This window comes from Schistocerca cancellata, chromosome 7, assembly GCF_023864275.1.
Source record: "Schistocerca cancellata isolate TAMUIC-IGC-003103 chromosome 7, iqSchCanc2.1, whole genome shotgun sequence".
NCBI lineage: Eukaryota > Metazoa > Arthropoda > Insecta > Orthoptera > Acrididae > Schistocerca > Schistocerca cancellata.
This window is the reverse complement of record NC_064632.1, coordinates 479392954-479537132: the sequence shown is the minus strand read 5'-3', so window position 1 is coordinate 479537132 and position 144179 is coordinate 479392954.

The window sequence follows — 144179 nt, the reverse complement described above, 5'->3', positions numbered from 1 at the left end:
AATCTTCTATCTCTTTCTTCCATCTCACATGCAGGAATAATGCCACACCTTCGCTTGCTCCTTCATTTTGTTCGTCTCCACTATAGAGGGTAATGTAATCGCCTATATATTAATACTTATCATTTTACTTTTCTGTGACTGCTACAGTATCAGTATTTATGTCAATCTCTTTTTGGGAAATTCATCTGACATTCCAAGCTGCTACTTTAGTACATCGTTAATGTACTTTCGTTTGTTCGTTTTCGCATCTTTGTCACTAACCTTTGAGACCATCGTGTTTCCGAGGTTCCTTGAGATACTAGCAGTAATTTGTGTTTTCCGAGAATTGGTTACTAGCCGTCTGCTAAACCCGCTTCCTAAGAGGAGCAAGATTTTGTTTCGGGGCTATCTTCGCCGATAAATTATGGTTATCTGAAGATGCCGGAAAACTCGCCGTTAATCCGCTCTCGTTGCCTAAATAACGTACACGCCACATACTGAGCTGAGGTGACGCGACTCATGTCTTCTCCGACGTGGGAGAATGGTTTGTTGGCAGCGCTGTCTTAAATTCTTCGAGGTCTGATTCATTCATCAAATTTCCGTGGTCGTTTCTCAAAGTTTTGATTCTGTACATGTTTCGGCAACCGAACAGACTCTGGGATCCTTCGGTAACCTTTAGAAAAGGAAAATGAAAGACACCCTCAGGCCTCGAAACCTAATGCCGTTGAGGTCGAAAAAACCAAGACTTTGCAAAGGGAAGCCGACTGTAAAGAAGAAAGAATAAGTTTGACACAAGTATGTGGAAGTAATGTCAGACTTAGCTAAGGACTTGTATGTTTGCCACCCACATGCCCCAAGATAGGAGCCCACTAGGGGGACTATACTTTGTCCGGAATATCACCAACTGACTAGTCTGGCAACGTGTAGCTTTTTCTTTTTTTTCAATGTCACGTTTTATTTATGAAAATATGCAGTCTTATCACCAACAACATTTACGTCTTTTTAACACACCCCCTGTCCTTTACAACGTAAATAAATTGCCCCATAAGGGTCAATCTTATATCTACCTCGTGTTCTTAAAACAAAAGGCATAATAGCATTAAAATAAGCTGTACCTATGTCTATATTAAAGACTTAAAAACACTGAACGTACAATATATAATTACATCACCATCACTGAAACTTTCAAGTCCGCCAATTTCTGAAATACTTCCACACCGGAAAACGACAAAAGTCAACCAACCTCTGCCATGAGAGGACGTATCAGTTTCATTAATACCAAAATTCATTACTGCTCCCAAAAACACACAGTCCATCCACTAGAGTAAAAGATATGACTCATAAGTATAGTGTGACCTTGAAAACAAGCTACACATTGATCATGCCAAAAGCAGAGTAGAGGTTGTTGGTTTTGCAGCTCTCACAGGCACTCAGGGATTCTCTGTGTATCTCTGTGTTACCTCCGTGAGTCGCAGCTCGAGTGCGTGAATGCAACACAGAGCTGTAATGACGTTGCGCAACCACGCGGGTTGCCTACGTAGCACTCTGCCCAGCCTGCAGAGTACAGTGGATCGCTGAGACACACAAACCACCCCACAACGTGAAGGTGGTAATCCATACTCACTCTAATTAAAATGATACCTCATATCAACGTATTTTCGATAGTAAGCGTTGGAGTGCTTATGAATAGTGATGTGTTTATGAATAGTCTTTAAAAGTCGCATTTCTAACTACTAAACATGCGCATTTATTTGACCATACACGTTTCTTTTTACTCATTTAAAACATCGTCAGTAGCAGCATTTTTCTCTGATTTTCACTGCTATCTAGAAGTGTCTGCAAGTGGATTTTCCATCTATAGCTGCATTAGGCGCTGATGTATTGGCCTAATTTCACTATGGCTTGAAGCACTACATATTTCTTGACGTAAAATATGATAAAAATATTAGTCTAATGCTTTTCGGATGTTCAGAAATAATGAGAAAATAGCGCGAGTTTGCTTGACCGATGTTTCCGCATCCTACGCTCACTGGCTTGGAGGAGGCCTTTTTTTCTAGATACCTTGTAAGTGGGCTGCTTCTGTGTTGGCAGCACTGTGTAGCGCTTTGCATTGGATCTCTGACTGCGCTTTCATTGTAAGAGAGTCTGTGGCTGGTCGGACTCGTTGTTCGAAGTTAATCACCAGTAGTGTTGGGCAGTTGGAAGTTAGTCGCCAGCAGTGTTGAAAGTACTGTTGGGCAGTTGGAGGTGAACAGCCAGCAGTGATGGATGTTAAATGTCGGAAGTTAGCATTGATGCAAGGTAGAGGTCTGAAGTGTTAGCATAGGCTAACAATCTGTACATGTTAGACGTGGAGATTGAACATTAGTCATGATTATACACCTTTATACTAGATATCAATCACTATTTGTATTCGTGTTTGAACTGGATGTCACATTATTAAGGTAAAAAATAGATTATTTGGTTTGCAACAAAATCTTTCCTTTGCTAACCACATGCCTATTAGTAGTTAGTGGCTTTAGTAGTTAGAATATTTTACTTAGCTGGCAGTATTGACGCTCGCTGTATTGCAGTAGTTCGCGTAATGAAGATTTTTGTGAGGTAAGTGCTTAATGAAATGTATAGATTATTGTTAAGAATTCTTTTTAGTCAGGGCCATTTTTTGGAATTAATCATTTGAAGTCAGGTTGTAATTTTTTTGAGCAGTGAGATTCGTTGCGCTAGAATATGGTGGGTCAGTGTTGACATGTTAAGAAAAAGTAAAGAGAAAGTAGGCTCAGTACATTCCGTTTTACTCAGATGTTTAGAATCAAATAACGTAGAAGTTTCATCTTCTGAGTCATTCTGCAGCTTAAGTACAGACACACTCATTTAAATAAAGAAGTTTGAACCTCATTACGTTCGAGTCCAGATTACGTTCTCAGATTTTAGAACTGGAGGTTGTGTAGAACGTAGAACTATAGTTTGTGGGTCGGTGCTGCTGCGTAGTTGATCTGAGCCTTTTTTCCAACTACTAGGCATAGTTTATGGTTAAGGTTTGTACGGTGTACTGTAGTTAAAAGAGGGATAGCATACAGAAATATATAGAACTAACGTTGCATAGGAAGAGACTAAATTCTCAAAAACGACATTCTCCTTCATCAGGGGAACTATCCCCACACTTACTTTAACTGATTTAGGGCATCTCGGCCAAAACCAAAATCCGGATGGCTGGGCGGGAATTTGGAGCGCCGTTGTTTCGAGTACAAGCCTAGCTTCGCTTAGTCTTGGTGTAATTAACCTCCACCTGTATTCGCTACAGAATTTTCAAACTTTTAGGGTCCAAAACTGAGTGTTTTGTTTTGTGGATTGGCAAGAGAGCCAACCCGGTTTTGAGAGGAAGCCGAAAGGCACGCGTTTTAGCTCACGCAGGCTGGCGTGAGGTCTGGAACAGGACAAGGAAATTAGACTAGCAAAAAAAGGACGTAGCTGTGGAATACTTAACTTTAATCCATAAATGGTGAACATCGCTCTTGACGGTACATGTTTTACAGCATCAATAGTAACTGGTAATGGCGCCTTGCTAGGTCGTAGCAAATGACGTAGCTGAAGGCTATGCTAACTATCGTCTCGGCAAATGAGAGCGCATTTTGTCAGCGAACCATCGCTAGCAAAGTCGGCTGTACAACTGGGCGAGTGCTAGGAAGTCTCTCTAGACCTTCCCGTGTGGCGGCGCTCGGTCTGCAATCACTGACAGTGGCGACACGCGGGTCCGACGTGTACTAACGGACCGCGGCCGATTTAAAGGTTACCACCTAGCAAGTGTGGTGTCTGGCGGTGACACCACATTTTGAGACAAGGAAAACTGCCTCCGTAACCGAGGTCGGCAAGTACCCCTCTGCGGTGGTGCTCGACTTGGAGGCAGGGCGGTACGAATCCTAGCGGTGAAAAATTTTCGCTGCCAGGATTTTGATGGAAAGGGGAATAGAGGTACTGGCGTAAAGTTCTTTATCGCGCCTGTCTACCTGATTTAACTACCAACCTTTCTGCAGTGTGTCATAAAGTAGGGGCATGAGACACTTGCTGGCGATCTGTCCGTCGGATGAGGAGATTAAGTTTGGCGGCCGCTTGGTGCTGTTCGAGACGAGTAGGTTATGTGCTGGCAACGAGTTCCACCCTCTCCTATCTTTTCATCGCTAACAACAGAAATCCATCAGTACACTGTACACGCACTCATCACAATCACCCACACGACACAGATACATACGTGACATTTCGTAACAGGTCGGAGGGAGACAACAGCAGTCAATCTCCACTAGGGCCCTGCCAAGCGAGGTGATGCAGGATTAACACACGTAATTCCCTGCGCTAGCTTCCTGAGTATGAGACTACACTGATTTGGCTCGAGATGAGGAACTAGTGGTTGGAAATGAATCTTTAGCTTTTTACTGACAAAAGCAGCTTGCAACTTAAGTAACAACGTAAGCTGCGAGGTACTGTTCAAAGTGCATGCATTACAACGCTGCATGAAATGTTGCTGCTGTCTCTCAGATATCCCTGGTTTCAGGTGCAGCGGGAGGCAGACCAGATAAGAGCTCTTTAATCTTATAAATGGTTTTATAAACTCTCAAATGAATCCCGTACCACAGATTCACGGTAGCGCGGAAATATGGCCAGAACCAGGACGTAGGGGAGACAAATCGCCAGGCTTCTGTCCTGCTTTGTACGATAACAGAACAAATCCCTTCAGCATCTCGTACCCTGGAACTTCCTCCCCTGCTACCACCCACTGCTTAATGGGTCCTACGTCAGACTCTCACTCTTGCTGCTCGCGCAAATGACCGAATAGGCGGGGTATCTCAACACTGCGGAAACACCACACAAATCCTCTGAATCCCACAATATGAAAAATCCTTCTTTTCTTTGCTAATTGTGAGGACCCCGGCAGCTTCTTTATTAGCTTGCAAGAAACTGGTGGCCACAGTAGGGATGGCAAAAAATTTAACTCCAACTCTTAGGCGGTTCCAGCAAAATTCAGTTCTGAGATATAGGCTCCAATAACTTCTGGATGCCCGAAATAAAACGGGAAAAACTAGCACCCGAAGAACTGTTGCCTACAACGAAGCGTAACTTCTCAGCGTAATTCAGCCTTCTCCAATGGCGTCTCGACAAGAGCTTAAGTGATGGACTGTAAGCAGTCCGCCTATTACTCGGCCAGCTCTCGCCGACGGGAATCGTTCGCAGTGGTCCCTGGGTTGGCTTAAAATCCAGGAAGAGACGTACTGCTACCTACTCACTCGTGACTAAACAGAGGCGTCGTTTTGTGATGGGGCCAGAGATCTCTTGCTAACGCCTGGCGAGATGCCCGGTGGTTCCTAGTTCTCCGTGCGTATCCTAGCAGTCTGGGTTTATACTGGACGTTCTCGCGTGGCTGCTACGGAGCGCGCGAGGATCGCCCACTTTGACTTTCGCATCTAACCGTCGTGAGGGTTGCGGCTGGTGCCCCTATTCACTAACAAGGGAACCTCCCCACCCCCCTCAGATTTAGCTGTAAGTTGGCATAGTGGATAGGCCTTGAAAAACTGAACACAGATCAATCGAGAAAACAGGAAGAACTTGTGTAGAACTACGAAAAAAAAAATAAGCAAAACATACAAACTGAGTAGTCTATGCGTAAGACAGGCAACATCAAGGAGAGTGTGAACTCAGCAGCGCCGTGGTCCCGTGGTTAGCGTGAGCAGCTGCGGAACGAGAGGTCCTCGGTTCGAGTCTTCCCTCGAGTGAGAAGTTTAAATTTTTATTTTCAGACAATTATTATCTGTCTGTCCGTTATATTTTCATCACTTTTTTGGGAGTGATTATCACATCCACAAGAAAACCTAAATCGGCCAAGGTAGAAGAACCTTTTTACCCGTTCGCCAAGTGTACAAGTTAGGTGGGTCAACAACATATTCCTGTAATGTGACGCACATGCCGTCACCAGTGTCGTATAGAATATATCAGACCTGTTTTGCTGTGAAGGAATCGGTTGACCTATGACCTTGTGATCAAATGTTTTCGGTTCCCATTGGAGAGGCACGTCCTTTCGTCTACTAATCGCACGGTTTTGCGGTGCGGTCGCAAAACACAGACACGAAACTTATTACAGTGAGCAGAGACGTCAATGAACGGACAGATCATAACTTTGCGAATATAAAGAAAGTAAACTTTTCACTCGAGGGAAGACTTGAACCAAGGACCTCTCGTTCAGCGGCTGCCCACGCTACCCACGGGACCACGTCGCTCCTGAGCTCACATCATCCTTGATGTTGCCTATCTTGCGCATAGACTACTCAGTGTGACGCAGCATGTGAAGGTTACTGTGTGTGGACGGGTTACTCCTGTAACCGAAACTGCAAATCTGAAGATGGTTCTAGAGGAACCGAAACCGGTCTTGTGAATAAACATTTTTGCAATCAAGACGGATTATAAAAATGGCTCTGAGCACTATGGGACTTAACTTCTGAGGTCATAAGTCCCCTAGAACTTAGAACTACTTAAACCTAACTAACCTAAGGACATCACACACATCCATGCCCGAGGCAGGATTCGAACCTGCGACCGCACCGGTCACGCGGTTCCAGACTGTAGTGCCTAGAACCGCTTGGCCATTACGGCCGGCCAAGACGGATTATAACTAACAAAATAACACTAATCACGACAGCCAAGGAACCCTGACACAATGGATACAAGAGCTGAAAAATTTCCTCCCAGAGAACCTCAAAAATATCCACCTGCTTTTGCAAGTTTACCGAGAACCGCAAAAAATTTACCAGTTGTAATACACCACCGACAGAAATATTTTACACCCCAGGAGCGCAGCTATAAGAGGACTGGGTAATGTAGCAAAATGATACGCCTTACCACCACCAACACTCCGGTATATCGCACGCTAGGAGAGTTGGCCGCATTTTCCACTACTAATTAATATAATTCGTCGAGCTCCTCCGGATTTCCACGCCACTCCAGCATGCTCAGTCTCATTTGCGATTCCATGAACTTATCCTCCAAAAGATTAACAACTAATCTTTCCCAGGGACCACTAAGATCCACAAATAAATCCGTAATACCGTGAAATCAGAGGGTAATCTGGGCTTGCACTCTATAAAGTTGCGCACGTGAGGGATTGCTGTCTTCTGGGAACACAGTATTCTGCTCGACGTTCGAGAGAGATGTGGCGCAGCTACCTCGGGCGGTACACACCTTGCTAACTTGGGCCGGTGTAACCTGCAACACACACGCTGCTGCACCAAGTAGTCACGCGCACAGCTCCGCAAGGCTTCCCTTTCCCTGTCGGCAGCGAATTCGCAGCTTACACTCTTCGGTTTTCAGGCAACTAGCCCTGAGTAGTCCTCTGGCCTCAATGGTACCACCAAAACTACCTCCAAACACAACAAACAAGTATAACCGGACAAGAAAATTTTTACAGAAAATTTCCCCAAATTTAAAAAAAATACAAAAGACGATCAATGAATTAATTAATGATTAATTAGCCCAGTTTCCAAAGCGTCCTCCCTTACTACCAAATGAAGTGCAGTCAGCCATCACTGGTTACTTAGGGAGGGGAAGGACTGTGCAGTGGAAGTTGAACAACATTCACAATAGCAACAAAATTTATTTTATCTCCTGGTGCGTCATATAATTCCAACAACTTTATCAACACAATAGCAAAGTGCAAAGTGATTGAGCTATATACAATCAAGCCCAAACCCAAACGTTGCCCACAAATCTGGACGTACCTCAGTACACAATGGTTGGTTAATGCCAACTCCGGGTATTTTGTTAGACAAATATACGAAATGTTTTAAAAATAGGTCGCAAAACATGTAAAATAACATGGATTGACCCGTCCAATGAAGAAACTGTTTGAGAAAATAAAAATTTCTTTTAAAATAATAGGATTTAGAAACTCTCCCTCTAAAATAACATAACATAGTGCATCTAAATTACCAACCTTCCCAAAATTTTAGGAAGACTATTGACTGACCAGAAATTCAGCAACAGTTACAAATATAGGACAAACTCATAATACTAGGAATTCACTATCAAAACCGAGACTACCAGCAGAACAAATTATTAAACCCGTACAAGGGAATCTTGACAGTGAGAAAATTTACAAATATTGACACAATATAAATAACTCCCAAAAACCTGTAACTGAATATAAGAACAGTAACGATTACACTGGTAAATACATAGAACAGGAGACTGAACAGTACCTCCGAGGGGCATCCGTTCCTTTTGAACCTTTCAAATTTTCAGACTGATCCAAACGCCGCCGAGACTATACCACAAGGTTGGCTGGGGCAACGATAGATTTAAAAAAATAAAAATTAAAAAAAAATTAATATCTCTTAATCATACCCATGTCTACATGTCTACCCAGCCAGGACCGGAGTATAAGAATTCAAGGCGAGTGCCAAACTGACACAGTACGATCACAATTTAACCAATTCGAAACACCCTCACCCAGTATTATCCCTTGGAGGAGGTCTGCTTCTGAGAGTAGACTCGCATGGGTGTCTTGTCTGTTGTCTCATGGCGAAAGATTGCCCCTCCGTGAGTAGTTCCCCACACGGTCCGATGATGACGCCCATTCAGACAGAAATCAGTTGAGGAGATATCTTCCGAATGGCAGTGTGTTGGCCACGATACAGAGCGGGCTCAGGCTGTGAGTTTGCCAGTCGTATCGACCGCTAGAGGTAGGAAGCTAATACCGTCCAGTCAGCCCCGTACTGGTTGGTCCATCCAAGCCACGAGAGTGCATTAGTTTTTATTCGTGCTTCGTATCAAGCGTGGTAGAATACACATGGGGCGTGAACAGCATCAGATGTTGAATGACCACGCTCAAGGACATAGACCTACTCGTACTTGTGTGAGACAGCGTTACCAGCACACGTTAGAGTTTGGAAGCGGCACTGTGGATCTCCATTTGGATCTCCATTTGGTTGACAGGTCGAGTTGTACAGTATCCAGATTTGGGTGAAACTGAGATGTGTCCACGTGTTGGACTGCATTGGAAAGCGAGCACAGGCATACTTGTTGTCAAGTTTCTGGTCGATCACGGGAATCACCATCCAGTGCGAAGTCTGCGGTTAACATCATAACACAAATGGCTGCATTTGTAGGAGCCTGTAAACGTGGACTGCTAATGAATGACGTCCCATTGTGTTCAGCGACGGATCATGGTAGACCTTTGCCTTCCTCCAGACGGGTGTTGTCGCCAGCTGCCTCGCTACACCGTGTGTGGATTCTCCATGAGCCCGCGTGCGTCCTGGAGCCAAAAGTTGGACGAAATGGCGCCTGTGAATTCAAAGAGAGTTCCGCAACCTATCAATTCTCGAGGAACGGTTCACGTCCGCTGTCGTAAAGTCGCAGTTATACAGTACTTCCGTCCTGTGATATCCATGAGTCTGTTGACACACTGGGACGCTCAATGTGGTTACGACACTTTCTTATACATCCTTTAGCCGTCCTCAAAGAATCGCGAACTAGAGCGAACATAGAGGCCTATCTTTAGATTAGGTTACATAAAGCGCCTGAAAAAAAAGTGAAGCGCCCAGAAGATTTGGTCACATGTCAATATACCCGACAAGAATTTGATATACTAATACGCAAGGAAAGTCTAAATGGCTAGAACATGGTTTTTATGTTCGATTTTCCCAGGAGTCTCCCAATTTTGGTTGACAGCGGTCCCAGATAAGGAAGAAAAGCGAGTTTCTCATCTTCTGCTACTCATACTAGGATTATTCCTAGTGTCATGGTGTGGGGAGCCATCGTGTGTTTCAGGTCATGGTTGGTACCGGTTGAAGTACTCTCTAACAGCTTAACAGTGCATCACGGTCATCAAGTGTTCTCAGGTGTCGCCTCTCATGCGACGGTACCGTGGTGCCAGTTTCCAACAAGACGATGTCCGTCCGCAGGTAGTGCGTGTGTCCATGAACTGTCTGCCTGGTGCTGTTGTAGTCCAATTGGCAGAAGATCCTCAGATGCGTCCTCCGTTGAAGATGTGTAGGACCAGCTCGGACGTCAACTCCGTACCATTGCCAGTGTGCTGGGTATCAAGGACCAGTTACATCAGCTGTTGGCCAGCTTGTGTCAAGGGAGATTATAACGGCTTTATGATAGCCTTCCCAAACGAATCCGTGCTCATGTCTGGACCAGAGAAGTGCATACTACACCACTGGCCATTAAAATTGCTACACCAAGAAGAAATGCAGATGATAAACGGGTATTCAATGGACAAATATATTATATTATGTTAAGATCCCCTATCATTTAGCTACAATATAGCAGGTCAGCGACTGGCAGCAGTTAATTCCATAAATTATCTGGGAGTAGGCATTAGGAGTGATTTAAAATGGAATGATCATATAAAGTTGATCGTCAGTAAAGCAGATACCAGACCGAGATTCATTGGAAGAATCCTAAGGAAAAGCAATCAGAAAGCAAAGGAAATAGGTTACAGTACACTTGTTCGACCACTGCTTCAATATTGCTCACCAGAGTGGGATACGTACCAGATAGGGGTGATAGAAGAGAAGAGAAGATCCAACGGAGAGCAGCGCGCTTCGTTACAGGATCATTTAGTAATCGCGAAAGCGTTACGGAGATGACAGATAAACTCCAGTGAAAGACTCTGCAGGAGAGACGCTCAGTAGCTCAGTACGGGCTTTTGTTGAAGTTTCGAGAACATACCTTCACCGAGGAGTCAAGTAGTACATTGCTCCCTCATACGTATATCTCGTGAAGAGACCATGAGGATAAAATCAGAGATTATAGCCCACACAGAGGCATACCGACAATCTTTCTTTCCACGATCAATACGAGACTGGAATAGAAGGGAGAACCCATAGAGGTACTCCAGGTACCCTCCGCCACACACCGTCAGATGGCTTGCGGAGTATGGATGTAGATGTAGATGTAGATTATACTAGAACTGACATGTGATTACATTTTCACGCAATTTGGGTGCATAGATCCTGAGAAATCAGTACCCAGAACAACCACCTCTGGCCGTAATAACGGCCTTGATACGCCTGGGCATTGAGTCAAACAGAGCTTGGTTGGCGTGTACAGGTACAGCTGCCCATGCAGCGTCAACACGATACCACAGTTCATCAAGAGTAGTGACTGGCGTATTGCGACGAGCCAGTTACTCGGCCACCATTGACCAGACGTTTTCAATTGGCTAGAGATCTGGAGAATGTCCTGCCCAGGGCAGCAGTCGAACATTTTCTGTATCCAGAAAAGCCCGTAGAGGACCTGCAACATGCGGTCGTGCATTATCCTGCTGAAATGTAGGATTTCGCAGGGATCGAATGGAGGGTAGAGCCACGGGTCGTAACACATCTGAAATACAACGTCCACTGTTGAAAATGCCGTCAATGCGAACAAGAGGTGACCGAGACGTGTAACCCCATACCATCACGCCGGGTGATACGCCAATGTGGCGATGACGAATACACGCTTCCAATGTGCGTTCACAGCGATGTCGCCAAACACGGATGCGACCATCATGATGCTGTAAACAGAACCTGGATTCATCCGATAAAATGACGTTTTGCCATTCGTGCACCCAGGTCCGTCATTGAGTACACCATCGCAGGCGCTCCTGTCTGTGATGCAGCGTCAAGGGTAACCGCAGCGATGGTCTCCGAGCTGATAGTCCATGCTGCTGCAAACGTCGACAAACTGTTCGTGCAGATGGTTGTTGTCTTGCAAACGTCCCCATCTGTTGACTTAGGGATCGAGACTTGGCTGTACGGTCCGTTACAGCCATGCGGATAAGATGCGTGTCATCTCGACTGCTAGTGATACGAGGCAGGTGGGATCCAGCACGGCGTCCCGTATTACCCTCCTGAACCCACCGATTCCATATTCTGCTAACAGTCATTGAATCTCGACCAACGCGAGCAGCAATGTCGCGATACGATAAACGGCAATCGCGATAGGCTACAATCCGACGTTTATCAAAGTCGGAAACGTGATGGTACGCATTTCTCCTCCTTACACGGGGCATCACATAACGTTTCACCAGGCAACACAACTCAACTGCTGTTTGTGTATGAGAAATCGGTTGGAAACTTTCCTCATGTCAGCACGTCGTAGGTGTCGCCACTGGCGCCAACCTTGTGTGAATGCTCTGAAAAGCTAATCATCTGGATATCACAGCATCTTCTTCCTGTCGGGTAAATTTCGCGTCTGTAGCACGTCATCTTCGTGGTGTAGCAATTTTAATGGCCAGTAGTGTACATCTTTTCGCCACACCTCTGATGTAGTTCCTCTGGATGAGAGAAGTGGAGTACTCTGTAATAATTACAACGTCAGCTTTCCTCAGCTCGCTTCGGCCCCTACGCCAAGGTCACTAGGCGTTGCTGTAACTGCAACGTATGCGTTCTTCACAGCACATCAGTGCCCTGTGCTGCCCTGATTACTTCACACTTGTATACAGTACCCGCCGGGCCACGCCATCTCGCCTGTGAGCAGTGTCGTAAACCTACCCCGCAGAATCGTTTGCAAAATATCAACATCGCCCGTGCCTGCCATGCGATGTGCCAGTCGGTCCCTTAGCTACTACCTTCCAGCCATAGCAGCGCGAATTTTATAAGAATTCCCCAAATCCACGGCTGTACTTGTTCGTGGCGCAGCAGATCAACATCACATTTTTAGTCTTGCGCAACGACTATGTAGCGGGTGCATCACGCCCCTAAAATTAGTCTGGCACTACTGGGGAGCCGCAATGAATTAATGGGTTACGCGTTACACAAATTCTGTAGCCGAGGAGTTCCCTGAGATAGAAAGAAATGCAGCTGAGATCATATCTATGTCTGATTCAACTTCTCGCTACAAACAACTACCTTCTCTCATCAAAAGAAAGAAATCTATCAACGTCCCAGTTGCATGATGTATTTCGACACAGTTTTCAAGTGTGATCCAACAAATCTGAACGACAAAGAACGAAGTGACAGACTATTGTGAGGTCACATCTATGTTGCATTAATTTATTGCTATAAACAACTGTTTTTCGGCGGGAAATTAAAAAAAAATCTATAAACTCCCCACCTTCAAGATGCAACATCGACATAGTTGAGCAGACGCCGCGCGGGATTAGCCGAGCGTTCTCAGGCGCTGCTGTCATGGACTGTGCGGCTGGTCCCGGCGGAGGTTCGAGTCCTCCCTCGGGCATGGGTGTGTGTGTTTGTCCTTAGGATAATTTAGTTTAAGTTGTGTGTAAGCTTAGTGACTGATGACCCTAGCAGTTAAGTCCCATAAGATTTCACACACATTTGAACATTTTTTGAGCAGACGCTTCCAGTGTTATTCAAGAAGTCTGAATGACAAAGAACGAAGTGGCAGAGAACTGTGAGAAACCGGGCATCCCAAGAGACGGACAGACTGTGGTGCTCAAAGACTACATGATCACAATCTACACTCATGCTCATAAATTAAGGATAATTGCAGAATGTGGTGCCACACAACGCGGCACTACACAAAACTGGCGCTAACAGCATAGGCACATAGGGAACACACACCACACAGATCTGTAAGTCCACGGTATTGGTGATAAGTTGAGAAAACCATCCCGAAACACATGTGCTACAAAACGCCATTGTTTCCTGCGCATGGAACTTCGACATCATTATGATCATGAATTCGTACACAGGCCGCACATCAGGTTGGCATACTCTGGGTCAGGTGGTCGAGCAGCTGCTGGGATATAGCCTTCCATTCTTGCACCAGTGCCTGTCGGAGGGGTTTGAAGACGTGCAGCGATACGTCGACCGAGAGCATCCCAGACTTGCTCGATGGGGTTTGGGTCTGGAGAACAGGCAGGCCACTCCATTCGCCTGGTAATCTTCTGTTTCAAGGTACTCCTCCACGATGGCAGCACGGTGGGGCCATGCGTTATCATCCATCAGGAGGAAGGTGGGACCCACTGCACCCCTGAAAAGGCCGAGATACAGGTGCAAAATGACGTCCCGATACACGTCACCTGTTACATTTCCTCTGTCAAAGACATGCAGGGGTATACGTACACCAACCCATAATCCCACCCCACACCATCAAACGATGACCTCCATACAGGTCCCTTTCAAGGACATTAAGGGGTTGCTATCTGGTTCCTGTTTCACGCCAGATGAAAACCCGGCGAGAATCACTGTTCGGACTATACCTGGACTCGTCCGTGAACATAACCTGGGACCACTGTTCCAATGACCATGTACTGTGTTCTTGACACCAACCTTTACGGGCTCTCCTGTGACCTCTGAGCGAATAAACCATGTCTGTTCAGTCGTCTGTAGACTGTGTGTCTGGAGACAACTGTTCCAGTGGCTGCGGTAAGGTCCCGAGCAAGGCTTCCTGCAGTACTCCGTGGCCGTCTGCGGGCACTGATGGTGAGATATCGGTCTTCTTGTGGTGTTGTACACAGTAGACGTCCCGTACTGTAGCGTCTGGACACGTTTCCTGTCTGCTGGAATCGTTGCCATAATCTTGAGATCACACTTTGTGGCACACGGAGGGCCCGTGCTACGACCTACTGTGTTTGACCATCCTCCAGTCGCCCTAGTATTGTACCCCTTATAACGTAATCAATATGTTTTCTTGCGGCCATTTTCAACACACAGTCACCATTAGCAGGTCTGAAAACGTCTGCACACTTACTCGCTGCACCGTACTCTGACATGCACCAACACACCTCTGCGTGTGTGGACTGCTGCCAGCGCCACCGTGCGACGACCGCAGGTAAAATGCACCGCATGGTCATACCCAGAGGTGATTTAAACCCACAAACCGCCCACCAGAGCGTTGTTTTACCATGTACCAGCATTATCCTTAATTTATGAGCATGAGTGTATAAACTCCCCAGCTTCAAGATGCAACATCGACATAGTTGAGCAGACGCTTCCAGTGTTATACAAGAAGTCTGAATGACAAAGAAAGAAGTGACAGAGAACTGTGAGAAACTGGCTATCCAAAGAGACGGACAGGCTGAGGTGCTCGCAGACCACAGCATCACAATCTAGATGATAGCACAAAAACTGTAGATCAGCGATGGACACGTCTTCAGCATCTTGCACGATATTTTAAACCCGACAGACGTCGCCGCCCACTGGGTTCCGCGGATGTTCACACCAGGCACGGCCAAGATCTGCACTCACAGGATGTGCTCGCGCTCCATGACCACAGCCGGTTCTGCTCAGCGCTGGTTTCCCCCCCACTGCGCGATTCCAAGCAGGTGTGTGAGCGAGACCGTTATACGTCGAAGGCAGAACACGCGGGAATCTTAGGAAGACGTGTTTGCAACATGGTCCACCTACTCATAAGAGACGACTATAGCAGAATACCTATGTAGGCAGCAGTTTTTCACTTGTGTTTATTTTCAACATTTTATATTTCTACCAAAGCAACGGTGCTAGGTTGGTGATCACAATTACGAAAAGGTTTGTATTTAGGCGTTTAACATTAAGTTGTGATATTAACAGATCCACACATATTCTGATTTTATAGTACGTAATATATTTGGATCTATTGTTCTTGGTACAGTGAAACACATAGAGTTCGCAGATTAAAATCTATTAACCCAAATGCTGGCAGTACTTCCATAATAGAAAAAAAACTTTCGCACACATGCGTTGAACCGATCACTGGAATAACTTTAGCAGCTTGTCTGTGCAGTCGAGGGTATAGCTTTTGAGTTTATGAATGTCTTGTAAATTCCTGGACTGGACAAAAGATCGCTGAGCTGGGTGCTATACTGTACGTCTATCAGCTCAAGCTGGAAGAACGTCCAACAGAATTTGGGCACTTTTTAAAGCCACAAAATTTCAACTAACCTTTCTCAACCAATAACAACTTTTGAATAAAACAAAGTTCCGCCACCACGAGAACATCGAAATATGATAAACCAGCCATATTTAAAATCACATGTGGTAGCTGTAATAGCTTTTACATTGGCCAAACATTAGAGAGAGCGAATGTAATCTGTCGAGCTTCTTTTTACACTTGAAAGAACAAAATCACACTGCTGATACGACCGAAAATGAACTCCAGACTCTCCACAGAATACCAAAAGGTTTTGCCATGAACATTCTTGAAGAATTAGAAATCTATATGTACACGAGAAAATACCCATAGAGATTATTAAACGAACTTACAGAATTTAGACTCAAGTACTACCTCAAGAATTTTATTTAACTTCTAGAACACAAAAATGGATAAATCGTAAGTAAAATCTGCAACAACCAAAGACTATTGCAAAAAAATTTTAGTTAGTAAAATAATATCGCTGTTCATCTGCATTATATTTGTAAATATATAGCGTCGTAAGAGTGGAACTGTCAAACTACTGTCACGTCGTAATTAAGATTTTATTTTCAACATATTGACATCATTTACCATCTTATTAAAACAATGACAGTTGCAAGACAGTCCATTAACGACCCAATATGGACGTCACATCAGTCTAGACATTGAGTACAATACAGATACTTTAATATTAATGACATTCACATTAGTAAATGTTCTCACCAAAATTGTAATAGCAGGTAATTGAAAATAATGATAAAGCCTGAACAGCCTATCGTAAATAAAGATTGCTTATTATAATCAGCTATTTAGTGCATCTACTCTAATATCGGTCTTCAGCCGTGCAGGCTCTTGGAAACTCTTTGAGAACTCATGATAAAATGTTCCAGTAATTAAAACGTCCACAAATGACTGTCTTGAGTTACGAAATACGTTCCAGTGATGAACTTGAAGCTTACTTTTCCATCGGATTACTTTTTGTTTGATAGCACCAGTCTCGTCCGCAACCTATTTTACCAAATGTATCTCACCTTGTATTCCGACACTTAAATAAATCAAATAATAGCTGGTGTCGTCCACAAAAGATTTTTCCAGACATCTAGTTATCCTTATATAAGTTTTTCCCCAATGCCGTTTTCAGTTGGGCCAGTATTCACTATCGTTGGTCAGAGGTGAGGCTTATTAATGAGAACAGGATGCAATGTTTTAGGAGTGAACTAAAACGGGTGATATGGGATGAGATATATGTAGAAAGAGATGTTAATGTCAATTTCAGTTTATTCCATAGCACATTTGTGTCAATATTTGAAACTGCTTCCCTACAAAATTATCCAAAAGATCCATTAGAAAAACAAGAAAGCTGTGGATAACGAAGGAACAAAAATCTCATGTAAGAGGAAGAGGGAAATTTACATAAAGGCCAGAGTAGGTCAAGATCCGACATTACTTGCAGACTACAAAATGTCATTAAAGTGTCCAGAAGTATGACTGTCCTGACAGAAATAAATAAAGCATATAATAGGATTAAATGTCTATGGGACATTATCAAATGGGAGACAGGACAGCCAATCAGTGTACAAGATTCCATAGCAGTTACACTAAATGACAGAGTTGTGACTGACAATTCACAAGTTGCAAGTACTTTAAACAGTCACCTTCTGAACGTAGCAGCAAATATATGATTAAGTAGTTCAGCTGAAGAAGCAGGAGAATATATTAAAACCGTCATTCCACAAATCTATAAGCAACTAGAAATAGCACCAATGTCCGTCACTGAATTTAAGACAGTTAAAAAAATTCTAAAACATAAAAGCTCTTGTGGATTTGATGGAATTTCAAACAGAATTCTGAAAAGTTACGACTTAATAAGTAATGTCCTTAGTGATACGTGCAATGCCTCACTGGCACAGAGAATTTTCCCAGCTAAATTAAAATATGCAATTATTAAACCACTTCACAAGAAAGGTGACAAGGCAGACTTAACCAACTATCGTCCAGTTTCCTTACTGATATCTTTTTCCAAAATATTTGAAAAAGTATTGTACTCAAGAGTAGTCGCACACTTAAATGGAAACAATTTACTGTGCACATATAGTTTGAATGATTCGGAAAATGTCGGAAAGGCAGAAAATTTTAGTGACTGGGGCAAAATTACAAAGGAAGTCCCACAGAGTTAAATTTTGGGTCCCCTCCTACTCATCATATATGTGAATTACTTTCAAACTTAACATTCAACAAGCAAAATTGTTATTTTTTGCAAATAATGCTAGCATCATAATAAATCCCATTAGAGAGAAAGCAACATAAGAGTCAATATATGATATCTGCCAAAGAATTATTAAGTGTTCTCTGAAAATGGGCTCTCCCTAAATTTTGAGAAAAAAAATACTACATTCAGTTGTGTAAAACACATAGTCATCCAAAATACTACATTCAGTTGTGTAAAACACATAGTCATCCAAAAAACTGATGTAGCACCTGAGCAGGACTCAGTAAGTAGAGAAGAATGCTCCAGATTCTTGGGTGTACGTACTTCTGAAAACTCTAACCCGATGAAGCATATTACTGAGCTTCTCAAACAACTGAGTTCAGCTACTTTTGCTCTTCGTAAAACTGCTAATCTTGGAAGAAAACGTATCAATCTCCTCACATATTTTGAGTATTTCCACGCAGTAATGTCGTACGGAATAATTTTATTTTGGGGGGTAACTTATCACTTAGAAAGTAAATGTTGATTGCACTAAAACGATCAGTAAGAATAATATGTGATGTTCACACACGGATGTCATGTAGGTAACTCTTCAAGGAGCTATGCACTGTACCTACAAAATCATAATACACGTTTCGCTGACGAAATTCGTCAAAAATAATCCATCATAATTTAAGAACAGTGGGAAAAGTTACTTTTTTACCTATTTTTAAAGTTGTTTGGAGCTCAGAGAGGAGTTCAATATACAGAAACAAAAATTTTTGATCATTTGCCCAATAACATAAAATGACTGTCAGGTAGCAAATCAAGATTTTTATCCAATTAAAAATAATTCCTCATTTATCCTAAACAATTCTTTCTTTTCTAATGAAAAATGTCTACTTCAAAATTGTCAGCCGGTAAAATAAAAAAAAATAGCCACTTGTTTTTATGTGCAGTTGCTTGAGTAGGAATAAAATGATAGTATCTTCATCAACGTTAGCACTAATCATGTATACATATCCTGTGAACTGACTTTTTTACCTCATTTCGGTAAAAGGATCCTTCAAATAATCTATAGAATATGTGAGTAACTAACAAAAGATAGGTGCATCATACCATCTTTGAGGTTGATGTCATAATGACGTTCTAATAAAGATTTCTCCAACTCATTAGAATGGTCTACAGGCGCCGGCACGGTAGCTCAGCGTGTTCGGTCAGACAGCTGAAAGCTCTGTGTAATAAAAAAAAAAAAAACGGAGTTAAGAGATCAACGATGAACTTGAGCGGATGTGAGGTGACGTCCGACACGATCAAATGCAACGAACTATAACGACAAAAGATGGGGTTTATGGTAAGTAATCAAAACGTCGTCGATCCGGGGTTGGAATCCCGCCACCGCTTCAATTTTGAATAATAATTAGCATTGGCGCCCGGAGGCTTTCGGTCTTGTCAAACAGGGCGGAGGAGCGGACAGAGGTTCAGGGCACTCTCTTGCCCTTGGGGCGGGGAAACTTCCCCTAAAGTCGGAAGAATCAGAAATGATCAACGACGTGAAGATGCAGAAGGCAGTGGGAACCACTGCATTAAGGACACATAATTTGTATCACAGAACATGTGGCCTGTAACTGAAAAGCGTCACAATGATCTCTCCATTGTCAAAAGATTCCGGAATAGTCCCCATTCGGATCTACGGGAGTGGACTGCCAAGGAGCAGGTGGTCATGAGAAAAAGATTGAACGTGATAGGAAAGCTATAAAATCTGGAAACGGAATGTAGAGGCTCAATCTAGATATAGCGGGGGTCAGTGAAGTGAATGGAAAGAAGCTAAGGATTTCTGGTCGGATGAGCATAGGTCAATTTCAACACCAGCAGAAAATGATATAACGGGAATAGAATTTCTTATGAATAGGAACGTAGGACAGAGAGTGCATAACCGTGAACAGTTCAGTGATAGGACTGTTCTCATCATAATCGACAGAAAACCAACACGGACAACGATAGTTCAGTGCCGCAAGCTGAAGAGATAGAGAATGTATAGAGGATATTGAATGGGTAATGCAGTACGTAAAGGAATATGAAAATCTAATAGACATGGAGGACTGGAATAAGATTGTAGGGGAAAGAGTGGAAGAAATGATTACTGGAGAATATAGACTTGGTACTAGGAATGAGAGAGGAGATGACTAAATGAGTTCTGTAATAATTTTCGTCTAGTAATAGCGAATACTCGGTTCAAGAATCACAACAGAAGAAGGTATACTTGGAAAAGGCCAGGAGGCAAGGGATGGTTTCAGTTAGATTACATCAGCGTCAAACAGAGATTCCGAAATCATATACTGGATTGTAAAGCGTACCCAGGAGCAGATATAGACTCAGATCACAGTGTAGTATTGATGAAGAGTAGGCTGAATTTTAAGAGATTAGTCAAGAAGAATCAATACACGAAGATGTGGGATACGGAAGAACTGAGAAATGAAGAAGTACACTTGAAGCTCTTCAAGGCTATAGATACTACAATAAGGAATAGCTCAACAGCCAGTTCAGTTGAAGAGGAATGGACATCTCTAAAAAGGGCAGTCACAGAAGTTGGAAAGAAAAACATAGACATAACAAAGGTAACTGCGAAGAAACCAAGGCTAACAGAAGAAATACTTCAGCTGATCGATGAAAAAAGGACGAATAAAAATGTCCAGGGAAATTCTGGAATACAAAAATACAAGCTGCTGAGGAATGAAATAAATAGGAAATGCAGGGAAGCTAAGACGAAATGGATGCATGAAAAATATGAACAAATCGAAAAAGAAATGATTGTCGGAAGGACTGACTCAGTGTGTAGGAAAGTCAAAGCAATTTTCTGTGAAATTAAAAGCAAGAGTGGGAACATTAAGAGTGCAACGGGAATTCCACTGTTAAATGCAGAGGAGACAACGGACAGGTGGAAAGAGGACACTGAAGGCCTCTACGAGGGGCAAGATTAGTCTGATGTGATAGAAGAAGAAACAGGAGTCGATTTCGAAGAGATAGGGTCTCCAGTATTAGAACCCGAATTTAAAAGAGCTTTGGACAGTTTAAGATCAAATAAGGCAGAAGGGATAGACAACATTCCAACAGAGTTTCTAAAATTATTGGAGAAGCGACAGCAAAATTAACATTCACGTTGGTGTGTACATTGCATGAGTCTGTCGACATACGATATTACTTTCGGAAAAATATCATCTGCACAATTCCGAAGACTGCAAGACCTGACCAGTACGAGAATAATCGCACAGTTACTTTAAAAAGTCAGGCATCCAAGTTGGTGACAAGAATAAAGTACAGAAAAATGGAAAAGAAAATTACGGATGTATTAGATGATCAGTTTGGCTTCAGCAAAGGTAAAGGCACCAGAGAGGTAACTCTGACGTTGCGGTTGATAATGAAAGCAAGGGCAAAGAAACATCAAAACACGTCCATACGTTTTGTCGACTTGGAGAAAGCGTTCGACAATCTCAAATGGTGCAAGATGTTCGAAATCCTAAGAAAAATAGTGGCAAGCTATAGGGAGAGTCGGGTAATATACACTCCTGGAAATTGAAATAAGAACACCGTGAATTCATTGTCCCAGGAAGGGGAAACTTTATTGACACATTCCTGGGCTCAGATACATCACATGATCACACTGACAGAACCACAGGCACATAGACACAGGCAACAGAGCATGCACAATGTCGGCACTAGTACAGTGTATATCCACCTTTCGCAGCAATGCAGGCTGCTATTCTCCCATGGAGACGATCGTAGAGATGCTGGATGTAGTCCTGTGGAACGGCTTGCCATGCCATTTCCACCTGGCGCCTCAGTTGGACCAGCGTTCGTGCTGGACGTGCAGACCGCGTGAGACGACGCTTCATCCAGTCCCAAACATGCTCAATGGGGGACAGATCCGGAGATCTTGCTGGCCAGGGTAGTTGACTTACACCTTCTAGAGCACGTTGGGTGGCACGGGATACATGCGGACGTGCATTGTCCTGTTGGAACAGCAAGTTCCCTTGCCGGTCTAGGAATGGTAGAACGATGGGTTCGATGACGGTTTGGATGTACCGCGCACTATTCAGTGGCCCCTCGACGATCACCAGTGGTGTACGGCCAGTGTAGGAGATCGCTCCCCACACCATGATGCCGGGTGTTGGCCCTGTGTGCCTTGGTCGTATGCAGTCCTGATTGTGGCGCTCACCTGCACGGCGCCAAACACGCATACGACCATCATTGGCACCAAGGCAAGGCCTGTCGCGACACCACTGGAGGCGGGCTGCACGATGTTGGGGCGTGAGCGGAAGACGGCCTAACGGTGTGCGGGACCGTAGCCCAGCTTCATGGAGACGGTTGCGAATGGTCCTCGCCGATACCCCAGGAGCAACAGTGTCCCTAATTTGCTGGGAAGTGGCGGTGCGGTCCCCTACGGCACTGCGTAGGATCCTACGGTCTTGGCGTGCATCCGTGCGTCGCTGCGGTCCGGTCCCAGGTCGACGGGCACGTGCACCTTCCGCCGACCACTGGCGACAACATCGATGTACTGTGGAGACCTCACGCCCCACGTGTTGAGCAATTCGGCGGTACGTCCACCCGGCCTCCCGCATGGCCTCTATACGCCCTCGCTCAAAGTCCGTCAACTGCACATACGGTTCACGTCCACGCTGTCGCGGCATGCTACCAGTGTTAAAGACTGCGATGGAGCTCCGTATGCCACGGCAAACTGGCTGACACTGACGGCGGCGGTGCACAAATGCTGCGCAGCTAGCGCCATTCGACGGCCAACACCGCGGTTCCTGGTGTGTCCGCTGTGCCGTGCGTGTGATCATTGCTTGTACAGCCCTCTCGCAGTGTCCGGAGCAAGTATGGTGGGTCTGACACACCGGTGTCAATGTGTTCTTTTTTCCATTTCCAGGAGTGTATAACATGTACGACAGCCAAGGGGAATAATAAGAGTGGAAGACCAAGAACAAAGAGCACAGATTAAAAAGGGTGTAAGAGAGTGATACGATCTTTCACCCCTTCTGTTCAATTTATACATCAAAGAAGCAGTGATGGAAATAAAAGAAAGGTTCAGAAGTGGAATAAAAATTCAAGGTGGAAAGATATCAATGATACCATTCGATGATGACACTACTATCCTCACTGAAAGTGATGAAGAATTACATGATCTGCTGAATGGAATGCACAGCCTAATCGGTACAGAATATGGATTGAGAGTAAATCGAAGGAAGACGAAAGTAATCAAAAGTAGCAGAAATGAGAACAGCGAGAAACTTAACATCAGGATTGATGATCACCAAGTTAAGGAATTCTACTGCCTAGGAGCAAGACAACAAATGACGTACGAAGCAAAGAGGACATTAAACGCAGACTAGCAGTAGCAAAAAGGGCATTCCTGACCAAGAGAAGTCTAGTATCAAACATAGGCCTTAATTTGAGGAATACGGTTCTGAGAATGTGCGTTTGGAGCACAGCATTGTATGGTAGTGAAGCTTGGACTGTGGGAAAACCCGAGAAAGAAGAGACTCGAATGTGTGGCAACAGAAAAACGTTGAAAATTAGGTGGAGTGATAAGGTAAAGAATGTGGAGGTTCCCCGCAGAATCGGCGAGGAAAGGAATTTGAGGACGTAGGTTACAGGTGCTACTCCGAGATGAAGGGGTAAGACCGATGGAAAAAAAAGGAAACGTTCGCGTATGACACAGGTACATGATGCACCATGCGCTGCGCCACAGCCTAAGGTGACTTGCGGACTTTATGTATCGGCTTATGTGTAGTAGTAGTAGTAGTAGTAGTAGTAGTAGTAGTGTAGAAGAATTCCTTTGGTGAAAAGTCAAGCCATCCCTCTATAACGATACAGACGTCTGTTGCGCATCAAACCGTTAGACTACAGTCCTATCCTCCCTTCCTTCTTTACTGATAAGAGAAGCTCGTATTCTCGTGATTTTTTCGAAGCCCTCGAAACACGCAATCGGTGTGTATCGACATTAATGTTTACCCAACAGTCCAGAAATTACTTGTCAGTGCTGTTTCCAGAATTCACGCATCAGTTTTGTAGAAAACGGTAGTGTATAGTGTAGTGAACTCTCAGGAAATTATTTTTGACATCACAGACCTTGAAAATTACCAGTCAGGTGACCCCATATTGTGGGGCAAAAATGTAGTGAACCCGTGAAATTATTTTGTGACATCAGTTACCGGTCGCCCCACGTTGGGTGCCAAAAATGTAGTGAACTCAAGAAATAAAATGAAATCACACACAATGGGTACAAAATTAAGGGGTTCGTGTATGAATGTAAAAGATTGCTTATATGATCAAAACATGAAAGAAAATTATAAATCTCAGTGCCGATTTGACTGGACGTGGACACGACTCAGTTATTAAGGAGAAGGAGGAGGGAACGAATCGCCTCACCATCCTTGTTATCGTTCGTCGTGTACTGCTGTCGGTGGTAGGCGCTGCGTCGATGTGGCGAGTCGCGTCGGAGCTGTGCTGCACGGGTCGTCGGCTGCCCTCATCAGCAATCGCGGCTTTGCGGCGGGTCCCACGTACGATGTCCGCGTTGTCTGCCTGTTGTCGGTTGCGTGACCGAAGATCTGCGCTCACGGCGTCGGAAGGCGGATGTTCGCTATGAGTGCAAGAGCGCCCAAGTCCTCTCGCTTCCACCGTGTCTCCACGACTCTCCTTTCGCTTCTCCCCCATCTCTCAGCTCAACTCCTCCTCGAAACATTATTCGTTTCGGCGTTGTCATTGGCGGAAGGAATTTTCAATGTAGCCCATTGACAGATCGCCGTTTCATAGCCACGCCTCTCCATGCAGGGTGGAAATTTTCCGTCTGGCGTTGGCTGGCGTGTGGCTCGTGAATCGGTGTCTTTCTCACGATTTCACAAGATGTGGTCCCGGCGGAGGTTCGAGTCCTCCCTCGGGCATGGCTGTGTGAGTTTGTCCCTAGGATAGTTTAGGTTAAGTAGTGTGTAAGCTTAGGGACTGATGACCTTAGCAGTTAAGTCCCGGGTTCGATTCCCGGCGGGGTCTGGGATTTTCTCTGCCTCGTGATGGCTGGGTGTTGTGTGATGTCCTTAGGTTAGTTAGGTTCAAAATGGTTCAAATGGCTCTGAGCACTATGGGACTCAACTGCTGAGGTCATTAGTCCCCTAGAACTTAGAACTAGTTAAACCTAAAGGACATCACAAACATCCATGCCCGAGGCAGGATTCGAACCTGCGACCGTAGCGGTCTTGCGGGTCCAGACTGCAGCGCCTTTAACCGCACGGCCACTTCGGCCGGCAGGTTAGTTAGGTTTAACGAGTTCTAAGTTCTAGGGGACTGATGACCATAGATGTTAAGTCCCATAGTGCTCAGAGCCATTTGAACCATTTTTAGTTAAGTCCCATAAGATTTCACACACATTTGAAATTTTTTTCTTAAGATGTTTTCCAGCATTCCGAGGCTGTTGGGAGAGCAGCTACACAACACTTCTTCTGCTCTGTGTGCGTGAGCCCTGGACAGCTCATGTTTGGTCTCCTTCTTAGAATCTGCCGGCGTCCGTCATTTACAAGGAATGTCCACACTGTCGAGAAAAACATCTTAAGAATGACGAAATAAATCTCGGGTGAACAGCCTGGTATGAGTGTGCATAGGACACAATATTTCGGCAATCGACCACGTTGCCATCATCAGGTGCGCTGATGTACTGACCGGCGGTGGGCCTGCGCCATGTATATATAGGACAATCCCCCTCCCGCTCCTCCCTCAGGCGCTTCCTATGAGTCGGTGCGGTCCAGGTACAGCGTCCGTTCTCCCGCCGCCTGGGCGCTGCGTCCTAGGTCTTCTCGTTCAGGAGGGTCTGCCGGCACTGCTCTCGTTGTTCTTCCCTCCTCCCCCGAAGTCGGCACACTCTGGGAAATATCCTTTTTCTTCTTAATCAGGGCGATCGCGGGTTCCCACGGCTTGCTAAGGATGTAACCGCTGTCACGATTTAGTTGTGGCTCCCTTACTCTTACCTCTATGGCTTCTTTGATGACACAGTCCCAGTATTTGGAAGTCTGTGTCAGGACTTTGGTTTGGTCATAATCCATGCTGTGGAGTTCCGACAGGCAATGCTCAGCGATTGCCGACTTACTGGGCCGTTGCAGTCTAGTGTGGCGTTGATGTTCTCGGCATCGGTCCTCAATGCTACGTAACGTCTGCCCTACGTATACTCTACCGCATTGGTAAGGTATCTGATAAGCCCCTGATTTACGTAGACCAAGGTTGTCCTTGACACTACCAAGAAGGCTCTTGGTTTTGCTTGGAGGACGGAAGATGGTTTTCACTTGGTGTTTGCGTAAAATGCGTCCAATTTTTCCGGATAAGGCCCCACAAAACGGAATAATAGCCAAGGCCGCCTCCTCCTGAGGTTCCTCCTCAGTTTCCGCCGGTGCTGCAGGTGTGGGATGTACAGCCTTCCGAATTTGCCCTTCCTTGTAACCGTTCCTCCGAAACACGGTCTTCAGATGGTCCAATTCTTGTTGGAGACTGTCCCTGTCGGAGATGGTGTAAGCTCTGTGTACATGAGTTTTGAGCAAGCCATTCTCTTGTGCCAGGTGGTGGCAGCTATCCGCATGTAGGTACAAATCGGTGTGCGTCTTCTTCCTATACACGCTGTGGCACAAAGTGCCGTCAGCTCGTCTTATAATCAAAACATATAGGAAAGGGAGCATCCCATCCGTTTCGATCTCCATGGTGTACTTAATATTCTCGTGTCTGGAGTTGAGATTTGTGAGGAAGTCTGTTAGTTTAACTCTTCCATGTGGCCAGACAACGAAGATATCATCCACATATCTAAAGAAACAGGTGTGTTTTAGATGTGCTGATTCAAGAGTTTCCTCCTCGGAATGTTCCATGTAGGGGAAGGCGGGGCAAGACGGGGAGGTGGGGTAAGACGGGGAAGGGCTATAAGCTACAGTTAGAGTGCTGCCATCTGTGGAAAGCTACGTCAACATCATCAATACGCAGGTCCCAGTGTGTTGACATTGCTGAACATTAGTTTCGCGGCGGTTTCTGTGAGATTTGCAAGGTACGTACAATTGTTATGCTGATTTGCAATGTTTTACACCTTTCGAGGTCCTAAAACGTGTTTCGTGAACATTTGTCCAGACTGTATACATAGCACTGAATAGTACGTCTTATTAACAGTAAGCTGCTGTGTCAGTAGTCAATGTTCACTAAATACGGTTCATGTAGGCGTAACATAACCTGACAGCATGGTAGGGGGCAAGACGGGGTGGAGCAAGATGTGGAGCTTCCCCGTCTTGCCCCTACTATTCGTCCAATCATTACGTTCTTATCGTTTCATGAGTTTACCTCGCTGCGGGTTTTGAACACGTACGTTATACGTTGAATAAAACAGTAAATAGAACGGTATTCGTTATTCCAAGGTTTCCTAATTAATTACAAAGTATGCCTTAGGCTATACGGTGAATTAAAATACACAAAACGTGCAAAGTCAGTGTTCTTGCCATGCTTTAACGACTGACTATTGGAAATATGGTATTTACTATATAATATAGATTACCAGGAACGATCTGACGCAATAGTACGTTCCACGTGTTTTATTTCAGATGGTTCGCAAGCATCGGCGACAAACGTCTAGGCAAGATTGGTCATTGGAGTCAATGGAAGGCGCTGTAAATGGTGTTATAGAAGGTCATATGGGTTCCTTCAGGGCTGCTCGACAGTTCAGCGTGCCACAGACAACGATTGAACGACATGGGGTAAAGAAACGTGCTAATCCTGGCTATACAGTTGTGAAAAGGTTAGGACCAATCACTAGTGTGTTTACCCCAGAACAAGATGCAGAACTTAAAGACTACTTAACACAGATGGAAGGACATTATTTTGGCCTAACACTTAAAGAACTTTGTGAACTTGCTTTCCAGCTAGCTGAACGAAACAACATCAAACATCCATTTAATACTGCAGCCAAATCTGCTGGAAGAGATTGGTTAAATGGGTTTCTTGCACGAAATCCGACCTTAACGATACGAAAACCAGAGGCCACATCAATCGCACGAGCAATGGGGTTTAATCGAGTTGCTGTAGATCGGTTTTTCGATCTGTTAGAAAGTCAATTAGACACATTCAAGTTTACGGGAGACATAATTTTCAATTGCGATGAGACTGGTTTAACAGTCATCCCAAAAGGTCACACAAAGGTGGTCGCTGTGAAAGGGCTCAGACAGGTAGGAGCAGTTACTTCAGAACAAAGAGGCCAGACTGTGACTGCAGAAATCTATGTTTCAGCGTCGGAGTGCTTCGTACCATCTTTCTTAAGAACCTAAATAGCGTCATCATCCACTTCATTGTTAGTGAGACTGGTGATGGTCTTTCCGCTGCCATCAGAAAGTTGTTTCTCCGATATACGATCAAACTTGGATGCCTGTCGTTCGGCTGACTTCCTCTGGATTGAGTCCGTTGTGGCCCATGTGACACCATCAACCCAATCCCACGTCCAGGGGTTGAACAGGTTGGCCAGTTGTAGATGTAACTGTAGGAGGTTTTTGTTGTGTCCTATGCACACTCATACCAGGCTGTTCACCCGAGATTGATTTCGTCATAAAATACGCCTGGAGAAATTGAAGAATCACATCTTAAGAATGCTGGCTTCTTTCACACGCCACCCTGCGCCGATTCCCCGCACTTTTTTTACGCTGCTCCCTGTGCCTAGGGGGTGCTGGAATTGTCAGCACATCCTTGATGTCTAAGGCAGGTAAGGCTGCCACAAGGCCAGAAGAACTCAGATGCTTTCGCGCGTGCATTCTTGGCGTTTCGTCCTAATGGCTATAAGATGCATAGATACAGTATATACATAAGATAAGAATGGATACAGATAAGAGAGTTAGTGCATTGTAAATGCAAAAATTGTAGTTGTTGTTGAAATCGATGGGTTGGCCTCGTGGCACCGACAAACGCGTGTTCTGTTTTTTTAGGCACGTGAACGAATGTGATTTTAAGTATGCAGAAGAAGACAGCCATTGTGACGAGGAGGTTGCAGAGCTTGTCATGCGGCGAAATTCGAATGAGGTTTGACCGCCGATTCCAAAAACCTCAACCTCCCTATAAGACAGTTCAACACTTAGTGAACAAGTTTAAGTGCACTGATACCATTAAAAACGAGACCGTACAAGGCCGCCATCAACCTCTGCTGACCAAATTGAAGACATTAGGACAGCCATTGAACGCAGTCCAAAATCTGATGCGATGATTGTCGGACAAACTGAACATTCCACGGGCGATGGTGCATAAAGTTTTGTGGCGCTCACTAAGGAAAACACCGCACCATAATTAGGTTCTCCACCAATTACATGACGAGGATTTGAAAGAGCGTTTGAACATATGCCAGGATCTGCCTGAAGCAGATGCAAATCACAGCCTGATCACCAGATCCTCTTCAGCGACGAGGCAACCTTCGTGGGAGAGTTAACCAACATAACTGCATCATCTGTGCTGATGCGCGACCAGTGGAGCACCTGGAAATCCAGCGAGAGTTCCCCAAACTTAATGTGTGGATGAGAATATAAATTGACGAAATCTATGGCCCTCTCATCGATAACTCCTCCGTGGGTGGACACACCTCCAATGAACCTTAGCGTTGCATTCCCCTCGTCTGTGATTAGTTTTATATGGACGTTCCACCTTAAATCGCTCTATAGGCATGCCCCCGAGTATGCGACTGCTTAGAGTGATTGTTCGGAAATAGCGTAGTGGTACAGTATCGGGTCTTCCAGCCTATTTATACGTCACATTTGTTTACGGTGAGGATCGACTGCCACTCCCTGCGCCAATCATTGAACATCCGCAGGCCTTCCTGCATTTCGGCGAAACTTCTAGTGTTGCGACTTATCTGTATTCAGACAATTTCTGACGTTATCCACTAGGTTATTTACATATGTTGTGAAAAGTAAAGGTCCTATAACACGCTCTCTCGGTGCCCTGCCGTGACTTTTACATCTCACGATTTATCTCCGTCAAGAATGAGACGCTATGTTTATTTGGTGGGAACACTTAAATTCATTCCCGAAGTTGTTATGATAATCCGCGCGACCGAACTGTGTCCATTAGGCGACATTGAGTAAATGTATAGAACGCCTTCCGTCGTATCACGCACGCTATGGGCAAAGCGCACAGCTCATTTGTGGCTTTATCGACTCTAAAGCAATCTAGCAGTCTCGGAGGCACCGAGCTATTCACACGCCGTGGTGTCAAGCTTGACTCGAGTGCCTCCATTCAGATAAAGCAGTCATCGCAAGGGTCAAGTGCCGAGGTCAACGACGTGTGGATGAGAAGACTCACCGCCCGTTAACTTTCGATTGTAGCAAGGAACAGATGAGGCCACGCTGCAACAGTTCAAGGGCCACTTTACTGCTTGAAAACAAGTAGCCCGATGCAGTGCAGCGTCTCTGTCAGCCACATCTCAGCAGTGCACAGGAGACTGCAAGAGCTTCGTAACTGGATGCTCGAAATGCAGGGGGCTCAGAAATTACCTCTCGATTATTATTTGCCGGCCGGAGTGGCCGAGCGGTTCTAGGCGCTACAGTCTGGAACTGCGCGACCGCTACGGTCGCAGGTTCGAATCCTGCCTCGGGCATGGATGTGTGTGGTGTCCTTAGGTTAGTTAGTTAGGGGATTGATGACCTCAGTAGTTAAGTCCCATAGCGCTCAGAGCCATTTGATTATTATTTGAGAAAGCTAGAGGTCTTACCCTCAACTGATGCGGCAAGAAGTCCGAGAATGTTTTATACAACAGTGCCGTCACGAAATATTTCGTTCTCATGTAACTTTGCTGTACGTAGAGGACACTGCGCGCCAGGTTCGTCAACTGGAGAAAACGCGTAAAATAAGCACAGTCGTAGAATAATTTGACATTTCTGCAAGGCTTTCGGGATAACGAGATCGCACCCAGGTTTACTGTGGTTAAACATCGTGTGAAGGGTTTATTTCAATAGCGGTACGAGGCCATTTTTGTTCATTCTGAAATACAGAGTCCTAAAGTTAAATGAGTGCTGAAAAATCTGCAGTTGAGAAACCATAAATATTCAAGTATATTTCTGGTAAATAAATGTATTAAAATAATCATTTAATAATAATAAAATAAACTTATAGGTATATATATTTAATTAAATGTAATAAATCATTTATTGTATATATATCACAACAAATTAATTCAAAATAACCAAAGCTATATACAACCTAATTTAAAAAAAAACTTTTAATTTATATATTAAATAAATAAATGAAGTGCCTGATTAAAGGGTTACCTTGATACGGTAAATTAAGTAAATAAAATTACCTTCATTAAACAAGTTACATAACATAGAATTAAACTACCTCCTTTAGTATCAAAAACTAACCTGCATCACACTTCATTAAACAAGTTACATGGACGAGGTACCATATCTATTTGCCAACTTCCTAAGAAGATAAAGGAGATGCTAAACCTCGTTAAGGACAGTCTCAGCGTCAGGATTCCTGGGATTTACAACATCCCTTGTGAGTGAGGAAGCAGTTACATCGGTCAGTCCATCCGTACCATTTCCGACCACTGTGCAGAACAGCAAAGGCATATTAAAAATCGAGTAGTGAAGAAATTTGCAGTTGCTGAGCAGAACCTCACAAACAAAAATAAAATACTGTTTGACTAAACAAAAGTTAAGTCCCAGGCTACCACATACTGGGACACTGTAATTAAAGAGGCTGGAGAAATGTGAATGTATGAGAAAATCTTCAACTGTGACAGAGGCAGTGCGTGGAAGCGAGCTCTCGATCCAAAGAAGAGCCAGAGATATTCGTTGCAATGTTAACTCTACAGTGGGGCTGATGGTGGCACCAGCGCAGATATTGACACAATCTGCGATAGCATGACGTAATTATCGACCACCCAGAAGCCATCTTTGGGCTATATCTGGATCCCTCACCTCTGCTCTATCCAGTCCAAAGCCCACAGCCGCCTCCGACTCCTTAAGCTCCTCTCTGGCCGGACATGGGGGTTGAACCCCTCTACCATCCTCCACACCTGCAAATCATTAATCCGTCCCATCCTCGGTTATGCCAGTCCCGCCTGGATATCCGCCCCCCCTCCCCAAATTCTGTAAGTTCCTCCAGATCATCAAGCACCACGCACTCCACCACACCCTTCATATATGCCTCCCATCCCACATGCGGGTCCTATATGACCTGATTCCTTTCCCCTATCTGCTTATTTTCTTCAAACATATCCGCGTCCTCTACACCTCCCGCCGACTTGATCCCTCTCATCCATTGGTTGTTCCTCTCCTCTCCAACTCCCGCCCTCTGCTGTGCCTTCACCATTGTGTGTCCCCTACCCTCCGCCTCTACACCCTTCGTCTCCTTTCCCAAGGTGGCTTCCATCGACTCTCTCTTCCTCCATTTATCCCTGCTATCAACTCTGATCCTCACCTCCCCCTCCCTCCCTCTGACCTTTTTCCAAGCTCCCTCTCCCCCCTTCCATCCTGTTTTTTTTTCCCTGCCTACCCTCTCTCTGACTCCCTTCTCTCCCCCGAGTCCTTTTGCTTTCCCCTCCACTGCCTTCCCCACTCCTTCTTGCGTCCACCCTGCCCCCCCTTTTTTCTTTTCCTCTCCTCCTCCCCTTTTTTCCACCTCATCGGTCCGGCTCCTCTCTGCATCTCCATCTGCCGCCGTGTCGCCTCTATAGTGCTGTTTTAAATGAATGTTCAGTGCTGTGCATCCCCAGTCAGTGTTGTGAATAGCCACCACACTGTCGTTAGGTGTCTTTTTAACTGTTGCGGACAGAAACCAGACTGTCGCTGTGTTTTTCAATTGTGCCTCTCTACTTACTACATGTTTTAATCAATATCACCGACCTTTTGTTTTTATCTATTCTTCGAAACTTTTCGCCTTGTTTCAGTTTTTAACAGTCACCGTTTTATCGCCTGATTTTATTGTTATATCTCCTAATTCTGTTTCTTAACTTTTCTGTAGGCTGCAGAGTGGCGTATTGTGCCGCTGCCAGCCCCCCAACCCGCCCCTCCCCACCCCGGGGGGCGGGGGGAGAATCTAAATCCAATAAAAGAAAAAAAAATACAGTTTTGGCAGTCAGTCGCTCCTGGTGAAGACCATGGAGGTAATCGTTGAAAGCTCGAGGTTTTACTCTGAATTGGCATGGCAAGAAGTTCGAGAATGTCTTATACACTGATACTTATTATTTATAGACGCATATGTTTATTGTATATTACATTCAACATGAACACAATTCACATCCTGACAAAACTCCTATCTGTGCTGTGGCACAAAAGACATCCCAGAGTATCTGTGGTGTTATAGCTGCAGTATCTTGTCTAACTCAGTCTCTGATCTCTGTGAGTAAGTTGGTACGGTGTCAGCGAACACACTTTCCTTGATCAATTTGGAGACGATGGTGTCCATGGACGTGAGGTGGAGAGAACACACTGTCCAGTTCGTGGGTCCTGTGAGCACAGTCCTTCTTACAGGAAACACATCGTCAAAAACGTACCCACATCTATGTCATAGTGGCATGGTGCTCCGTTTTGTTTGAATTAAACATTATGCACACATTCATACTGCAAAAACTGTGGTGAAAGAAACTGTTGCAGCATATCCACTTATATAAAACTCCTTATCGATCTGGATCCCTTACCAGATAGTACTGATAGAGGAGATAGAGAAGATCAGAAGAAGAGTAGCACATTTCGTCTCAGGTACGTTTACTAAGAGCGAAAGCCTCAAAAGGCAGATGTTACAAGAGACATGTTGTGCATCACGATGTGATCTATTGTTAAAATCCCGAGAGGACTACGTTCTCTGTATCTATAGGAAAGACCATAAAGTAACGATAATAGAAACTGAAGCTCACTCGGAGGTTCGGCAACAGTCGTTTCTACCTTGCAGCATTCGCGGCTCGAACAGGTAACGGTGGAAGTGATAGTTGCGTAGAAAGTACCCTCCGCTGCACACATATAGCCAAATAGATTGCCGACTATGTAGATGTAGACCATTACTCAGAAGGCAACACCTGTGTGAAATCTCTTACCATTGGTCAAGAAGTCAATGAAAACATTTGTTTCGTAATTGTTCATTGAGAATCTCCAGCTCTTCGAGTACGTCGAGCCTATGACCTTTCTATTCTCTATATAAAATGGAAATTTCTTCAACACTTTTCGGTTTGTGACCGGAAATTAACAGATGATTAGCAAGAGTCTCAGGTACAAGGAACATTTATTGGGAAAAAGAGGCATCGATGTATATAATTCCACTTTTTTAGCTTTCCTATTACATTCAAACTTCTGATAACCCATGCATCGACTTGTACAATGTTATCCATTCGTCCGTTATTCCATCGTAATCTCATGGTCACCTCCTCCTTCCCAATTTTCTTTAGAGATTTTCAGGTGCTGTTCCACGTTATCCGACGGGGACAACCATCACTGCGCGCCGCGTCTCCATTCCACCGACCGAGCAGTAGCGTCTCAACATCAACGGCGACAACAAAAAGGAGAGAGGGGACGTCACAGTTTCCACTTTTCAGTGTTTTAGATCCTGAGAGTATCTTATTCGAAAATTTATATTTGTCTTTCACATATACGAGGGTTGTCCAGAAAGTAAGTTCCGATCGGTTGCGAAATGGAAACTACAGTGAAAACGAGAAACGTTTTATTTGCAACAGTTAAGTACACCTTCCACCTGCTTCTCTACATAGTCGCCACTCCAGCTTCGTGTTTTGCCGTAGTGTTGTATCAACTTCCCAATATCCTCGTCATAGAATGCAGCCGCCTGTGCATTCGGCCAGTTATCTGCACTGGTCTGCAGCTCGTTGTCTGTGGAAAAATTTTGTCTTCATAGCCAGCGGTTGTTCTGAGCAGAGATGAGACTCAGGGCGAGCCAATTACGGACTGTGTAAGTAGGCTGTTTATGTTTTCTTTATGTAAGTAGGCTGTTTATGTTTTCTTATTGGCAACGTTACGTAGCGCTCGGTATGAAAATCATTGGCTGTGCTGTGTGCAGACTGTGGCTAGTTTGCATTGTTGTCTGCCATTGTAGTGTTGGGCAGCGGCAGCTGGATGTGAACAGCGCGTAGCGTTGCGCAGTTGGAGGTGAGCCGCCAGCAGTGGTGGATGTGGGAAATGAGATGGCGGATTTTTGAGTACAGAATGGATATTATGAACTGCTATGTATATTATGCTTTTTCAACACTATTAAGGTAAATACATTGTTTGTTCTCTATTAAAACCTTTCATTTGCTAACTATGCCTATCAGTAGTTAGTGCCTTCTGTAGTTTGAATCTTTTATTTAGCTGGCAGTAGTGGCGCTCGCTGTATTGCAGTAGCTTCAGTAACGAAGATTTTTGTGAGGTAAGTGATTTGTGAAAGGTACAGGTTAATGTTAGTCAGGGCCATTCCTTTGTAGGGATTTCTGAAAGTCAGATTGCGTTGCGCTAAAATATATTGTGTGTCAGTTTAAGCACAGTCTTGTATAATTTTTCAAAGGGGACGTTTCAACTGTATTGTGGGTGATCAAACACTTCTCACCGGAAAGGCTGTAGGAGCGTCTTCATTGAGCCTGCAGTGTGCGGCCGAGAATTGGCATGAGGAAGGAACTGCTCGATAGTTGTGTTATGTGGGCTGCATGACACAGGCGAAATCTCTAACCAGGCCCTCATACCTGGCGGGAGACGCTATTCTCTACACATCTTTACGTGCTCACTGTTAACCCAAAACTGAAAAAAGCGAGGCTACACGATCGATAGGCATACTAGAGACACTGCTCAACACATCTGTTCAAAGCTTTACCGGATTTTCCCAGTGGTTTCCATTTCGCGACCGCTCGGAACTTACTTTCTGGACAACCCTCGCATGTTGAACGACATATGTCATATATAACTGGCATATGTCTCTTTTGCTGAATGTGTTTCAAGCTGTACATCGTGTTCGTAATCTCGCGTTTCAGTGTCTCCACGAATCATCTCGAGCATATGATAAAACGTTTCTTTCTTCATCTCATATATTCATAAAAGTTGTCTGTTTATTCCAATAGCTGAGGAGTGTACAGTACTCGCCACGTTCTTTTCGAGACAGATATTGCTCATTTAAATCGATTCGGAGTCTTTTTAATAGCAAAAGGCGCAATGCAGCACTCGTCTCAAAGTATAGAGACATGGTGGCATCCATCCCGCCCAAGGACATTAAAACAGATTCTAACCTCCTTGACAATAGATTCTAAGCTCATCTAACGTAACATATCATAACCTGACCTAACCTGATCTCCTTGAGGCCGCCTAAAACTAAGGAGTTCAGATTCACCTTAATCATGCCATCAGCCGATACTGTCACGTAACAGAAGTGGTATGTCTACGTTGAGCGTTGAGTGATTATAAATCTAAAAATTTTATTTAAGGACACGACAGAGATTTCGTATTACAACCAACCTTAAAAACGCTTATAAGCGCAGTGCGTTAAAATCCAATACCACTTGACTAAATAACAACAAATATGCCCTCTCAATCACTACAGAACACAAGAACCATTACAATTACTTAAAATCCAAAATCACGTAAGAGTACCCATGAGAAAACGTCTCGAAATAATTTCCCAAAATAGTTTTAAAATCAGACTGGCATTATCGTAACAACATTAACAAGAATAGGCAAGGTTCATAATTCACTCGCATAACACTAGATCGAAGGCACGAAAACATTCCAAGGATTTGATTTACTTAGAAGTGCTTAAATTACTGTACAATATCACAGTCAGGTGGTTCACTGAGTATTAATATGCAACTGCCCGAATGACTACAATACAGGAACTAAGAATCATTGGTAATCCATTATTAAAATACCTAACATGCATGCAATAATAAATACTCACCCTTGCAGAGTCTGCCGGCCGGGGTGGCCGAGCGGTTCTAGGCGCTACAGTATGGAAGCGCGCGACCGCCCGAATCTTGCCTCGGGCATGGATGTGTGTGATGTCCTTAGGTTAGTTAGGTTTGATTAGTTCTAAGTTCTAGGGGACTGATGACCTTAGAAGTTAAGCCCCATAATGCTCAGAGCCATTTGAACCTTGCAGAGACTAAGAACTTATGTACACACAGATAACATTATCTGTTCTTTCCTGTAATTAAAATACTGGTCGTATAAAGAAGTAAGTTAACAACAGCTTGCACCAGACAACAGAAAACTGCCGTATGACAACGCACTCACACAGCTCAAGACACTACCCCAATTCGTGATTTCCAGGAAGCACCAGGATGAGATTGCTCTGCAGCAAACAGCACCAGGCCTGCCACACTCTCACTGTTCAGACAACACACCCTTCTTATCGGTCGCCGACTACACCGTGGCTACCCAGACGTCCGGTCACATCCGATCTGTTCACTGCTCGGTGGTACTCCAGGGCTCCTGCTCACGTTACTCGCTCGGTCGCACTCCCAGTTCTGCCCGGTGTGTCCAACTGGCCTCCCACGTCGACTCGCACCAGCATTGGTGTAGGTGCGCTCTTGCTGTTCACGAGGGCTGTGGATGAGTGACGTTTTGTGACGTCACAGATATAACCGAACAAACTGTGGCGACGATGTCTGACGATCGTTGGTGGTGCTTCCGCGAGCGCAGCCTAAGAACGACAGACCCATAAGGGCATCGCTGGCAGGCACAGTGAAACCGACAGAAACTACATGGATTGAACAAAGGGGATTACACCCTGCCTATCTAACCCAAAGATATTTGACCCATTTATGAAAAAACTATTTGATGCAGGACCTTAATATTTTTACTGTATGTTACATTTTGCTAATAGAGTCAACTGTACGAAAATCTACTTTATCCATTTTATAGTTTTTAATAAATACTTTCTTAAAGATAGTAACAAAAAATATTAAGTTTTCTTCTGCAGAAAATATTTTTTTGTGAACTCCCTATTGGGGAAATATTAATGAATGTAGTACCAGAGGTGGCTTTTTATGTTATACTGAGTCTATGAAAATTCCATTCATTTATCTATCATAATTTCTAATATAATGGGGCATATGTACTGAAAATTTTAGTTTGCGGGAAACTGACTTTAAAGAAAAAACTTTTGAAACTTTTTGCTCACAGTTAATGAAAACTGTCCTGCTGCATATGATGACCCTTATATGGCCCCTAGCAGGTCTTCCAGCTTCTTTTCCACCTTCCTGGATGTTTGTCTTGCTTTCTTGGCCATATCAGATGCAGACCTGTCTGCGTCGGCTATCCTCATTTTATCACAATGTTGCAGCCCATTGATCATATTTTCACTAGGATTAATTCCCAGCTTTTTCAGTACCCAGCACTTTCCAATATTACCACAACTGAATGTAATAACTGCATCATGAACTCTTAGTTTCATTGTATGCATGCCTATAAATACAGTTTTAGGAAGGCGGTTCCAAATTACGCTGTTGAAGCATTGATTTGGGTTCTGTGTCTGCCCATGCAGACATTTCCTTAGAAGGTCAGGATGAGCCAAATCTCTGAAAATAGGTTTAATTGCTGTAATAACAGCAGCAGGAAGAGAATGCTGGTGAGAATAAGATTCTCCAGTTGCCTGAGCCCTATTGTATTCGCACCACGAATTTTCTCCTGATGGACACAATCTATGACATGGCTTATCATCAGTAGAGGACTTATGGAAGAATATGGCCCAAACATCTCTCTTCTTTGCCTCCAGATTTTCTTTATTTCTCCTAATTGCCTGACTATAGTATACCTGCAAGTTTTCTATAACAACTACTCGCAATCACACTTGAACAAAACTAACCGCTTGTTTGAAAGCGTGTTGTTTACAAACAGCAGAAACAAAAGAATACCGACCGTTGCATTCCAAGGATAGCCAACACACTCGGGAGTAAAAAAAAATCCTAACGTGCAATGTAGGGGATATAAATATCTAAAATATATGCAGAAAATTGGGTGACAGAAAAGTCGGCGTGGCACATAAAAACACGTGGTAGGAAAAAGCTCGTTAAATGCTCGAAAAAAAAATTTTTCAGCAAAATCCTTTTCAGAGTTCTTAAATAAAACCTTAATCTATCGAAATATGATGAAAAATGAAAATCGATTTTTTTTCGACCTGAACCACTGTGTAGTCCCCTTAAGTGCAGCGATTAGCAAAGAGGTTTAAGACTTTCAATGCTTTACCATGTGACAGAGTTTTATTCGCTCTAGAAAAACAACAACATACCTAAAACCTAGGTAAGTCTTACTTCCAATGGCCTTACAACACCACCATCGTCAACGTATCTAAAGAAACGGGCGGGTTTTAAAGGCGCCGACTCCAATGCACGTTCCTCGAAGTCTTCCATAAACAAATTTGCGATCACAGGAGACAACGGACTACCCATCGCAACTCCATCTGTCTGCTCGTAATACTGGTCATTAAATAAAAAGTAAGTGGATGTCAACACATGCCTAAAGAGATTAGTTAAATCAGCACCAAACCTGGCTTCAATTAACCGCAACGAATCAGACAGAGGAACACGAGTGAAGAGAGAGACCACATCGAAACTCACTAAAATATCAGAGTCATTTAGCCTCAGTCCCTCCAAACGACGTAAAAAATCAGCTGAGTTCCTGATATGATGTTCACACCGTCCTACTTGTGGACTCAACAGAGAAGCAAGATGCTTGGATACACGATATGTCGGGGCGCCGATGTTACTCACTATAGGACGGAAAGGAACCCCTTCCTTATGAACCTTTGGAAGGCCATATAACCTAGGGGGAACCGCACTATAGGTGTTAAGCCTCTTGATTGTGTCCTGCGACAAACCACTTTTCTTCAGGACGCTGTTGGTCTTTCTCTCAACACTTTTCGTGGGGTCAGCATCGATTCTGCGATACGTTGGATCAGATAGTAAACGTTGCATCTTTTGTACATAATCATGTTTATTTAAAACAACGGTGGCATTGCCCTTGTCAGCAGGTAAAATAACAATACGGGATCAACTTTGAGAGAGCGTAAAGCAGCCCTCTCTGCTGCTGTTACATTACTCTTGGGTGGACGAGCCCTAGTCAAAACACGGCATGCCTCCCTCCTAACTTCCTCTGCAGCGTCAGGAGATAGTTTGCAAACTGCCTGTTCAATTGAACTAATAAAATCAACTACCGAATTCTTCAGAGTGGGTGCAACATTTAAACCCTTCCCTAGCACGGATAAGGATGCGTCGTCAAAAGATTTCTCTGTGAGATTTATCACAGAACGTCGAGATATAACATCCGACTCCGCGCGATGAAAACGTTCAAACTTTGCCAAATGCCGGGCAGTAACGGAGTTGTACTCCCAGTCAGCTTGGGTCCATGAGGCACCGTCCAACCAATCCCAAGTGAAATCAGACACTTCAGATGCAACCATTTTACTTAAAAGGGCTAAAGAGGGTCATTAACGTGGTCAAAACTGAAAGCTGTCTGCCCGAGCAGATAGGAGATGCAAAATTCGCTGCCTCCATCTCACCACAGCAGTCGACTTGGAGCGCCCAATCTGATGTAAAACTTGAAGGCCTGCCGGTGTGGCCGAGCGGTTCTAGGCGCTACAGTCTGGAACCGCGCGACGCTACGGTCGCAGGTTCGAATCCTGCCTCGGGCATGGTTGTGTGTGATGTCCTTAGGTTAGATAGGTTTAAGTAGTTCTAAGTTCTAGGGGACTGATGACCTCAGAAATTAAGTCCCATAGTGCTCAGAGCCATTTGAACCATTTTTTTATGTAAAACTACGTTGTCTGAGAGGCAATCCTTTTCAAAAGATAATACACATAGCCAGGTGTAAGCAACAGAATGGGGAAAGTGTGGAACCCGCCATTTCTCTGCATGGATGTCGTTCAAATAGCACATTTTACTCAGTATCCATTTAGCAACCATTGCAATTCTAATATACCATAGCGAAGTAAAAGGAAGAACTTTTTTGTTGAACATGAGTAGTAGTAATGGACACTATAATTGGCTGACAATAATTATTTCTCTGGAAGGCGCACTTGCTCGCACTTGTCTACGTGTAAGCCCTTCAGTTGGTTGGGGTTAGGCACCTGTCACGGTTTCGGACAGATTTTCTGCCTTCCTCTACATGTCAGACCGTCACTGATTACCATGACAAAATCTGCAAAAATAACTTGTTTATAAAATTATTATTGGTTGGAACTCACTCACAAGGTCTAGTGCAAATGGCGAGTGAGATTCTTACACGGCCAAAAACAGCATAGCTACGAAGAGTTGTTAGATAACAGTTGCTGCCAGGTGATCGAAAGTGTAGCACTGCTACTGGGAGATTGATGGATACAGTCTCGCTGCCAAGTTGTCACACAGGATGTTGTTTCCTTAGCAGAACTGAAAGCAGAGGGCGAGCTGGACTCAGAATATCCAGCCGTTACTCCTGCTGTCTTTCACATTCAAAACGTTCGAAGTGGTACGAATGAGACGACGATACAGTCACAGAATCCAGGGGTATAACTACACAGTTTTAACGTTTGCAACCAGCTAGATGCTTCCATCACGCACTTTCGCGATTCTACCAGTGTTTGTACTTAGTTTTCTTGATTCTTTCTTTAAACCACTAACCATTTTCACAGTCATCGGCCGTGTCTGTTAGATAGTTTCATGATCAAGTTTTCATGCGTCTGCCTACCTGCGCCAAGGCTATATGTTATAATTATAATCTCTTGTCCGCTAATTAAATGTTTGCTTGCTTCTTTCAGTGGGTAATTTATTTGTTCGATGGCTTGTGGTAATAAACCAAATTGTAATAGTGACCGTTAACTTCTTTTGCAGTTTAGATGGGCGCCTTCATTAATATATCCATGTGGGATGTGGTAATCGTACTTATGCTTTTTCTTCAATGAGGTGTTTCCATTGCATGACATTGCTTTTCTTAAATTTGCATGACCTTATGGGAAGATTACCTTCCTTGTACATCACTGGAATTTTACCTTTTTTTTTCACCCGTTGTTCCTGTACTCTTGCTTGGGAGAGAAGGGGGGAGGGGGGCGTATTCCCTACATTTAGAGGAGGTTTGCTGTTGCCTTCCCCAAACTGTTATGACGTGTCAGTTATGTACCTGTGGTGAATGCTTGAACAGTACTGTGACTATGCTGCGGATGAAGGCAAGCGAGAGTTGTATTCTAGCGCGAGCACATACCCAACTCCTTGACGCCCGCATTCGACGCACGGATCGCCGTCAACAATACCAAATGCCATACTTCATCAGACAGTCGACAGGCTGGGGCGAATACTGCTGAACACGGACTGTACTGCCACCAGCTCTTCTAGCTGTGAAAATTTCTTCCGTTATCAGGATTCGATGCGGGTATCTCTAGCTAGAGCGCCATGACACAAGCGTGAGTTAATTTTCCTCGGCTACAGGGGCTGGTAGCAGCGTCTGCTGCGAGCAAATAAATCATCGGCGGAACGACTGGGTAAACGTACTGCAATTTTCTACCCACACGGGCAGAATGGTTTTTGTTGTGCGGAAGCGAACGGACGGCCGCTTCACTGTCTGCGGTGCCACTACTTTTGATAAATGTTCGTCGTCGGATGGAAAAGTGTCCGCCGCATGCAATAACTTAATTTATGATTCGCACTCCATTTCTGAAAACATGACCCATGGCCCATATCCAGTTGACAACCAGTAGCGGTGTGAATGGAAAACGCATTAAGCAGACAACTAAAATAATTAAAACGTGTAGTGTCGTCTGCTGCCGTATATAGTGTACGTTAACGAGAGAGTAGAAATGTATTCATCAAAAGCTTTATCTACTACTGGTTTCTTCCATTTATTTAATGAACAATAAAGCCAAATACTCTGTGAAAGTCGGTAAAAATGATCTGAATAATTTGCAGAAACGAAACAGATTAAAACAGGACTAAAACAACACGCTGTTCTCTGCTAGCTGCAGTGAAGAGCTTGATGATGAATTTAAATCCCTGGTCACTACATTCTTCCTAAGACTGACAGGAGCAAATAAGTAATGAGTATGATTTACGCAATGAACCGCAGCGTATGGAGCTCAGCCACAACAGCTGCAATGAACAATCACTAACGTAGTTTGAAGAGAACCTTAATGCCAATGAAACTCAGTGAATTGTATAACTGCCATTATATATCTTGTTAAATATTGTAATCTTGTACCAGTTTTTCAGCACCACCTGCTTCATTTACAGTTAATCAATGACACGAGATAGATTTCCTGAAAATACGTCATAGGACACACTTCTAATAGCTGACGTTGGCAAATAACCTATACCGTTACGATTCTTTCTTCTACTTGATTGAGAAATTACACACATCAAAAAAAAGTTTTGCATCACCTCGGTTCCGAGAGTTCCAGAACCTCTACAGAAAAGTGGAATAGAGATCAACATAAACATCATTCCCGCCCTATTTATTGCTCATGAAAACCACACATTGCATGTTGTACCACCATACAGCGAGACCTTCAGAGGTGGTGGTCCAGATTGCTGTACACACCGGTACCTCTAATACCCAGTAGCACGTCCTCCTGCATTGATCCATGCCTGTATTCGTCAAGACGTAATATCCACAAGTTCATCAAGGCACGGTTGGTCCAGATTATCCCACTCCTCAATTTCAATTCGGCTTAGATCCCTCAGAGTGGTTAGTGGGTCACGTCGTCCATAAGCAGCCCTTTTCAATCTATCCCAGCCATGTCGATAGGGTTCATGTGTGGAGCACATGCTGGCTACTAGTCGAGCTATGTCGTTATCCTGAAGGAAGTCTTTCATAAGCTGTGCACGATGGGGGCGTGAAATGTCGACCATGAAGACGAATGTCTCGCCAGTATGCTGCCAATATGGTTGCACTATAGGTCGTAGGATGGCATTCAGGTATCGTACTGCCGTTACCACCAGCGGCGTACGTCGTCCCCACAAAATGTCACCCCAAAACAGCAGGGAACCTCCACCTTGCTGCACTCGCTGGGCAGTGTGTCTAAGGCGTTCAGCGTGACCGGGTTGCCTCCAAACATGTCTTCGACGAATGTCTGGTTGAAGGCATATGCGACACTCATCGGTGAAGAGAACCCGATGCCAATCTAGAGCGGTCCATTCGGCATGTTGTTGGACCCATCTGTACCGCGTTGCATGGTGTCGTGGTTGCAAAGACGGACGTCGCCATGGACGTCGGGAGTGAAGTTGCAGCCTACTGCGCACAGTTTGAGTCGTAACACGACTTCCTGTGGCTGCACGAAAAGCATTATTCAACATGGTGGAGTTGCTGACAAGGTTTCTCCGAGATATAATCCGAAGGTAGCGGTCATCTACTGCAGTAGTATCCCTTGGGCGTGATGAGCGAGACATGTCATCTATAGTTCTTGTCTCTCTGGTTCACTCCAAGACGCCTGGACACGTGCTTTGTTGAGAGCCCTCCCTTGCGCAAAGTAACAATGCGGACGCGATCAAACTGCGGTATTGACTGTCTAGGCATGGTTGAACTATAGACAACACGAGCTGTGTACCTCCTTCCTGGTGGAATGACTGGAACTGATCGGCTGTCGGACCGCCTCCGTCTAAGAGGTGCTGCTCATGCATGGTTGTTTACATCTTTGGGCGGGTTTAGTGACATCTCCGAACAGTTAAAGGGACTGTGTCTGTGATACAATATCCACAGTCAACGTCTATCTTCAGGAGTTCTGGGAATGAGGTGATGCAAAACTTTATTTGATGTGTGTAGAATCCTAAAGTTAACTTCAACTCTGAGCCCATGCATAAAGGAATTAATGTTCTGTTGTGTGTTGCTGTACAATCTCTTTGTCTTGTATTCTGCATGGTAACCAAGAAATCGGAAAACGCAACCAAGTAGTTAGTGACAGGATCCCAACTCATTTAAACCGTTGCCACTAGAGTGAGGAAAGCAGCGATTTCTCCTTGTTTTATCCATATTGGAACTCTCATTGTAACAACGCTGCAGCGGTATTTAGCACATGATTTTCATTCATGAAATTCTGTGTCACTGTAACTTCTGAAAACTAATGCTTCCATACTAGGCAAAGTCTGCTGATAATGTTGTGTTGTGCTACATTAACAATATATATAGATCGACGTTCAAATGCACAGAAAGGACTTATAAATTGCCTTCCAGAACGTGTGCCTTCGGTAAGGCGTCAGTTTGCTCATAAGTGATGTGCAGATTTCCATGGTCATTACATTACTAATACAGACAGATGCCGTTATGCGACTGATTGTGTTGCTGAGTCTTTGGTAATAAAATTCTGTTGTGACGAGGCGAAATGACGTCCTACTCCACTAAAGTGAAGGTGTCCCGAAAAACATCGGACTTGGAATTATGACATGCTATTAGCGATTAATGCTCGTGTGTTAATTTTATGGTTTTTTACTCATTTTTCTCTTTATAATGAAACATCACTTGCTTCTAATTACGCCTGTCCTTAGCCCTTTAAATAACTCTTTAGCCATGCTATATACCTTCATTCATCCTTCACAAGGTGCTCATTGAGCACTGGTTTGTTCTTGTGCATTGACAAACATCAAGCAAAACTATTTTTTAAATAATTGTTAGTTTACTGCATAGAGGAAATATGGTAGAGAATATTTAATGACTAAGTGCCCCTAGTATTTATTATATCAAACGTGTACTCTAACAATTAATATTTGATATGAAAAAAATCGCAATTTCACACATAAATGTCGGGCGTTCCCGATGTTAACTATTACTAACAGGCTAGGTACGGTCTCAAGACTTGCTCGGTCCCTCATCTCACTGGCGTACTTTAAGCGCCATATGGCGTTACCAGCCTCCATGCCTGCGTTCCAAGCATGGGAACTGCCTCCTAAAACTCGTCTCTGTAGCAACCTATATGACTGTTCAAGACAGCGACTAGACAAGTTGAGTCCGAAATAAGAGGAACCATACATACTCCCTTCGGTGTTTTCTTTTCACATTGGGGTATCTTTGAACAAAATTCCAATTTTCAAAATAAATATGGCCATGGTACTATGGTAAAGGCAACATTTGCACGTTGTCATTTGTTTGCATGCAGTAAACTTTATATTTCCGAAAAAACATCAAAAACTGAATTTTTAATGAAGCTTTCTGATTGTTTATTTAATTACGGTAATTGATAAAAGGATTTTTACTACACGTTTCCCTAAAAACAAAATCTTCATTGTGTTACTCTTTTAGAATCTTGTTATAAATTAAACGAGATTTATAAAATTGCATAAATATATCAGATTCATATAAGCTTCTTTTTTCTTCAGATTTAGATCCTACTTGCCATCTCTCGGAATATAAGACTCATTGCCGTTTTAGCTTAATACATAACATATACAACTACGTTGATATACCGTCCACCAAAATGCTGCTTTATAAGTGCAGAACGAGACCAAATTAACATTAGTAATACTTTGTTTCAAATTGCACAGTACAAAAAATTTCTAATCGTTTTCTCTTTACTTAAATCTCAGTTCTCCACTGCCCTTACATAAAAAGAAAAATATCACGCTTACAGAATGAGATTTTCACTCTGCAGCGGAGTGTGCGCTGATATGAAACTTCCTGGCAGATTAAAACTGTGTGCCGGGCCGAGACTCGAACTCGGAACCTTTGCTTTTCGCGGGCAAGTGCTCTACCAACTGAGCTACCCAAGCACGACTCACGGCCCGTCCTCACAGCTTTACTTCTGCCAGTACCTCGCCTCATACCTTCCAAACTTTACAGAAGCTCTCCTGCGAACCTTGCAGAACTAGCACCCCTGAAAGAAAGGATATTGCGGAGACATGGCTTATCCACAGCCTGAGGGATGTTTCCAGAATGAGATTTTCACTCTGCAGCGGAGTGTGCACTGATATGAAACTTCCTGGCAGATTAAAACTGTGTGCCTTTCGCGGGCAAGTGCTCTACAGGTTCGCAGGAGAGCTTCTGTAAAGTTTGAAAGGTAGGAGACGAGGCACTGGCAGAAGTAAAGCTGTGAGGACGGGGCGTGAGTCGTGCTTGAGTGGCTCAGTTGGTTATCGTAAAAACAAACAAAGCAATAATTTTTGCGACATCTTGCGCAACATATAAAAGCGGATTTTTTTACAATCATAGGGCGTTTGCAATAAAAAAATAAATAAAAAAAATAAAAAAATCGCACGACTTTACGGGCGGGAAGGAGCGCCGGTCCCCGGCACGAATCCACCCGGCGGATTTGTGTCGAGGTCCGGGGTGAGCCGGCCAGTCTGTGGATGGTTAAAATAAAAAAAAAATAAGAACAAAAAAAGGTGGTTAGAGCGTCTGCCATATAAGCAGGAGATCCCGGGTTCGAGTCCAAGTCGGGAAAAAAAAAAGTTGGTAGTGCACTTGCGTGCGGAAGGCAATGGTCCCGAGTTCGAGTCTCGGCCCGGCACACAGTTTTAATCTGCCAGGAAGTTTCATCACGCTTACATTTTTCTACGGAGCATTTGCCCACATCTAGCTACTGCTCAAGTCATCACCATGCCTTGGTACCTTTACACTGGGTAGAGAGCTTGTTCTGGCCACAGATAACTTCCAGTACAGGATTGGGGCAGCCTATCACGTACACCTCCAGGTATCGACAGCCGTATGAGACAATTATTCTCGGTAGGAAAGAAGGCTTTGCCCATCATATATACAGTCCGGATCTTTATGTTTTCTTCTATGGCAACGAATTCCATGTCTTCGCCGACCGTAAGCTGCCTGTGGCACTTCTCGGTCCCTCTGCAGCCTCACAACAGTGCTGCGCAATGAATCCAGCGTTGACGTTTTTGAGCGTGCATCACTATGAGATTCATTACACTTCAACACACTTGTCCATGAGACCTGACCCGGCCTTCGACAAAGCCTGTTTCCAGATTGATGGTCACTAGGACGACGTGATGGACAAATTTCCTGTAACAGACTGTTGAATGGTGCAGGCCACCCAGGGAGATCTCATGTTTATGAAATGGTCCATTTTATGTACAACGATTGGTTGGAGTGACTGTTCGCCAAAGAGTCTGATCCACTCATTAAACTATTTCGTCCTCCATCATTGGCTTGTAGCGACCGATTATTGCGACTGTGTTAATTTACTTTGTAATCCAACCCCCCAACCTTCTCACTTGGAGTTAATGTTTGATAGAGAGATGTGTGTGGATGCAACCAGAGTCCAAAATGGGGAAATTCCATGTTTAACCAATGTGTAAAATATCTTGGAGAAAGCGCGATATGTAATCACTGAACATAGCTTTCAGTCTTGCGACTGGCAACTGGTCACCAACAGTGGATAGCTGATGACTGGACGAGAATCCGGCAGGCATCAAAGAACATATATGAGCCGTGCTGCAGCTCGCGTTGGTGCTATTGCTAGGTTTGCATCGTTTAGTTGGTATAGTTCCGGCTGTCGTCTTCTTCTTGCGTTCATTGGCGCCACTCCGTTTGCAAGTGTTTTCTGTCTGCTAGTGGCAGCAGTGGCGGTTATCGATATCTAGTAACGGTGGTACCATCCTTGGGGCGACGTTGTGGTGTTTCCGTGTCGTGTGAGTCGGCAGTTCGGTTGGGGACGGACGAGCAGCCAGGTCCGTACAGCGTGGGAACACGCCGGGACCACTGGCAGCCACGCATGCACTGCCGGATGGAAGGGCTGTAGTCGCGAGGGGTATAACCTCGTTGTCAGCCGGACCCAGGAAGTAAGGACAACACTACTTCTTCAAGACTGCATGGACATCCACTACTTCCGTGTGCATTGTCTTTTACTGCTCAGACTTTGATAAAAGAAACGGCAGTTTTACTATGATGAATGATCAGGACTGTCTTTATGGACTGTGACAAAATTTTAGCTTTTGACCAACATTGTATAAATAAGTTGTGCATTTGATATCTTTGTTATTGTAATTATGAAAAAAAATTTTCAAATCATTATTGGCCACTGGCCAAAAAAATTTGTAAAAATTTTTGTGGGGAGCATGGGGGCTATGTAAGTAGGCTGTTTATGTTTTCTTTATGTAAGTAGGCTGGTTATGTTTTCTTATTGGCAACGTTACGTAGCGCTCTGTATGAAAATCACTGGCTGTGCTGTGTGCAGCCTGTGGCTAGTTTGCATTGTTGTCTGCCATTGTAGTGTTGGGCAGCTGGATGTGAACAGCGCGTAGCGTTGCGCAGTTGAAGGTGAGCCGCCAGCAGTGGTGGATGTGGGGAGAGAGATGGCGGAAGTTTTGAAATTGGACTGCTATATATATATTATGATATTAAGGTAAATACAGTGTTTGTTCTCTATTAAAATCTTTCATTTGCTAACCATCCCTATCAGTAGTTAGTGCCTTCAGTAGTTTGAATATTTTATTTAGCTGGCAGTAGTGGCGCTCGCCGTATTGCAGTAGTTCGAGTAACGAAGATTTTTGTGAGGTAAGTGATTTGTGAAAGGTATAGGTTAATGTTAGTCAGGGCCATTCTTTTGTAGGGATTATTGATAGTCAGATTGCGTTGCGCTAAATAATATTGTGTGTCAGGTTAAGCACAGTCGTGTATAAGTTGTTCTAAGGGGACGTTTCAAGTGGAGCATTTGTGAAGGCGAACCTGATCAGCCTTCCTCCACTTCCTATTATTAATTGTTGCATTGTATAAGTTATTATTTGTGAAGTTCAACCGGTGGTATTTTTCCTGCCTATTGGCCGCTAACAGCCCAGTTACCTGCCCTGGAGCTTAGTGTATGTTACGGCAGTGTACTTTACCTCGCCTTGCCGCTGCTGTCCGGTAAGGTGTGTAGTTCAACAGCTTCCTTGATTTGTGGGACTGGTGGTGTGGTTTGTTTTTTCCTACTCTGGTAGCAGTGATTCCTTTCTGCTTCCAGATGCTGTAAACACTGGAACCTGAAGATGTAATGCTGACCGCTGTTTACAGCTTGGGTGTGTTATTCCTTCGTAGCATTGGTCATCGGACGTTAGGTAGATTCGGCAAATGATTATTGGTCATGCGTTTGAACTGCCACTAGTCTGAGTTACCATCTCGTGAAGTGAATGCAACTCTTGGCTGCCTGTCTCATAGCTTGCGAAGTTTTGAGGGACTTTCCCAGGTCGATCCTTGGAGCAAAGTCTGCGGCGCCCCCACCCCCCACCCCCCTCTCCCCTTCGTTTGGTCGGATTTGAGGATTTAAAAAAGAAATTAATAATTTTAATTTCAAGTTGAAGAAGTTAACTAGTTTTTAAAAGTTTACTATTCAGGCCTTCAGCCGTGAAACAGTTTTTAAATTATTACTATTGGGGCCTTCAGCCGAGAAATTGTTTGAATTTGTTGTCATTAAGGTCTTGAACCGTAGGTGTTACTTGTCTTAAAATTTTAATTAGACAATAGTATTCTAGCAGTGAGATTTTGATGATTGTTCTTTTAAAAATATTTTAATAACTGTAACTGCAGGTTGAAGTAGTTTAACTGGTTCTTAAGATTGTTATTCAGGCCTTCAGCCGTGAAATAGTTTTTAAATTATCATTATTGGGGCCTTCAGCCGAGAAATAGTTTTGAATTTGCTGTCGTTAACGCCTTCAGCCGTGGAACACTTCTTAATTTATTGTCAACTTTTATTTGTTGTTGTTTCCAAATAAAGTGTGCGTGATTGAAAAATAAACTAACCAATAGTAATTGATTACGGCCCCGCTCACAATCGTAACCCAATCCTGCCTTCCTTGGCATCAGGTCTCAACATAATAGTGATGGCCGAAGATAGCAATATTCACATGTACTGATGGCGGTAGTACCATGTACACAAGGTGCAGCTGCGAGCTGTCATTTGTAGTCAGGTGATTCGCGTGAATAGATTTCCGACGTGATTATGGCCGCACGGTGGGAATTAACAGACTTTGAATGCGTAATGGTAGTTGGAGCAAGACGCGTGTGACATTCTGTTTCGTAAATCGTTAGGGGATTGAATATGCCGAGATCCACAGTGTCAAGAGTGTGGCTCTCACTTACAGTGGAAGAATTACAGATAAGAGTGAAAGATGCTTTCGTAAATCCGACGTTAAAATAGGGTTCCAAACAAATAACACTCTAAAATTGAAGCTCCGCCACAAAATATGTAATAGTAGGAATACATTTCAGGATTCAGGTGTATATAAGATCAAATGTTATGACTGCTGTAAACAATATATAGGGCAGACTAATAGGAACTTTGAGACCAGATTCAGGGAGAACACCTACTCTCAAAACAAAACAGCGTTTGGGGTGCTACCTCAATGCACTCAGTCAGGAACATTGAATAAAATTTAGACATCCTGCATAGAACTCATGAAGGACGGTTTGTTAACATTTTGGAAGAAATTGAAATATACACCCACAAAAAGAAAGATCCAGATTTAATCCTCAACGAGCAAAGCGAGTTCAATCATAACGCCTATTTTAGTATTTATGACGACTTACTAAGATGAAAACTGCTGCGTGTGGCGGTCCAGGCCGAGGAATGAGAGATGGCGCATGATGGGGAAGCTGGAAGATGCGTGCTGTCCGGTGTGGCCGAGCGGTTCTAGGCGCTTCAGTCTGTACCGCGCGACTGCTACGGCGCAGGTTCGAATCCTGCCTCGGGCATGGATGTGTGTGATGTCCTTAGGTTAGTTAGGTTTAAGTAGTTCTAAGTTCTAGGGGACTGACGACCTCAGAAGTTAAGTCCCATAGTACTCAGAGCCATTTGAACCATTTGGAAGATGCGTGCAGCGCCTGGCGTCGTTGACGGGGCCCTCCTGCGCGGCCCTCTTGCCCACGGCGATGGACGTTCGCCGACTGAGCGGATCGCGGCACAACACCGAAACGGCGGGAACCAATGAAGCAGACCATGGAGGAAAACAAGTATACACCAGCGCCATAGATATAGAAATCGCCCTTTGTTTTTAGATCGTATAAAAATGATAATTTTACTGTGTTTTTTAATTTTGATAAGTACAGATTTTAACATTGATATCTACAGATTTTAATTAAATATTTTTAGAGATAAAAGTTAATTACAAAAATCTACTGAACATAGTATGTGCATATGTAATGTAACAAATGTACCAGACTCCACCTGTCGGTAATAGTGTTATAATTAATATAAATGACGTGCATGCTGCCAACCAATTTTATGTGACGCAGCATGTGAAAGTTGCTGTGCTTGGATGGGTTACTCCTGTAACCGAAATATCAGGTACGTTCTTGTACATTTGATGTTGATTAGATAGGATGAAAAAGATTTGCTTCCGTGAAATAGTAAATTAGTATCGTTATTGTTACAGATCTGAAGATGGTTCTAGAGGAACCGAAACCGGTCATATGAATTTTGCAATCAAGACGGATTATAAGTAAGATCATATCTTTGTAGTGAGTTTTATAGAAGTGTAGAGGACGTAAAGAAAATTGTTGTCACTTATGCTCTGCTAATGACTTTTTGCAAATGAGTTATGAATGCGCTGAAATGATAAGGAAACGTCAAGCATACCTCTTCAAAAGCGTCAGACCATACGAATTCAAAGGCGTTTTATGTCATCAAGTTGAACTTGAACATGTTGCTGAAACCAACAGTAATGCAGTTGGTGACACCACGTCTGGTGATCTACAAGCAGTTTCTGGACCCTCAATGAAGCGTCGAAAACGCTCCATTTAAGGTGTCCAATTGAAGAACTGAGAAAGACATTTTCTTAGTATTTAAAAGAGGACACATAAAACTGTATTTCGGCGTTAGATTAATTTCTCAAATGTCAAAAATAAAGGCTCTGTGTTACTTTGAACTTTTAAATGCGTTTTCCTCGAAATAACCATTTTCATTTAATAAACTTTAAATGTCTGTAAAATAAACGAAAAAATAATAAAGTCATGATTGTTGCATCAAATTATTCAGAAATTAACGTTTAATTTGATGGAATCTTTTACTACTTTGGATGTGGAATACTGCTTCTGTTGAATCGTTACGAAGAATGTTGGTGTGATTTGGACTTGGGCTTAAGTAGAATCATTCTTGAAATAGGACTGAGAGCAGTTTTTTGAGTGATAGGCTATTTTCTCGGTGTTAGTTATATTTCTCTTTGACTTTGATTAACTTTTCGCCTACTGTCATTGTTACGAATATTTCCTCTCGAATTCTGATTAGTCAGATTTCAGTGAGACAAGTCAGGGCTTATTAGCGATTAGTAGAATCGTATTGACTACAGGGAATTCTATCAAAGCACCGTTTTGTGTGGCTTCTCCCTGAGTCAGTGGCTACATCTTGAAGCACTCATGTTTCCTCAAGGCAATCGGTTTATTTATCACGTGCACCAGTGGAGCATAAGCCTATGGGATAGGAGAACCGCCACAGGCTGGCAGTAGTCGACGGCGACCTTCTCCTTCGCACAAGCTTGCATGATATCCGTGTTGTAGACCCTCTGATCCCGCGGGTCCACGTCCTTGCTCTCGTACATTGTGGCCACTGGTGTACTAGCTACAACAAGCTCCTCGCATGGCATTCTGTCTGCTGGCCTAGCATTCATTTGGCAGTTGAGAAGATCGCTCATGAGTGCTAACAGTGGCCGGCCGGAGTGGCCGTGCGGTTCTAGGCGCTACAGTCTGGATCAGAGCGACCGCTACGGTCGCAGGTTCGAATCCTGCCTCGGGCATGGATGTGTGTGATGTCCTTAGGTTAGTTACGTTTAATTAGTTCCAAGTTCTAGGCGACTGGTGACCTCAGAAGTTAAGTCCCATAGTGCTCAGAGCCATTTTTGCTAACAGTGTGGCGACAAACAGGAGGCACTGACACAAACTTTCGCTTCATGACGTAAACCAAGTCAGTCGCGGTACCACGTCCAAAGCGATGACCGAGCTAGGTCGCGCATTGGTTAGCACAGTGAACTCGCATTGGGGAGGACGACGGTTCAGTCCCGCATCCGGCCATTCTGATTTAAGTTTTCCGTTGTAATATCCACTACACTATGTTGTAGCCACAAGATGTTAAAATGATCTAAGTGTACAAACTTCAACATATATTATCGATACTACGTATAAAAAAGACCGCATCGTGTAAAAAAGACGATAATTATTTCTGTAATAATTAATTTTCTGTGAGAATTACAACTATTATCAGAGAACTACATTCATAGACAACGACAATTATAATCTTTTTTTTTTGTTAACTGTGATAATTGTGGTTCAGTTGTTCTTCCTGTGCTAACCGATGAACTGTTCGGACGTGAAAAGTTTGAGGTTTGTAAAGAGAAAACCTGTAACTATATTGTTAATTATTATTTGAAAAATAGAGTCGCTATTGTCTAGACGTGGATTTGTATTTATTTCAATTGTAATCCAATCTAAGTAATGTTTTTAAGTGTTAATTTTCAGCTACGCTACTAGGAGCGCAGCCATTAGCGCTAGGAACTTACAGCGGAGTTTACTAGTAGCTGCTATAAAAAATATGAAACATTTTTCATTGAGAATAATTTTAAATGGTAAAGAATAGAGAACAAAAGGCTTAAACACTTTTATCTGGATTTATTAACTTGATATAAAAGGAATCGAGAATAACAATAGACAAATTGACTATCGTCTGTCTGCCGCTATCTTAGCAAAAATATCTCCGCGGCAGTTTTGAATCGAGAATTTTAACAAACGTAAATGTTGTTAGATATAAATGAATGTAAATAAATGTGCACCGGTGGTCCCGAATCTACTTTAAAAGACAGAATTCAATGCAGATAAAAAATCTTTACAAAAAGTGCTCACATCCATTACGTAGTATCAAATTCTTATTTGCTGATGAATGAAGCCTAATTATTTCGGACGATTTACATGAAATATTTTAATAGGAGACATACGTCAGTGTAGTGCGCGGGTAGTATTTTGTGACTAAATGTTCCTTTTGCTAGAGAAAAGTGCTTCCATCCTAAGTAACAGTTGTGTAAAATCGGATAAATGATATGCAATTTAGCGCCACTCTCACGACTTTACAGACAACATGAGTCACCTAACATTACCGCTGGATGTATTTCGTAAACCACATCAAATACTGAGGAATCGATTCCACAGACCGAACGTGAGGAGAGGGGCTAGTGTAATTGGTTAACACAAACCATAAAAAAATGCACGGAAGTATGTTTTTTAACACAAACCTACGTTTTTTTTTAATGGAACCCCGTTAGTTTTGCTAGCACATCTGAACATATAAACAAATAAGTAATCAATGCCGTTTGTTGCATTGTAAAATGTTAATTACATCCGGAGATATTGCAACCTAAAGCTGACGCTTGAGTATCACTCCTCCGCTGTTCGATCGTGTGTATCGGAGAGCAGCGAATTACGTAGGGATCCAAGGGAACGGTGATGGACCTGAGGTACAGATGAGACTGGAACAGCACATTACGTCCACATGCTAACACCTTTTTATTGGTCTTTTTCACTGACGCACATGTACGTTACCATGAGGGGTGAGGTACACGTACACACGTGGTTTCTGTTTTCAATTACAGAGTGGAATAGAGTGTGTCCCGACATGTCAGGCCAATAGATGTTCAATGTGGTGGCCATCATTTGCTGCACACAATTGCTATCTCTGGCACATCTGAGAAAATGAAGCAATCCCGAGTCTGTGGACGAATCCTCCAAACACTTTTTGACTGCGCCCTAAAGATGTGCACTAAACGTTCCTCCTTCCATTTCGCTGTGGATAAACTGGACGCAGAAAGCATGAAACAGTAGCAAAGAAAACTTTGGGACATTCTCAGAGACGATCGTCCTGACCAACCTGAAATGCCCGGCTAAACCCGCAGGACAGGGCTGGTAGTTTAAGTTGTGGTAAGGGGTCAAAATAAGAGGCTGTCAGTTACACTCGAAGATACAACTTTATTATTTGATCAAACATTAAAAATTTTTTTTAAACACACAGCTTTAATCTTTTGGACTTAATTATCGGCTGAAAGCCACTTTAATTTAAAAACGGCCAATAACTTAAAACGCAAGCTTAATCAGTAATTTAAAAAGGCAAGCCTTATCTTACAACAGTTCTTTATTTAGGCTGAAGGCCCAAAGAATCTCTGATTTTCAGAGCAAACAATTTGAATTCAGAATCAACTGAAAAACCAACACATAAGGCTAAACAATTTTAATTTAAAAAAAACACCTTACGTAAAACAGTTCTTAATTAGGTAAAACTCGACCAAAACAGAAATTTAAAAGGTAAAGCCTTATCTTAAAACAGTTCTTTAGTTAGGCTGAAGGCCCAAAGAATCAGACACTTCTAGAGCAAACAAGTTAAATTCAGATCGGCTGAAGGCCTAACACTTAAAACTCCATAACATTAATTTTTTTTAAATACCAAAGGCCTTACGTGAAACAGTTCTTTAATTTAGGCGCCGACCGGTGTGGCCGTGCGGTTCTAGGCGCTTCAGTCTGGAACCGCGTGACCGCTACGGTCGCAGGTTCGAATCCTGCCTCGCGCATGGATGTGTGTGATGTCCTTAGGTTAGTTAGGTTTAAGTAGTTCTAAGTTCTAGGGGACTGATGACCATAGATGTTAAGTCCCATAGTGCTCAGAGCCATTTGAACTATTTTAAGGATGCAAATTTAATTATATCACATGAGGAAAAGTTTCCTTTCATAGATATGTACCACAAAACCTGTGAGGTTCGTCTCGTTTCGGACACTCTGCCATTTTTAACTTGAATTTGAACGCTGCGGTAAAGATGAATAGGTCGCTTTTTTGAACTCATAGATATCGTAGAGCAGCGACTACCGAGGCTGTTCCCAACACTGGATGGCAGGCAACGACGTTAGTCATATGGCGCTGAAAGTAACCCATTAGGATGGGGGACAGAACAAGTCATGAGAGTATATCTAACTTAGCAGTCTTAAACGCCGGGCATCTCCAGACATTTACGCACGAAATTACAGCTTTTGCTATATCAAGCATTAATTATATGCTAGGGGCATTTAAAAGTCATTAAAATTTCTTTACCATATTTCCTCCATTCAGGAACTTACTGAAATAAGAAAGCCGGCCGAGGTGGCCGAGCGGTTCTAGGCGCTCCGGTCTGGAACCGCGGGACCGCTACGGTCGCAGGTTCGAATCCTGCCTCGGGCATGGATGTGTGTGATGTCCTTAGGTTAGTTAGGTTTAAGTAGTTCTAAGTTCTAGGGGACTGATGACCTCAGAAGTTAAGTCCCATAGTGCTCAGAGCCATTTGAACCATTTTGAAATAAGAAACAAATTATGGTTAATATGCTACCGAAAAAGAACGAACCCCGTCGATGTACGACGTTTGCTACTAATTCCTACTGTACGCGAAGCTATTCAGTGAGCATTAATTCTTTTAAATTAAGTGTATCAGGCGGAGTAATTTTGAATTATTTTGTGTTGTTTGTGAATAAAAGCACCGTCGTGGCATCCCGGTATGTCATTTAAAGTTTAGCTACCGGCACATACAGACGTAGTCACTTACAGGAGGTGAATAAAAACACGGAAACATCGAAAAACACACCACATGCCCATCCTTATATGGCGTGGGAAAACAGTTGAATGCCGCGCGGGATAAGCCGAGCGGTCTCAGGCGCTGCAGTCATGGACTGTGCGGCTGGTCCCGGCGGAGGTTCGAGTCCTCCCTCGGGCATGGATGTGTGTGTTTGTCCTTAGGATAATTTAGGTTAAGTAGTGTGTAAACTTAGGGACTGATGACCTTAGGAGTTTAGTCCATAAGATTACACACATCAAAAAAAAAAAAAGTTGACATTCAAAACAAATTCGAGTCGTGTTGGCACGGACAGATGCAGATATAAATGGTTTTTCATGGTTTTCCGGAGAAACATATATCATTTTTTATGCTAAACGTTGGCAAGTCTAGGTAACGGTGATGGACGCGGCTAGTGATCATCGCCTCTTCTCTGCAAAGCAAACTACAAAAGCTCGATAATACTGACATCTCCTGCTGACTCTGGTGGCCAGGAAAGTTGCGATAATTCATCCTCGTGCTGGACGCTGTGAGCTGTGTGAGCAGGGTTGCTTTCATCTTGGAACACAGCGTCAGCATTGGGAAACAAATATCGTACGATGTAATGGACCACTTCAGCCAAAATGGTCACTTAATCCTTGGCAGTAATACCAGCTAGCAGAGTACCGACGCGGCCATTGGAATATTACAATATGGCTCTCGAAATCATTGCCGAATCCCCGTCATGTTCCACTTTTGGGACGTAAAACCGGTCAGAAGCTGGAAACATTGTGCAATGAGACTCACCCGGCTAAATGAGTTTCTCCCATTCCTCCATGGTTTTGGCACCACATTTTCCTATTACGGCCATTTGCTTCACTGATGACTGATTTTGTAATTGCAGCTCGCGCTGAAATCTTCTGCTTTTGGAGCTCCATTTGTGTTGCTTTAGTGGGTGTGACATTCAGCTCTGCAGTGACTTTCGCAGCTGTCAGCCTCAATTTTCGTCACAATCTTCTGTCACGATCACTCAACGCACAAGTTCGTTCACATTGTGACTTAGTGGACGATGTTTTTCTGCTTCACCTGTATGCGTTATAAATCCTGAATATGTTGTCTCTCGAAACGCTAAACATTATGGCTACCTTGGTTATGGGAACGCCCACTATATGAGTTGTTCGTAGTTACTTAGCTCCCACACAATGCACTCACAACAACATAGAACACTATATTGACCATAGCTGACACTTGCAACGTGCACTGGTGTCCAAAATTAAAGCAACAAATCGCTGTTTCCCTATCCTGTGTCTAATTCAAGGTATAATCATACGAACTGTCAAAAGATATTCGAACGATCGTATTCTGAACGGAAAGCCGAAATTCTAAACCCAGCTTTCAAAAACTCGTTTACGGTAGAGGACTGCAGCACCATTCCTCCCTTTCAGTTGTCGAACAAACGCAAGGATGGCTGACATAGTGTTTAGTGTATCTGGGACTGTAAAACAGTTAAGATCCCTAGAAGCCAGGAAGCCATCTGGCCCAGACGGTATACCCGTAAGATAATATGTTGACTATGCTACAAATATAGCACCATTCTTATCCATCATCTATCAGAGATCATTGGAACAGCGGAAAGTTCCACGGGACTGGAAGAAGGCCCAGGCCATAGCAATCTATAAAAAGGTAGAAAATCGGATGCACATAATTACCGGCTAATTTCACTGACATCGATTTGTTGTAGAATCATGTACCATATTTTGTGTTCGTACATAATGACGTTTCTAGACTCTGAGAAGCTCATCTGCAGAAACCAACACGGTTTTAGGAAACAGCGGTCATGCGAGACACAGCTGGCCCTCTTTGTGCATGATATACAACAGGCTCTAGATACCGGCTTCCAGGATGATACCATATTTCTCGACTTTCGAAAGGCGTTCGACTCAGTTCCGCACTGTCGCTTGTTCCAAAAAGTGCGCGCTTACGGTCTATCCGATGACATATGCGGTTGGATAGAAAGTTTTCTAACAGATAGGGAGCAGTATGTCGTCCTGAACGGGGTGACTTCAACAGAAACAAGCGCAACTTCAGGTGTGCCCCAGGGCAGCGTAATAGGCCCGCTGCTTTTTACGATTTACTTAAACGATCTGGTTGATGGCACTGACAGCGGCATTACACTGTTTGCTGATGATGCTGTAGTCTACAGGAAAGTAGTATCGCACGTAAGTTGTGAACAAATCAATGAGGATTTGCAAAAAATAAATGCGTGGTGTAATGACTGGCAGTTATCTCTCAATATTAGTAAGTGTAACCTACTGCGTATAACAAGGCGAAAATCCCCTTTAATGTACGAGTACAAAATAAATGCCCAGTCTTTGGAAGCGGTAACATCCGTCAAGTATTTGAGTGTGACTAATCGAAATGATCTCAAATGGAATGATCAGATTACACAAGTAACGGATAAGGCGAACTCTAGATTGCGGTTTATTGGTAAACTCTTGAAGCGATGCAGTCCTCCAACAAAGGAAATAGCTTACAATACGTTAGTTCGTCCAGTCTTAGAGTATTGTTCGTCTGTGTAGGACCCTTACCAGTTGGGTCTGATTCAAGAGATTGAGAAGGTCCAAAGAAGAGCGGCAAGATTCGTGACTGGTACATTCAGCCAACGCGAGAGCGTTACAAATCTTATAGAAAGTTTCAAGTGGGACACACTTGCAGGTAGACGGAGCGCTAAATGGAAGAGGTTGCTCACTAAATTCCGAAATCCGATCTTCGCCGAGGATGTAGAGCATATATTATTACCACCAACTTTCAAATCGCGCAATGATCACCATTCCAAGAGAAGGGAAATTAGAGCTCGTACTGAGGCGTTCAGACAGTCGTTTTTCCCTCGCGCGTTCCGCGAGTGGAACAGAGGGGGTGAAATATGACTTTAGCGCGAATTGAGCCCTCCGCCACACACCGCTTGGTGGCTAGCGGAGTGTATATGTAGATGTAGATGTAGATGTAGAAGATTGCATTCCGGTCAAAGGACAACCACGTCAACAATGATGGCAGGGCACCTATCAGACGGTGTAGTGTCTGCTGGGTAGTTCCTGTGGTGTCACCGCCAGACACCACACTTGCTAGGTGGTAGCTTTTAAATCGGCCGCGGTCCGCTAGTATACGACGGACCCGCGTGTCGCCACTGTCAGGGATGGCAGACCGAGCGCCGCCAAACGGCAGGTCTAGAGAGACGTACTAGCACTCGCCCCAGTTGTACAGCCGACTTGCTAGCGAAGCTACATTGACAAATACGCTCTCATTTGCCGAGACGATAGTTAGCATAGCCTTCAGCTACGTCATTTGCTACGACCTAGCAAGGCGCTATTACCCGTTATATTGAGATTCAAATTATGTATCATCAAGAGCGATGTTCTACAATTATGGATTAAAGTTAAGTATTCAAGCAACTACGTACAATATTTACTAGACTCAACTCCTTTAACTGTTCCAGACCTCACGCCATCCCGCGTGAACTTATAGCGTGCATTTCGGCCTCCTCTCGCAACACTACAGTTCCACATCCACAGTCGCTGTGTACATAGTCACAGATGGTGCAGTATGGCACAGAGAAGTTGCCTAGACTCTCTGTGGTGGAATTCCATAGACAAAATGGAAGTAGGGCAGTCTCAAACTGATAAGGCCCGATATCTTAGTGTGAGCCGCTCTGTTCTTTCTTGCATGTGGCGGCAAGTTATAGAGACCGAAAGCGTATCCCAAAGACCAGGGCAAGGCCGACTACGTGAGGCATCAAAAAGAGAGGACCGTTATTTGGCTGTAAGGGCGCGACGGTATCGCCTTAATACCACACGGCAACTGGCCTCTGACCTCGCAGCATCCACTGGATGTGTTGTATCGAGACAAACGGTGTACAGAAGGCTTCGACAGAATGGCCTTTATTGTCGGAGACCTGCTGTATGCATACCTACGACGCGTCCTCACAGAAGGCAACGTCTACAGTGGAGTCGCCGGTCGCTGTGGCCGAACAGCTCAAGGCGCTTCAGTCTGGAACCGCGCGACCGCTACTGTCGCAGGTTCGAATCTTGCCTCGGGCATGGATGTGTGCGATGTCCTTAGGTTAGTTAGGTTTAAGTAGTTCTGTTCTAGGGGACTGATGACCTCAGATGTTAAGTCTCACAGTGCTCAGAGCCACTTTAATCATTTTAGAGTGGAGTCGTCAACATGCCACTTGGACTGTCGAATAGTGGGCCAGTGTTCTTTTCACAGATGAGCCCCGATTTGGTCTGGAGAATGATTCTCGACGGATTCCCACCTGAAGGTAACGTGGAACACGATTTCGGGACTCAAACGTGGGGAATAAGGCTGATATCGAGGAGGATCCCTAATAGCGTTGCCAGTGATTATGTTGGCCACTGCAACACCTCTTTATAAATTGCATGGGTGTTCAAACAATGGTTCAAATGGCTCTGAACACTATGGGACTTAACATATGAGGTCATCAGTCACCTAGACTTAGAACTACTTAAACCTAACTAACCGAAGAACATCACACACATCCATGCTTGACGCAGAATTCGAACCTACGACCGTAGCGGTCGCGCGGTTCCAGATTAAAGTGCCTAGAACCGCTCGGCCATTTCGACCGGCTGCACGGGTGTATCGGCAAGATTTGCTGTCAGGTATCGTGAGGGGATCTTGGGATGTCATGTTCTGTTGTTGCGAGTTACTGTGGGCGCAGACTTCGTATTGATGGTCGATAATGCTCGACCTCATACAGCAGAGGTGATTGATTTTCTTGGAAACAGAAGATATTACACGCATAGAGTGGCCTGGTGGCTCTCCTGATCTGAATCCCACAGAGCATGTCTAGGACGCACTAGGGAGACAAACTGCGTCACGTCAGCATCCACCAATCACTCGCCAAATTTGCGAGCAGCTCTGCAGGGAGAATGGGCCCTGCTGTCTCAACGTGAGATTTATGACATCATTCACAGCATGTCCCGCCATCGTCAGGCGTGCACTGCTGCCAGAAACACTCACACCCCATACTGAGCATGTTAACCAGTTGCCGAAATGTGTGTGCAAATCCGTTAAGTTGGAAAAAACGAACAAGTTTTTTGTCTACCGTTTCCCATGTTGCATTTGTTTACGTTCTGTATTCTTTGCATTGCTTTCACTTTACTGCCGGCCGCTGTGGACGAGCGCTTCTAGGCGCTTCAGTCCGGAACCTCGCTGCTGCTACGATCGCAGATTCGGATCCTGCCTCGGGCATGGATGTGTGTGATGTCCTTAAGTTAGTTGGGTTTAAGTAGTTCTAAGTCTAGGGGACCACATGGTGTGGGGAGCGATCTCCTACACTGGCCGTACACCACTGGTGATCGTCGAGGGGACACTGAATAGTGCACGGTACATCCAAACCGTCATCGAACCCATCGTTCTACCATTCCTAGACCGGCAAGGGAACTTGCTGTTCCAACAGGACAATGCACGTCCGCATGTATCCCGTGCCACCCAACGTGCTCTAGAAGGTGTAAGTCAACTACCCTGGCCAGCACGATCTCCGGATCTGTCCCCCATTGAGCATGTTTGGGACTGGATGAAGCGTCGTCTCACGCGGTCTGCACGTCCAGCACGAACACTGGTCCAACTGAGGCGCCAGGTGGAAATGGCATGGCAAGCCGTTCCACAGGACTACATCCAGCATCTCTACGATCGTCTCCATGGGAGAATAGCAGCCTGCATTGCTGCGAAAGGTGGATATACACTGTACTAGTGCCGACATTGTGCATGCTCTGTTGCTCTGTTGCCTGTGGCTATGTGCCTGTGGTTCTGTAAGTGTGATCATGTGATGTATCTGACCCCAGGAATGTGTCAATAAAGTTTCCCCTTCCTGGGACAATGAATTCACGGTGTTCTTATTTCAATTTCCAGGAGTTTATATATATATATATATATATATATATATGGTGAGTCACCTAACATTACCGCTGGATATATTTCGTAAACCACATCAAATGCTGAGGAACCGATTCGACAGACCGAACGTGAGGAGAGGGGCTAGTGTAATTGGTTAATACAAACCATAAAAAATGCACGGAAGTATGTTTTTTAACACAAACCTACGTTTTTTTAATGGAACCCCGTTAGTTTTGTTAGCACATCTGAACATATAAACAAATAAGTAATCAGTGCCGTTTGTTGCTTTGTAAAATGTTAATTACATCCGGAGATATTGTAACCTAAAGTTGACGCTTGAGTACCACTCCTCAGCTGTTCGATCGTGTGTATCGGAGAGCAGCGAATTACGTAGGGATCCAAGGGAACGGTGATGGACCTGAGGTACGGAAGAGACTGGAACAGCACATTACGTCCACATGCTAACACCTTTTTATTGGTCTTTTTCACTGACGCACATGTACGTTACCATGAGGGGTGAGGTACACGTACACACGTGGTTTCCGTTTTCAATTACAGAGTGGAATAGAGTGTGTCCCGACATGTCAGGCCAATAGATGTTCAATGTGGTGGCCATCATTTGCTGCACACAATTGCAATCTCTGGCACATCTGAGAAAATGAAGCAATCCCGAGTCTGTGGACGAATCCTCCAAACACTTTTTGACTGCGCCCTAAAGGTGTGCACTAAACGTTCCTCCTTCCAGTTCGCTGTGGATAAACTGTGGGTAATAGCATTCTGGACGCAGAAAGCATGAAACAGTAGCAAAGAAAACTTTGGGACAGTCTCAGAGACGATCGTCCTGACCAACCTGAAACGCCCTGCTAAACCCGCAGGACAGGGCGGGTAGTTTAAGTTGTGGTAAGGGGTCAAAATAAGAGGCTGTCAGTTACACTCGAAGATACAACTTTATTATTTGATCAAACATTAAAAATTTTTTTTAAACACACAGCTTTAATCTTTTGGACTTAATTATCGGCTGAAAGCCACTTTAATTTAAAAACGGCTAATAACTTAAAACACAAGCTTAATCAGAAATTTAAAAAGGCAAGCCTTATCTTACAACAGTTCTTTATTTAGGCTGAAGGCCCAAAGAATCTCTGATTTTCAGAGCAAACAATTTGAATTCAGAATCAACTGAAAAACCAACACTTAAGGCTAAACAATATTACTTTTTTTAAAAAACAAACGCCTTACGTAAAACAGTTCTTAATTAGGTAAAACTCGACCAAAACAGAAATTTAAAAGGCAAAGCCTTATCTTAAAACAGTTCTTTAGTTAGGCTGAAGGCCCAAAGAATCAGACACTTCTAGAGCAAACAAGTTAAATTCAGATCGGCTGAAGGCCTAACACTTAAAACTCCATAACATTAATTTTTTTAAATACCAAAGGCCTTACGTGAAACAGTTCTTTAATTTAGGCGCCGACCGGTGTGGTCGTGCGGTTCTAGGCGCTTCAGTCTGGAACCGCGTGACCGCCACGGCCGCAGGTTCGAATCCTGCCTCGGGCATGGATGTGTGTGATGTCCTTAGGTTAGTTAGGTTTAATTAGTTCTAAGTTCTAGGGGACTGATGACCTCAGATGTTAAGTCCCATAGTGGTCAGAGCCATTTGAACCATTTTGAAATAAGAAACAAATTACGGTTAATATGCTACCGAAAAAGAACGAACCCCGTCGATGTACGACGTTTGCTACTAATTCCTATTGTACGCGAAGCTATTCAGTGAGCATTAATTCTTTGAAATTAAGTGTATCAGGCGGAGTAATTTTGAATTATTTTGTGTTATTTGTGAATAAAAGCACCATCGTGGCATCCCGGTATGTCATTTAAAGATTAGCTACCGGCACATACAGACGTAGTCACATACAGGAGGTGGATAAAAACACGGAAACATCGAAAAACACACCACATGCCCATCCTTATAGGGCGTGGGAAAACAGTTGACCGCCGCGCGGGATTAGCCGAGCCGTCTCAGGCGCTGCAGTCATGGACTGTGCGGCTGGTCCCGGCGGAGGTTCGTTTCCTCCCTCGGGCATGGATGTGTGTGTTTGTCCTTAGGATAATTTAGGTTAAGTAGTGTGTAAGCTTAGGGACTGATGACCTTAGGAGCTAAGTCCATAAGATTACACACATCAAAAAAAAAAGAAAAGTTGACATTCAAAACAATTTCGAGTCGTGTTGGCACGGACAGATGCAGATATATATGGTTTTTCATGGTTTTCCGGAGAAACATACATCATTTTTTATGCTAAACGTTGGCAAGTCTAGGTAACGGTGATGGACGCGGCTAGTGATCATCGCCTCTTCTCTGCAAAGCAAACTACAAAAGCTCGATAATACTGACATCTCCTGCTGACTCTGGTGGCCAGGAAAGTTGCGATAATTCATCCTCGTGCTGGACGCTGTGAGCTGTGTGAGCAGGGTTGCTTTCATCTTGGAACACAGCATCACCATTGGGAAACAAATATCGTACGATGCAATGGACCACTTCAGCCAAAATGGTCACATAATCCTTGGCAGTAATACCAGCTAGCAGAGTACCGACGCGGCTATTGGAATATTACAATATGGCTCTCGAAATCATTGCCGAATCCCCGCCATGTTCCACTTTTGGGACGTAAAACCGGTCAGAAGCTGGAAACATTGTGCAATGAGACTCACCCGCCTAAATGAGTTTCTCCCATTCCTCCGTAGTACTGCTTTGATGGTTTTGAAACCACATTTTCCTATTACGGCCATTTGCTTCACTGATGACTGATTTTGGAATTGCAGCTCGCGCTGAAATCTTCTGCTTTTGGACCTCCATTTGTGTTGCTTTGGTGGGTGTGACATTCAGCTCTGCAGTGACTTTCGCAGCTGTCAGCCTCAATTTTCGTCACAATCTTCTGTCACGATCACTCAACGCACAAGTTCGTTCACATTGTGACGTAGTGGACGATGTTTTTCTGCTTCACCTGTATGCGTTATAAATCCTGAATATGTTGTCTCTCGAAACGCTAAACATTATGGCTACCTTGGTTATGGGAACGCCCACTATATGAGTTGTTCGTAGTTACTTAGCTCCCACATAATGCACTCACAACAACATAGAACACTATATTGACCATAGCTGACACTTGCAACGTGCACTGGTGTCCAAAATTAAAGCAACAAATCGCTGTTTCCCTATCCTGTGTCTAATTCAAGGTATAATCATACAACTGTCAACAGATATTCGAACGATCGGATTCTGAACGGAAGGCCGAAATTCTAAACCCAGCTTTCAAAAACTCGTTTACGGTAGAGGACTGCAGCACCATTCCCCCCTTTCAGTTGTCGAACAAACGCAAGGATGGCTGACATAGTGTTTAGTGTATCTGGGACTGTAAAACAGTTAAGATCCCTAGAAGCCAGGAAGGCATCTGGCCCAGACAGTATACCCGTAAGATAATACGTTGGCTATGCTACAATTATAGCACCATTCTTATCCATCATCTATCAGAGATCATTGGAACAGCGGAAAGTTCCACGGGACTGGAAGAAGGCCCAGGCCATAGCAATCTATAAAAAGGTAGAAAATCGGATGCACATAATTACCGGCCAATTTCACTGACATCTATTTGTTGTAGAATCATGTAACATATTTTGTGTTCATACATAATGACGTTTCTAGACTCTGAGAAGCTCATGGTCATGCGAGACACAGCTGCTCCTCTTTGTGCATGATATGCAACAGGCTCTAGATACCGGCTTCCAGGATGATGCCATATTTCTCGACTTTCGAAAGGCGTTCTACTCAGTTCCGCACTGTCGCTTGTTCCAAAAAGTGCGCGCTTACGGTCTATCCGATGACATATGCGGTTGGATAGAAAGTTTTCTAACAGATAGGGAGCAGTATGTCGTCCTGAACGGGGTGACTTCAACAGAAACAAGCGCAACTTCAGGTGTGCCCCAGGGCAGCGTAATAGGTCCGCTGCTTTTTACGATTTACTTAAACGATCTGGTTGATGGCACTGACAGCGGCATTACACTGTTTGCCGATGATGCTGTAGTCTACAGGAAAGTAGTATCGCACGTAAGTTGTGAACAAATCAATGAGGATTTGCAAAAAAATAAATGCGTGGTGTAATGACTGGCAGTTATCTCTCAATATTAGTAAGTGTAACCTACTGCGTATAACAAGGCGAAAATCCCCGTTAATGTACGAGTACAAAATAAATGCCCAGTCTTTGGAAGCGGTAACATCCGTCAAGTATCTGAGTGTGACTAATCGAAATGATCTCAAATGGAATGATCAGATTACACAAGTAACGGATAAGGCGAACTCTAGATTGCGGTTTATTGGTAAACTCTTGAAGCGAAGCAGTCCTTCAACAAAGAAAATAGCTTACAATACGTTAGTTCGTCCAGTCTTAGAGTATTGTTCGTCTGTGTAGGACCCTTACCAGTTGGGTCTGATTCAAGAGATTGAGAAGGTCCAAAGAGAGCGGCAAGATTTGTGACTGGTACATTCAGCCATCGCGACAGCGTTACAAATCTTATAGAAAGTTTCAAGAGCGCTAAATGGAAGAGGTTGCTCACTAAATTCCGAAATCCGATCTTCACCGAGGATGTAGAGCATATACACTCCTGGAAATTGAAATAAGAACACCGTGAATTCATTGTCCCAGGAAGGGGAAACTTTATTGACACATTCCTGGGGTCAGATACATCACATGATCACACTGACAGAACCACAGGCACATAGACACAGGCAACAGAGCATGCACAATGTCGGCACTAGTACAGTGTATATCCACCTTTCGCAGCAATGCAGGCTGCTATTCTCCCATGGAGACGATCGTAGAGATGCTGGATGTAGTCCTGTGGAACGGCTTGCCATGCCATTTCCACCTGGCGCCTCAGTTGGACCAGCGTTCGTGCTGGACGTGCAGACCGCGTGAGACGACGCTTCATCCAGTCCCAAACATGCTCAATGGGGGACAGATCCGGAGATCTTGCTGGCTAGGGTAGTTGACTTACACCTTCTAGAGCACGTTGGGTGGCACGGGATACATGCGGACGTGCATTGTCCTGTTGGAACAGCAAGTTCCCTTGCCGGTCTAGGAATGGTAGAACGATGGGTTCGATGACGGTTTGGATGTACCGTGCACTATTCAGTGTCCCCTCGACGATCACCAGTGGTGTACGGCCAGTGTAGGAGATCGCTCCCCACACCATGATGCCGGGTGTTGGCCCTGTGTGCCTCGGTCGTATGCAGTCCTGATTGTGGCGCTCACCTGCACGGCGCCAAACACGCATACGACCATCATTGGCACCAAGGCAGAAGCGACTCTCATCGCTGAAGACGACACGTCTCCATTCGTCCCTCCATTCACGCCTGTCGCGACACCACTGGAGGCGGGCTGCACGATGTTGGGGCGTGAGCGGAAGACGGCCTAACGGTGTGCGGGACCGTAGCCCAGCTTCATGGAGACAGTTGCGAATGGTCCTCGCCGCTACCCCAGGAGCAACAGTGTCCCTAATTTGCTGGGAAGTGGCGGTGCGGTCCCCTACGGCACTGCGTAGGATCCTACGGTCTTGGCGTGCATCCGTGCGTTGCTGCGGTTGTCCCAGGTCGACGGGCACGTGCACCTTCCACCGACCACTGGCGACAACATCGATGTACTGTGGAGACCTCACGCCCCACGTGTTGAGCAATTCGGCGGTACGTCCACCCGGCCTCCCGCATGCCCACTATACGCCCTCGCTCAAAGTCCGTCAACTGCACATACGGTTCACGTCCACGCTGTCGCGGCATGCTACCAGTGTTAAAGACTTCGATGGAGCTCCGTATGCCACGGCAAACTGGCTGACACTGACGGCGGCGGTGCACAAATGCTGCGCAGCTAGCGCCATTCGACGGCCAACACCGCGGTTCCTGGTGTGTCCGCTGTGCCGTGCGTGTGATCATTGCTTGTACAGCCCTCTCGCAGTGTCCGGAGCAAGTATGGTGGGTCTGACACACCGGTGTCAATGTGTTCTTTTTTCCATTTCCGGGAGTGTATTATTACCACCAACTTTCAAATCGCGCAATGATCACCATTCAAAGAGAAGGGAAATTAGAGCTCGTACTGAGGCGTTCAGACAGTCGTTTTTCCCTCGCGCGTTCCGCGAGTGGAACAGAGGGGGTGAAATATCACTTAAGCGCGAATTGAGCCCTCCGCCACACACCGCTCGGTGGCTAGCGGAGTATATATGTAGATGTAGATGTAGATGTAGATGTAGATGTAGAAGATTGCATTCCGGTCAAAGGACAACCACGTCAACAATGATGGCAGGGCACCTATCAGACGGTGTAGTGTCTGCTGGGTAGTTCCACATCCACAGTCGCTGTGTACACAGTCACAGCTGGTGCAATATGGCACGGGGAAGTTGCCTACCAGACTCTCTGTGGTGGAATTCCATAGAAAAAATGGAAGTAGGGCAGTCTCAAACTGATAAGGCCCGATATCTTAGTGTGAGCCGCTCTGTTCTTTCTTGCATGTGGCGGCAAATTATAGAGACCGAAAGTGTATCCCAAAGACCAGGGCAAGGCCGACTACGTGAGGCATCAAAAAGAAAGGACCGTTATTTGGCTGTAAGGGCGCGACGGTATCGCCTTAATACCACACGGCAACTGGCATCTGACCTCGCAGCATCCACTGGATGTGTTGTATCGAGACAAACGGTGTACAGAAGGCTTCGACAGAATGGCCTTTATTGTCGGAGACCTGCTGTATGCATACCTACGACGCGTCCTCACAGAAGGGAACGTCTAGAGTGGAGTCGCCGGCCGCTGTGGCCGAACAGCTCAAGGCGCTTCAGTCTGGAACCGCGAGACCGCTACGGTCGCAGGTTCGAATCTTGCCTCGGGCATGGATGTGTGTGATGTCCTTAGGTTAGTTAGGTTTAAGTAGTTCTGTTCTAGGGGACTGATGACCTCAGTTGTTAAGTCCCACAGTGCTCAGAGCCATTTTAACTATTTTAGAGTGGAGTCGTCAACATGCCACATGGACTGTCGAATAGTGGGCCAGTGTTCTTTTCACAGATGAGCCCCGATTTGGTCTGGAGAATGATTCTCGACGGATTCCCATCTGAAGGTAACGTGGAACACGATTTCGGGGCCCAAACGTGGGGAATAAGACTGATATCGAGGAAGATCCCTAATAGCGTTGCCAGTGATTATCTTGACCACTGCAACACCTCTTTATAAATTGCATGGGTGTTCAAACAATGGTTCAAATGGCTCTGAACACTATGGGACTTAACATCTGAGGTCATCAGTCACCTAGACTTAGAACTACTTAAACCTAACTAACCGAAGAATATCACACACATCCATGCTTGAGGCAGAATTCGAACCTACGACCGTAGCGGTCGCGCGGTTCCAGATTAAAGTGCCTAGAACAGCTCGGCCATTCCGACCGGCTGCACGGGTGTATCGGCAAGATTTGCTGTCAGGTATCGTGAGGAGATCTTGGGATGTCATGTTCTGTTGTTGCGAGTTACTGTGAGCGCAGACTTCGTATTGATGGTCGATAATGCTCGACCTCATACAGCAGAGGTGATTGATTTTCTTGGAAACAGAAGATATTACACGCATAGAGTGGCCTGGTGGCTCTCCTGATCTGAATCCCACAGAGCATGTCTAGGACGCACTAGGGAGACAAACTGCGTCACGTCAGCATCCACCAATCACTCGCCAAATTTGCGAGCAGCTCTGCAGGGAGAATGGGCCCTGCTGTCTCAACGTGAGATTTATGACATCATTCACAGCATGTCCCGCCATCGTCAGGCGTGCACTGCTGCCAGAAACACTCACACCCCATACTGAGCATGTTACCAGTTGTCGGAATGTGTGTGCAAATCCGTTAAGTTGGAAAAAACGAACAAGTTTTTTGTCTACCGTTTCTCATGTTGCATTTGTTTACGTTCTGTATTCTTTGCATTGCTTTCACTTTACTGCCGGCCGCTGCGGACGAGCGGTTGTAGGCGCTTCAGTCCGGAACCTCGCTGCTGCTACGATCGCAGGTTCGAATCCTGCCTCGGGCATGGAATGTGTGTGATGTCCTTAAGTTAGTTGGGTTTAAGTAGTTCTAAGTCTAGGGGACTGATGACCTCAGATGTTAAGTCCCACAGTGCTTGGAGCCATTTGAACCATTTCATCTATTTTACTATAAACTGTTTATACAGTTTTGTAGCAAAATAAATGCAAACTTGAATAATTTCCATTTGTTGCTTTAATTTTGGACGTGAGTACAAAAAAATGGTTCAAATGGCTCTGAGCACTATGGGACTCAACTGCTGTGGTCATAAGTCCCCTAGAACTTAGAACTACTTAAACCTAACTAACCTAAGGACATCACACACATCCATGCCCGAGGCAGGATCAGAACCTGCGACCGTAGCGGTCGTGCGGTTCCAGACTGTAGCGCCTTTAACCGCTCGCCCACTCCCGCCGGCGGACGTGAGTACATTTCGGACGCTGTACAGATGTCGTTTGTGCTCAAATAAACCAGTACAGTCTTGGTTAGCATCTGCAGTTCTGTTCAAGTACGCATTTCTTGCGGTGTTTCTGTAGTATCTTTATAGACAACCAGAAACACACTAAAATACAACGGTGGTGAACATAGCATCACAGTCACACAGACACGTGAGATCATTAACTGAAAAATTGCAGTCCGGGTAGATCCGATTACATGTAAAGTTCGTCATAAAACATCACGGAACGGTCCTAGTTGGCAAGAGGAACCTCTACATCGCACGGCTACGGTGAGAGATAGCGAGGCCGTGTTGGCGACTTGCTGATGGGGACACTCGTCCAGTGGTGGTGTGGCCAGCGAGTGAAGCAGGCGCTCTCATTTCGCCTTCATGCTGGCGGTGCTGAATACGAATTATTGCAGGGTCGCGTATGTAGGGGTTGCCGCCACATCACTCGATGGATGAAGGCGGAGATCCAACCGGGTGGGACTTCCAGAGCTGGGTTGGTGCGTCTGAGGGGGACACGGGTTTGCCCACGTAACCCAACGACAGTTGCAGTTGACTCTTCCAGGATTGCAGCGGCTGCAGCAGACCGGGATACATCGCCATCGCCTGCCACGGTAACGATGCGTGATACCCACACCAACAAACCCAACCTTGCATGAACTATCGCAGCTAAAGTGCGCGTAATATACACTCCTGGAAATGGAAAAAAGAACACATTGACACCGGTGTGTCAGACCCACCATACTTGCTCCGGACACTGCGAGAGGGCTGTACAAGCAATGATCACACGCACGGCACAGCGGACACACCAGGAACCGCGGTGTTGGCCGTCGAATGGCGCTAGCTGCGCAGCATTTGTGCACCGCCGCCGTCAGTGTCAGCCAGTTTGCCCGCATTTCGTGGTCGTGCGGTAGCGTTCTCGCTTCCCACGCCCGGGTTCCTGGGTTCGATTCCCGGCGGGGTCGGGGATTTTCTCTGCCTCGTGATGGCTAGGTGTTGTGTGATGTCCTTAGGTTAGTTAGGTTTAAGTAGTTCTAAGTTCAAGGTGACTGATAACCATAGATGTTAAGTCCCATAGTGCTCAGAGCCATTTGAACCATTTGTCAGCCAGTTTGCCGTGGCATACGGAGCTCCATCGCAGTCTTTAACACTGGTAGCATGCCGCGACAGCGTGGACGTGAACCGTATGTGCAGTTGACGGACTTTGAGCGAGGGCGTATAGTGGGCATGTAGGAGGCCCGGTGGACGTACCGCCGAATTGCTCAACACGTGGGGCGTGAGGTCTCCACAGTACATAGATGTTGTCGCCAGTGGTCGGCGGAAGGTGCACGTGCCCGTCGACCTGGGACCGGACCGCAGCGACGCACGGATGCACGCCAAGACCGTAGGATCCTACGCAGTGCCGTAGGGGAGCGCACCGCCACTTCCCAGCAAATTAGGGACACTGTTGCTCCTGGGGTATCGGCGAGGACCATTCGCAACCGTCTCCATGAAGCTGGGCTACGGTCCCGCACACCGTTAGGCCGTCTTCCGCTCACGCCCTAACATCGTGCAGCCCGCCTCCAGTGGTGTCGCGACAGGCGTGAATGGAGGGACGAATGGAGACGTGTCGTCTTCAGCGATGAGAGTCGCTTCTGCCTTGGTGCCAATGATGGTCGTATGCGTGTTTGGCGCCGTGCAGGTGAGCGCCACAATCAGGACTGCATACGACCGAGGCACACAGGGCCAACACCCGGCATCATGGTGTGGGGAGCGATCTCCTACACTGGCCGTACACCACTGGTGATCGTCGAGGGGACACTGAATAGTGCACGGTACATCCAAACCGTCATCGAACCCATCGTTCTACCATTCCTAGACCGGCAAGGGAACTTGCTGTTCCAACAGGACAATGCACGTCTGCATGTATCCCGTGCCACCCAACGTGCTCTAGAAGGTGTAAGTCAACTACCCTGGCCAGCAAGATCTCTGGATCTGTCCCCCATTGAGCATGTTTGGGACTGGATGAAGCGTCGTCTCACGCGGTCGGCACGTCCAGCACGAACGCTGGTCCAACTGAGGCGCCAGGTGGAAATGGCATGGCAAGCCGTTCCACAGGACTACATCCAGCATCTCTACGATCGTCTCCATGGGAGAATAGCAGCCTGCATTGCTGCGAAAGGTGGATATACACTGTACTAGTGCCGACATTGTGCATGCTCTGTTGCCTGTGTCTATGTGCCTGTGGTTCTGTCAGTGTGATCATGTGATGTATCTGACCCCAGGAATGTGTCAATAAAGTTTCCCCTTCCTGGGACAATGAATTCACGGTGTTCTTATTTCAATTTCCAGGAGTGTATGTTGGCGGCTGAGTTTAGGTTTGTTCTGCACATCTGACGTCACAAAACACAGTCAGCCAATGAACAGAGAACGACGTTGCCAGATCTCGACTGCAGAGCAGAGCACGGACGAGTGTCTTCCGTTTTAGAAACGTTCAGTCATAAATGAAGTAATTGAACAAAAGCAATGTCTTGATAGCAGATTTTCGTTTATAGAAAGTTTGGAAAAAGCGTTCTTTATACCAATTGCTTCATATTCTATTAATTAATTAAACCAAACAAGCAATAAGTCTTCTAATTCAGGCGATAGCAAGGAAAGGTGTTTGTATCAATTTCACGAACCGTTTTTTCGCAATAAAGAACAGCGTTAATTGTTTATTTCCTATTGTACTTCGACGAAGTGTGAGTAATTCATAATCATACCAACATTGTTTGTCAGTATTTTGTGTGAAGTGTTAGAAACCTCGTGGTGTAACATTTTAGGACGATTTGCGGTAGCGTAACGGTTAAGGCGATGGGTTAGTAAGTGAAAGGTGTAGAGTTCAAACCTTGTGCGGTGCTTATTATTTTCTTTATTTAAAAACAATATCGAAGTGTCTTACTTCACGAATTTTATTCGTTTGAATGCAATTTTTTCAAATTTCTAGTGCTTTGTCTCTTCATTAGCCCTTTCGCTGCTGCAGACACGTGCTCCCCGCATTTTGTCATCACTGCACTGCTCGCCTGTGCAGACACAGTGTTCTCACTGCTTTGACACACTTATCATTCGATTTCACAAAAACTATTTGGCCCAAAAATTAGATTTTTACACATCTTCTTGACTGATACCTTCCCCCCATAAATGACTTAATTTTGTTTCGATGTTCAACCCAGTTATTGTGCAGCATTAAATATAGTAAACCATTGCACGAAATTTTGAAGAGTTTGCAGAGGTAAATGTCCTTAGAGTATACTTTCCGTATGGTCGATTTTAGTTGCCACAGTGTTGAGAATGAAACGTGGACAAGGTACCTAAATTTCATATAAAATTTACTGTGTAACAATATATCATTTAATTTAAGTACCACATAGGTGTCGTATGTAATATTGAGAAATATTCCATCTTTCGCGACTGCAACAAAAGTGTGTCTGCAGAGGCGAGCAGTGCAGTGACAAAATCGCGCACAGCGCAGAATGCGGGGAGCACGTCTCTGTAGCAGCGAAAGGCTTAATGCGGCCTTGGTGGCATTACTTCATGAACTGCGCGCTCCCCCCTAAACGTAAGCTTGCGAACTATGCTATACTATGGTGCTGCTTCTCTTGGCGCGTGCGTCGTGTGCAACTGGCAACGCAGCAATCTCCCGCGTCTGGGCGGGCATGCGCGAGCCGCCAAGATAAAAGAATTGAACTATAGTAAGCCACTACTGCTCTTACTACCCATCCCACTGTCGCAGAGGTTTTTTTTTTCCTCGGCACGAGCTTTGGCCCTTTTTTCCCTCTGCTCTTCAAATCGCTACCCTCATTCACGTTTCGTCCACAATCTATCACCTGATGGACCGTGTTAATGCGTAATCTTACCCAGACGCACGGATAACATCACAGCCCAGCAACCTGTGATCCACAGATTAGACAACTAACATGTTGACGGAGGTGACAGTAGAACTTTTGGTTTGGTCACCACGTTGGTGCGGGCGTGGAGGGGCCCCATCTCTATACTGGCAGCGGTGGCGGCGTGACCGAAGCTGGTAAGTGACGTTGTCTGACTCCATCGGCTCGTCGGCGACACAGTGCTGTCTCCGGTCCGGTGGTGCATATCGCCGGAAGTGGCCCGGACGATAGAGAGCGGGAATGACCCCACACGAGGTGGTGGTGCATAAGCCGTGACTTCAGGTCAGCGACGTCATTTAGTTCGTCAAGCCGAAATCAGCACTTTCTAGGTTATCCTCAAATACAGCTATAATAAAAAAAGCACTGTAATGCAGACCAGTTATCAATTACACGGCATACGATGAATGCATTACTAGCCATCTTGTAACTGCTGATTTCAATACCTTATACTTTTTCCACATTCATAAACTCTTGGGGCAGAAAGCTTGAAACTACAAGTGAGAAGATATTCCTTAGGTGTTTTGGCGCATGGGAGACCTTTTCAAAATCTTTACTGGGTACTAAGGCTGCTGAACGAAACATGCATTGCATTAGAATAACACCGATTACCTCATGTTTAAGGCGAGAAACCGAACAATCTCAAACAATGACAATAATATTGGCACCGTCACGTGAAATTTATAGTATTCCTCATTGGGTCTGCCTATGCAAGCAATCATTCTTTAAACGCCGTATAAAATTTACCTGCAGAACAGTCTCTAGCTTCTAAACCAATGAGTTCTAGATGTTGTATTCTAATCCTACCCGAAACTGGAGAAACATATTTGGCTATAACATACAGGGATTTATGCAAGCTAATGTCTTAACTTTAACCCAAAACACTGAGAAGGGCATAGCTTTGAGATCACCCATAATTTCGTCTATTTCTACTTTGACAACAATTTCTACTAACATGTTGCATTTCTGCCTTTTCATTTGAATGTTCTGGACAGTATAATAACCACAAAATACATATATCTTTCACTAATGGGATTACGTGGTCAACAACCTGCAATGCAACATTATGTTCCGCAACAAAGATGCCAATTGAACCTCCGCTTCTCGACTGATTTGTTACTCGCACTTTTACTTATCTCTGTTTTAGATATGTATGCACTTAAGGATGGCGTGGCCTCGAACCTTTTGTCTAACTGTATATGGTTCTGACTTTGGGCACGCTTGTATAGTTCACATTTTCCACATAATACTTCCACGTTACATGCAGCATATCTATATTTGAATTTGTCTTAACAATCCTTTAAATGTAGAATCACTTAACCACTGGTCTTGGAATTTCTTCGTCCTCGAAATCTTCTCACCTACTTCTTCCCACATTAATTCACCACGAACTTTTATTTTCATTGTTTGTCATTGATTTTGCTCGGTTACTGTATGTACACTACTTACTGAAATATTATAGCTTGTTTTTCATGTACAGGTACACTTTGACTAGGACTGAGAAAACGCAACTGCATGAGGAAACGAACGTAATGAAAATGCTCTTTCCTCAGTGTTTAGAAGACGCCAAAGTTCTACGACTCCTCAGAGCATATGGAAAGATAAACACCTTGTAAGTAGGGGAATCCCTTATTCCCGCGGTAGGAGATTTCTAGAACCATTGCATTTGTTTGCAAAATGGATAATGTCTGAACATTTTTCCGCTATTTACCTGTTTCGTTATTAATTTCTAATTCCGACGTTTTTTGCGATTATTTCTTTTTTTTTTTTCTTTTTCTTAGCAGATCAAATTTGTACTTCCTTCCCTCGTCTGTGGGGAATTTCCCCCAATCTGGCAACGCTGCACCAAAGGAAGCTCGCGTGATTGTATTCTGTCTTAATTTAAATGGCAATTCCAGGAGCTCTTTTCAGAGTGATTTGTGCTCTCAGAATAACTACAGATTCTAAATTAAGGTTTTTCTTTACATGAGCATTGCGAAACGAAACAAAACTACTGGCTAGACAAATCGGTCGCAGTCAGGCAGCCGTATTGCTGTACGTCGCGCGCGGTTCATCACACTGCATGGGAATTCCGAGCGATGGGCGATCGATGGATGCTATCTGCGATTTTCCCCACACGTGTGCGGTCTACGGACAGATGGCGCGACCTGCTGAAGCACTGCTGTGATCGGTCGCTCGTGTGTCCGCCTTGTTCAGTGGGACAGCGCTGCATGCGGTCGCAGAGGGCGGCTGAAAGCGCGTCAGTCAGCTGAGCCGTGGTGCGCACAACTGTCGCTGGAGAGCCCTCGACACAGGCAGTGCCGCACGTGAAAGCTGGGCGGACAGAGCGGAGTCAGCACGCACCTGGCTCAAAACAGGCTGCACGGCAAACGCTGAAATACCGGTTCACTGGCCTCCCATGCCTTCAGATTTTTCTTTGTACACACGCTGTTAAGAGATCACTTTGGTACAACGAGGGTGGATGTTATCTGATACATGAAACGGAGGATCGTGCTTATGAATACCTGCTTACAACTAGGAATGAGGCGCAGATCAAAGGAAGATGGGTCGTGGGGAGATGGGGAGGGGGGGGGGGGGGGAGAGAGAAGTGACGATGTGAGCAGTAGAGATGGGCAAAACTGTTCTTTTCAGAGATTGGATCAGAACTGTTCACTCCCTGAAATGAATTAGCTCTTTTTCATGACTCACCACTCATTTACAATAGAAAATAAATGGAAGGCACATTGCCCTTTAAACTTGGTTTATTCCAGTACTATACCTGTATTTTGATCTTATTTGATCCTATTTTGAAGTAACACAGATAATGAGTAAGAATTTTGAATTGTTTATTGAAATTTCCACGATATGACAAAGTTTTTGATTATTGATTTATTTTGCACTATCGTGGTTTTTTGGGTGATCGGAAAATGTTGTAACTTGAGATTTGCATTAACAATATATTTGACTATAATGTATTAAAATTTCATTAACCTCATACAAATACATCGCAAGCCATATATTTTTAAAGTGAACGTTTCCTTCCGAAGACGCCTAAAATCGCAAAATCCGTACCAGAATAAAAAAAAATATAAATTTGACTGTAAAACGAAAGTGCTGCATATAGCCTTACGCAGAATAAAACAAGGAAAATATTGGTGTATCACATTTTGCGATACGTTTATCGGTTCGCTCGTAATTAAAGTGTAAATTCGAGTGTCCATAATAAAAATCCTATAGTAAGAGGAGTCATCAGGAACCTAATCTAATCAGTTTAAACAAATAAAAATAAAATAATAACAATTGATGTATACATAACATAATAATATAATATACATAGCGGTATTACTACGAAGAACAATATCCAGTAGAGACGGACTCCGATGCAGAGGCGCTGAGTCGAGTAGGTCGAGCCGCGAGCTGTATTACTGCGTGAGCTGAGACCGCAGAGACCAGCCGTGACACCTGAGTCGCTTTGCTCGACACTCTGGCTAGAGTCGAGACGGTGGGGCGAGCGTTGAGCGGGCGAGTTCCGAGGGTGGGGGTAGCGGTGAACTCACCCACTCCGAGACAAATCGTTCATTCCCTTGCGAGCAGGTTTTTGCAAGTAGTTCCTATGTTATCCGCTAGGTGGCTCTCTGTCCTGTTGCTCGCATCAACTGCCCAGAGGGCAGGACGTGCGACTGAAACGATCGCCGACAGAGAGCGATGTGAAGTTACGCTGCACCAGACACTGCAGGCGGCAAACAACGCACAGAGACGGCACGGCATATGTGAAACACAAAATCCAATGGGGCACTGCACAATGCAGGCAGCCAAGGTAGAAGCAGGGCAGAGGCCGGCGCTGGCTGTGTTGTGTGGCGTGCACTGTGCTCTGACCAGTAGAGGCGCTGCTGATATGCTCCGTCTCTCTCTCTCTCTCTCTCTCTCTCTCTGTCTGCCGTGGGAAACGTTTGGAGCTACCGTTCTTTTTTTCTGAATCACTGATTGTTCACTCCTTTGAAAGATTGAACTCTATGAATTAGTTCAAGAGCGGATCCCCATCTCTAGTGAGCAGGTGTAGATGGAGGCCGCGGTGTCTTGAGGTTCATGACCCCGCCCCCCCTTCACCCTCAAGAAAAGTAAAAACCTAACATCGACAAGAATTGCAGTTCGATATACAGGGTGGTCCATTGATCGTGACCGGGCCAAATATCTCACGAAATAAGTATCAAACGAAAAAACTACAAAGAACGAAACTTGTCTAACTTGAAGAGGGAAACCAGATGGCGCTATGGTTGGCCAGCCAGATGGCGCTGCCATAGGTCAAACTCATATCAACTGCGTGTCTTTTTAAATAGGAACCCCCATTTTTATTGCATAATCGTCTAGTACGTAAAGAAATATGAATGTTTTAGTTGGACCACTTTCTTCGCTTTGTGATAGATGACAGTGTAATAGTCACAAAAGTATAAGTACGTGGTATCACGTAACATTCCGCCAGTGCGGACGGTATTTGCTTCGTGATACATTACCCGTGTTAAAATGGACCGTTTACCAATTGCGGAAAAGGTCGATTTCGTGTTGATGTATGGCTATTGTGATCAGAATGCCCAAAGCCCGTGTGCTATGTACGCTGCTCGGTATCCTGGACGACATCATCCAAGTGTCTGGACCGTTCGCCGGATAGTTACGTTATTTAAGGAAACAGGAAGTGTTCAGTCACATGTGAAACGTCAACCACGACCTGCAACAAATGATGATGCCCAAGTAGGTGTTTTAGCTGCTGTCGCGGCTAATCCGCACATTAGTAGCAGACAAATTGCGCGAGAATCGGGAATCTCAAAAACGTCGGTGTTGAGAATGCTAATCAACATCGATTGCAAAAAAAATGGTTCAAATGGCTCTGAGCAACATGGGACTTAACTGCTGAGGTCATCAGTCCCCTAGAACTTCGAACTACTTAAACCTAACGAACCTAAGGACATCACACACATCCGTGCCCGAGGCAGGATTCCAACGTGTGACCGCAGCGGTCGCGCGGTTCCAGACTGTAGCGCCTAGAACCGCTCGGCCACACCAGCCGGCAACATCGATCGCACCAGTACCATACTTCTATGTACCAGGAATTGCATGGAGACGACTTTGAACGTCGTGTACAGTTCTGCCACTGGGCACAAGAGAAATTACGGGACGATGACAGATTTTTTGCACGCGTTCTATTTAGCGACGAAGCGTCATTCACCAACAGCGGAAACGTAAACCGTCATAATATGCACTATTGGGCAACGGAAAATCCACGATGGCTACGAGAAATGGAACATCAGCGACCTTGGCGGGTTAATTTATGGTGCGGCATTACGGGAGGAAAGATAATTGGCTCCCATTTTATCGATGGCAATCTAAATGTTGCAATGTATGCTGAAGTCCTACGTAATGTTCTACCGATGTTACTGCAAGATGTTTCACTGCATGACAGAATGGCGATGTATTTCCAACATGATGTATGTCCGGCACATAGCTCGCGTGCGGTTGAAGCGGTCTTGAATAGCATATTGCATGACAGGTGGATTGGTCGTCGAAGCACATTCACCGGACCTGACGTCCGCGGATTTCTTTCTCTGGGGAAAGTTATTTGCTATCGCGATCCTCCGACAACGCCTGACAACATGCGTCAGCGCATTGTCAATGCATGTGCGAACATTACGGAAGGCGAACTACTCGCTGTTGAGAGGAATGTCGTTACACGTATTGCCAAATGCATTGAGGTTGACGGACATCATTTTCAGCATTTATTGCATTAATGTGGTATTTATAGGTAATCACGCTGTAACAGCATGCGTTCTCATAAATGATAGTTCACAAAGGTACATGTATCACATTGGAACAACCGAAATAAAATGTTCAAACGTACCTGCTTTCTGTATTTTAATTTAAAAAAATACCTGTTACCAACTGTTCGTCTAAAATTGTGAGCCATATGTTTGTGACTGTTACAGCGCCATCTATCACAAAGTGAAAAAAGTGGTCCAACTAGAACATTCATATTTCTTTACGTACTACACGAATATGTAATAAAGAATGGGGGTTCCTATTTTTAAAAAAACGCAGTTGATATCCGTTTGACCTATGGCAGCGCCATCTAGCGGGCCAACCATAGCGCCATCTGGTTTCCCCCTTCAAGCTAGACGAGTTTCGTTCTTTGTACTTTTTTCGTTTGACGCTTATTTCGTGAGATATTTGGCCCGGTCACGATCAATGGACCACCCTGTATACAATTTAGAACAATTTGCTTCCGATGAAGACACCGTTCAGAGGTTTGTTAAGGGAGCAGCCACCCAATTCTGTCGATCCTGAGCAGTATTGAAAAGTTATTTTAACACCTGCTTCTACACACATTCTCTGCAAACCACAGTACGCTGCGTGGCGCAGGGTATCCTTTAACACAACTAATCGTTCCCTTTCCTATCCCACTCGCAGATAGAGCAAGGCAAAAAAACCTATATATGTGCCACCGTATGAGCCCTAATTTCTCTTACCTTATCTTCATGGTCCTTACGTGCAATGTATGTTGGCAGCAGTATGATCGTTCCGCAGTCAGCTTCAAATGCCGGTTCTCTAAATTTTCGCAGTCGTGTTCTTCGAAACGAATGTCATCTTCACTCCAGGGACTGCACTTGAGTTCCCGAAGCATATCCGTAACACCTGCATGCCGATCGAACCTACCTGTAACAAATCTAGAGCACGCCTCTGATTTGCTTCGTTTTCTTCTTTCAGTCAGACCTGGTTCGGATCCCAAACATTCGAGCAGTGCTCAAGAATAGGTAGCGTTACCGTCCTATATGCGGCCTCCTTCACAGATGAACCACACTTTCATCAAATTCTCCCAATAAACCTAAATCTACCATTGGCCTCCCCTGCCACAATCCTCACATACTCGTTCCATTTCATATAACTTCGCAACGTTACGCCCAGATATTTAAACGACGTAACTGTGTCAGGCAGGACGCTGCTAATGCTGTATCCAAACATTATAGGTTCTTTTTACTACTCATCCGCACTAACTTACATTTTTCTACATTAAGAGCCAGCTGCCATTCATCACACAAATTAGAAATTTTGTCTAGGTCACTTTTTATCAACCTACAGTCATTTATCTTCGACAACTATCTGTACACCACATCATCATCAGCGAACAACAGCAGATTGCTGCCCACCCTGTCTGTATGTATACAGAAAATATATGTATATATAAAATTTATGTATACAGAAAATAGCGACGGTCCTATCACATTTTCCTGGAATACTCATATTACCACAATCTCCAATGAACAATCGCCGTCGAGGACAACACTGGCTTCTACAACTTAAGAAGTCTTCTAGCCAGTCACGTATCTGAGAGTCTGTTCCGTTTGTACATATCCTCGTTAACAGTATGCAGTGGGTACCGTTTAGAATGCTTTTCGGAAATCTAGAAACATGGATCTTTTTTTCATTTAACCATATGCGAAACCCACCGCCTTGAAAAATAAGGTGGATTGTTAGTTTACTGAATTCAGTATATGTGCAGCAAGTCAGGGTGTCTTAGCCGTTGCAGCCACTCACAAATGGTTTGTTTGCGAGTAACTGCACCAATTCCGTCCCTAGCCACGAGGAGGCGGACCAGATGTGCGCTATCACATGCTGCATGCGTGGTTGGGTGTTACATTTCCAAAGTATTACAATGTTAATAAAATTTAGCAAACGTACGAAAATAAGGAAAATAAAAAGAAAAAATGAGACCATACTGAATTGAAATCGATATCACTTTACAGAAATAAAGAATATAAATTTGGTAAGAGAAGGAAGATATATAACGATAGATGGACAGGAGATTCTGCAAAGGACAGTGAAGACAAAATTAATTTAGATATAGAGTGAGGATTAAAATTAACGAGGTATAAATATATTTGTAGTGGTTATGGGAAAGAGATAGAGATTTAGAGTGATGTAGAGGAGTATAGAAAGCAGCAGGTTCCCTTTCTCCAAAAATGGTACGGTAACTCGAAAGGTGTGAGCGTATCGTACTCATGTGTTCATACGATGTGCAGAAAGGTTTACACTGTACTGTGTGTGTGCTCTGCAAATGTGCTACGCTCCATTTTATATTATGTTTTTAGCATATTACTAACATACACATTTACTAAAGGGTTTACATTGATGCAGTAGTTTTTCACGCATCTTAGTATCTGACGCATGTCTCCAGAAGTATGTGTGGTCCAATGATATATTTATGTAGGTACATTCAGCGGAATATGTAAAACCGTATGGCGAAATGTCTCGCAAACATAGTTATTAGTTAAGAAATAGCAAATTAAAACGTCATATATCATGGGGCTGTTTTACTGCGAGAACAGCGAAAACGTAGTAATCAACAAACTAGAAGTAAACTAGTAGAAATTCTTTCATCATTTTTTGGGTGTTGTCAACGATAAAAAGTTTCGTAAAGCTTTGAAATTATGTGCAAATTCACTATGTCCTCCCATTCTGAAATACTGAGTCAATAAGTTACGGGTTTTGAAGTATCATGGACAACACTGCCCTTTCATTCTCACCTCTTTGAAAGATAGGTGTTCTTACACTCACAGTGATTCTTTTCAGACAGTGATATGTAAACCAAGTTTGGTTGAACTCATACCGTTGGTTTAGGATGAGAACCGAAATAGTGACTTAAATAAACAAATTTAATAACAGTACAAGTAAAACATATCGTCGCTTCTAAAATACCGTAAAACTGCGGACATAAGTTCCTTCTTCCCTCCAAGAATTTCCAGCTTAGCTCACAGAGGAGTCCCACCGCTCTCTCGTACTGATCGAACACACCTGTAACAACGCCTCTGAATTGCTTCGATGCCTTCCTTCAATCTGACCTACTACGTATAAAATACTGAAGTCACATGGTGACCACCTCCATGCCAAGTAGTGTGGATTCCGATGGCATTGGTTATGCAAAACTAACTTCCACTTTTCTCACATGACATCCTGAAAGCAACTGATCAAGACGGACAGATAGATGCTGCATTTCTTGACCCGTGAAAAACACTTGACTCAGTAAAATATCAATTCTCATTAATGCAATTAACGTGTTACCAAACGAAATTTGTGACTGGACTGAGAATTTCTTTGTAGAGGGGACGCAGCAAGCTATCTTGCATGCAGAATCATCAACAAATGTACATCTACACCTACCTTCACATTTGTAGAACTTTCCTTGTATGATGGAGAGTATTTTTTGTACCACTGTCATTTCCCCGTTTCCTGTCCTAGTAGCGAATAATTCGCGAGAACAACGGTTGCCGGAAAGCCTCTATGTGGGCTCGAATATCTCTGATTTCGTATTCATGACCTTTTCGCGAGTTATACGTAGGAGGACGCAATATATTCGTTGACTCTTCTAGGAACGTACATTTTCGGAAGTCTATGAATAAATGATACCGTGATGCAGAACGGCTCTCTCGAGCGTCTGCCATTGCAGTTGGTTAATCATTTCTGTGACCTTTTAGTGCGTACTAAACGAACTTGTAACGTCCAGTATGCCACAGGAAACAACACTGGGAACTTTGTTGTTCACGTTATCTATTAATGAGCTGGCAGATAATTTTCATAGTAAATGAGACATTTTGCAGATGATCAGTAGTCTGAAATAAGCTGCGTAAGTATTCAATTAGATCTTGATATGACGAAACTTGTTCAGATGTTCAAAAATGTAAAATTGGGTATTTCACTAAGTGCAAAATCGTAGTGTCCTACAATTAAAGCATCAATGAATACTAACAGAAAATAGTCAACTCACACAAACAGGTAACAATGGAAAGGAAAAATGATCACATTGCGTTAGTCCTAGGTGACACAGATGGCAAAATAAGTAAAAATCAGTAGGTTTTGACTCATTTTTTTCAAAATCCATAAAAAATTTCTATTGGATAAACTTGATATTTTTCATCAAATGAACAGACATTAATAGATACAATTAATTTTAATTACAGTTTTTGGAATATTATCAACTACTACAGGAAATTCAACATTTTCAAGTTTCTGATCAACATCACGACCAACATTTTTATATTTTGTGACTATCTGCATTTTTATCAACAGGAAACAAAGCAGATTTTATAGCCCACAGAAAACATTATTGGTCATTATTTTTTTGCATTATTATATTATTTTTTTTCTGACAGTGCGATGAAAGATGTTTCTCTTAGCAGAACTTATATATTAATTCCTAGTTGCACACACCGATAATTCTAGTTAATGTCTAGCTAGAACCACAAGCTTGTAAATTTGACACTTGTTTTAAAATACTTTGTTTACCTCTTTCAAATTTTTAATTAACACACACTCTCTCTCTCTCTCTCTCTCTCTCTCTCTCTCTCCTCTCTCTCTCTCTCTCTCTCTGATGAGTCTATAGATTTGTGTCTGACGTTACTTCTGTAATATTTCCACTCACCTGCATTCTGTACACATAAGAAAAATTTGAAATTTATTTTTAGTCTGTAATGAAATTTTAGGTAATGCTTCACTGTTTTCATAATTTTTGTCTTTGATGCATTCAAGAAAGAAATTGAGCTCAATTAAGTTTAGATTATTTCCATAATTTAGAGTCAGTTATCTGTCAGCAAATGCTTTATCAACTACATAATCTCTAGCTGTTATTCTGTATCTTGATTTCTCAAAAATAGAAAAAAGATAAAGTTTTTTCTCTGGTTTAGTTTTTTTATTTGGAAAAATTTCATCATCATCACAATTTTAGAACAAGGTAACTGATTTCAAGAGTGTCTATTAATGAATGTAATAAAGCAGCTATATTTAATTTACTGTATCAAGTCAAATTAATTCTTCTACACCAATCATGAAGTTAAGCAATCATGAACTAGTCAGTTTTAAAATCTTATTTAATAAAAATAAAACTTATTAGGAATTTGAAATTAACTAGTCTTATCACAGACAGATTTCTTGTTTTTGATATTTACCAGAGCAAAGTTCTTACATGTATTTGAATATTTGTCTCTACACGATAGGTTTTAATAAAAACGATCTAAATGTTTAATTTGTTGACAACCTGCGCATTTTTTACACCTCGAGTTGATTGTTCATCTTTTTTCATCCAATATTATCAAACGTTCTTGACATGGAAGTCATTTCAAGTGATACACAGAAACGTTTTTAACATATGCACAAGGAATTCTTTTGCTATTGTATACTCTTGTATGATATTCTTTTACATATTTCTGCAATTTGTTTTATAACCATATTCTGTGTATTTCTGTGAAGTAAAATTATCAATTTAGTTCTCAGTTCTCCAATATTTACACATTTTGGACTGGATGCAAACTGAACACTGCTTTAGCTGTTGCTTGATACCTTCCATTTACCTGGAAAAAATTTATTAGGAAAGTTTAAAAATTTATGTGCTCTAGTTTTTGTAGCATATCTTTTAACATGCTTATTAACTCAGGAATCAATACTGATGATTTGTTGGAATCAATACCATTTAAATATAAATCAGCTATGTCAGCTCTAGCTACTTTTTTCATGAATTCATTATGTTCATAGACTCCAATATCCTTGAAAAAATACAACACCCAGTTAACATACTTAAACACAGAACTTATTCCTAGAGGTAATCCTGCAGATCATCTATTTATAGTGCCCCATACTTTATTCTTAGAACGACATAGAAAAAAATCATCAATGAATGTATAGTTTTTACCAGAATAAATGTTGAGTACACCATTTAATTTATAAACTAGATGTAATCCTATACTAAATAGTGGTTTGGGATATCATGGAATTAACTGTACTGAGTGGAAGTTTGTCACATATATCACATCGTTTATTTTATTATTTATCGTGTCAAATGTACAGAAATATCAAAAAAATATAAGTGTTGACATAATTTTACACAAAAGAAGACCAAAAATTGGACACTTAATTGCATTTGGTGTAGCTCTCACAAGGTCTTGCAGGGTGCAGGTGGTTGGTGATGAGGAACACTGAAGGAAATGGCTGTTAGTCTGCTCAACATCATGCTTGCAAAGAACTGAGTCCACAGAGAAACCTCAATTCCGCAGATTGCTCTTGCATCTCGTTGTGTTTGATCGTAATCTATTGAGAGACCTCCATATTGACCACTTCTCCGAATGTCCAGGGGGAATTTCTTCCTTTGGAGCCATCCATTCTCCCAAATACCCATGTTTCTCCCGCCATAGCGAGATTCTTGCCACATGTGGAAAAGTCTATGAGAGCCTCAACAGTTGTCAAGAAGCTCTTTCTTCATTTCAGCCTAGGATGTCTGGACTGACGACCATATAGTGGATGGGCATCCTTCATTGTGGCCTTACTTCTCTCATATCTCTCAGCTACCTCATGTCTGATTTCAGGAGGAGCTATGCGAGCGAGGCAACGGAGTTTTTCTGTAGGAGTAGGTCTTACGCAACCTGTGATAATCTGGCAGGACTCATTTAGAGTCACATCTACGTTCCTGGCATGAATGCACTTGTACCATACCGAACATGCATATTCAGCAGTGGAATAATATAGAGCAAGCGCGCTTGTGCGCACAGTGCATGGATTATCACCCCTTGATGTACCTGTCAATTTTCACAATATGTTATTCCTGGCTGTCACTTTCTGTTTGGTGTTTAGGCAATGCTTTCTATATGTTAGCGCACTATCCAGAGTTACTCCAAGGTATTAGGGAGTAGGATTATGTCGAGTGTGATGCCTCCACAGGATATATTTAAGGATCTATTTGCCTGTTTATTCTTTAGGTGGAAACCGCAGGTCTGAGTCTTGGCAAGTTTAGGTTTCAAGTAATTCCCATGATAGTAAACAGTGAATTCTTCCAAAGATTTTGATAGCATATCTTGTACAGTCTCAAAACAGTCAGCCTGATTAGTGATAGCACAGTGTGTGAAATCTTTAGTTATATCATAAACTTTATACAGAAGGAGCTGATGGTTGATCGTATCGTAAGCCACAAATAGATCGATAAAGACAGCACCTGTAATGAGCTGTTTCTCATATCCATCTTCCATATCCATCTTCCATATGTTGTGTTAATTTAATATTTGAGATGTGCAACTCTCCCTTCTCTGAAACCCGCTTGTTGTGGTTTAGAAGAAGCTCCACCTTTCTAGTCATTATCTCAATAATGAGCCTCTACAGTGTTTTGTAGAGGTGACAGAGATAGGTCTATAATTTCTGGGATGTTTCCTATCCTTACCTAGTTTCGGTATGGCAATTACTCTTGCTTTTCGGCATACTTTAGGGATTTTGCATTGTCGAATACAGTTGGTCATAAAATCCAGTAACCAAAGCATTGTAGCAGCATCAAAATTCTTGATTTGTTCAGCTCTAATATCATCCAGTTGTGCCGCTTTTCCCAGTTTATTCAAGGCTGAAATCAATTCTTCAATAGAGAAGGAGATAAGATACTACTGTCTTGATCCGTTTGCCTGAATAATTCCCTGTTTATATTTCTGGGTTTAATTGATTTGCCATTAATGAGGAGTTGCAGAGCAATTTGGTCTGGTTTAATATTAACATATGTGTTGACCTGAGTGTTATCATCACTCAGGCGACGTAATATCCTCTAGGCCTTTTGGTTACTTTTACTTATGTCACAGTCGGCCATTAATTGTATCCATTCTTCTCTCTTAGCCTCAGATATTGAAGAGAGAACATTCTATGCAAGGGTTGATGTGGCTTCACTGAAAGGATGTTCTTCAAACTTCCTGTAGTATTCTTGAAGAAGAGTGGCCATTTCATGCGTTATACCCTTGATATAGTTCATTCTACACCCCTTTGGAATTGATGCTTGGGAGGAGGCATTAATGATGTTAACAAAATTCTCATATTGATCTATTACAGGATCTATAGTTACAATTTTTTCATCTAATAATTTTGAAAATTTCTGCCATTCTGTCTTCTTGAATGTGTACCTTCGTCTGAAAGGGATTTCTTGAGGTCTTACTTATGGGAGAATTTGACACATAATGGGTCGATGTTGTGTATTCGGTATGGGCTTACAGACGGATTTAGTGTAGGTATGAAAAATACTTTCACTTACAAAAAGCAGATCCGGATTATAACCATGTACCCATTTTCCACTGTAGAAAGAATGAGGTAGTTTGCTGTCATGAAGGAAGAAGAGATGGAAAGTTTCTGCCCACAGTAGGACAGCCTCACCATTTTCATCTTCTTGAGTGTACCCCCAAACATGGCTGTAACTGTTGAAATCACCTATCACACTAGAAGCTTTCCCTGTAATAAAATTTAAAGGTGGGGTGAAGGAAAAATCGGTTGCTGGAGATTTATATACTGATGTGACTGTACAGTTACTTAACTCAACAGTAATAATTTCAATATTGTTATCCCCTGACTGACAAACACTACAGACTTCAAGGTCAGGTCTGTACATGTGGTCTTTCAGCAATCAGTTTCACTCCAGGAACAGAAGGACGTCTCTGCTGGCTATCCCTGTGCATTTCTTGAACATACAAAACATCACAGTGGTTAGTGTGGCACGTGTCTTGCATCAGCTGTTGCTTGCAGGGAGATATTCCTTCGATATTCATGGATATTATAGTCAACACTGGTCCTAAAAAGGACCATTGATTTGATGTTAACAAATAACGATTACAGCACTTGGTCTTTGGTCTCCATCCATTTTTTTGTAAATTTTGTGGTAAAAATGTTAGCCAGTTAATTATTAATTGTGATTTCATAGACTGATGATCTCAGCTGTTAGTTCCATAGTGCTCAGAGCCATTAGTGATTTCAGATCATTACTATCAACACCCAATTTTTCTAAAAAATATATAAAATTACATTCACAAATACAACTGTGTCAATACCTTTTTTACCATACAAGCTTTCAATAGTATTAACATAATCTTGAGATAATTCTGAAGTTGAACCATTGTGGTATAGATACATCACTTCTCCATCAACATTTAAATGTAGCGAACCTGATGTATCACCAATTTCATGAACTAAAACTTCAAATTGATTTGTCTAGTATTTTGGCACATTCCCTAAATACCCAAGTACCACATCTCATCTTAATCTATATGTATTTCTAGTGGATCATTATTAATAGTTGAAGAAAAAACATGATCCAACAGTTACCTTTTCCATCTATATTCTTTGTACATCAGTAACCAGATATTTCACATGTATGTATTCATCTTTTACTTGTAATCATTAAATCAGATGGTTTTGATATCATGAGCAAACTGAATATCAATATTTTTTATTACATAGGAAATGCTGCCTCTGTTACTTCTAATGTCTATGATTTGCCCCTTTACAATTCTGTTTTATATCTTTCTTATTTCATTTATACAAAGTGGCTCTATAGCTACCAAATGTATCTTTTACATCATGTATAGGCCTATTCATAAAATTTAAACTATCTTCATTTACCTCATCATTTATCTCAAGATTATATGTTAACTGAAATAACATTGAGTTGCTTCAGCTATTGATGGAATATCCAAAAAATCAGTATCATTCAAATACTTTATTGCTTGACTCCTGTCATCTGCAAGTACTATTTTCACAAATAGCAATAGTAGAAGTACCTTCATTTATATACACTTAAATACTATAAGATATGATTAAATTGCTGGTGAGGATGACAAACATTTAAGACCTTCCCATTTGGATGGCCTATCTTATAATGAAAAATACTTTATTTATCAATGAAGGAAGTTTATCCAGAAAATATATTACTAATAAAAAAGCTTTATACTAAGTGGAGGGATTATAGATAACAGCAGCAATAAGTCTGCACACAATGGTAAGTGAGCATTTGTGATATTTGATAAATGCAATAATCCTTGGTTTAAAGCTGAAGATGTTGCTAAACTCTTAGAACTCACCAATCTTCAAAAAAGCAATTTCTGACCCTGTTAGAGAAATATGTAGAAAAATATGCAGTGACAAAGGGGTTAACGAATCGTTCACCCTTTAAATATGCCATTGAACACAGTATTTATCAATTACTCAGATCTATATTTTATAATTTCAAAATAAAAAAGAGACTAGCTGAACAATTCCGAGATTGGGCAACTGAAGAAATTTACCATCAATATGTACACAGGTAGAACACAAAATGAAAGAGGGAATAACTCACTTCGAAAATTGGAACATAATCAATGATTAAAGTATACAAGGCTTCAGTGAATAATTTCATGATGCAATAGGAATAGTACAAGAAAGAAACAGAAAAATAGATAGATTATTATCTCATGTTGAAACTGAGACAGTCGATCGGAATTTAAAAACTGTTTTCATTCTTTTAAGATTATTTGTATAGAAGAATGCTGAAGATTAGATGGGTAGATCACGTAACTAATGAGGAGGTATTGAATAGAATTGGGGAGAAGACGAGCTTGTGGCACAACTTGACTAGAAGAAGGGTTCGGTTGGTAGGACATGTTCTGAGACATTGAGGGATCACCAATTTAGTATTGGAGGGCCGCGTGGAGGGTAAAAATCGTAGAGGGAGACCAAGAGATGAATACACTGAGCAGATTCAAAAGGATGTAGGTTGCAGTAGGTACTGGGAGATGAAGAAGCTTGCACAGGATAGAGTACCATGGAGAGCTGCATCAAACCAGTCTCTGGACTGAAGACCACAACAACAAGAAGATTATTTGATAACTCTGAATATAATTCTTATAGATCACAAAGAAGCAGGCTACAAATACAATTTAGTAATGATAGAGATACACATCCAGATCATGAAGAACTGTTAAGACTTAGTTATGACACTAATTCAATAGACATATACCAGATAATGAGAGAAAATTTACACATTGTTTGCTATCATAATTGTTTTCATGTTTTGAATGATTACACACAAGAAGAAATGATTAACGATATAATTACTCTTTGACACAGTCTTAGACTGGGTGCAACCCTAAAGCTGCTTCAGCTGCTGCTGCTTTAGTTGTTGCTGCATCAAACTGAGTTAGTATAAAATATTAATATTATATCTACACACTGGCCACGAAGAAGACTTATTTCATCATTTATGAGCACATTATTTATTAAACATGTCATTATATTATGTTTTCACAGACTGATAATTTTGATCATTTAAACATAGAGAACATAGGCTGCAGCCATTGCTGCCTTCAGGCTGCTCCACTATTTCATAATGTATCATTATTCTTTGTCCAATGGATTCAGACAAATTTAGGAGATCCAAACATATATCCCATACAACTTTATCATTGAATTGTTATATAATGTTCAGACATTGCTTATCAATTGATATATCCTCCCAATGTAGTTTGTCCTGAAACTCTTTCATAAAATCTTCAGATAACTCTTGTGTCAGTGATAAAGTATTCCAACTTATACTGTCTTGAAATTCTCTCATAAACTCTTCAGATAATTCTTGTTCACTTGAAATATCATCCCAATCAACTTCATCTTGAAATTCTCTAATAAATTCTTCAGATAATTTTAAATGAAATTACTTATTTTCTGTTCGACTTTACCATGAAATTCTCTAACAAAATTTTTAGATAATCTTCTATTCTTTGATAAATAAATCCAGTCTAGTTTATCTTGAAATTCTTTGATGAAATTTTCAGTTAAGTTTTGATGTAATGTAATACTTTTTTACCCTAAAATTCTCTTATAAGTGATAGTGATTGTTCTTTTAGTGACTAGAATATATCAATCCAATTTATTTTGAATTCCCTTATAAAATTTTTAGTTAATCTTCCATATGATAGTGCATTCCAGTATAACTCATCCAAGAAATTCTTTTGTAAAATCTTCAGTTATGTTTCATGTAACTGATACAGTACCCCAATTAATTTTATCTTGAATTTGTGTATCTTCATATAAATTTCTTCCTATTATTAATGAAATTTCCCAGTCTACTTAGTCCTGAAACTCTCTCATAAAATCTTTAGACAATTCTAACATACTGCATAACTTTATTTTTATGTAATTTAGTTGCTGAATACAATTTCTATAATTCTTCAAAATAGTTCTTTACCAAATCTAATTCAATCGATCTAATAAGTTCTTTAGTCTAGAATATTCTTTAATTCCTAGTTCTTCTGCTATAGCTTTTAGATCTTTTGTAGTACAATTTTGCTATTTTTTGTTGTAGGTATTGTTACCATTCTGGATGACATGAATAAGTTGTTGTTTTCTCATTTTAGAATATGCTTTATATCTTTATTTTTTATCTAGCTTTTAATTTGCAAACTTTTAGGCTCTTCATGTGTAAGAATTATTTTTAATAAATAAATGAAAAACCGCCTATTTCCAGGAGGAAACATCTCCTCTCTGCATCCACATAAGTTTTTGCTGGATCATGGACAACTAAAGAAATGAAGGGAAAATGTATTGATAACTAATGATATTTCAGTTTTGCATGGAATCCTTGAGGGTAAAAACTTACTGTCTGTAAATTTTAAACAAAATAAAAAATAAAACATACTGACCCATTCGATCTAGAATGTGAGTATATAGAAAATATTTTTCCCATTAAATTTTATTTCTTCATGAATGAAGCCAATTCGAAGTACAAATAATGCTGTGGCACCTATGATCAATATATTCGAATTTATTCAAAACAACAACAGGGCTGCTTATAACAATGAAAAAGTGCTTATAATAATGAATGAAGAGAATAATCCTTAGTTTAAAGCTAAGGATGTTGCAGATGTACTAGAGTATAATGATACTGATAACATAATTCAAACACTTGTAGATAAAGCCAATAAAGTAAAAAGCCAAGAAATTCTATACCCCAACAAAATGCTATCATTAAAGGTCATGAAAAATCAGCTACATCAATTAATCTGGACTACACAAGCTAATATTCAAATCAATATACCCCTTGCTGAAAAGTTTACCAAACAGGTAATAAAACAAGTTTACCATGAATTCGAAAGCATGGCATATACGACTACAAGAAACAACTGAAAACTTACAATAACTAATTGAACATTTACAAGCTGATAAACAAATGGCTATGTATGTGCTGAAGACAGGAAGAGAGGAAATTCGAAACTTAAAAAGACAAGAGGGAGTGCTTGTGGATCAGATCAGTAAAATTCAACCATATGCAACTGAAAATATTGATTTCAGAAATATTTTTGTTGTTCTCAGATTATTTGATGACGAAATTGAGTCTACTATGAAACTTCAGGCAAAGAAGAAAGCTACAAACACGATTATATGTACTTGATGATATACATACAAACTGAGAAGAAATAACAAAAACTGAATTTAATCCTAACTCGGTTAATTTGCACAATAAACACAATAAAGTAAAAGAACTGATTCAGAATGTTGTTTTTTTACAGAAATTACTTTTTGTTAATTAGTGGATATACTGATAAACAACTTTTATAGGTTGTATGAAATCTTTCATGATATTATTTGTTCTTTATTTGACCTACTACTTTGTGAACTATCTAAACCCTGGCATTTAACAAACACTTCATTTCCTTTCTTCTCCAAAACTTTTTCAACAAGATACATATCTACATAATTTTTTAAATTCTTCCTCACAGAAATTTCCTTACACTTTTTACCCATTGCATGTCATCAGCTTATATGTGATTGAATTAGAAAGAATAATATTTTCAATTTCGAAAATTTCTGTTGATCAGTTGGCTGTATATTCTTTTACAAAAATTCCTTGAAGTTTACTAATTCTAAATAAATCTCGTACTTTAAATTTTGATTTATGATTAAATACAATAGCAGTTGCCTTGCAATTTATGTCATTAACTTGTATTGGTTTCATTTTTATTGTTGAGTGTTTTGTATTATTGTATTCATCAACCAGTTTCAATCCATTAATAATTTCCTTGAAGAGAAAAGCTTTTCCACATTTCTTCCTTCAGCGATATATGAAATCTTTCAACAACAGATGCTTTTAATTCAGTGAAAGTTGAATATGATTGACATACTTTTGTCATAAGTTCTTGAAATTCTTTGTAGTAGAATTCTTTTCCACCATCTGTCTGTAGATTTCTTGAAGTTCTCTTGCTGGTGCATATTTTCTGAATATCATCAGCTACATTTTTACTTGTTTTGTGTTTAACAGGAATAGCCCAAGCAAATTTTTAAAAAATCAATAGCAGTTAATGAAATTTATATCCTTTATGACTTTTGAAATTCCTTGTAAGTTTTCAGAAACCATCTCTACTAAGTCTGCTTGCCATAAATCATATATACTAAATGTGACAACACTTCTTATTTTAAATTTTTTCCTCTTGCTTGATATACTTCGTTAATAATTTCTTCACACATGCTTTTTATACCTTATGTACAATAGTTTCTTAACAATTGTATTCTTTTTAGTTTTACATTCTAAACAAAAACCCTCAATCCTCTGTCAACTATTCTGAATACTTACTCTGTGAGCATTATGTGCTCCGTAAAATTTTTAGGAGTTCACACACCGGATATAGTTATCTATTCATAAAGATTAAAAATTTGTTAATTATTGTTCCATTCTATCGAGCGCTAAAACAGTTTACCAAACCTGACAAAGTCACCTGAAACAGGTACAGTTTTAACTGATTTATGGATATATAATTTGTATCTTTCATTTTCATTTCAAATGATTGATTATTTAGTTGAGTGGGATATAAAATTTACAGTACATCAACATTATATCTTTTTATCACTATTTTAAAATCAGTGTGTGACAGGTCACCACTTCCAATGGCTCCAAAAACTAAAATTATCTTAATTATTACATCATTCTCAAACGCATATTTTAATACTTCATCACGAGTAACAACATGAAATTTCACTTTGCACACATCCTATTTTCTTCACTCCAGCACCAGCTGAAGCATGCTTAGGAGTGGGTCCACTTCCTTTCTTCTCCACTGCTAGATTATGTCTTTATTCTTGTTGTTCTTTATCAGCTGTTTTCTTGTTTTTTACTGAATTAGCTAGACCAGCTGTTCCTTCAGCTAGTGACTTAGTTGCTCCTAATGATGCTAATTAGATTGGAAGAATCACACCTTCAAGTTTTGTTAGTCCTGAACCCTCTTTTTTCTTCAATAGGTACTCAATAACTTTTCTTGCAACAGGTATGCCTAGTGTTATGAGTAAATATCCACCAATTTTTTATCAGTCCTGTTTTTTGTGCATCATTGGAAAAATTATCAATACTACTTAAATTTTCTTTATTTACTTTAATTTTAATTGCTTTAGCTTTAGTCTTGCCACTGTGTAGCAACTTGTAATCAACGCTGAAGTTACTCATTTATATAGATAAAAAGTTTATGAGAATGAATATTTTGATAATCCTCACTCATTTTCATCATATGGTCCAATTTCCAATCTTCTTTCTTTTCTTTTAGAAATTCGATATTTTTATCACAACAAGTATATCTAATGTTATAAGTAAATTTCGATACTTTTTCTTGATATGACCTCTTTCTATTAATAAATTATCAGTACTATGCAACTGTTCTTCATTGAGTTTAATTATAATACTTTTTGCTTTAATTTTGTCACTATGAAGTTATTCATATATAAAGATAAGTCCCATTCATTTTCTATTCATCCAAGCCAATACTGAATTTTTCTTTTCCATACATTATTCCTCTAAATGCTTTTACAGTTAACTTTCCACCTAATGAGCATAATAAGCAAATTTTTTCTCTTTAGCAGCTATCTGAAGTTCTTTGTCAGCTTTTTGTCTAGATTATAAAACTTCATCATCTTTTTATACAATATTATGTTAATTGCAAGCTCTAACTAAAGGATTTATACCCTTATCACGACATGCTAATCTCTCATCTACTTTGGTGAATGGTTCACAGTATGACTATTCCTGTAGATGCATCCCTGGTGTTGACAAATCTTATCCATGTTTATCAGATTTACAAAATCTTTGTGGCAAGTTATTAAAAAATCTAATCAGAAATGATATTCCTTTTGAATTATAAATAGTTGAATCACTAAATTTATTTGTTAATATTTTTGTTCCTACTTTTTCGTTATTATAATTCTTATTTCTAGTTAATTCTTCTCCATCAATTACTGCTAATCTATCGACTAATTCACATACATTATTCATCCAAACATATTCAACTGGTGTTTCTGTATATTTTTTTAAATAAGTCTCCACCCGATTTTCCAACGAAACTTGATTCTACATCTGTCTTTAATTTTGTGGCATATGTATCAATTGCTTTTTATCAAACTTTTATACTTTTTACCCTTACTTGATTTGATTTTATTTGGATTATTTTGACAGTGTAATGTTTCTGGATGGTACAATACATCTCCACAATTTGATAAATTAACAGCATCAAATTTTGTATTTAAATATCTACCATAATATTTTTCATTAAAAGCTTAATTAGTCTATCTGTACCTTCTTTTTTCACCAACAATTAATTTATCTCCTTTGAAAGTAATTAGCAGATAATGAACAAATTTAAATGTATCAACAGATTTTAATCCAAAAACTTTGTCTCCTCTGTATTGTTGATGTACTCCAACATTCTTTCTGTCATGTTTATTTTTGTAACATCACCCTAGCTGCATTCTGTCCATTCTGTTCTTTAAATTTTAATTCTATTACTTTTGCTATTCTTCATACATATTTATGCATCAGATGCTGTAATTCTGATGCACTTAATGTGTGCTCAGGCTATGGACTCCATATTCTTTTAACTTTTCACATTTATTCAATGCAGCCTGTATTTCTGATACACTTAATGTATGATTGTACATAGCAGAGTTATCATCAGACCATTCATAATGTGGACTTCAGTATCCAGGTAAACTTCCATGATATGGAATCATTTTTGTTTCAACTTCAATACTTTCAGAACATTATCACAAATCCTCCAACTCCCAATTTTACCTCCTCAACTGCTTCAATAAAAAGTTTACCTTCTTTTTCATATTTTTCATATTCTGTTGTTGGTTGTTTTTTACAAAGCTTAAATCCCTCGTTCAGTTCTTCAAGTTTTGTTCTGATTCTTTTAAATATTTTAACAACTTCTGGGTTATATTTTTCAAACATTTAAGATACATAAAAATTAATGAAAATACTTTTTAACATTTGTGCTTATTATGTTGTTAAAAAATCTTGAGCTTTTTCTCCGTACTTATCATCAGACTTCCTAGAAAATTAAACTGGTCTTCATCCCAGCATTAACAGGAATATTCCTTAGAATTGTCAAAACTTAAATCTTCTTGATATTTTGGTTGATCTACGAGTAAAGTTTTACAGTATACATACAGATGGCTGATTTCATCCCATTTCAACCATTCTGGGAAATAATATAATTGTCAGTCATTATAGTAGTTTTTCCAAAGCCACTTGGTCCTATTATTGCACATCAGACAGAGTTAGGTAAGATCTTGCCATGCTTTTTTTCGTTTCTTCTCTGGAATTCTTATTTTTGGTTCCCGATCAGTTATCATTTAATTGATAATATTTTTATTAGTGGTAAATAAGTTGCCTATTTCACATGAGTGGTAGGTCATTGTTCTTAAAAAACGATTGACTGTACCTTTACGAGAAAGTTATAACAATGTTCCACCAGTTGGTTTTATAAAACATTTCTAACTCAAAGTATTAAATTGAAAAATAATAAATTGTATTTTGATGGAGAAACCATAGAAATTCCTGCTGGTCAATATAGCTTGAAAAGCTCAGAAAAATTTATTCATACAAAAACCCTAATATTCACATCAGAGAAGATGCAATATCAAATAGAATTACTTATGAGATTCATGTTAAATTATATACAGATATAAAAGGTAATACTGGAAGTGTGTCTGGATTTAATAACCAATTTATTGAAGCTAATGAAAAGACTGTTGCTAACAATGTTCCTGAAATTATTCTATCCAAGTTAATTAGTATTAATTTTAATTTGGGCAATGGAATATTTGTAAAGCATATCGATCATTTTCATGGACAAACTAATATTATAACTTCATTCAAGCCTAAAGCTGAATTTGATAGAGCATTAATTCATGAGTCACATAATCCCATCTATATATCCTAATTTTTGATACTATACAGGATTCTGAAATAACTGTAACTGATGAAAATGATAAATTGATTCACTTCATTGGTGTACTTCAACAGTAATTTTAGAAATAGCTTACTAAAATTTTATTGTTATTAAAACAATAATATTGGAAGCTACGAGTTTTACTCATTCCATTTGAAGGAGAAAAGTAAATTTAATCTGAATGTTTCTAAAAGGATACTGAGATTAACAACCACTTTGGTAATGGATGGCTTCATCCTTATCATGCTCAGTTGTACATGACCCTTAGAGTTGTTAAAACTGATGGATCAGACTGCCCAACACATGATGGAAAATCCAATAAAAAATTGATAATTATGTGACAAAGCTATTTGGTTTTATAACCAGAAAGAAAGGAAATAATATTCTTTCTATAATGGGACACCCTTATATTTTGTCATCAGTTTTGTTGCATTTGACTTCATCTCTTACTGATAAAATAAGCATCGAAGGGCATCCACTTAATAATAGGAAAGTAAAGAGCAATAAAAGTGAGGTGCTTTACCACTGCATATGCTTGGTAGTTTCTTTAGGGACTATAAGGAAATTTTATTGGAAGGTGATCTTATTGTAATTTTGGCTTGTAGTTCAAAGGCTAGAAATTCTGTTCTTAGCTGGAAATGAGATAAAAGGTACTCTTCCAAAAGAAGGTAAATTGTTATAGAATCTATGGAAATTCATATACCTGTTGCCAAATATGAGCCAAATTAAAAGCTAGAACAAAGAGAAACCATACTGAAAAGTCCAAAATTTCCAATATCTTTCTATGAACTACAAACTGTGGGCATCTGTGGATTGAACAGTAAGAAGAATTTTGAGTTAGGTATCACGTATTTCTATAACTCAGCAGAATTTGATATCCTATATTTTATTTTCGTTGTGTTTCAGACTAATCATAAGAATAACCACATGCCTGATTCATCACTGTATGATCATTTAAACTACAGAATATCTATTTGAGAAATGGGAGAAATGAAGCTTTCCCACAGGAGATGTGGAATTTTAATCATCTAAATAATTTTCTCAAAGCTTATGATGCATTTCTTGATTCTAAAAGAGTTATATAATTGAATGGCAATGTAGATATAAGTCCATTTAATTTCACAAAGAACTATTCTATCTATGTGATTAACATGATTTGCAGAAAGAATATCGTTACCACTCAGACTACTATGAAATATGTGCAATTTATATTGGTAAAATTCCTGAAGACACTTCAGTATATGTAATTATGTATGGCAAGAAGGATGCACAGCACAGCATAGCATTTAAGCTGAAAATTATTAATTGAAAATTATTTACTTCACTTATTATAAGTTTTTATCAATGTATTCTTTAGCTCAGGGTTGTGCTGTAGTATACAGATCTTGCCTGTGTGAGACCTCTGAGTTAACTACTCAATCCACAAGGTGTGTGTAGCTGATGCCAGCACACTGCCTCCTAGATATCAAGCTGAGCTTTACTGTTTCGTAAACCTCCTTATCTATCTCACTTCCACAGAGCTGTTGTTCTGTCATGCAGTTGTATTCACCATGTTGGCACCCAAGAAATTGTTTTAAATTTTGATTACTGGATTTCAACAGCATAGCAAAGATTCTATGAGATTCCAGGTTTGCAGGTGCATCATGTTGACTTCTTGTCACAATACTTTGGCTGGTAATTCTCCATCCTTGTCAGGTGAGTGTCTGTTACTTTAAGAATCACAGCACAGTGAAGTTTAATATAAGGTTTTTAAGTATATTTTGCCTGTTTCTCTATCAATTTTAATGGCTTAAAACTTGAGCTAATGAGTTTACTGTCAGTTCTTAACAGTTAAATTCATTTTAACAAATAACATGAATTTTGTGAAACGAAGTTTCTGTCACATATTTTCGAAAAATATGCACGTCACGACACAACATTTCTCACTATTTTGAAGTTTTAATTTACATCATTTATGTCATTTGTTAATAAGTTGAGCCACAAACGAAAGGTACATGACTTATAAACGAAATTAAAGCAGCTTCGATTTCGTTATACTAGTAGATTCAGGTGTAAGCTGAGTGTGATTCAAAGCAAGAAATATTTCCTAGGGCTATTCCTTGGTTCGAATCCTGCTCAAGCACTGAGCATATTTAAAAAAATCCTGGGTAGTGTAGCTGAGGATTTCTCCATACGAGATGGGGTAACAAATTTTCAACTAAGATTTAATTTCTGAAATATTTTTTTTTCCTTACAAACGAAGTCCTTCTGGGTGAGCTACAGGTAAATGTTTTTATGACATTACTGTCTGTGCATATGTGAGTATTAGCCATGGGGAGAAAATTTGCATGGGGCTTAATAAAGAGTTCAAGATTATTTTACCAGATAGAAATTTGAAATTAATAACTAAATGGTGTTTTCAATTTTTGGAGAAGGACTGACTATATTGAGATCTAAAGGGATGAAGAAACTTAAAAATAATGATAATAAATTTCATGATCTAGAATTGCTAATATGAAAATTTTATTTTTTCCTTAATATTTATAATCTTTAAGTGACCAACATCAGGCAGTGTAGCCAGTGTATGGAAACAAAAAAAAACTGAAAAACTCTGTAATGATAAACATCGAAAAGATTGGTATCGTAATACATGTGTAGAATGTGATATGATATTCCAGAAATTTAAAGTTACATTTGAAGGTGTTAGAGCTGTGGTTAAGCATGCACTCAAACAACATGAAAAATCAGCAGTTCAAAACAATCTTGTATGTGCTAAAGAGGAAAAAATCAGGAAAAATTTATGGAAATATTAAATAATAAAAGAAGTCTTTTCCCTTGTTTCCTTAATCTTGCTTTTCGTTTCCATTCGTAGGAAAACTTGATTTTCTTAGAGAGAAGAGGAACATAAGAAAAAATAAAATTAATAAAAGGGATTAAAATAATTTAAAAATTAATAAAAAATCATTTTATAGTAGCAAAAATCAGTAGGTTTTGGATTATTTTTTCTTAAAAGACATCAAAAATCGTGAATTTCACAGACATTTTACCTCTTTTTGATGAATTTGGGAAAAATGAGTCAAAACCTACTAATTTTTACTACTAGCGAACATCGGCTCATTGACAGGATACTGCGAATATGCAATCAGTCAACAACGATTACTGATAAGTCACTCGTATGGCCTGTAGGGTGGCGGAGTAATTTTTTCCTATCACAATGTTTTATCGTTCTCGGATGTAGATGACTATACGTTATTTTTATACCTTGATTTCTCAGAACGTGAATGAAAGTCGATCTTAACATCGGTCCGCGACCAACTCATGAAACAAGACCCTGTATACAGGTTAGGCAACCTGAAAATATCCGAAAGTAGTCTCCATTCCTCTTGCTGACATTCCAGTTTTCACTAATTGAAAACAATTCCCGTCTTCTGACGGCATGTGGTAACAGCGTAATTTCTCCCAGAAAATAATCCATGCGTTAATAATTCTTCCTTTCCTCAAACACACAACAATAAAACGTTATACAACTGTTAATCTTTTCTCAGCACGTGGCAGAGTTACAGATTCGTAATTCTACACTAGTTCGTTTAACAGCAGATACTGCTGGTATTAAACAGACCGGTTTAGTGACAGATTTTCTCGCACGCGCGAGTTTTTGACACAGGTAACAAATAAAAACTCGTGAATACCGGGATGTCTGAGGCAAGAAAACCATTTAGATTTCCATAAATCCACATGAAATTTCAAACTGAAATATTAATCTAGTCTCACTCGCGAATACAGTATACCGTCATCCGAAGCTTACACTCACCAGCTGTAACAAAAGTTACAGTTATGCTCTTGCTGCTTCCGCCACGAATTCCTCACGTCGAGCGACTGCTGAATATTGATCTTCTGTCTACATTTGTGATGATTTTGTTACTCGGTGCGGACGGCGATGGGAACACTACTCTGTTTCTTCAATGGGCACTCTCGATTTCTTACCGCTAGCGCACCTACCTGCGTGCTCAAACTGCATTCTTGCGCAGTACCAAAGTTCAAATACCTTTCCCAATTGCGATTCTATTTCCACACTATTTTTTCTAAGATAACTACTTCTAAGACATATTGTCGAAATTTAGAGCCCGTACTTAACTATACTAAAAAAATTTTAGAACAATTCGTAGTCCATCTCCTCCGAACTTTCCACTTTCTCATCTCTGTACCAAGCAACATCGTGCTCATTATTGTGCAAATTGGTACAACTTCATTAATTTGTAAGCGATTAAATTAATTTGCTACCCCACAGACTAGTACTAAAATGTTTCTCCAGCGTATGGAACACTTACCAACTGGGATTTACCAGGGGATATTGAACGTATCCAAAGAAGAGCAGCCAAACAGTGACGTGTTTCTTTGGGCCTTGGGAGATCGTGATGGAGCTGCAGAGAAATCGAAACTGGGAAACGCTTGATGATAGAATGCCAAGTATCTAGCTAATGCCTAGTTACAAAGTTTGAAGAACCAGCAGTAAATGGGGAAGCTAGGAATATACTACGAGGGGAGTTCAATAAGTAATGAGACACATTTCTTTAAAGCAGACTGGTTTTATTCGGGATTCTAATACACCATATTAGTCCCCACTCCTATGGCTACAAAACCCCATTTTGCACACATAATCTCCTTTCAATGCGACGGCCTTACGCCACCTTACTGAGAGGACCTATGTGCCAACATGATACCACTTTACTGGTCGACGTCGGAGCCAACGTCTTGCTGCATCAATAATCTTCCAGCCATACGCGTACTGCTTCACGTGGATTTTATCCTTCATCGGACCATACAAATACAAGGCGGAAAGTGCGAGATTGTCAAACGGCTTTGATTGCCCCAACTGGTCGACATGTGTGTCAGCACTACCGACAGAGACGTCCAGATGTACAGCTAGATGTTTAATTGTGATCCGTCGATCACTTCGAACGAGATTGTCCGCACTTCCAACATTGCAGGAGTCACAGCCGTGTACGGCAAGCCACTACGCGGGAGATCGGGCAGGTTTGTGCTACCTTGTTGCTGTGATGGCACACGCCTCGCCCAACGACATACCCTCCTTTTGTTCACTGCCAGGTTTCCGTAGACATTCTGCAAGCGCCTATGGATATCTGCGATGCTCTGGTTTCCGTCAAAAGAAACTCGATGACAGCTCTCTGCTTTGAACGCATCACCGCTACAGACGCCATTTTGAAGGCTGTACAGGGCGGTCCATTGATCGTGACTGAGCCAAATATTTCACGAAATAAGCGTCAAACGAAAAAACTACAAGGAACGAAACTCATATAGCTTGAAGGGGAAAACCAAATGGCGCTATGGTTGGCCCGCTAAATGGCGCTGCCATAGGTCAAACGGATGTCAACTGCGGTTTTTTTTAAAATGGGAACCCCCATTTTTCATTACATATTCGTGTAGTACGTAAAGAAATCTGAATGTTTTAGTTGGACCACTTTTTTCGCTTTGTGACAGATGGCGCTGTAATAGTCACAAACATATGGCTCACTATTTTAGACGAACAGTTGGTAACAGGTAGGTTTTTTAAATTAAAATACAGAACGTAGTTCCATTTGAACATTTTATTTCGGTTGTTCCAATGTGATGCATGTACCTTTGTCAATTTCTTATTTCTGAGAACGCATGCTGTTACAGCGTGATTACCTGTAAATACCACATTAATGCAATAAATGCTCAAAGCGATGTCCGTCAACCTCAATGCATTTGGCAATACGTGTAACGACATTCCTCTCAACATCGAGTAGTTCGCCTTTCGTAATGTTCGCACATGCATTGACAATGCGCTGAGGTATGTTGTCAGGCATTGTTGGTGGATCACGATAGCAAATATCCTTCAACTTTCCCCACAGAAAGAAATCCGAGGACGTCAGATCCGGTGAACGTGCGGGACATGGTATGGTGCTTCGACGACCAATCCACCTGTCATGAAATATGCTATTCAATACCGCTTCTACCGCACGCGAGCTATGTGCCGGACATACATCATGTTGGAAGTACGTCGTCATTCTGTCATACAGAGAAACCTCTTGTAGTAACATCGGTAGAACATTACGTAGGAAATCAGCATACATTGTACCATTTACATTGTCATCGATAAAATGGGGGCCAATTATCCTTCCTCCCACGTCGCACCATGCATTAACCCGCCAACGTCGCTGGTGTTCCACTTGTCGCAGCCATCGTGGATTTTCCGTTGCGCAGTAGTGCATATTATGCCGGTTTATGTTACCGCTGTTGGTGAATGACGCTTCGTCGCTAGATAGAACGCGTGCAAAAACTCTGTCATCGTCGCGTAATTTCTCTTTTGCCCAGTGGTAGAACTGTACACGACGTTCAAAGTCGTCGCCATGCAATTCCTCGTGCGTAGAAATATGGTACGTGTGCATTCGATGTTGATGTAGCATTATCAACACCAACATTTTTGAGATTCCAGATTCTCGCGCAATTTGTCGGCTACTGATGTGCGGATCAGCCGCGACAGCAGCTAAAACACCTACTTGGGCATCATCATTTGTTGCAGGTGGTGGCTGACGTTTTACTTCTGGCTGAACACTTCCTGTTTCCTTAAATAACGTAACTATCCGGCGAACGGTCCGGACACTTGGATGACGTCGTCCAGGATACCGAGCAGCGTACATAGCACACGCCCGTTGGGCATTTTGATCACAATAGCCATACATCAACACGATATCGACCTTTTCCGCAATTGGTAAATGGTCCATTTTAAGACGGGTAATGTTTCACGAAGCAAATAACGTCCGCACTGGAGGAATGTTACGTGATACCACGTACTTATACGTTTGTGACTATTACAGCGCTATCTGTCACAAAGCGAAAAAAGTGGTCCAACTAAAACTTTCATATTTCTTTATGTACTACACGAATTTGTAATAAAAAAATGGAGGTTCCTACTTAAAAAAACGCAGTTGATATCCTTTTGACCTTTGGCAGCGCCATCTAGCGTGCCAACCATAGCGCCATCTGGTTTCTCCCTTCAAGCTAGATGAGTTTCGTTCTTTGTAGTTTTTTTTCGTTTGAAGTTTATTTCGTGTGATATTTGGCCCGGTTATTGTCAATGGACCACCCTGTATATAGCGTCGCCACCAATCGGAGCCGGCCGCGGTGGCCGTGCGGTTCTGGCGCTGCAGTCCGGAACTGCGGGACTGCTACGGTCGCAGGTTCGAATCCTGCCTCGGGCATGGGTGTGTGTGATGTCCTTAGGTTAGTTAGGTTTAAGTAGTTCTAAGTTCTAGGGGACTTATGACCTAAGACGTTGAGTCCCATAGTGCTCAGAGCCATTTGAACCATTTTTGAACCAATCGGAACATCATAAAACAAAAGGGGCTGTAATGGGAATATTCCACGATGTCCCACAATTAATTCCACATTCTTTGAACTGATACTGGCCGAGAAAGAAATGTGTTGCATTACTTTTTGAAGTCCCCTAGTACAACCCTCTACGTATCGCTTCAATAGGGAAAGCTAAGACTAAACTAATTACATAGTGCAAAGAGCCATCTGAGCAATAGTTCTTCTCGCACTCGAATATGCAAGTGGATAGGGGAGACGGTGTAACAAGTGAACAATGGAAAGTAGCCTCTGCCATGCACTTCACAGTGGTTTGTAAAGTACAGTTGCAGATAGGTAGGTGTAAGGTGCAATTCACACTAAAACGATGATTCGTACTACTAAAGCCTGCACACTAATCGTTGTGACACTTGCGTTCCCACTGGGGCGACGCGATATACGATAACATACACCATGCGGCCTGCGTGACGACAAACAAGACAAAGGGAACCACGTTTCTGGCTCGGTCGCAGTCATCAGATCTTTTGAAGAGGACGTTATTGAGGCTTACTAATATTCAAAGCTCAAGCAACTAAAAAGAAAAGGAAGTACTGGGTGCACCCGCACAATTTTAATGGCATTGCACCTATTTTTAAGCCTCAGTAATAAATGATAAGAAAATATACACCCGGGTTTATTATTCTCTCAGTTCATAAAAATCAGTGTCTCTGTAGTAGATCTTCACTAGGGGTCACATATTTTCCTCTGACCAACGCTACAAGCGATTGGTGTGAAGTTACTTACTGTTTGACAGATGATTAATATGTGGAGAAATGTTGACTCGCCAGACCATGTCCTCAGCGCGGTCCAGTCTCACTACAGTCACATCGTGCTGCCGAGCCACCATACATTTAAAAAATACTACAGTGAGTTACTTACTATATTTCTGCATTAGACTTCCACGTCCTCTGGGTGCGTACTAAAGCGAACTTCAGCGAACTACATCGTGAATATCTTTTTGTTCATATTTTGACGACGTCCTTTTCTTGCAACAAAAGAGCAAAAAAGTAAAACCATTCGAATAATTCACGCGTGTGCGGTGCGCATACAGTACTGCCTTTCTGAGGCCTATTCTCTTGGGTTATACTATAGAAGTGTACATAAAAATATGGCATTTCAGTCTTTCATCGCTATTTTTATTTTTAATGACCGGTTTCAGGCTAGCTGCCCATCTGCAGATCATATATTGCAGTTACAGAGTAACTTGTCAGTACAGAACTATCGGTTCACTGTCATATGACAGTGCCTTTACCTTCAAACGGCATACTTTCATAACATACAAGTTACAATTCAAGAACTATTTAATCACCAATATGACATTTCCCCTCATTTTATCAGGTCAGATCGTTCTAATAAGCGACGGGTTTTTGGGAGATCAATTTGATACGACGTACGTTATAATACGAGGGTAATCCCAAAAGTAAGGTCTCCTATTTTTTATAAGTACATAGACATTTTTATTTCTACAATGATTTACATCAGTTTACAGCTTGAACATTTAGCTATTTTTAGACATAATCACCATTTCTGTCGATGCAGTTTTGTAGACGCTGTGGCAGTTTTTGTATGCCCATGTCATACCAGCTCGCCGCCATGCTGTTGAGAAAGTTATGAATCTCTTCTTTCACCTCGTCGTCGGAGCTGAATCGCTTTTCGGCCAAATGTTCTTTTAACCTAGGGGACAGGTGGTAGTCATTGGGCAGCAGGCGGTGAAGAAATGGGCGGGAAGCATCAACTCGTTGTCGCATATGGTCCTCGGTCAGCATGCGTGGCACCCATTTCGCGCACACCTTCCGGTAGTTCAATGTTTCCGTTAAAATTCTGTGAGTGGTGCTTCGGGAAACCTCAGGAACCAACGTACAGAGATCATCCAGGGTGATCCGCCGATCTTAACGCATGCTTTGCTCAACCTTCAACACTGTCTCATCAGAAATTGACGGTCTCCCGCTCCTTTGTTCGTCGTGAATTTCGGTCCGACCAGCTGCAAACTCTGTACACCACTTACGAACATTTTTGACATCCATGCACGACTCACCATACACTTCCGTCAATTGGCGATGGATTTCAATCGGCGCAGTGCCCTTTGCGTTCAAAACCCGAATAATTGCGCGCAATTCGCACTTGGCGGTAACTCCGACGGGAGCTCCATTCTCAACGGCTGCCAAGCCAAGACTGAGCGCCTCAGCGCGGCGTGCGCATGTTTACACACAGCGCGTGACGCACTCTTCATAACAGGGAGACGAATTGCCAAACAAACAGAGTTCTGTACTTAAAAAAAATAGGAGACCTAACTTTTGGGATTACCCTCGTATAAAGCCCACAAAATATGGGCCTCAATTGAACGCCAATATGTACTGAAAAGAGATGGAGTTCAAATGGCTCTAAGCACTATGAAACTTAACATCTGAGATCATCAGTCCCCTAGACTTAGAACTACTGAAACCTAACTAACCTAAGACACATCCATGCCCGAGGCAGGATTCGAACCTGCGACCGCAACAGCAGCGCGGTTCCGGACTGAAGCGCCTAGAAACTCTCGGCCACAGTGGCCGGCAGAGATGGAGTGCATGTTATGTATAAGGGGAGTTCAGAAATAAACGAGCCGGAGGCATAATTTCAGAAACCACTACCTGTATGTTGGAAGTATTGACTCTCACTGTCGAGACACGTGTCCACTGTGACACAAGGCGGTGAACGGCTGTCTCATGAAATTCCCGGGGCTGCGATGTTAACCAGTTCCGCACGTACAGCTGGAAGTTGTCGTCCAAGGTGAATCGTTTGCCCCTCAGAGCCTTTACAAGGGGACTAAAAATGGCATAATCACACGGAGAGAGGTCCGGCTGTATGGAGGGTGCAGAGAATCTCCCATTTGAATTTTTGCAGGAGTGCCGCGACTGTGTTGGTCGTATGAGGTTTTGCATTGTCGTGGAGCAGAATGACCCTATGGGTGGAATTGCCAGGTCATTTTGACTGCTTGACGAAGAGTGGTCAAGGTTTACGAGTAACGCTGGGCATTCACCGTTGTCCCGTGTTGCAGGAAGTGAATCAGAAGGGGGTAATCTTGGTCAAAGAACAACGTCAGCATAACCTTTCCTGCACTGATGTGGATGACAACATCCAGCTGTAAGTGCGGAACTGCTTAACATATCAACCCCGGGAATTTTATGAGACAGCCATTCACCGCCTTGTCACAGTGGGACAAGTGTCTTAACAACCAGGGTCAATACTTCGAACATACAGGTATTAGTTTCTGTAATTATGTCTCCAGCTCGTTTCTTTATGGACGCCCCTTATAGGTGGCACTCTTGCATCTTATTCGCTTGCATAAACACACGTTCAGAATGTTTGACATGCTTCATATTGCTCTACACGTTCCGAGAAGCTCCCCAACGTACTTTTTCCACACTATGAAGTCATAAACTCGGCACATTCAACGTTGACGTTCGAATGCACGGTCGGTGTGCTGACGACTTAAAGCTCTGAGAACTACTGAATGAAATGTCAGTTTCCAAGGAGGGGTGTCAGTGACTTTTTCTAATATAATAAATACACGATTGCATCAGCAGACAAAGCCAAAAATTGCTAAGAAGTGTTATACCAACCGTTCGACTACAATGTCACACATAAAACAGTTCCAGTAAGTAACAAATACGAGGGTTATTCGGAAAGTAAGGAACGATCGGTCGCGAAATGGAAACCACAGTGAAAATCTGATGAAGTTTTGCACAGGTGTGTTGGGCAGTGTCTCTAGTATGCCTGTCGATCGCGTTACGTCGTTCGTTTTAGTTCTGAGCACACAGAGAGCACACAAAATACCCAGAACAATAGTGTCTCCTGCCAAGTACGAGGTCCTGGTGAGAAATTTCGCCTGAAGCTATGCCGCCAACATTACATAACTGTCGCGCGTTTTCTTCTTCAAGACAATACTCAGCCGCATTCTGCAGGGGAAATGAATATGCTCCTGCATCGTTTTCAATTGGAAATGTTTGATTATGCACAATACAGCTCGTAATTGTCTCCCTCTGAGTTTCATCTCTGCTCACATGAACCGCTGGCTATGAAGACAACATTTTGGCACAGACAACGAGCTGTAGGCCAGCGTAGAGAATTGGCGGAAAGCGCTGGCGGCTGCCTTCTATAATGACGGTATTGCAAAGTTGGTACAACGCTACGACAAACGTCTAAGTCAGAACGGCAACTATGGAGATAAGTAGCTGGAAGTTGTAGCTAACTGTCGCAAATAAAACAGTTTTGATTTTCGCTGTGATTTCCATTTCGCGACCTATCGTTCCTTACTTTCCGAAAAGCCCTCGTATATTATGCATCACACATGCTAATTCACATGAATTTCAGTCACATATTAACAAGAGCTGACAAGTGCGAGAATTATCGCACAATCAGCTTAACAGCTCATGCATCGAAGCTGCTTACAAGAATAATATACAGAAGAAAAGAAAAATGAGAATGCGCTAGGTGACTATCAGTTTGGCTTTAGGAAAAGTAAAGGGACGAGAGAGGCAATTCTGACATTACGGCTAATAATGGAAGCAAGGCTAAAGAAAAATCAAGACACTTTCATAGGATTTGTCGACCTGGAAAAAGCGTTCGACAATATAAAATGGTGCAGGCTGTTCGAGATTCTGAAAAAAGTAGGGGTAAGCTATAGGGAGAGACGGGTCATATACAATATGTACAACAACCAAGAGGGAATAATAAGAGTGGACGATCAAGAACGAAGTGCTCGTATTAAGAAGGGTGTAAGACAAGGCTGTAGCCTTTCGCCCCTACTCTTCAATCTGTACATCGAGGAAGCAATGATGGAAATAAAAGAAAGGATCAGGAGTGGAATTAAAATACAAGGTGAAAGGATATCAGTGATACGATTCGCTGATGACATTGCTATCCTGAGTGAAAATGAAGAAGAATTTAATGATCTGCTGGACGGAATGAACAGTCTAATGAGTACACAGTATGGTTTGAGAGTAAATCGGAGAAAGACGAAGGTAATGAGAAGTAGTAGAAATGAGAACAGCGAGAAACTTAACATCAGGATTGATGGTCACGAAGTCAATGAAGTTAAGGAATTCTGCTACCTAGGCAGTAAGATAACCAATGACGGACGAAGCAAGGAGGACATCAAAAGCAGACTCGCTATGGCAAAAAAGGCATTTCTGGCCAAGAGAAGTCTACTAATATCAAATACCAGCCTTAATTTGAGGAAGAAATTTCTGAGGATGTACGTCTGGAGTACAGCATTGTATGGTAGTGAAACATGGACTGTGGGAAAACCGGAACAGAAGAGAATCGAAATATTTGAGATGTGGTACTATAGAAGAATGTTGAAAATTAGGTGAACTGATAAGGTAAGGAATGAGGAGGTTCTACGCAGAATCGGAGAGGAAAGGAATATGTGGAAAACACTGATAAGGAGCAGGGACAGGATGATAGGACATCTGCTAAGACATGAGGGAATGACTTCCATGGTACTAGAGGGAGCTGTAGAGGGCAAAAACTGTAGAGGAAGACAGAGATTTGAATACGTCAAGCAAATAATTGAGGACGTAGGTTGCAAGTGCTACTCTGAGATGAAGAGGTTAGCACAGGAAAGGAATTCGTGGCGGGCCGCATCAAACCAGTCAGTAGACTGATTACCAAAAGAAAAAAAATTAACATAAACTTCATTTTTTACTGCACTCTGCGTTGCTCGCAGACACACGACTCATTAAGATAACTGCACTTTGGGCGCGTAACTAAGATAGACGTGCAGCCACCCGTCTTTAACGGTAGCGTCCAATGGGCGCGCTCACCTGAGCCCCGATACTCCGTACCAAACTGGTCAGTCCAAAACAGATCGCATGACGGATACTGTTGGGCGACCCGAAAGCTCATGAAGCGCATCGTCTGTAGTTCGCAACACTAAAATTATTTAAGAAGAAATAGTAATCAAAATAATCATAACAGTTCATTTTAGATGATCACTCTAACAATCGTCAATATAAATCTGAATTATTTATCTTAAAGAAACGCTAATCAATGAAAACTCGTCAGCTCCTCACTGCACTTCTTGCATTATACAGGGTCTGAACAAAAATATGGAAACACCAAAAAGCATAACACGTTACGATGCCTAAAACAGTGTAGGAAACCGTTAGCATTCAAAACAGCATCCAGTCGTCTCGGAATGGATAAATGTAGGTACTGTATGGTGTTGAAGGGACTCTTATACGATTCTTTCTACAAAACAATGCCAAGCTCGTATAAGGATGGTGCAGGTGGATAGCGATCACGTACACTTTACTCCAAAGCAGATCACAAAGTATCAACGTTATTGAAATCTGATAACTGCGCTGGCCAAGGGAGACATGACAATTATTCATACTCGTGCTCAGAAAACCGGTGCTGGACGATGCAAGCTGTATGAACAGCATCACCATTGGGGACCAAACATTGCTCCATGGTATGGACCGGTGATCAGCCAAAATTTTCACATAATCCTTAGCAGCAATGCGTCGTTATGGCCCATGGGATACCACCATATGGCTGCCCAAATCATCACCGAGTCCTCCCCATGTTACAGTCTTTGTTCATAAACTCGGCCTGGTGTTGAAAGCAGTGTGACACAAGATTGATCCAGTTAAGTGATTGTCTTCCATTGCTCCGTGGTCTAGGTTTTAAGTCTTCGGCACAACGTTTTCCTGTTGGATAATTGATGAGCAGGTTTAGAATTCCAGCTCACCCTGCGCTTCCCCTGCTTATGGAATTCCTTTCGTGTTGTTTTTGTGCAGACAGTGAGAGTGCGAGTGCGACATTCAATTCTGCACTGACTTTTGCTACTGTCAGGCTCTTATTTTTCATCACAATCTTCTCCAATGACCGTCTATCAAGATCACACGACATACCCTCTCATCCGCGATGTGACTTAGTGGATGATGTTTTCCGCTTTCCCTCCATGCGGTATAGATTGTCGATAAGGTGCCTCTTGAGACGCAAAACACTTCAGCTGCCCTGGCCACGGAAGCACCGACCATAAGAGTGTCAACCTTTTGCCCACGTTCCAAGCCATTTAGCTCTGACATACTGCACTCACAGCTGTATGGGACACTATATTGTGCGTATTGTGTGTATTGAACCGGGGACCTAGAAACGACGGAGAGGCATCGTCCTGCTGTAGCCCTCAGTGGTTCACAACCCCCCAACTGGCCACACTCACACCATCGCCGCCCCACACTGAAGCCAGGATTACTGTGCGGCTCGCCCCCACCCCCTCCCCACCCCCAGCCCCAGAACGTTTCATACCAGTCGAGTGTAGCCCCAAATGTTTGCGTGGCAGAGTAATTATGGTGTACCCGTATGCGGAGACAGTGTTTGCGCACCATTCGCCAACATAGAGTAACTGAGGCGGAATAAGGGGAACCAGCCCGTATTCGCCGAGGCAGATGGAAAACCGCCTTAAAACCATCCACAGGCTGGCCGGTACACGGGACCTCAACACTAATCCGCCGGGCGGATTCGCGCCAGGGACCGGCACGCCTTCCCGCTCGGGAAGCAGCGCGTTAGACAGTGCGGCTAGCCGGGTGGGCTACAGGACACTGTACTGACCATGACTGACACTTGGAACGTATCGAGGACATCGCTCAGCTGCCGATCATGATCAAATACAACAACACAAGCTGCAGCAATCACTAGCATCTTCATTTATGTTCAAGCATGCATTTCTCTTGCTGTTTCCATACTTTTGTCCAACCTCTGTACATCAGAGTTTTTGAGTCATCAGTTTTCTGGCTGGTTTGATGCGGCCCGCACCGAATTCCTCTCCTGTGCCAACCTTTCGATCTCAGAGTAGCAATTGCGCCTTACGTGCTCAATCATTTGTTGATTGTATTCCAGTCTCTACAGCTTCCTCTAGTACCATAGAACTCATTCCCTGATGCCTTAACAGATGTCCTATCATCCTGTCCCTTCCTCTTGCCAGTGTTTTCTATACATTCCTTTCCTCGCCGATTCTGCAGAAAACCACCTCATTCCTTACCTTATCTGTCCACCTAATTTTCAACGTTCCGCTGTAGCATCACATCTGAAAGGCTTCGATTCTCTTCTGTTCTGCTGTTACCACAGTCCTTGTATCACTATCATATAATGCTGTGCCCCAGACGTACATTCTCAGAAATTTCTTCTTTAGGTTAAGATATACGTTTGATACCAGCAGACTTCCCTTAACCAGGAATGGCTTTTTCGTCAGTGCTATGCTGCTTTTTATGTCCTCCTTGCTCCGTCCGTCATTGGTTATTCCACTGCCTAGGTATCAGAATTCCTTAACTACGTGTACTTCGTGATACTCAGTTAAGTTGCTCCCTGTTCTCATTTCTGCTACTTCTCCTTACTTTCGTCTTTCTTTAATTTACTCTCTATTCATATTGTGTACATATTACACTATGCATTCCATTTAATACATCCTGCAATTCTTACATCAAATGGTTCTGAACACTATGGGACTTAACACCTGAGGTCATCAGTCCCCTAGAACTTAGAACTATTTAAACCTAACTAGCCTAAGGTCATCACACACATCCATGCCCGAGGCAGGATTCGAACCTGCGACCGTAGCGGTCGCGCGGTGCCAGGCTGAAGCGCCTAGAAACGCTCGGTCACACGGCCGGCAATTCTTACATCCTCCAATTTTTCTGCACTTTCACTGAGTATAGCAATATCTGCAGCGAATCTTATCATTGATATTCTTTCACCCTAAAATTTAATCTCACTCTTGACTCTTTCTCGTATTTCTGTCATTGCTTCTTCGATGTACAGATTGAATGGTAGGGGCAAAACATTACATCCCTGTCGTACACCCCTTTTAATCCGAGCACTTCCTTCTTGATCTTCCAGTCTTTTTGTTCTCTTTTGGTTCTTGTACATATTGCATATTACCCGCCTTTCCCTATAGCTTATCCCTATTTTCCTCGGAATTTCGAACATCTTGCACCATTTTACATTGCCTAACGACCGAGCGAGGTGGTGCAATGGTTAGCACATTGGACTAGCATTCGGAGGACGATGCTTCAAACCCGCGCCCGGCCATCCTGATGTAGGTTTCCCGTGGTTTCCCTAAAATCGCTTCAGACAAATGCTAGGATGGTTCCTTTGAAAGGGCACGACCGACTTCCTTCCGCATCCTTCCCTAATCCGATAGGACCGATGACCCCGCTGTTTGGTCACAACCACCGAATCAACCAACCATTCAACATTGTCGAACGCGTTTTCCAGGTCGACAAATGCTATGAATGTGTCTCGATTTTTATTCAGTCTTGCTTCCATTATCAACTGCAACGCCGGAACTGCGTCTATGGTGCCATTTCCTTTCCTAAAGCCTAGCTGATCGTCATCCAACACGCATTCCATTTTCTTTTTCATCCTCTATATACTATCCTTGCCAGTAGTTTGGATACACGAGCGGTGAAGCTGATTGTGCTCTGATTCTCGCACTTATCGGCTCTTACTATCTTCTGAATTGTGAGCATGATGTTTTTTCGAAAGGCTGAAGGTATATCGCCAGTCTCATACATACTACACACCAACGTGAATAGTCGTTTTGTTGCCATTCCCCCCCCCCCCCCTCCCCAATGATTTTAGAAATTCCGATGAAATGACATCCATCCTTTCTACTTTATGTGATCTTAAGTCTTCTAAAGCTCTCTTAAATTCTGATTCTCATACTGGATCCCCTATCTCGTCAGTTAACATTTTGTTATTCAGTTAGCAAAAGAAGTTTTAGAGTGAATGTTATGGCTCTCAGAGCCAGGAATGTTACACTTTGTCAAATACCTGACGCTACTTCACGGATGGCTGTACATGACATTGGATTTAGTACACACACCTTCAGAATTTCACCTTCAGTCTGTGTGAGGTTTAGACGTTCTGCCCACGAGAATCGTACCGCCCTGAGTACTTCAACTCTGGAGAAAATTTCCCGTTACCGCACCATTCAGTCACAGACTGCGATCCACATGTTATTTGTACCTCAGCAGAACGTGCCTGCAGAGAACGCGGAAGGTACACTGTCTTCTGTCAAAGCGTCACTACCGTTGCGCAATGATCACAGAGTGGGACGACATGTGTAACATTCTTTCTGATGTCCCCGCGTCTTTGTTGATATTCTGCAAAGTCAAACGCAGCTTAGCTGATGTCGCTTACCTTCATTAAGTATGTATCTCTCGTGGCAATTTGGATCAGTGAATCACTACTTCTTCTAGATCAACTGGAACGCTGCTATGCACAGAAAAAAGGGCAAGATCGCACACTCTGCTTTTATTTTTACTCTTCCTTAGATAGATTTTCATACATTTTAAAATCAAAAATGTTCTCTCTGGCGTTGCTGTTGAAACTGGAGAGTGACGCCCTCAGTTGTGTCAGAACTGGCTATGCCCTGACCAAAGCAATACTAGATAACTGGGCAATGACCGATTATGATGACTAGGTGCGACTACGGTGTATCGGTACAAACACTAGACCACATTTTGCAGCGTCCGGTGTATTTCCAGCACGTAGTAGAATTTCCTTGGAATTATGCTCTGAAGAGATTTAAATAAAATTTGATCACTCTGAAACCTGTCGTGGATCTGATTTCTTGCGTGATACAACAAACTTTCTCCTCTAATACTCCTCTGGACTGCTAGCAAATGATCATTCATTGCTACTGCTCCGTCATACCCCGATCGTTATGGGCACAGACATCGGTACTGCGAGTGTTACTTCGACTTCTTCTGCGAGTTTTAAGGCCTCACTACAGAGACTTTTTTAAAAATTCTTTATCACTATAAATAGCTTAGGCAAGAAGAGAATAGAAGCTTTCGAAATGTGGTGCTACAGAAGAATGCTGAAGATTAGATGGGTAGATCACATAACTAATGAGGAGGTATTGAATTCGGGAGAAGAGGAGTTTGTGGCACAACTTTACTAAAAGAAGGGATCGGTTGGTAGGACATGTTCTGAGACATCGAGGGATCACCAATTTAGTATTGGAGGGCAGCGTGGAGGGCAAAAATCATAGATAGAGACCAAGAGATGAATACACTAAGTAGATTCAGAAGGATGTAGGTTGCAGTAGGTACTGGGAGATGAAGAAGCTTGCACAGGATAGAGTAGCATGGAGAGCTGCATCAAACCAGTCTCAGGACTGAAGACCACACCAACAACAACAACAACAACAACAACATCACTATACCTCACCACTTTGCTAAAGCATTGGGCACAGTACTGACGTAAAGGCTACAGTCAACACTTTAAAGCGTTCTGAAAAATAAAAGCGCTGAAATTTTTTCAGGTAGTACGTCTACATCTACATGAACACCCCACAAGACACCGTATGGAGCGGATGGTACCCTGTGCCGCTACTAGTCATTTCCTTTGCTGTTCCAGTAGCAAATAGAGGGAGGGAAAAACGATTGTCTCTTTGCCTCCGTGCTAACCCTAATTTCTCTTGTCTTACCTTCGTGGTCCTTACGTGAGATGTGCGTTGGCGGCAGTAGAACCGTTGTGCAGTCAGCTTCAAATGCCGGTTCTCTAAATTTTTTCACTAGTTTTCCGCGAAAAGAAAGTCTTCTTCCCTCCAGGGATTCCAATTTGAGTTCAGGAAGCATCTCCACAATACTGAGGTGTTGATCGACTCTAACGGTAACAGATCTAGCAGCCCGCCTCTAAATTACTTCGATGTCTTCCTTTAACCCGACCAGGTATGGATCCCAAACACTTGAACTACACGCAAAATGGGCATTACTAGTGTTCTATACGCGGTCTCCTTTATAGATAAAAAACACTTTTCTAAAATTTGCCCAATAAACTGAAGCCGAGTATTCACCTTTCTCACTAGGTTCCTTACGCGTTCGTTCCATTTCATATCTCCCTTCAACGTTACGCCTATATGTTTAAATGATGTGCCTGTGTCAAGCAGCACGCTATAATGCTGTATTCGAACACCACGGGTCGTTTTTCCAATTCGTCTGCATTCACTTACATTTTTGTACACTTAGAGCAAGCTGCCATTCAGCACACCGACTAAAAGTTATGTCTAATTCAGTTTGTATCCTCGGGCAGTCCCTTAACAACTATACTTACTGTGTACCACAGCGCGATCAGCAAACAGCAGCCGATTGCTGCTCACACGGTCCGTTATATCTCCGGCCGGTGTGGCCGAGCGGTTCTAGGCGCTTCAGTCTGGAACCGCGCGACCGCTACGGGCGCAGGTTCGAATGCTGGCTCCGGCATGGATGTGTGTGATGTCCTTAGGTTAGTTAGGTTTAAGTAGTTCTAAGTTCTAGGGGACTGATGACCTCAGATGTTAAGTCCCATAGTGCTCAGAGCCATTTGAACCATTTGTCCGTCAGATCGTTTATATGTACAAAAAATAATAGCGGTCCCATCACACTTCCCTGGCGGCACTGCTGACTTTACCCCAGACTCTGATGAAGACTCACTGTCGAGGATAGCACCCTGGGTCCTTTTATTTGAGAAGCGGAAGAGAAACAGTGAACTAACTGCTAGCGGCTGCACAAACAGTTGGTGTGCTCTTTGAGCAGTTTCTGTGTTTCGAGCAGTTTCCTTAGCTGAAGGTAGATTTAAAGAGTGAGCACCGTAGCGTATATAAACAGCTCTTGGGCATCCTTTTGTGGCGCAACCGGTTTATAGTATTTTGTGACTTTAATTACTTATAAATGATATTTCAGGCAGATCAAAAAAATATAAAACCACTTACCTATTGTCAGCATAACGATTCGTTTGATCTCAAAAATGATTATCCCGGCTAATATTTGTCACTCTGCTAAAGAAATCTCCACTTGACGTTGTGTAGAAATGTTGTCTGTAAAGTTGTGTGTGTGGCACGAAATTGCATATCATTTATCAGGTTTTACAAAACTGTTACTTAAGATGGAAGCACCTTTCTCTAGCAAAAAGAACATTAAGTCACAAAATAATACCACCGAACAGCACTGACGTATGTCTCCTATTAAAATATTTCATGTAAATCGTCCGAAAGAATTAGGCTTCATACATCAGCAAATAGGAAATTGATATTACGAAACGTGTTGTGAGCACTATTTTTAAAGATTCAATCTGAGTTGAATTCTGTCTTTTAAAGAAGATTCGGGACCACCGGTGCACATTTATTTCCATTCATTTATATCTAACAACATTTATGTTTGTCAAAATTATCAATTCAAAACTGCCGTGGAGATATTTTTGCTAAGATGGCGGCAGACAGACGATAGTAAATTTGTCTATTGTTGTTGTCGATTTATTTTGTATCTACGTAATATATTTAGATAAAACTCTTTAAGCCTTTTATCTCTACTCTTTAGCATTTAAAATCATTTTCAATGATAAATACCGTCATATTTTTTATACCAGATACTAGTAAACTCCGCTGTAAGTTACTAGCGCTAACGGCTGCGCTCCTAATTGTGGAGCTGAAAATTAACACTTAAAAACATTAATTAAACTGGATTACTATTGAAATAAATACAAATTCACGTCTAGACAATAGCGACTCTATTTTTCAAATAATAATTAATAATATATAGTTACAGGTTTTCTCTTTACAGATCTCACACGTCTCACGTCCGAACAGTTCATCGGTTAGCACAGGAAGAACAACTGAACTACCGTTATCACACATAACAAAAAAAAGATTATAATTGTCGTTGCCCATGAGTGTAGTTCTCTGACAATAGTTTTAATTCACACAGAAATTAAATTTTTACAGAAATAATGAAATAATTATCGTCATTTTTACAGAATGCGGTCTTTTTTATAAGTAGTATCGATAATATTTGTTGAAGTTTGTACACTTAGTTCATTTTAACATCTCATGGCTAGAACATAGTTTCGTGGATATTACACTTTTCTAATAAAAGACTGTGCGCTAGTCATTGACGCTGCTCCGTCGTACCCCTGATCAACCAAGAATTCACACTAAACGCCGATTAGCTTCAAATTGGATTATATGACGTTCGCCAGGCCATGCCCTTTAAGTCCGTAGCAGGTATAAAAAACCGGAAGTCTTCAAGAACCATATTTAATTCTAAATCTAAATACCGAGCATATAAAGATAGTTGCTCACAAGGGAACCTCCCCATCACCCACCCCCCCCCCCACCCCAGATTTAGTTATAAGTTGGCACAGTGGATAGGCCTTGAAAAACTGAACACAGATCAATCGAGAAAACAGGAAGAAGTTGTGTGGAACTATGAAAAAAATTAGTAAAATATACAAACTGAGTAGTCCATGCGTAAGATAAGCAACATCAAGGAAACAGTGTGCTCAGGAGTGCCGTGGTCCCGTGGTTAGCGTGAGCAGCCGCTGAACGAGAGGTCCTTGGTTCAAGTCTTCCCTCGAGTGAAAAGTTTACTTTCTTTATTTTCGCAAAATTATGATCTGTCCGTTCGTTCATTGACGTCTCTGTTCACTGTAACAAGTTTAGTGTCTATGTTTTGCGACCGCACCGCAAAACCGTGCGATTAGTAGACAAAAAGACGTGTCTCTCCAATCGGAACCCAAAACATTTGATCGCAAGGTCATAGGTCAACCGATTCCTCCACAGGAAAACACGTCTGATATATTCTATACGACACTGGTGACGGCATGTGCGTCACATGACAGGAATGTTGTCGACCCACCTAACTTGTAAACTTAGCGAATGGATAAAAAGATTCTTCTACCTTGCCCGATTTAGGTTTTCTTGTGGATGTGATAATCACTCCCAAAAAATGACGAAAACTTGAAGAGTTTGTCACATAAACAGAAAATAACAAATTAAACTTTTCACTCGAGGGAAGACTTGAACCTAGGACCTCTCGTTCTGTAGCTGCTCTCGCTAACCACGGGACCACGGCGCTCCTTGACTCCCAGTGTCCTTGATGTTGCCTATGTTACGCATGGACTACTTAGTTTGTATATTTTACTAATTTTTTTCATAGTTCCACACAACTTCTTCCTGTTTTTTCGATTGATCTGTGTTCAGTTTTTCAAGGCCTATCCACTGTGCCAACTTATAACTAAATCTGAGGGGGGTGCGATGGGGAGGTTCCCTTGTCAGTTGTAACGATAGCTTTCGTTTCGTCAGCAAGAGCAGCGAAGCACTTAGATCTGTGGACAATTTGCTCTCTTACAATATCACCAAATAATTCTATTATTTAATTTTGAATAGCAGCACCGATGTACTGTGCATTCTTAGGACGATTTTGAAGATGCCTTTACAAAACTAACTCACCAGCTTCAGCTCTGGACCTCAGGAAAGAAAAAAAAATAACTCGCTGTCATGTGTCGTGTTTTGCGCGAAAATCCAGTTCCTGTCGACTATACAGGATTATAGTTTTCGCAGCAGACAGGACCACTTTCGTAGGGTTATCAAAGTGATTTGCCTTTCCCCTTTTCAATTAATGGATTAACAAAATACTCCTTTCCTTCTGCCGTCTTCAAGAAATTATCAGCAGATTAGACACTTTTTAGGTGATCCATTGTCTTTGCGTGACCAGAAAATTTTTTTAGAGCTTTCATCTACCGAGTGTCTGGCCGTGTTACTAAAGGACCGAAGTATTCATATCCACCTTTCCCGACAGCGTATAGATTAAAAAGAACGCAACATTCACAGAACGTTCCTTACATGTGTTCAGAATACGCCAGTTACGAATAGCCCTACTTGAGAAGCCACTGTTTTTAGTAACGAGGCTTGAAAACTGTCAAGTAACTCCTACGGTGGAGTGTAGGGGTTGGACAAAAATACGGAAATGTATTGAATATTAATGCAGGTTGTGTTGCTGTATTTGATCAGGATCGGCACGTGTGCAAAGTCCTCATCGCTATAGCGGCACAACCATTTAGGATAGGGAAGTTAGTTTTGTGCAATATTCTGACCACAAGTTACAGCCAGGCATGTGCCTGTTGACAGTAAGTTACGCTGACCAGCTGTTGCGAAATACACTCCTGGAAATTGAAATAAGAACACCGTGAATTCATTGTCCCAGGAAGGGGAAACTTTATTGACACATTCCTGGGGTCAGATACATCACATGATCACACTGACAGAACCACAGGCACATAGACACAGGCAACAGAGCATGCACAATGTCGGCACTAGTACAGTGTATATCCACCTTTCGCAGCAATGCAGGCTGCTATTCTCCCATGGAGACGATCGTAGAGATGCTGGATGTAGTCCTGTGGAACGGCTTGCCATGCCATTTCCACCTGGCGCCTCAGTTGGACCAGCGTTCGTGCTGGACGTGCAGACCGCGTGAGACGACGCTTCATCCAGTCCCAAACATGCTCAATGGGGGACAGATCCGGAGATCTTGCTGGCCAGGGTAGTTGACTTACACCTTCTAGAGCACGTTGGGTGGCACGGGATACATGCGGACGTGCATTGTCCTGTTGGAACAGCAAGTTCCCTTGTCTAGGAATGGTAGAACGATGGGTTCGATGACGGTTTGGATGTACCGTGCACTATTCAGTGTCCCCTAGACGATCACCAGTGGTGTACGGCCAGTGTAGGAGATCGCTCCCCACACCATGATGTCGGGTGTTGGCCCTGTGTGCCTCGGTCGTATGCAGTCCTGATTGTGGCGCTCACCTGCACGGCGCCAAACACGCATACGACCATCATTGGCACCAAGGCAGAAGCGACTCTCATCGCTGAAGACGACACGACTCTCATCGCTGAAGACGACACGTCTCCATTCGTCCCTCCATTCACGCCTATCGCGACACCACTGGAGGCGGGCTGCACGATGTTGGGGCGTGAGCGGAAGACGGCCTAACGGTGTGCGGGACCGTAGCCCAGCTTCATGGAGACGGTTGCGAATGGTCCTCGCCGATACCCCAGGAGCAACAGTGTCCCTAATTTGCTGGGAAGTGGCAGTGCGGTCCCCTACGGCACTGCGTAGGATCCTACGGTCTTGGCGTGCATCCGTGCGTCGCTGCGGTCCGGTCCCAGGTCGACGGGCACGTGCACCTTCCGCCGACCACTGGTGACAACATCGATGTACTGTGGAGACCTCACGCCCCACGTGTTGAGCAATTCGGCGTTACATCCACCCGGCCTCCCGCATGCCCACTATACGCCCTCGCTCAAAGTCCGTCAACTGCACATACGGTTCACGTCCACGCTGTCGCGGCATGCTACCAGTGTTAAAGACTGCGATGGAGCTCCGTATGCCACGGCAAACTGGCTGACACTGACGGCGGCGGTGCACAAATGCTGCGCAGCTAGCGCCATTCGACGGTCAACACCGCGGTTCCTGGTGTGTCCGCTGTGCCGTGCGTGTGATCATTGCTTGTACAGCCCTCTCGCAGTGTCCGGAGCAAGTATGGTGGGTCTGACACACCGGTGTCAATGTGTTCTTTTTTCCATTTCCAGGAGTGTAGAATGGAGGCTACAGCGCCGTCGAACCGCTGAGAAGGCTAAAGGCAACGGTTTGCATGGCGCAAGTTACAGGCATAAGGGGCCCACTGTTGCAACCTGAGTACGTGACTCGGAGCAGTGCGTTAGCAAAACAGGTGCGCACAGCCGAGTATAAATAGGTGCCATCTTCTAACGAGATGCATTCAAGTGTGGCAGCTATCCTGGACGGCTGAGCATGTCATACCACCAGCTACATGCAGCAACAGATGGGAGCCAGCGTTCCAGTCCACGGCGGGTCGCTGGTTCGACCCTCTGAGGCTGACGCTGGGTCCATAGCTAGCCAGTGGTGGGCCACTCCACAGCTCACTACCATGGGCAGTCGTCCTGGCTTCCAACACATGCCGGAGGCATCCTGGGGCGAGGGCTGCAGATTCGGACACCAGATCGTTGGCGCTAGTGGTCGCCAGCTATGCCAGTGGGAAAGGAAGCAGCGGGCCGCTCGGCGGCTCCCAGCGGAGCAGTGCTGAGTCAATGAGGAAGAAGGCCACTGAGCCGGTTGCCAGCTCAGCCCTGATGATGCGATCCTACAAGCATTGAGGGACAATGTGACGTGGACCAAGGTAAACAGGGCACTGTAGTGGAAACAAATAAATCAACGTGCTGCAAATGCTGGTCGTGGTCAGAACAGCGTTCAGTGTAGTTGTGAATATAGTATGTCAGAGCTAACTGCATTCGAACATGATCAAATTGTTGTGGTTCAAGTAGTTGCTGCTTCCGTAACCTAGGTAGCCAAAGAGTTTGGTGTTTCAAAAGGCACCGCATCGACGATTTATACCTCATGCAGGGAAAGGAGGAAAAAACGTCATCTGCTATGTCAGAGGGTGGATAAAGTGTCTCTTCAGTGATGGCGACGGATGGTCATTGAAGAGGACTTTGGCGAAAAATGAGGGGACAACAGCTGCAAATGTCACTGCAGCACTGAATATTGCACTCGTGAACTGTGTCAGCACTAAATAGACATGAAGGGAGCGCCATAAGCTGGAAATTCTAGGGCGAGCTGGAACTACACTACTGGCCATTAAAATTGCTACACCAAGAAGAAATGCAGATGATAGACGGGTATTCATTGGACAAGTATATTATACTAGAAGTGACATGAATTATATTTTCACGCGATTAGGGTGCATAGACCCTGAGAAATCAGTACCCCGAACAACCACCTCTGGCCGTAATAACGGCCTTGATACGCCTGGGCATTGAGTCAAACTGAGCTTGGATGGCGTGTATAGGTACAGCTGCCCATGCAGCTTCAACACGATACCACAGTTCATCGAGAGTACTGACTGGCGTATTGTGACGAGGCAGTTGCACAGACACCATTGACCATACGTTTTCAATTGGTGAGATATCTGGAGAATGTGCTGGCCAGGGCAGCAGTCGAACATTTTCTGCATCCAGAAAGGCCCGTACAGGACCTGCAACATGCGGTCGTGCATTATCCTGCTGAAATGTAGGATTTCGCAGGGATCGAATGAGGAGTAGCACCACGGGTCGTAACACATCTGAAATGTAACGTCCACTGTTCAAAGTGCCGTCAATGCGAACAAGAGGTGACCGAGACATGAAGCCAATGGCACCCCATACCATCACGCCGGGTGATACGCCAGTATGGCGATGACGAATACACGCTTCCAATGTGTGTTCACCGCGATGTCGCCAAACACGGATGCGACCATCATGATGCTGTAAACAGAACCTGGATTCATCCGAAAAAATGACGTTTTGCCATTCGTGCACCCAGGTTCGTCGTGGAGTACACCATCACAGGCGCTCCTGTCTGTGATGCGGCGTCAAGGGTAATCGCAGCCATGGTCTCCGAGCTGTTAGTCCATGCTGCTGCAAACGTCATCGAATGTTCGTGCAGGTAGTTGTTGTCTTGGAAACGTCCCCATCTGATTTCTCAGGGATCGAGACGTGGCTCCACGATCCGTTACAGCCATGCAGATAAGATGCCTGTCATCTTGACTGCTTGTGATACGAGGCCGTTGGGACGTAGCATGGCGTTCCGTATTACCCTCCTGAACCCACCGATTCCATATTCTGCTAACAGTCATTGGATCTCGACCAACGCGAGCAGCAATGTCGCGATACGATAAACTGCAATCGCGATAGGCTACAATTCGACCTTTATCAAAGTCGGAAACGTGATGGTACGCATTCCTCTCCTTACACGAGGCATCACAACAACGTTTCACCAGGCAACGCCGGTCAACTGCTGTTTGTGTATGAGAAATCGGTTAGAAACTTTCCTCGTGTCAGCACGTTGTAGGAGTCGCCAACGGCGCCAACCTTGTGTGTATGCTCTGAAAAGCTAATCATTTACATATGACAGCATCTTCTTCCTGTCGGTTAAATTTCGCGTCTGTAGCACGTCATCTTCGTGGAGTAGCAATTTTAATGGCCAGTAGTGTACAAAACCACCTACAGTATACGTGAGGGAAATAGCCATAACAGGAAAACATTGTGACGAAGTCATAAAACCTGGACTACGGAGCAATGGAGGATTGTCGTTTGGTTTCAAACTGATTCCAGCTTCTGGCCGAGTTTGTGCCCCAATGGTGCAACTTGGCAGGGGGCCGGCTATCATTTGGGCAGTCATGTCGTAGTATTTCGTGGGTCCCATGGTTACTAAGGAGGAGTATATGACCATTTCCGCTAATCAGATTTGTCCCGTGGTACAATGTCTGTACCCCAGTGGTGACGCTGTGTTCCAAGGCGGCAGAGCCCCAGTTCACACAGTTCGTATCGTGCAGGACTGGCTTTCTGAGCCCCTGGATGAACTGTCGCACCTCTGCTGGTCACCAGTTACCAGATGCCAGTATTACTGATGCTTTGTGGTCTACTTCCGAGGGAAAGGTGTGCGATCGCTATGCTCCTTCACATCGTTATCGGAACTTGCCACTATTTTGCAAAATGAGTCGTATAAGACCCCTTGAAATGCACACAGGACCTATATTTATCCGTTCTGAAACGACTGGAAGCTTTTTTGAATGCCAACGTTGAACCGTGAATTTACTTTCAAAACTTTTTCTTAAGAATTTACTTTATTTACTAGCGATCCACCAAGAACATTAACACATTTAATCACACTATGTGAGCGTGGAAGTAGCTGCCAGTGGATAACTGATGTAAACAAATCAAATTTGTTTCAACAAATGGAAATTTTATTCCTAAAAGCCTTTTTTCTTTTTTTTTTTTTAGAAACAGATTTAAAATTATAATCAGAAGCACCCTCTAAATATCAAGTTACAATTTTTTCAGAGGCAGAAAGAACAAATTTTTGACAGTATGAGCTTTCGGGCTGAGAACCTTGCCGCTCCCTTTTGACAAGGCCGTAGTCACGACCGCTCACAACAACCTCTGAAAGACTACACTGGTGCAAATCGGAAACACACCAGATTACTTTAAACTAAAAACATTTTAATAACTCATACAAGCACATATACTATGCACCCGGTAGGAGGAATGGAAATGGTACAAAACACTAACATTAAAAGATTAACTTGCCACCGAAGGTGCAACTTGATTTTATCAAAAAGAACTCTTACGGTGGAAGGGTGGCAACTTTATATACTAAAATGACCAATAAATTAAAACCCATGAAATGCAGTCTCACATAAAATATACAAGGTTGGCCAAACATGCTGTACATTACCGCCTCTCAAGATGATAGGCAAGATAAAAACATATTTCGGGAATTCGGCTGTTACACTTCAAGCAATAAATTCGTTAACACCGAATCCGACAAACATGACAGAGGCAGCTATTAACGTACGGCAGAACGACAGACAAACAGACAGACATTAACTGCCTAACAAATGCGGACGGGAGACAGACGAGCAAGCTGGGGACGAGTGACTGACCAAGAAAACAAGTAGAATTTAACAAGTAAATGAAACAACATATCACGAATCACTTAAGTTCTAATAAACTGCGATGTCTGGCGAAGAGCTGGCGCAGCACCCCCAAAACGCTCTCCCGAACCGTCCGCTGCCAGCCGCTTCAACGGACGCAGGAAGGCGCGCCGATCTCCCGTCTCACGCTGTCGCAGCTCGCGCCGGCCAGACCGATGTCGTGGGTTGACTCCTGTTGCTCTCGTGTGGGCCGCGAAGCTACTACCCCTCGCTATACGGCGCGGCCCACTGGACTGACGTGGCAACCTCACATGCGCCGACGCTCAAGACGGACAATTCATCTTGTGTCTCAGTGCGCGACCGACCAACCGATCGATCCAACCGCCAATGACCATTGCCTGAACGAACTCGAGCAGACTGGCGGCCTAACACATACTAGCACTCCGGACGACAGACAGACACTGACTGCCCCACACTGATCCGGCTGACCAACTGACCGACTGAGCTTATAGCGCCCATTAAATGCACGTGAACAGACGAGCAAGCTGGGGACGAGTGACTGACCAAGAAGACAAGTAGAATTTCACAAGTAAATGAACCAACATATCACGAATTCTTCTAATAAACTTCTAATAAACTGCGATTTCTGGCGAAGACCTGGCACAGCACCCCCAAAACGCTCTCCCGAACGGTCCGCTGCCCTTTTCCACCAGAGGGAGACACCAAAGCTGCGATTGCCACAGCGGCGCCACCGCCAGAAACGGGGGGCGACTGCTTCACACAATGCGCTGCGGCACGCTCTTCAAAACAGCAATTTTTACCATGGCTCAAACGTGTTTCGTAAATCGTATTAGGCATGACAGTGTCGTGGGTTTGGCATTTCCCTATTTTTGTCCACCCGCTGTACCTCAAAATGCATGTGTGAAGTAAATGTTCTGTTGTCGCTACTGAATGCGCTTTGCGGATCTAAAAAAAAAATGGTGCAAATGGCTCTGAGCACTATGGGACTTAACATTTATGGTCATCAGTACCCTAGAACTTAGAACTACGTAAACCTAACTAACCTAAGGACAGCACACAACACCCAGCCATCACGAGGCAGAGAAAATCCCTGACCCCGCCGGGAATCGAACCCGGGAACCCGGGCGTGGGAAGCGAGAACGCTACCGCACGACCACGAGATGCGGGCCTTTGCGGATCTCTCCATTTGTACTGGAGTAGCAGGGCATCGAGGGACCTACTTGTGTTTTGTCGTAGGAAGCAAAAAAGCGAGATCCTGAAAAATGTCAATCCACCTGGTGTATTCAAGTGATGTTCTCGTTGCTGCACAGAAGTAACACGTAAGATCGTTAGTCCACTGCTGTCGCTGTAGACGTGATAATAAACTATTCGTCAGTTGGCTGAGGCTCACTACACTATTAAAATGAAAGACAAGAGGATTGTAGGGAAGCAAACCGTTTTCAATGACAGTTTCATCAGAGAAAACCATAAACTGATGACAACAACTGTATCGTAAAAATGTGCGCCCACAGACGTCACACGTGACGTAACTAATCATCCATATACTTCACAAATGTAATCTTTGCTCATTTACAGGGTGTTTCAAAAATGACCGGTATATTTGAAACGGCAATAAAAACTAAACGAGCAGCGTTAGAAATACACCGTTTGTTGCAATATGCTTGGGACAACAGTACATTTTCAGGCAGACAAACTTTCGAAATTACAGTAGTTACAATTTTCAATAACAGATGGCGCTGCGGTCTGGGAAACTCTATAGTACGATATTTTCCACATATCCACCATGCGTAGCAATAATATGGCGTAGTCTCTGAATGAAATTACCCGAAACCTTTGACAACGTGTCTGGCGGAATGGCTTCACATGCAGATGAGATGTACTGCTTCAGCTGTTCAATTGTTTCTGGATCCTGGCGGTACACCTGGTCTTTCAAGTGTCCCCACAGAAAGAAGTCACAGGGGTTCATGTCTGGCGAATAGGGAGGCCAATCCACGCCGCCTCCTGTATGTTTCGGATAGTCCAAAGCAATCACACGATCATCGAAATAATCATTCAGGAAATTAAAGACGTCGGCCGTGCGATGTGGCCGGGCACCATCTTGCATAAACCACGAGGTGTTCGCAGTGTCGTCTAAGGCAGTTTGTACCGCCACAAATTCACGAAGAATGTCCAGATAGCGTGATGCAGTAATCGTTTCGGATCTGAAAAATGGGCCAATGATTCCTTTGGAAGAAATGGCGGCCCAGACCAGTACTTTTTGAGGATGCAGGGACGATGGGACTGCAACATGGGGCTTTTCGGTCCCCCATATGCGCCAGTTCTGTTTATTGACGAAGCCGTCCAGGTAAAAATAAGCTTCGTCAGTAAACCAAATGCTGCCCACATGCATATCGCCGTCATCAATCCTGTGCACTATATCGTTAGCGAATGTCTCTCGTGCAGCAATGGTAGCGGCGCTGAGGGGTTGCCACGTTTGAATTTTGTATGGATAGTGGTGTAAACTGTGGCGCATGAGACGATACGTGGACGTTAGCGTCATTTGGACCGCAGCTGCAACACAGCGAACGGAAACCCGAGACCGCTGTTGGATCACCTGCTGCACAAGCTGCGCATTGCCTTCTGTGGTTGCCGTACGCGGTCGCCCTACCTTTCCAGCACGTTCATCCGTCACGTTCCCAGTCCGTTGAAATTTTTCAAACAGATCCATTATTGTATCGCTTTTCGGTCCTTTGGTTACATTAAACCTCCGTTGAAAACTTCGTCTTGTTGCAACAACACTGTGTTCTAGGCGGTGGAATTCCAACACCAGAAAAATCCTCTGTTCTAAGGAATAAACCATGTTGTCTACAGCACACTTGCACGTTGTGAACAGCACACGCTTACAGCAGAAAGACGACGTACAGAATGGCGCACCCACAGACTGCGTTGTCTTCTATATCTTTCACATCACTTGCAGCGCCATCTGTCGTTGAAAATTGTAACTACAGTAATTTCGAAAGTTTGTCCGCCTGAAAATGTACTGTTGTCCCAAGCATATTGCAACAAACGGTGTATTTCTATCGCTGCTCGTTTAGTTTTTATTGCCGTTTCAAATATACCGGTCATTTTTGAAACACCCTGTATAAACACTGTAGAAATTATGGTCACAAATCAAGCCACACGTCCTACCCTCTAACCTCTCTTTGATTCTTTCGTCACGGTCCTGTACCCGCACGGACATCCATTAGACAGTAGACTGCACTCCAGTGAGCGGTCATTCTGCGGGAAGCCGATGACTCACAAAGAAAAACGAAATGATCGTATGGCATTGCCGGTCGGGATGCCAAATCAGCCGGCCGAAGTGGCCGTGCGGTTCTAGGCGCTGCACTCTGGAACCGCGAGACCGCTACGGTCGCAGGTTCGAATCCTGCCTCGGGCATGGATGTGTGTGATGTCCTTAGGTTAGTTAGGTTTAACTAGTTCTAAGTTCTAGGGGACTAATGACCTCAGAAGTTGAGTCCCATAGTGATCAGAGCCATTTTTTTGATGCCACATCCAGGGAAGTCCGGCCGACGAGTGCGAGTCTATCACAGTCGACACCACTTTGGGCGACTCGCGTCCGGATGACGAGGATGAAATGATGAGGAGGACAACACAACACCCAGTCCACGAGCGGAGAGAATCTCCAACCCGGCCGGAAATCGAACCCGGGCCCTCTGCATGGAAGGCAAGCACGTAACCACTCAGCTCAGTAGATGGACTCTCACGGAGAGAGTCGGCTGTATCTTGTCATTCAGATATTTTACAGAACTGATATTAAAACGAAATTTTTTCTCGGTTGGATACAGCACGTCGTTTGGAGGTTTTTCTCCCATAATTACAAACTACATCTAAATTACACTTTACTGAAGATTCATAAATAAAAATAAATGTTGTGGCATGCTGGCCCGGTGATAATCCCTCTATCTTTCTTCTATCATGGCAGCCTATCAGATTACAATACTATTCAGTTATTACAGGTTTTTGCGTTTTAAGCTTACTGTAATTAATTAAAGAGTATTTTGCACCAGAGGTGTTTCGCTTTTACGAGGTGCATTAAAGTTCTAAGGCCTCCGATTTTTTTTTCTCCGGACTGGAAAGAGATAGAAACATGCGCATTGTTTTAAAATGAGGCCGCGTTCATTGTCAATACGTCCCAGAGATGACAGCACCGTACGGCAGATGGAATTTTACCACCAGCGGCGAGAATGAGAGCTCTTTTAAATACTTAAAATGGCGACGTTTTCCTTACTTGAACAGCGCGCAATCATTCGTTTTCTGAATTTGCGTGGTGTGAAACCAATTGAAATTCATCGACAGCTGAAGGAGAAATGTGGTGATGGAGTTATGGATGTGTCGAAAGTGCGTTCGTGGGTGCGACAGTTTAATGAAGGCAGAACATCGTGTGACAACAAACCGAAACAACCTCGGGCTCGCACAAGCCGTTCTGACGACATGACCGAGAAAGTGGAGAGAATTGTCTTGGGGGATCGCCGAATGACTGTTGAACAGATCGCCTCCAGAGTTGGCATTTCTGTGGGTTCTGTGCACACAATCCTGCATGACGGCCTGAAAAATGCGAAAAGTGTCATCCAGGTGGGTGCCACGAATGCTGACGGGCGACCACATGGCTGCCCGTGTGGCATGTTGCCAAGCAATGTTGACGCGCAACGACAGCATGAATGGGACATTCTTTTCGTCGGTTGTGACAATGGATGAGACGTGGATGCCATTTTTCAATCCACAAACAAAGTGCCAGTCAGTTCAATGGAAGCACACAGATTCACCGCCACCAAAAAAATTTCGGGTAACCGCCAGTGCTGAAAAAATGATGGTGTCCATGTTCTGGGACAGCGAGGGCGTAAACCTTACCCATTGCGTTCCAAAGGGCAACATGTGCATCCTACGAAAATGTTTTGAAGAACAAATTCCTACCTGCACTGCAACAAAAACGTCCGGGAAGGGTTGCGCTTGTGCTGTTTCACCAAGACAACGCACCTGCACATCGAACTAACGTTACGCAACAGTTTCTTCGTGATAATAACTTTGAAGTGATTCCTGATGCTCCCTACTCACCTGACCTGGCTCCTAGTGACTTTTGGCTTTTTCCAACAATGAAAGACACTCTCCGTGGCCGCACATTCACCAACCGTGCTGCTATTGCCTCAGCGATTTTCTAGTGGTCAAAACAGACTCCTAAAGAAGCCTTCGCCGCTGCCATGGAATCATGGCGTCAGCGTTGTGAAAAATGTGTACGTCTGCAGGGCGATTACGTCGATAAGTAACGCCAGTTCCGTCGATTTCGGGTGAGTAGTTAATTAGAAAAAAAGTCGGAGGCTTTAGAACTTGAATGCACCTCGTATTTACAAAGCACCTTCTGTGGTCATTCTAGAAATATGGGTACATAATATTTGTACATTTTGGTTAAAAACAGAATTTTTATCAAGTTGGCGTGGTGCAAGAGGCAGAAACGCCGTAAGTAAATTGCACGCCAACTTAATTAAGCAATACTGTCTTTAATCTATAAAATCCAAAATGTGGAAACATATCATGTATCCATACTTTCAGCTTGAACATAGAAGACGCATTGTAAATAAAAGCAAAACGCATTTGATGTAAAATACTGTTCATTTAAATGCAGTAAGCTTAAGACTGAAAAACCAGTAATAGTTGATGAAAACGGCTGCTGCGGAAAATGGTCATGAAAAAAAAAACATAATATTATTCAGTAGCTGGAATTTGTCACGAAACGTGTATTCACACTACCATGTGTTATCCGCACCTCATTTTCACTTCACTCTCTGACGACTTTTTTTTATTACAGAAGTCGTCAATATGACTTTCATATATTGTCAGATATCCCACTTACTACTGCAATTTACTGTATTCTCTACAGCGTCTCTTCAGTCGATTTAATTTGGGATGTACTTCCGTAGTATCAACAAAAGTTGAGTCTGCAACTGGCTCGAAATGTTCTCTTTGCATACGAAATTCAGTAGAGAGCACCTTCTCTCTCACAACGTCTTCATTTTTATTTAGATCTCAACAGTGAAGTTATAGAATTGAACATTTGACTGACGTACAAAGGCAGAAGTTGGAACACTTGCGGATATCCGACACACACTTCTAGAGGAAATTAATTCTTTATTGGTTAAAGACAGTCTTGGCTAAAATTTTTTTTTCAACGACGCGTTTCGCCGTATTTAGGCATCTTCAGGTTATCTACATAGAAAACAGAGAACAAATACATCTATTTAAGAATCGCGATCGCGTTGTGATGACTTGGATAACCTATAAGCATGTATAAACAGATCAAATATTGAAAGAACAAATACCTTAATTTGGTATTTCTTAGAAGAATCCTTTAGTCAATGTAGCCAAAACGCATCGTTGAATATATCAGGCCAACATCGCCTTCGTTAAACTCAGTAAAAACTAGAAATATAAAATAGTAAAATCGTTACCTTTTCTAGATGGACGCGAGAGGCACCAACATCTGCATCACGCGTTCCCGTTAACAGATCAATATTCTATGTAGATAATATTCTATGTAGATAACCTGAAGATGTCTAAATAAGGTGAAACGGGTCGTTGAAAAATAAAAAACTAAAATTGCAACCAAGACTGTCGTTAACGAATACTGTTAAGAACTGGTTTGCTGTATGCCACATATGGATTGGAAGAATTTCTAAATAAATTCTTTGTTTCGCGCCATTCGCTGTTAACACGATGAGCTGGGAGACACTTCTACATACCGAGCGAGGTGCCGCAGTGGTTAGCACACTGGACTCGCATTCTGGAGGATAACGGTTCAACCCCGCGTCCGGCCATCCTGATTTAGGTTTTCCGTGATTTCCCTAAATCGCTACAGGCAAATGCCGGGATGGTTCCCTTGAAAGGGCACGGCCGACTTCCTTCCCTAATCCGATGAGACCGATGACCTCGCTGTTTGGTCTCTTCCTCCAAACACCCAACACTTCTAAAAAAATGGTTCAAATGGCTCTGAGCACTATGGGACTCAACATCTTAGGTCATAAGTCCCCTAGAACTTAGAACTACTTAAACCTAACTAACCTAAGGACATCACACACACCCATGCCCGAGGCAGGATTCGAACCTGCGACCGTAGCAGTCCCGCGGTTCCGGACTGCAGCGCCAGAACCGCTAGACCACCGCGGCTGGCCCCAACACTTCTACATAGGACAAGTTAAGGATCTTGTAATGGAAGTCAAGCCTCCTTTTAACAGAATTCTTGTTTACTCTAAAACTGAACTAAGAAAATCAAAAGTTATTTGCCTTTCACGGAAATTCCCTTTCCTTTTAAATGAATAAAAGATTGATTACTCGTAATCTGCCTGTGATCGCATTTACTCTTAAATGAAACAAAAGTCAGTCACAAATAATCTGCCTTTAACAAAATCTCAATTACTCTAAAATGAGACAAAACTTAGTCACAAAGAATCTGCCCTTAGCAGCACGTCACTTGCTGTTAGATGAAACAAAAGTTAATCACATGTAATCTGCCATTAACAGAATCTCACTTACTCTTAAATGAAGCTAAGGTTAATCGATACTTATGTTAGTTGTGAAACAAAATTACTTGAACCTCGAATTACGTTCGTAGAAGGTGAGACTAATAATGTGTGAGGAAACCAGTGGAAGTACTAGTGCATGGTGGCTATAGCGGAAAGATATCCTTATCTTTACAGGACACTGATGCAAGATTAGAGGGCCCAAATTCAAATTCGAATTAAGTCAGCAGTTCAGGTTGCACATCGAAAACATATCTCCCTCTTTCGGTTCACGGCTCACCGCCGGCCGCCGCAAGTCTGTTTACTTGACGCCATTTAGGTGACCTGCGTGACGGTAGCAATGAAGTGATGGTGAGAACAACACAACAACCAGTCCCCGAGAGCAGAAAATCCCCGACCTGGCCAGCAATCGATCCAGGGCCCCTTCGGTTGGCATCCAGTCACGCCGACGCCGCTGGCCGTGAATTGCGAAAATTTACCTTTGCTCCAAATCAGCAGCCGCAGATGGTTGTCGGCTACCGTCTTCCGCTCGTGTCCCCCAAAGTTCCGACCCAGAATCTAAAAAAAGTATGCCTTCTGCAGAACTTGCAGCCTCCGAAAACTTCCAGTAGGAGTAACTGCCTTTATACTATTACCACCGTGACGACCGAGAACTGTCACAAAATTTTCGAAAAATCGGGGAAAAGATGGCAAACTGTGTATTACTCGGAGCACATTTTACCTTCTCGAGTTTGGCACTGGACTGATGCAATGTTATTTCGATTGGTCGGATTGTCAGCGCCCTGCTCTAGGCGGCACGGTGCAGTCTCATTTGGTAAACCCAATTTTTGGAGCGAAAACGGAGGTGACGCGATATCAGGACTTATAAATGGGCACAGAGAATATAGATTGTCGTACTCAGTTTACCTTCAGGGGGTGGAAGATGGTCGCTGCGTCGGCCACCCAGACGGGCACCACCTGCCTACACAATGGTGGTGAACTGGTCAGCCTGACTTATGCCAAGTCTAGCGCACCCCCCACCCACACAGCAGCGTGGTTGGCGCAATGAGATTTACCTATGGGCTCTTGACCGGCAAAAGGATTCCCAGTTCGACCTGAAAACGCTGCAGAACGCGTAGCTTTCTCTTCCAACACACAGTCCAAGCGTCCACAAAACGGAGCAACGAAATACTGGCCGTGAATAGATATTGTATCGCAACAAGTGACAGCAATATCACAGTGTGCTCTTACCGTTGTAAATATTTTACTCATCGTTATGACTGTAAGCACGAATCCGAGTAGTATATGACTATCTGAGCGTGTACATAAGGAGAACCCTGCATCTTTCGGCCATTTCCGCCTACATTCTGGGAGTCGGTCTTGCTGATTTTTTTTTCTTGCCGAGGCAGGATTTCTTTATCTTTGTCTCAGCCTGTGTTTTATTCGTCTTACCTGTGCGATCACGAACAATGTCGGGTTTTTTGTTGGCAGCAGATACAGTCAGACTGCATTTGGACGTCTTTAATTTCCTGGAACAATAATTCCTGCAACGTTAACAAAATAAAACTGTTCTCTTTATCCTTAGACATTCAATGCCTTCATGTCGGCACAAATCCGCAAAATCTTTAAGTTGCAGTGAAATAAGTATGCAGGCTCAAGAGCGCATCAATCAGAAATTATAGTCATCCAAACATACTGCACCATATCTCAGTTTCAACACCGATAAGTAGCAGAACAAAGACTGCAAGCGAAGTTTATCAGAGGAGGCAAGTATCAGTTGAATATTTTTTCCAGCCTTCGAAAATGAATGCATAGAAATAAAATGGATATACAAAAAAACTCTTCTTTAAGGGGACCAGTTTTTACTAGTACCGGGTGATCAAAAAGTCAGTATAAATTTGAAAACTGAATAAATCACGGAATAACGTAGATAGAGAGGTACAAATTGACACACATGCTTGGAATGACCTGGGGTTTTATTAGAACCAAAAATTACAAAAGTTCAAAAAATCTCCGACAATAGCTGTAGTCGATGAATAATGTTGTGAAGAGCACCGTAAAGCGTGTACAGAGTTATGGTGAGGCATTGGCGTCGGATGTTGTCGTTCAGCATCCCTAGAGATGTCGGTCGATCACGATACACTTGCGACTTCAGGTAACCCCAAAGCCAATAATCGCACGGACTGAGGTCCGGGGACCTTGGAGGCCAAGCATGACGAAAGTGGCGGCTGAGCACACGATCACCACCAAACGACGCGCGCAAGAGATCCTTCACGCGTCTAGCAATATGGGGTGGAGCGCCATCTTGCATACACATCGTACGTTCCAGCAGGTGTTTATCAGCCAGGCTGGGGATGATGCAATTCTGTAACAAATCGGCGTACCTCTCACCCGTCACGGTAGCAGTCACTGACGTTTTGCTGTCCAGCACCATCTGTCGGACATTTTGTGAACTTTGTTTTTTTTTCCTAATAAAACCCCATGTCATTCCAAGCATGTGTGTCAATTTTTACCTCTCTATCTACATTATTCCGTGCTTTATTAAGGTTTCAAATTTATACTGACTTTTTGATCACCCGGTATTTTGAAATTTAGTAACTGAAAAACTTTAATAGAACTTTAACCAAATCATCTTTAACAAAAACTGTATTTCCATATTATTCAGAATAAAAGGATAAACAAATTTTATTCTCTTAATTTATTAAATTTATCAATTTGCCGTTCTGTGTATTTTTTCAAAAAATGTTTCTTAGAAGCCAGTTTTTTCTCCTAATAACTAAATAACAAATGACATGCTCCAGCTTAAAATATTTAAAACAGTGTCGAATAGTGTGTTTCACTGTGTATGTCAGCACTATATCGTTATTTATGCAAAATTCTGTTTTTTCATCTTTAATATTAGATGAGATGATACCTAAACATGCAAAAACGTTGATTATGGGAAATTGGAACTAAAGAGTCACATTTATTTTCTTCTGAATAATAACATGTCAAAACAGTCCAGCTCCATAAGCTTGTTGACTGAGTGTTCTTTCCATCTTCTTTAGTTTTCTTTCTTTTCTTTGTTATTCAGGCCACCAATGTCGTGCTTTCAACAGAACGTTTAGGCCTCACGTCACTATGCTGTGGCATACAAATTTCCTCATTTTACGATTTTTGGCAAAACACTCGTGTTGATTACCGTAAAATTTACGACTGTAATTAAACTTCTTCGTGCCTGGCATTTTACGATGTAAAATGGTTGAAATACGCAGTCACAATAACAAGTTTACAACACGAACGTACGCGAACAGACAAGTAATCTCAAGTAATCTCCTTGTATCGATAGAAACATCGATTGCAATAAATTTCTACTCCAACAACCAATATGCTCTTTAAGGATATTACTCAAACGAGCTGCTATGGAAATTGTGCCGCCAAAATTAAATATCGAGACATGGTAGGCAAGGTTTTGTGTTCGACAGTAGTGTGACAGCTAGGCACTGACGCAAAGGGCATCCTTTTGAAAGGCATTTGCATCTCGAGACGGAGTTTATTTCTCTAAAAAGATTAACCACCTGTCGGAAGACGTGAGGGAGACAGAAATCAACCGAATATTCTAGCAGACAAGCAGCAATCAAGCAACTTATTGAATTTGTTCAAGAGCTTGAATCGCTTTACTGCCATGGCAGAAGTGTAACTCGTCAGTATCTTTCAAGTGAACTAAGGTTGAAACTGCTTGGTTAAAGTATCAAGAATCGTATGACGAAAACTACACGTTAAGTAAGATTTGTTCGTTAAGATTTTTTTATATTGATTACGATAGTGAATTTGGTATGATTCTCCAAGCGTAGCGCATCAGATCACGTCTGACACATGATGAAATAAAACCTACAGACTGATCTAAGGATTCATTTTTAAGAAAGGTGGGGCTTCCTATGGACATATCAGACAGAATGTTGATGAAGAAATAATACTAAGCTTCTGTCAGAAGAATCAACCAGTCTCAAAAATTCCGGACCCACAAGAGTTTATACACTCCTGGAAATGGAAAAAAGAACATATTGACACCGGTGTGTCAGACCCACCATACTTGCTCCGGACACTGCGAGAGGGCTGTACAAGCAATGAACACACGCACGGCGCAGCGGACACACCAGGAACCGCGGTGTTGGCCGTCGAATGGCGCTAGCTGCGCAGCATTTGTGCACCGCCGCCGTCAGTGTCAGCCAGTTTGCCGTGGCATACGGAGCTCCATCGCAGTCTTTAACACTGGTAGCATGCCGCGACAGCGTGGACGTGAACCGTATGTGCCGTTGACGGACTTTGAGCGAGGGCGTATAGTGGGCATGCGGGAGGCCGGGTGGACGTACCGCCGAATTGCTCAACACGTGGGGCGTGAGGTCTCCACAGTACATCGATGTTGTCGCCAGTGGTCGGCGGAAGGTCCACGTGCCCGTCGACCTGGGACCGGACCTCAGCGACGCACGGATGTACGCCAAGACCGTAGGATCCTACGCAGTGCCGTAGGGGACCGCTCCGCCACTTCCCAGCAAATTAGGGACACTGTTGCTCCTGGAGTATCGGCGAGGACCATTCGCAACCGTCTCCATGAAGCTGGGCTACGGTCCCGCACACCGTTAGGCCGTCTTCCGCTCACGCCCCAACATCGTGCAGCCCGCCTCCAGTGGTGTCGCGACAGGCGTGAATGGAGGGACGAATGGAGACGTGTCGTCTTCAGCGATGAGAGTCGCTTCTGCCTTGGTCCCAATGATGGTCGTATGCGTGTTTGGCGGCGTGCAGGTGAGCGCCACAATCAGGACTGCATACGACCGAGGCACACAGGGCCAACACCCGGCATCATGGTGTGGGGAGCGATCTCCTACACTGGCCGTACACCACTGGTGATCGTCGAGGGGACACTGAATAGTGCACGGTACATCCAAACCGTCATCGAACCCATCGTTCTACCATTCCTAGACCGGCAAGGGAACTTGCTGTTCCAACAGGACAATGCATTGGGAAAATAGCAGCCTGCATTGCTGCGAAAGGTGGATATACACTGTACTAGTGCCGACATTGTGCATGCTCTGTTGCCTGTGTCCATGTGGCTGTGGTTCTGTCAGTGTGATCATGTGATGTATCTGACCCCAGGAATGTGTCAATAAAGTTTCCCCTTCCTGGGACAATGAATTCACGGTGTTCTTATTTCAATTTCCAGGAGTGTATACGCCAGTTATACATTCACAATATCACTGTTTTTGCAGGAAATGTAATGACACAAATGTGAGAGGACAAAATGGTTACCTGTGTAAGGCTCGCGAACACGTGTAAGAAAAGTTAGAACAAAATTGCATCAGCATTGTAGCACAGGTTGACAAACATGGAAATGAGAAACCATGACTCAGTCAAGCTCTGTGCCAATGTCTGCGGTGGTCAAAACGCAAATGCTGGTGTTCTTTGCAAATTGTTGGTTCAGGATGCACAGACGTCATTAAATAAAATTACGGTATTATTTCCTGTAGTAGGTCAGTCATTTCGTCCGAGCTGATATAGTTTGCAGACGACGAAGCCAACACTAAAAAGACTGGAACGTTGGATACTGATCATAAATACGTAGACATCTTTGATGGTCACACAATAGTGATTTGGCTGGGAATGAACTACCTAGACTGCACTGGAAAGAAGTAGTTTCCAGGGTACCGAAAGAACCAGGTGACTGACATTCCAGGTTTTAGCCCTGCAAGAAAATCAGAACAACTGAAACACAATCAGCAATCTGCGCCACTTTAGTAAGTGATCTAAGTGAGTGTGACTTTGATTCGGAAGGCAGTGTTATGAACAGTGCTGAATTAGTCATTTAACTGTGTTAAATAAAATAAAGACAATTACGTTTGTTGAAAGTAATAATACTTTATAATTGCAAGTTTCCAAACGAAATTTTAAGTTCCTGCACATGATAATTTTTCGTTTTGTTCTTTTTTCACCCATAACATACCATTCGTGGAACGTTTAACGTATATGAGCAAAAATGTCATATATACTGTTTCTCAAGACAACATATATTTTTCTCAATACATACTAATCGCACAGGGATGAATGAGGTATAGTTATGAAGGTTTTCAACCGGCTTCTGATACTGCACACCGATTTTGTGCTTAAACTTACTGCGTTTGGAAAATTTTAACATAAGAGAGACTTTTAACCACCACAGGCAAAAGGGAATCGTAGATGCCCAGCTTTATACCTATATATTATGAAGCTAACTTATTAATCATGAATAAGAGACACCCTTTTCTTATTATGTTATTACAAATACCATTTTATTTGTTTTAAATTACTATGTTAACTGGATAATTTGTATACATCATTGTCATAAATAATAAACATGACCACTTAATTAGTCCGTTATCTCTGGCCGTCGTGCAAGTTGATCTTTCTAACAAATATACTTCCTGGAGTGACAAACATACCTGTCATTGTCGCCTTGCATTGTGATTAACCTATTGTTACAATTACTTAACGGGCTCACTATAACTGGAAACGTTTGTCGAGTTGAAGTTACAGGTTATGCGGTCCTACTGACAGTCCCCGATCTCTGCCTGTCGTACAAACCGTGAGAAACAGTTCGAATGCGTAACATATTTTTGGAAATATGTAAACGTACATACAAAGATGCATCATAAACTCATAATTATTATTTCACATCGTTGGGGTCAATTTTAAAGATATTTTCTCTTCATCTGCTCCGTCATTTTGGAATCTCGCCACTTGTTCTCAGCTGCGCCAACGTGGCATAGCTTCTGTGTAGAATAAATCCATTAAAGTCTATTCAGCGTTTAATACTTTCAGACTGTGTCACCTATGTTGTGAGCCACAGTAAATAGTTTAATCAAGCAAACGTTAATCTTTGGTTTCTCTGAGTGGAGCATTAACTATTTGTTGTATCTATTTGTGTTGCCAACAGCTCATGATTTATTTGTCATCATGCTTAGCTTATATTGTTTGTACTGTTTTATGATCTATAAACTTTTGCCATAATTTTTATAAAATATCAATCCTGTGTTGATATATTAATCACACATCAACGGTTGTCTACAATAATGACAGGGCCACTATTTCATTAAAGTTTTTCAGCATTCAAGTTCATTTAGGTTCTGATAAAAGTGATACCATCTAATGCAGACTAACAACAACAACCACTGTCAAAGGGCAAAATCAATTTAGCAGCCACATGGGCCAGGTAGACAAGTGGGAGGCTTCCTGTTTAAAATGATTACTGTCATCAGGACATAAACTCATAGTCGCCTGTAGCCTTTCCAATCATACCATAAGACCAGTGTACTGTTGCAATTTGGCGACCCTTCCAGGATACTGAATAGATGGCACCTTCTGTGACCATCAGATGCAATTTCTGCTACAAAGTTTCTGTTTTCCCATGCTGGAATTCAGTTGATGCACTGAGGTAAATTAGTTTCAACGAACCATAAGAATTGCTGGCGCTAAATACGTTGACGATTTGTAAGTCTCTGTGTTTTGTTTATTTGTATTTTGATTCACTTGTTGTTGCGATTTCTGTCTCACTGGTTGATTGTTCCTGACAAGAACAGCATTGTATCTATGTGTGGGATGGTAGACTATTTATGGCTCTTGCATGTTATCGTAGGTTGGGGTTGTTTTTTACTTTATATGCATTGTCAGGGATTTAGAATTAGTGGCTCGCCAGAGCAAATTTCAGGGTAGAATTTTGCGGCATTGCGACGAGGATCAATTTAAATTTCTCGGGAGTGGAAACCTGAATGAATACTCGAAAGTAGTGAGAATATTCGTATCTCGTCACAAATGGATCAGTGTCAGACTGGTAACTGTGACCAAGAAAAAGTTGCAGCGAGATCTCAGTAGAATGTAGAAACTGACCTAGCGGATATGTCTAACGCGGAATTTTCTGATTATGACGAGAAGATTTAGACAACGAGCCCCACGTAGAATTTACAGGCATGGCAAGACGTGCCGGTAGTGAGAGTGGCAGGTCAGACTCACGAACAAAACATCACAGAGAGATGGAATAACGATCGTCTACGCCTGGAGGTACTAATGTGCGCGTCTTTTACGACGACGGCCAAGTTTAGGTTCGTTCTGCGCATCTGACGTCACAAAACACAGTCAGCCAATGAACAGAG